The sequence below is a fragment of the Schistocerca nitens genome, chromosome 2 (genome assembly GCF_023898315.1).
Source record: "Schistocerca nitens isolate TAMUIC-IGC-003100 chromosome 2, iqSchNite1.1, whole genome shotgun sequence".
Taxonomy (NCBI): Eukaryota; Metazoa; Arthropoda; class Insecta; order Orthoptera; family Acrididae; genus Schistocerca; species Schistocerca nitens.
Genome location: NC_064615.1, coordinates 388,508,121 through 388,652,299, shown reverse-complemented (window position 1 = coordinate 388,652,299; position 144,179 = coordinate 388,508,121).

Below are 144,179 nucleotides of genomic sequence, written 5' to 3'. Positions count from 1 at the left end.
TTAGAACTACTTAAATTTAACTAGCCTAAGGACATCACACACATCCATGCCCGAGGCAGGATTCGAACCTGCGACCGTAGCGGTCGCGCGGTTCCAGACTGTAGCGCCTAGAACCGCTCGGCCACTGCGGCCGGCTCTATCGAGTTGTGAAACTTGCAGGAAGAGTGAAATTGTAGACTGGAACAGGAATCTAACCCAGAAAATTATCTCTCCAGCAAAATATTGAAGAGAGCTTCTGTAAAGATTTGTAAAGTAGGAGAGAGGTGCTAAAAGAAGCGAAGCTCAGTTGAAAGAGTATTGACCTCGAAAGGCAAGATTCTAGGTCTGAGCCCCTAAGCGGCACAAAGTGTCTGTCATCTACTGGCAAGTATCAAAGACTATTTCTTACAATTTTTCTTAAAATGTGGTTGATTGCTGTGACACCTCAATACAATTCATGTGACTAATTTCCTCCCCTCGCTCTTTCTCCTTGTCGATCATCTCCTTATCAATTCTCTTTCTTTCTCTGTTCCTTTCTATCTCGCACCCCCCTACCTCTCTCTCTCACTCTCTCTCACTCTCTCACTCTCTCACTCTCTCTCTCTGTCACTCTCTCACTCTGTCTCTCTCTCTCACACACTCACTCACTCAGTCACACACACACACACACACACACACACACACACACACACACACACACACACATCCCTTATGGTTTCGGTAACATAGGACTAGAGCAGTATCACTGCCGGCCAGCTGTGTCTGGGTCTACTACTGTGCGGTGACGCCAGATGCGGGACGTATCAGCGCGCTAGTGCAGCGCGGAGCCGATAAAGCCCGTGCCTGCGCATATTCCGCCGCCGGCGGAGGCCAGGAGCGTGCGGCGTGACTGGGGTGCGGGATTCTAAGGGCATAGTAGAGCAGCCGGGCCTTGTCAGCGCCCCCGCACGCCACCGCCGCCCAGCGCGTCTCGCAAACAAGGCGGCGGCTTGCATACTGCATCCGACGGGCCCCTGGGGGCGCCAGGCCCCGGTCTCTCGTGTCGTCGCATCTCTGCCAGCTTGTGACAGCAAACGCTGACTTCTTCTCATGGTTTCTTATACGTTTTTCCCCCTCCAGAATTACGCTACTGGCCATTAAAATTGCTACTCCACGAAGAAATGCAGATGATAAACGGGTATTCATTGATGTGATTACATTTTCACGCAATTTGGGTGCATAGATCCTCAGAAATCAGTACCCAGAACAACCAACTCTGGCCGTAATAACGGCCTTGATACGCCTGGGCATTGCGTCAGAGCTTGGATGGCGTGTACAGGTACAGCTGCCCATGCAGCTTCAACACGATACCACAGTTAATCACGAGTAGTGACTGGCGTATTGTGACGAGCCAGTTGCTGGGCCACCATTGACCAGACGTTTTCAGTTGGTGAGAGATCTGGAGAATGTGGTGGCCAGGGCAGCAGTCGAACGTTTTCTGTATCCAGAAAGGCCCGTACAGGACCTGCTACATGCGGTCGTGCATTATCCTTCTGAAATGTAGGGTTTCGCAAGGATCGAATGAAGCGTAGAGCCACGGGTCGCAACACATCTGAAATGTAACGTCCACGGTTCAAAGTGCCGTCAATGCGAACTAGAGGTGACCGAGACGTGTAACCAATGGGACCCCATACTATCACACCGGGTGATACTCCATTATGGCTATGACGAATACACGCCTCCAATGTGCGTTGACCGCGATGTCGCCAAACACGGATGCGACCATCATGATGCTGTAAATAGAACCTGAATTCATCCGAAAAAATGACGCTTTGCCATTCGTGCACCCAGGTTCGTCGTTGAGTACACCATCGCAGGCGCTCCTGTCTATGATGCAGCGTCCAGGGTAACCGCAGCCATGGTCTCCGAGCTGATAGTCCATGCTGCTGCAAACGTCGTCGAGCTGTTCGTGCAGATGGTTGTTGTCTTACAAACGTCCCCATCTGATGACTCAGGGATCGAGACGCGGCTGCACGATCCGTTACAACCATGCGGATAAGATGCTTCTCATCTCGACTGCTTGTGATACGAGGCCGTTGGCATGCAGCACGGCATTCTTTATTGCCCTCCTGAACCCACCGATTCCATATTCTGCTTACAGTCATTGGATCTCGATCAACTGGAGTAGCAATGTCGCGATACGATAAACCGCAATCGCGATAGGCTACAATCCAACCTTTACAAAAGTCGGTAACATGATGGTACACATTTCTCGTCCTTAGACGAGGCATCACAACAACGTTACACCAGGCAACGCCGGTCAACTGCTGTTTGTGTATGATTAATCGGTTGGGAACTTTCCTCGTGTCAGCACGTTGTAGGTGTCGCCACCGGCTCCAACCTTGTGTGAATGCTCTGAAAAGCTAATCATTTGCATATCACAGCATCTTCTTCCTGTCGGCTAAATTTTGCGTCTGTAGCACGTCATCTTCGTGGTGTAGCAATTTTAATGGCAAGTAGTGTAGGTGCACTCAGCAGTAGTTTGTGGCAGTGCGTAATACTGGGTATGCCGTCCGTTAACAGCAGCTCTCTCATTACGGGATTATAAATACTAGAATACAACTCATATAAAGCTCCAACCAAAAAATTTACAATGTGCGAAAAGGACTCGTGGACTAAGGGTTCCGTAGGAACGTAATTGTGTAGGGCTAATACGGGAGGGTTTTACCACTTTTCTTCTTCAGCATAAAATTTTGCGTTTTCGACCTTTTTTTGGCTTCTGGCATCATGTTCATATAGTGTGTCATACAAACGTAAGTACATTCACTGGTGAGGGACTGCCATTTAAAATGTAAGATTAAATGAATTCACAATTGCAAATAAGGGCAACCGTCAGCTGTAGAATGAAATGACTACAATGCAAATTTGTGTCCGTCCGGGACTCGAACCCGGATTTCCCGCTTATCGCGAGCGGTCGCCTTACCATTTGGCTATCCGTGCACGACTCACGTCCTTACCCAAATTTCCATATATCGTCAACCATGCGTAATCAGAATAACACAGGTGCTGCAATATCGTGTAAAATATAAGACACATGATAAAATCAAAATATACATTAGTGGTCCACCTCACCCACAGGTGTATTGGTCAAATGGATCAGTGTGCTGGGAGAGGTGGTCCATATAAAATGACTGTACATGTTGAAAAGTATGTATGCCCTCCGTCTTCATGCCACAAGTGGCCCACCGGGACCATCCGACCGCCGTGTCATCCTCAATTGAGGATGCGGATAGGAGTGGCGTGTGGTCAGCACACCGCTCTTCAGGTTGTTATGATGGTTTTCTATGACCGGAGCCGCTACTATTCGGTGGAGTAGCTTCTCAATTGGCATCACGAGGCTGAGTGCACCCCTAAAAATGGCAACAGCTCATGGCGGCTGGATGGTCACCCATCCAATTGACGGCCACGCCCGACAGCGCTTAACTTCGGTGATCTCACGTGAACCGGTGTATCCACTGCGGCAAGGCCGTTGCCACATGTCGAAAAGAGTCAGCTAAATTTCATATTTTTGTTTTTAATATGTTTTAATGAAAACATAATTATTATACTAAAATTTTTAGTCCAAAACAGTTTCATCAGTTTATGCATCTTGACTGAACATGGACTTTTCTAATGACTTATTAGTTTTGATGAAGCGTTAGCCTGTCTTTCTCTCACCACAGCAATTACACCTACTATCAAATGCTGACCATCGTGGCCAGACAACACACTGAACCCAATAGTCATTTTTAATAGATTTCACATCTCATTCATCAAAGCAACTTCCGTAATCTCCCATAATGTCTGCAGCTAATGAACACAATGAGATGTTTACAGTATTTCTCTTATTCAGCTTCCTCATTCTGATTTTGTCTTCACTGCTGTTTCCCTTTGGTGATAATTTTGTGCCTTTCTTCTTTACAATTTCAGTACTTTGCAGAGTTTGGTCCCTTGGATACAATTGCTGCCTTCCGCTTAAAATTCATGGTTTTGTCAATAGAAGGAACAGGTGATATTTCTTTCCAACGTTTTGTCTGTGTTGGCTAAGTAATAGTCGGTTTTGAGATGGTAATCTTGAAAGTCTTAGGCTACATAGGAGTGGGGTCCTAAGTCATGTCAGTGAAAGAATTTGTGCAGATAATACTGCTCTTTTGACGTGCTTGAGATCAGTGTGCTTTTTGATGAGCTTTGAAATGGTTGTTGGTTGCTCTGTGTGTGAGATTCTGCTTTCCCATTTGTTGGCACAGACACGTCATTCGACAAATAAGCATAGTCTGGTACCACGACGATCTTCAGTGGGATTACTGCACATGCCATGAAGTTGAATTTAATTCTGCCTCATCCCTCTTACAATTAGTGCATCTCTCCCAAATAAAGCTGGTTCATCTCTCCCGATTGTCTAAGGGAGATGGACCACCCCGACATCTATCTGTTGGCAGAGAACTCGGTGGCCATTTTGGGTTAATTTCACTCGTTCACATTTTTCAAGCTCGCAGTAAAAAACTGCGTCAATATTGTGCAGAGTAAACCTTAACACTAATATTAAGTACCTACGCGATAAAACTTTCCAGCTTACCAGAACAGAGAATGTGATTTTTCTCCAGAACTAACACAAACATGACAGCAACACTTCTGCACCACGTTGATTAACAAAAGACCTTTCTCACAAGTACCGAAAGGTGCTGTCCAGCGGCGCATTTATGAAATACGCCACTGGTCCCTCTAACCTAATAGTCTAGCTCCTCCGGACTTAACCTACATACATAGTCCATCCATCCTGGGAGTCGAGAATGCCAACGATTTTTACCTGTCATCGGTACAGATACTGGAAGGATATTGATATTGGGAATTCCAAGACCATACCAAAATCTCTACAGTAGTTCCTCATACTTGCCCGGAAATACAAAAAGAAACGAGCAACGGACTTCAGTTCATATATGTAGAGAGAGAAGATTTAATAAAACATTCTTTTTAATTACTAAAACATGACTACAGCTTACATTTTATATCTGTATGTAGTAATGTTCATGTATTATGCTTTTAATGGATAATGAATGCAGTGTATGTTCAGATGGAAAAAGGTATTTTCATGTGATACAGTCACAGTTCAACAAGATTCAGATTTTTTATTTTACTTGTACTGTGAAATGTTGATTGTTGCCGTATTTCATGATATAAGGTCAACGGAAAGTACTGTATAGGTTTTGGTTATTGAATTTGCCAATATCGAGACATGTGACTTAATTGCCGAGTCTTTGATGAATGTGACATTGAAGCTAAAAAGTTTTACACGTTCAAGGTACCACAGACCTTAATATGAGGGTGGTGGGGGGTGGGGGGTGGGGTGGGGGGTACATTTGAAGCTGATACATATACCCGTTCCCGAGACAAAGGATTTTTAACAGTCGGATAGACTGACGGACGGACTATAAAGCGACCCTATAAGGGTTCCGTTTTACAGAATAAGGCACGGAACCCAAAAAACAATAAAATAGTATAGAAATATTTACAATTATCTGAAATATTTATTTTATACTTAATAAGATCTTACTACTTCAAAACTTTTAGTATTCTTTGTCCTACTGTGTGTCATACTCCATCACTTGTTCTACTGAAGTTCGGCAGCTTACTTGTACTTGAACTTCATTCCTGTTGAATGAATTTGGCAAGACTACGTCATACATTTCGGTCTTGCGTTTTAACTGAAGAACAAGAATAATTTGAGTGGGAAGAATACGCTCTTCAACATGCGTGGAGCTTTCCAAATTTTTTACATGTTTCGGGACTGAAAGTTGTCTTTCTGCGAAGCTGTTGTATGTCACATGAATTAATGACCAGTTATCTTAAGCATGACCAGGGACGTTAATCTCATACTTCTGACGGTAGTTATTATATTATACCATTTCACCCTTCTTAACTGATTGCTGATCACGGTGATGGTTAGGATTAATTGTGCGTTACTATTCCATAGACCGTTGTTTGATGCTAAAACTATTTTTTTGTTTGTTTGCAATTAAATGAATGATAGTTTAGATGAGAAGTTACCTTAAGAAAGCAAGAAATTCGACACCAACCTGGCAATACTGTTCGAGTTTGTGCTCACATCGGCGTACTTTCTGTTCGATGGAAATTATTATGAAAGATGAAACGCGTCGCCATTGGATGTTTCCTGTCGCCGGTTATGGCTAAATTCTTTATGGCTGATTTCGAGGGGAAAGTCCTGGAACTACCACAACTAAAACCAACTTGTTCCTACCGCTACGTGAATGTCACGTTTGTCGTTTGGCCCCATGGGCGGGACAGCTCGAGTGAATTTCTCGATCACTCGAACTCGCTGCACCCCAGAATACAGTTTACATTGCAGACGTAACCGTGTGAGTACTCCTGTTTCTTCACGTTCTAGTGAAACGAAAAACTGCGTGAAATTAGCTCAGTAATATTTGATACCAGAACTAAAGGTTGTAAAACGACGCTTATTTCCAGAGATCGACAACATGCTTAATTCCCGTCCTGAGGTAGTGGGAGAAAAACAGTACGTTTTACTTAAATTACTGTTATACTGAGCAATGTTCAGCATCTTCATAGGAAAACAACCTTAACATCACGGAAGCAATGTTACTGCAGTAACTTTCAGCTTTTTATTTTTTACTTCTGAGAAGCTTTGGGTATTAAAAACACGTTATTAACCGAGTACAGAATTCTACGTTCTTTACTTTTCTGTTCTTTCCTTGTTGAAATCTACTGCTGCTAACACCATTACAACATATCTTTTGTAAAACATTTCGAGAATGAGATTTTCACTCTGCAGCGGAGTGTGCGCTGATATGAAACTTCCTGGCAGATTAAAACTGTGTGCCGGACCGAGACTCGAATTCGAGATCTTTGCCTTTCGCGGTCAAGTGCAAGGTAGGAGACAAGGTACTGGTGGAATTAAAGCTGTGAGGACGGGTCGTGAGTCGTGTTTGGGTAGCTCAGTCCGTAGAGCACTTTCCAGCGAAAGGCAGGGATCCCGAGGTTTAGTCTCGGTCCTACACACAGCTTTAATCTGCCAGGAAGTTTTAGTATTACATTCATACATGATCAACACAGATTATAAGAATGGATGTACATATGCATGTACATATATATGTATGTAAGAATTTCTACCTACGTTGGAGCATATATTACTCTCTGGAAGGAAGAACCCGCAACCTGCTTTTGGAATTGGGGTGATAACATGGAGGGAGAAGGGAGAAGGAATAAGCGGAATGACAGTGGTGGGGGTGGGGGATGGGAAAGGAGGACATACACACAGATATAAGAACGGAGGAGAAGGACGCAGTGAGGAGAAAGAGAAATAGACAGAGAAAGGGAGGATAAGGAGAGGGCAAATAGGGAGGAGGTGCAGATGGTAGGAGGAAGAAAAGAGAAGGATATGGACGGAGAGAAAGAGAGGGAGTGCTGGGGGAGAGATGGAGTGACAGGGACGAGCAGGAGATGCACAGAGAGATTAGGAAGTGATGGAAAGAGGGAGGGCTGAGAAGGAGATGGACAGAGACGAGGGTCGAGGAAATAAACAAAGAGAGGGGCAAAGAGGTGAAGGACTAATGGAACTGGAAAAAGTATGTAGCCGGGGATCGCCTGGTACTCAGCTAGATTACAAATAAAATTTTACGCCCAGGAGAAATATGTTTCATCCCGAATGGGTTTTGACTGACTTCAGCCAATATATAAATACTACTCAACCCACACCAGATAAATTTGGTTTGAATAGTACAATGATCATTGTTCACAAATACTGATGAATAACTTTCCACGAACATAGTACGATACAGGGAGTCGATACTAACAGAAGATAGTCAATAACAAAAGCAAAAGAAGGATAATGGGATGCCGTCGAATTAAATTAGTTGATTCCGTGGAAATTAGGTTAGGAAACGAGATGCTAAAAGTAGTAGATGTGTTTTGCGGTTTGGGTATCAAAATAAGCGATGATGGTCGAGGTAGAGAACATATAAAATTTAGACTGGCAATGGCAAGAAAAGCGTTTCTGAAGAAGAGGAATTTGTTAACACAGAATATACTTTTAACCGCTAGGAAGTGTTTTCTGGATGTGTTTGTATGGAGCGCAGCCATGTATGGAAGTGAAACATGGACGATAAACAGATTGGAAAAGAAGAGAATAGAAGCTTTTGAAATGTGGTGCTACGGAAGAATCCTGAAGACTGGATGGGTAGATTGTGTAACTAATGAGAAAGTACTGAGTAGAATAAGGAGTTACTTAACAGAACTGAAAGAAAAGAAATTTGTGGCACAACTTGACTAGAAGAAGGTATTAGTTGATACGTCATTTGGTTGGCTGGTTGGTTGATCCATTTGGTGCAGGGGACCAAACAGCGAGGTCATTGGTGCCATCGAATCAGTGAGTATGTGGATGGAAATTCTGCCCTGCCCTATCGAAGGAACCATTCCGGTATTTGCCTGAAGCGGTTTAGGGAAAACACGGAAAAACTAAATCGGGATGGCTGTTTGCGAGTTTGAACCGTCGTCCTCCCGAATGCGAGTCCAGTGTTCCACCCACTGCGCCATCTCACTCGGTTTTTATAGGACAATATAATATTGAAGTTTTGGAGAGGGGGGGGGGGACTACAAATCGTTGAGGAAGACCAAGAGATGAATGCAGTAATCAAATTCAAAAAGATGTAGCTTGCAGTAGCTATTCGGTGATGAAGAACCTCGCACCGGATAGAGTAACATAGAGAGCTGCATCAGACCAGTCTTCGGATTGAAAACCACTACCACCATCACCACAAAAACGACAACAACATAAAACAAATCAGAGTCTAACAAACGAGTGGAAAATTCTATTTCCTTACCTACAATTGCGTTAGAGCGCACTACTTACATGGTCGGTCAGAAAGAATCTGAAACAGTTGCAAGGGTGTATCAGGGTAGGTTGCGCTGAGAAATAATTCCTAATAAAATTCTGAAAGTTATGGCACTTCCGAGACAATCAGAACTGAAGTTACCCGCCAGCCGGTGTGGCCGAGCGGTTCTGGGCGCTTCAGTTTGGAACCGCGCGACCTGTAGGTTCGCAGGTTGGAATCCTGCCTTTGGCATGGATGTGTGTGATGTCCTTAGTTGAGTTAGGTTTAAGTAGTTCTAAGTTCTAGGAGACTGAAGACCTCCGATGTTAAGTCCCATAGTGCTCACAGCCATTTGAATCATTTTTGAAGTTAGCCAGTATGGTCGTTGCGCGCACAATTTCAACCGACCCGCCAGAGACGGGGTCACCAAACGTGCTCCTCGTTTGGTTTCCTAAAACCTACCAACAGAGCTATACAAAAATTGGACATGAGACGATGTTGTTGTTGTTGTTGTGGTCTTCAGTCCTGAGAATGGTTTGATGCAACTGTCAATGCTACTCTATCCTGTGCGAGCTTCTTCATCCCCCAGTATCTACTGCAACCTACATCTTTCTGAATCTGTTAAGTGTATTCATCTCTTGGTCTCCCTCTACGATTTTTACCCTCCACGCCGCCCTTCAATACTAACTTGGTGATCCCTTGAAGCCTCAGAGCATGACTTACCAACCGATCCCTTCTTCTAGTCAAGATGTGCCACAAACTCCTCTTCTCCCCGATCCTAGTCAATACCTCCTCATTAGTTATGTGATCTACCCATCTAATCTTCAGCGTTGTTCTGTAGCACCACATTTCGAAAGCTTCTATTCTCTTCTTGTCCAACCTATTTATCGTCCGTGTTTCACTTCCGTACATGACAACAATCCATACAAATACTTTCAGAAACGACTTCCTGACACTTAAATCTATACTCGATGTTAACAAATTTCTCTTCTTCAGAAACGCTTTCCTTGCCATTGCCAGTGTACATTTTATATCCTCTCTACTTCTACCATCATTAGTTATTTTGCTCCGCAAATACCAAAAGTCCTTTACTACTTGAAGTGTCTCATTTCCTAATCTAATTCCCTTAGCATCACCCGACTGAATTCGACTACATTCCATTATCCTCGTTTTGCTTTTGTTGATGTTCATCTTATATCCTCCTTTCAGGACACTGTCCATTCCGTTCAACTGCTCTTCCAAGTCCTTTGCTGTCTCTGACAGAATTACAGTGTCATCGGCGAACGTCAAAGTTTTTATTTCTTCTCCATGGATTTTAATACCTACTCCGAATTTTTCTTTTGTTTCCTTTACTGCTTGCTCAATATACAGATTAAATAACATCGGGGAGAGGCTACAACCCTGTCTCACTCTCTCCCAACCACTGCTTCGTTTTCATGTTCCTCGACTCTTATAACTGCCATCTGGTTTCTGCACAAATTGTAAATAACCTTTCGCTCCCTGTATTTTACCCTGCCACCTCCAGAATTTGAAAGAGAGTATTCTAGTCAACATTGTCAAAATCTTTCTCTAAGTCTACAAATGCTAGAAACGTAGATTTGCCTTTCCTTAATCTGTTTTCTAAGATACGTCGTAGGGTGAGTATTGCCTCACGTGTTCCAATTTTTCTACGAAATCGAAACTGATCATCCCCGAGGTCGGCTTCTACCAGTTCTTCCATTCGCCTGTAAATAATTCGCGTTAATAGTTTGCAGCTATGCCTTATTAAACAGATAGTTCGGTAATTTTCACATCATTCAACACGTGCTTTCTTTGGGATTGGAATTATTATATTCTTCTTGAAATCTGAGGGTATTTCGCCTGTCTCATACATCTTGCTTACCTGGCGGTAAAGTTTTGTTGGGACTGGCTCTCCCAAGGCTCTCAGTAGTTCTAATGGAATGTTGTCTACTCCCGGGGCATTGTTTCGACTCATGTCTTTCAGTGGTCTGTCAAACTCTTCACTCAGTATCATATCTCCCATTTCATCTTCATCTACGTCCTCTTCCCTTTCCAAAGCATTGTCCTCATGTACTTCGCCGTTGTATAGACCCTCAATATACTCCTTCCACATTTCTGCTTTCCCTTCTTTGCTTAGAACTGGGTTTCCATCTGAGCTCTTGATATTCATACAAGTGATTCTCTTTTCTCCAAAGTTCTCTTTAATTTCCCTGTAGGCAGGATCTATCTTACCCCTAGGGAGATAAGCTTCTAAATCCTTACATTTGTCATCTAGCCATGCCTGCTTAGCCATTTTGCACTTCCTGTCGATCTGATTTTTGAGAAGTTTGTATTCCTTTTTGCCTGCTTCGTTTCCTGCATTTTTATATTTTCTCCTTTCATCAGTTAAATTCAATGTTTCTTCTGTTACTGGATTGTAAGGCGTACTCAGGAGCAGATATAGACTCAGATCACAATTTAGTAATTATGAAGAGAAGGCTGAGGTTTTAGTGTCTAGTCAGAAAGAACCCATGCGCAAAGAAGTAGAATACGGAAGCACTAAGGAATTACGAGATACGCTTAAAGTTCTCTGAGTCTATAGTTACTGCGATAATAAAAACCCCAGTATACCGATCACATGAAGAGATATGGTCATCTGTACAAAGGACGATCACAGAAGTTAGAAAGAAATATGTAGGTGCAACAAAGGTAACTGCGGAAAAACCGTGAGTAGAATGAGCAATACTTTAGCTTAGAGAAGGGAAGGAAGTACAAACGTGTTCAGGGTAGATCAGGAATACGGAAATAGAAATCACTTAGGAAAGAAATAAATAGGAAATGCACGGAAGCTAAGGCGAAATGGCTGAATGGAAAGATGTGAAGAAATAGAAAAAGAAATCATTGTCGGAAGGACTGGCTCAGCATACAGAACAGTCGAAACAGCCTTTGATGAAATTCAAAGCAAGGACGGTGACAATAAAGAGCAATGGGATTTCCAATGTGAAATACAGAGAAGAGAGCGAATATGTGGATAGACTACACTGAAGGCCTCTATGAGGAGCAAGACTTGCCTGTTAGCGTGATAGAAGACGAAACAGGAGTTAACAGGGAAGAGTTAGGGGATCCAATCCTAGAGTCAGAATTTAAAAGAGAATTGTAGGACTTACGATCAAATAAGGTAGAAGGGATAGATAGCATTCCAAACATTTCTAAAACCATGGGGGGAAAAGACAACAAATCGGCTATTCATATTGGCGTGTAGAACATATGAGTCTGGCGACATACCACCATCACACTCTCGGAAAACATCATCCACACAATTCCGAAGATAGCAAGACCCGACCAGTGCGAGAATTATCGTACAATCAGCTTGACAGCTCATGCATTCAAGTTACTGACAATGGTAATATACACAATGACAGAAAAGAAAATTTAGGATCTGTTACATGACGTTAAGTTTGTCTTTATTAAAGGTAAAAGCACCAGAGAAGGGTTTATGAAATTGCGGTTGATAATGGAAGCAACACTAAAGAAAAAATCAAGACACGTTCATAGAATTTTTCGACGTGAGAAAAAGCGTTCGACAATGTCTAACTGTGAAAGATCCTTCAGAATCAAGAGGGAACGATAAGAGTGTGAGACCAAGATGAACGTAATGCACGGATTAAAAATGTTGTAAGACAGAGATGAAGACTTTCGCTCCTACCATTCCATCTGTACATCAAAGAAACAATGGAAATAAAAGAAAATCTCAAGAATGGGATTATAAGCCTGGTGAAAGTGTATCAATGATAACATTTGCTGTTGACATTGCTATACTTAATGAAAATGAAGATGAATTATATGACTTGCTGAATGGAATTTACGATGTAATGAGTTCAGAATATGGATTGGCAGTAAATCGAAGAAAGGGGAAAGTAATGAGACAGCATAAATGAGAATACAGAGAAACTTAATATCGTAATTGAAGATCATGAACTAAATGAAGTTATGGAATGCTGCTACCTAGGCAGCGAAATGACTCATGACGGACGGAGCAAAGAGGACATAAGAAGCAGACTAGCACAGGGAAAACGCGCATAGATCTTACTTTGAGAAATAAATTTCTGAGAATGTACGTTTGGAACACCGAATTGTATGCTAGTGTGGGAAAACCTGAACAGAGGAGAATCGAAACATTTGAGATGTGGTGCTACAGAAGAATGTTGAAAATTAGGTGGACTGATAAACAATGAGGAGGTTCTCCGCAGAATGGGCGGGGAAACGAATATATGGGAAACACTGACGAGAATAAGGGACATGATGATAAGTCATGTGTTAACGTATGAAGGAATAGCTTTCATGGTACTAGAGAGAGCTGTAGAGGGTAAAACTGTAGGGGAAGACAGAGGCTGTAATCTATCCAGCAAATAACTGGGGAAGTAGGCTGCAGGTGTTACTTTGAGATGAAAAGGCTGGAGCAGGAGAAAACTTCAATTCTCCGCGGTCCGCATCAAACTAGCCAGAAGACTCATGACTCAAAAAAGCTTGATAGCCATAAGGCGTGTGTCCTCCGCATCCCATACAGTTGTGGCCTGTCATACATCGGTCAGACCATCATGGCCGTGGTGGGCCGATGTACTGAGAATAAGCGTCGTAAACAACAGCAGACAACTTTACTATTGCATAACATTACCTCGGTGCTGGTCATTCTATGGAATGTAACAACACCGAAGACTCTGATGTGCATTTACAACTACTGGAATAGTGTTATTAAAGAAGCTGTTGAGATTAAATTAGCGAGTGACATGATAAATAGAGACGGAACTTACTGCTTAGATTCTGCTTGGAGTCCTGCTCTCTTCCTCATCAAACAAAAATGTGAGGTAGTTATTGCTACATGCTTGCCCCTTAGCAATATTCACTTTCGATAACTCTTGGCGATGATAATTTTGGATGTGTGGTTGCGCTAATTGTTTATGGTATTCATGTTGTCTTTCAGCTTATGCTGCATTTCAGTTCTTTGTCGCCTTTGCGCCGCCTACCGAGAATTTAAATTCCCCGGCACAGAGCCGTATCATCGCAGTCGTGGCTTCAAAACGAGTGTTCTCTTGTTGAAATACCGATGGTTTTCAAAGCCGTCGTCCGGCTACATTCCCGTAAGTTGTTTGAATTTTCTGAACGCCAGGAGGAAGTCAAGTTCGAATTGGAAAACTTCGGGAGGGTATCTCCAGCTCCGACGTTTGTCTAGTGACCAAGGTAAACGTTCCGATATCCTCGGGTGGACTAGGGCGCTGAAGATATTTCAATTTATTCTTGGGACAAAGTTGCTGTCTAGAGACTTGCTGTTATTTTCAGCCTTTGTCCTTCTCTGCTAGATCCTGTAAGGCACCGGAGTATGTTCGTTGAGACATTCAAGTCCGTGCTAATAGAAGGGTTGACTTTTATAAACTGTTTCGGTTGCAAAATACACGGTTGCGTTAATGGTGTTCATTGTGCAGGTGTCTACGCTATGACACCTTGTCGCACATACCATTTAATTATACCTTATTAATACCTGGAATTAATGACAAAAGGCTGCCATACCTGAATATGAACAACTGTAATTTGTAGAATGTTAGCAATACTTTTAATAGTTAGAAAGCTGATGACATTTCTTACAACACTACCATGCAAGCTGTCACGGTCGATGTCAGCTTTATTTAAAATTTCCGGACTGAGATGCTCTGCTTCACGAATAAAACTGTACACCAACGTTTCAGCCCGCCTTCGGAGACAAACCGCAATTCCATCGAAAGCTGAAACGGCCACAAAGTTGTAGACCATTATGACCTGTATATTTGTCAGTTGATGCCAAATGCGTGATAATACAAGTTACTGGTTGATGACATACTCGATTAAAAGTAATCGGTCGTTACTTCCGTACAGCAAATTCGGCATCCATATTTGTTTTATTTAAGCCCTACTTCTTAGCTGCAAAAATTATCGAATTTACGTATTTCTGTTGTCCCTCTGTATAAACGTGCATCATAATTGATTGCCTTCGATAAAACCTAGCTTCATTAAATTTTATTTCGTGGTATCCACTTTAAAAAACGAATTCTGCTATGACCGACTGATCAGTTTGTCCAAATGAATTGTCACCACGTTAAGCCCCCGTCTCTATCTCAGCTTGAGTTCCCTTTTTAATGGCCGGCCGCGGTGGTCTCGCGGTTCTAGGCGCGCAGTCCGGAACCGTGCGACTGCTACGGTCGCAGGTTCGAATCCTGCCTCGGGCATGGATGTGTGTGATGTCCATAGGTTAGTTAGGTTTAAGTAGTTCTAAGTTCTAGGGGACTTATGACCACAGCAGTTGAGTCCCGTAGTGCTCAGAGCCAGCCAGCCTTTTTAATGACCTACACGTCGAACGGACTTTTATACTGTAAACCCCCTACTTACTGCCTCTTATCACTCGACGTATGTCGAGATGCATGTACTTGCAGTTCTAAATAAAAACAATGATCACCGTTCCCTATGCGAGAAAAAGGGACTTCAACTCTCCACTCCGAGGAAAAAGTGAATCTCAGTTCTGCCAACTTGTTTCTTGCAGACGACCCTCGTAATTCGGCGTAGCGCGCAGGTTTCTCCAGTAAATATATTGCTCGATTTGTAAAAAAAGAGGTTCCGGTACTGTGACTTTCCCGGAGAGAGGAAGCTTTTAATTTAGACTTCCTCAAACGTTACAGTAGTTTAACACTTTCTTTTCATCACAGGTAACGGCAAGGTATATCGTCGCGAACCATCACATATCAAGTACTATATGTGCATATTGCGGGAAAAAAATTAGTAACCCGTTTTAAAGGTTTCCAAATCACTCAAGATAATTTTCTGCAACAGTGTCTGTGGAGTACATAAAATGATTACATTTACAGATCGATAGCACAAGCGGTTCTGAGGTACCAGGTATCGACACATGCTGAAACACTGATATTAGTATATGGTGTAGCCTTCCCGGGTGGCAATGCAGGCGCTGACGCTGGCATCCAGTTGATCGTACAGATGGCGAATACTTTCCTGCGTTACGTTATGCCATGCCTGCTCGACTTGTTCCCGTAGTTCTGTAAGAGTTGTTGGCTGACGAGTCGCACGAGGGACTTCTCGTCCCTTCGTATCCGACAGGCGTTCGATTGGAGAGAAGTCCAGAGACTGTGCTGGCTAGGAATGTTGCTGTACGTCTTTGAGAGCACGTTCAGTTCCACGGGAAATGAGAGCAAGCATTATCCTGTTGGAACAACACATCACCTTCCGGTTGCTAGAACGGCAAAAAAAAATGGTTCTAAAAGCATTCTCTGCACGTACCGACCGCTGGTTAGCGTCTCCTCCAGAAACACCAAAGGTGAAAGAGAGGTATTTAATCGCACCCCAGATCGTAAGACCTGCGGTGCGCTCAGTATATCTTGAACGAATGCACTCTTCGAGGCAGCGCTCATGAGGTCTACGTCGTACTTCCACAAGACCAACACTTCTTAGCAGGCAGAGTCTGCTTTCATCGCTGAAAATGATGGTGCGCCATTCCATCTTCCAAGTCATCCTCTGTCGGCACCAGTCGAGCCGTGGACGTCGATGCTGTAGCGTGATTGGAAGATATGCTAGAGATGTGCGTGCCCCTAGTCCCACCGCTAATAAACTGTTCGCAGTAGTTCATGTTGATACGTCTGCGCTCACAAGCCCTCTTATCTGTACTGTGGTATCTCTACAAGCTGCCATTGCTGCCCTGTTACTACCGCGATTCTGGTGGGTGTTTGTGCTGCATGAACGTCCAGAACCTCGTCTAGGACTGCGAGAATGTTGACGTGACCACTGATACTGCATCGTTGTACAACTGACGCAGCTCGTCCAACTTGTGTGGCAATCTTCCGGAAGAGATATCCCACCACACGGAAGGTCAACACGTTACCGCTTTCAGACTCGTTAAGTGGCTGTAGGAAGCACGAGTGCATCTCCGTGGCATGATTGCTTGCTTGCTTCACACGTTTGCAGTACACTTAGCTTTCTGGTTGTGACCATTGACCATTAAAGGTTAGGCACAGGTGGCACTCTGGTCTGAGCCTCTACGATATGTATTGGCGAACGACGTTGAAACCATTATTGGTACATATTCTACACCCAGGTGGAATAAGTAGTTACCGCATCAAAATCGACGTCGTCTCTCCAGGTGCACTAATTTCTCTTTTTCGACAGTGTATGTGTACACAAACATATCTGATGGTGTGGTTTGTTGTCGTGGCTTTCAGTCCGAAGATCAGTTTGATGCGTCTCTCCATGATAATCTTTTCTGTGCAAGCCTCTTCATCTCTGCACAACTTACTGTAACCGAGTAATATCTGCAGTCGCCTACTGTAGTAAAGCCTTGATTTCTCTGAGCAATTTTCACCCCGCACACATCCTTCCACGACCAAATTGAGGATTTCTTCACGTCTCAGGATGTGTCCTTTCATCTGACACCTTCTTTTAGGCAAGTGGTGCTGTATTTTCTTTTTACCTCTTCTCGATTCAGTACCTCTTCAGATAGTTATTTAACCTACTCATCGAATCTTCATCATTCTCCGGTAGCAGCACATTTTAAAACTTATGTTATCTTCCTTTCTGAACTGATGATCGTTCACATTTTTCTTCATTTCGTGGCTACAATATAGACAAATATTCTCAGAAAATACTTCCTAATACTGAAATTTATATTCCATGTTAACAAATTTCTCTCTTTCAGGAAGAATTTTTTTACTGTTAGTAATCAGCATTTTATATCCTTTATACTTTTGCCATCGTTAGATTGTAAACCTAGAAGCCGTTTTTATGATCAGATTGACCTCTCTGATGACGTCTTTGTCTTGTTACAGGTATGCTGACGCTGAAGCTGGCCCGGGAGACATCATCGTTGGCCAGCTACAACGATAAAAAAAATGGCTCTGAGCACTATGGGACTTAACTTCTGAGGTCATCAGTCCCCGTAGTGGTCGCGCGGTTCCAGACTGTAGCGCCTAGAACCGCTCGGCCACTCCGGCCGGCAGGATACAACGATCAACGATAACCTATCTACAATGTAATAATATTTCCTAACACCGATGCATCAAGAACTGTCGCTATTGGTTGCATAAATCCGCCAGAAGCCCTACTGCTACCCGCTCGAATCGCGTCCCCCCCCCCTCTTTTAAACTGCTATTATTCTTCAATCGCTTTCTGTTTACTATTTCCTAGGTGGGACCATGTTAGTGGGTGATCACATCCAGCCGTACGGCCGACATCACAAGCCCTCATCACGTGATTCCTCGATAGAATTACTAACTCTTTCGAAAAGGTAATAGAAAAACTGTCTGTGATGATCACCATGCAAGTGCGGGCGTCGGGGGGGTATCCACTTCTTCAGTCACTCGCCTACTCAAATAGCAAAACCCGTCTATTATTTTTACTTTAATTCACTAATTTAATTCCTTCAGCGTCGCCTGATTTAATTAGATCCCTTTTTTACTTTGGTTGATGTTCTTCTTACATCTTTTTTTCAAAATATTATCCGTTCTGTTGAACTGATCTTCCAAGTCGTTTGCCGTCTGTGAATAATTTGTAGTGTCCTCATTTCTTCTGGACAGATTGATCTGAGGTAGGCTACAGTCATGTTTCTCTTCCTTCTCAACCACCGCCTCCTTTTCATGACTACCTTAACTACAGTTTGTATTTTATCTTCTACCTTCACAACTTCAAAGTGTGTATTCCAGCCAATATTGCCAAAAGCGTTCTCTGAATCTACATATTCTGTAAACGTAACTTCGATTTTCTTGCGCCCAACTGCTAAAATGAGTGGTAGGGTCAGAGTTCCTAAATTTCTCTGGAATCCAAACTGATCTCCCCCGGAGTCCATTACCAGCGGTTTTATCCATCTCTTAGTAAATAATTCGTCTCAGGATTCTGCAGCCACGACTTACGAAACTAACATTCAGCATGTGACTTCTTTGGAATAGGAACTAGTACGTTCTTCCTGAAGGTGCTTAAATAATTCCCACTTGAGCCTTTTGAGTGCCATTAATATACAAAAATTTAATTTCAAAAGTTTTAATACAGTTGAAGTCTATCATCTTAATGAGCAACGGATACAGTAAGAAACTGGCATAAAGAAACCGGTCAGTTAGTTTAAGGAGCTGGTTTTGCTTTGGAATCCAATATGAAAATTTTTCACAGAGTTAACCTTTATTGTCGTTGTAAGCATCGAATACAGCAAGAAAAGGGCAAAAAGTAAACAATCAATTGTTTTAAGTAATTGTTTTCACTTTGGAACGACTGGGACATTCAATTTTCAAACCGACAATCATTTCATGAGATATTTCGCATTTTTCCTGGAAACAGCTTCACGTCTCGGATCTTTCATGAACTCATAATACCTAAAACAAATCGTAATCCTACATAACAATAAAAGATTGACCTAAAATTTAATAAATATATGTCAAAAGTACATAGAATCGGTGGTTTCATACGAAAGGCAGTGGCACTTAAAGAAACTGGAAAATGGTGGGTTCATCACTTGTACTGAAAGGGCTAACTTTCGTAGGTCCTTTGGCCGCGACTCTCCCCAGAAGTCAACTCATCCAGGTTCAACCTCCTAACACTAAACCCACTACTCACTCCGCGATGCTCCCTATTGTAAGCATCGTCGGCAGGATACGACGGCGTTCCAATAATGATATGAGACATGAGAAGGTAAAGCTTGCTAGCTAGAGCGTGTTAACCTCCTCAGCGCTAACTTTGTATTTACGCTACATCCCAGTTTAATTTTTTTCTAGCTCAGGGAATAAACTAAACTCGCTGTGCCTGATCGTAGCATATACTTTACATTAGGGGTGTCCAAACGTTTAGCTCAACTGGGCGACATTGGAAGAAGACGAGTATTTTTGTGCTACACATAATATACATAACATTAACCTCCGTAAAGAAAAGGGGGAATGGACCAATGTGGGAGTAGCATCGTGGTGCGAGGAGTCAGAAACTGAAAATATTCAATTTATCATTACTTTGTACAAACAGATTGTTTATTTATATATATTTATTTATATATTTTTTTTACCGTTCGTGTGATAGGTAAATCCTTACTTGTTGAGCCGCTTTACAGCATGTGCTTACAAATTTGTTTATCGCAGAGGCAGCATATCTTCGAGAAATAAAGGTAATTTTTGTCTGCTTTAAGTTATTATAGACTAGAATATATTTAGATGACGTTGAAGTATGCTAAGATACCCTATGCTGATGAAAAAGTGACCGTTTACATCTTTACAACAATACAGCAATACATATTTTTTTACTGTGTAGCACTAGCAATAATTCGGCAACGGTCTATGCATTTACATTCCAGTGCCACTGTTTCTGTAATTTTTAGTATTGAATTTTCTGAGTATTTCAATTATTTGCTAACATAAGACGCACCAGTTTTTAAATTTACTACAACATTAATCTTATTTTGCCTCAGAACAATCATTGACCATCAATACCAATTACAATCAGCAAAGTGATATTACACCAGAAAGTATGTGTCTCGTTGAAAGTTGCATCTTCTCCTTGTCAACAAACAGCACTCCGTAACTGTCCTACTTTGCCAGTGTACCACGCTGAAATCGTTTATACGAACACATAAGAGAGATTTATCCAGAAGGAGATCTTTCATTGTAGTGCAGCACTAGTCCAATCGACTGTGAAGTCTGGTTTACAGAATGACACTAGGTCGTGAAACTCGTTTCCTGAAACCAGCGTTGTGAAACTAATCTCATAGATGGCTGTCTACACGGCGACATCAGCGAACACTTGATTTTCGACTTTTTGTGTTTGGTTCCCTCTCCCAAATCATCCAATTAACTTTTTGTGAATAACTGAGCACCATTTTTCTATCAAAAATGAAAACTGTGCTTTAAATTAGTAGCGCTGGGTTTCATGCTTGTCGGCTTGAAATATTTAAAATCGAGAAGAAACAATCATGTTCAGATTCGTTACGGCATAAACAGAATACGCCATCGCTGGCATTCAGCGACCTTGTCGAAAGAAACAATTGCTGAAGATTCCACAGGTTACTTCATCCACTTAAGAATGGCACCAGAAAAACCAACAGATCTGCTTAATAAACTTCGAGATACCTTAAGGAATTAAGGTACTGAACACGAGAAGCAGTATCATCGCAATAGAAACTTCAGTTCACAATGCGTTTGTGATGGCATTCTCATTCATCTCTACTGCATTGATGTCGCACATCAGACTCTGCAATTGGCCAGTTTCTTTTCGATATTTGTGATGCCAGCTTATTGGAAAGTACGTGTTTCTTCCTTCCAACTTTCAGGCATCAGAGCGAAAACTTTTTTTCTACGTTTACTTCAAATTGTATTCTTTGAATAACTTTCGTATCTGCGAGTTTTTTCACCCGTAAAAAATTTAAAAATAAATGTAGAATGTCAGATTGCCTTTTGCTTCAGAATATTAATTGTTCTGAGATGACACAAGTCGCAAAGGTTGCAGCGGGAGTAAAAATGATAAAGTTTAGTTTGGATTTAAGATAGAATTTAAACGAACTCCCGCTGAACCTCAGTCTGCTTGTTGTTACCATTATTCTTCTGATATGACGAATCCGGGTGCAGAGATGACTGTGGGAGAGCGATAAGTTGGGTGACTGTGGAACATGTCAGAATACAGCACAGTACGATGTGATATGTCTCAGTGCACGGGAAGAATAATCGGACTTCGTATAGCAAACAGTATAGAGCGCAGATTCTAAATCAACAGATGCAAGTGTGCATATGGCAAGATACTAATGCTGATTACGGGCGGAGTGGCCGAGCGGTTCTAGGCGCTACAGTCCGGAACCGCGCGACCGCTACGGTCGCAGGTTCGAATCCTGCCTCGGGCATGGGTGTGTGTGATGTCCTTAGGTTAGTTAGGTTTAAGTAGTTCTAAGTTCTAGGGGACTGATGATCACAGCAGTTAAGTCCCATAGTGCTCAGAGCAATTAAAAATTAATGCTGATTAATCGTCACATCTCCAAACTTTCGCTTCCCAACGGTATCAAGCTGCTGAGATGTAGGATAAGCTTGTACAGACAGTTAGTGATACACACTGAAGCGCCAAAGAAACTAGTAAAGGCACGCGTATCCAAATACAGAAATATGTAAACAGGAAGAATACGGCGCTGCGGTTGGCAACGCCTATATAAGACAACAAGTGTCTGGTGCAATGGCAGGTTATCAAGATTTAAGTGAGTTTCAATGTGGTGTTACAGTCGGCGCAAGAGCAATGGTACACAGCATCTCCAAGGTAGCGATGCAGTGGGGATTTTACCGTATGACCATTTCACGAGTGTACTGTGAATATCAGGAATCCGGTAAAACATCAAATCTCCGATATCGCTGTGGTCGCAAAAAAGATCCTGCAGCAACGGGACCAACGACGTCTGAAGAGAATCGTTCAACGTGACAGGCGTGCCACCCTTCCGCAAATTGCTGCAGATTTCAGTGCTGAACCATCAACAAGTGTCAGCATGCGAACCATTCAACGAAACATGATTGATATGGGCTTTTGGAGCCAATGGACCACTCGTGTACCCTTGATGACTGCACGACAAAAAGCTTTATCACCCACCTGGGCCCGTCAACACCGACATTGGACTGTTGATGACTGGAAACATGTTGCCTGGTCGTACGACTCTCTCTCAAATTGTATCGAGCGGATGGACGTGTACAGGAATGGAGATAACCACATGAATCCATGGACCGTGCATATCGGCAGGAGATTGTTCGAGATGGTGGAGGCTCTGTAATGGTGTAGGGTGTGTGCAGTTGGAGCGATACGGGACGCCTGATACGACTAGATACGACTCCGACCGGTGACACGTACGTAAGCATCCTGTCTGACCACCTGCCTCCATTCAAGTCCATTGTGTATTCCGACGGACGTGGTCGATTCCAGCAGGACAATGCGACACAGCAGAATTGCTACAGAGTGGCTCCAAGAACACTCTTCTGAGTTTAACGCTTACACTGGCCAACAAACTCCCCAGACATGAATATTATAGAGAATCTTTGGGATGCCTTGCAATGTTCTGTTCAGAAGAAATCACCGCCTCGTACTCTTACGGACTTATTTACAGCCCTGCAGGTTCTTAGTGTCAGTTCTCTCCAGCACTACCTTAGACATTAGTCGAGTCCATGCCACGTCGTGTTGCTGCACTTTTGCCTGCTCGCCAGGGCCTTACACGATGTTAGGCAGGTTTACCAGTTTCTTTGGCTCTTCAGTGTATAAGGTACATATTCAATAAATAGTAAGTCATGTTAACTCAAAAGCATGATTATTGTTCATAGTTAACTTAATGCTACAAATATGGCGATCTTACATCGGTCTATACGAAGTAACAGTGTGCACTAAGTAGGACTCCAAGGAACCTCCTTTATTAACTCTAAACCAATAACGAAATTATTCCGTCGACTGTAGCACAGCGAGTTCAATGATATACATACCTCTCTGCATGTTGTTTAATCAAACGATAAATTTAATTGATTGCAGTGGCTTTGCATTTTTCGGACTGGCTATTTCGTCAGTATCTTCAGGACGGCTTCGTACATACTGCAGCGCATCCATACCATCCTCCAGTTGCAGACAACAACCTAGATTAATCTTATTATTTCGTCCTGAACGTATTTTGCTCAATAACTCCTACATCGTCAATCCTTCAAGTTTCGTATTACGATTAACAATATCAACAACAGTACTCTGCCACACTCTGCTCTTGTAACGGATGCCATTAAGCCCTGAAAACACCTACGCATAGCGTAACTTGCCACAAGCCGAATATTTTATCTGATTCCTACTTCGTGTGGGATTTATTGAAACACCATCTAACGTAAGAAAAATACACAGAACGACAATTTTGGGTGAAGGGTTCCGAAATTGAATAATTCTGCCAACGAGTTTCGCCACTCCGCGCCGGGAATGTGTATTGGCTGGCAGCAGAGTTTTTTTTTAATTTACAGGCCTAAGATAATACTACTGGACTTCGAAACTTAAGTACAGAACCTACATTCATATTAGTTTAACTTTTATCGTTAATGACTTCTGGGGATTGTTTAAATTCATAATATATCCTTAATGCAATACATGATTTGAGAATATTGTATTTCCATTAGAGCATCAGTTGACAGTCAGTTGCAGACAAAAAAAAATCTGCAAGAGATAAAAAGTATTTGAAAAAGAAAAAAAACAATGAAGTTGACACGTGGTAGTGGTTTTTCTTTTCCTGGTGTTCCCTAACGATGCTGCCTCCTGTTAACAACTTTGTGGCAGTTTCTCCTCAAAGAAATCGTTGCGACGGAAATGGTGGTGTCTGTAAATGAGGCGCCATGGCCGTTGCGATATCTGATGAGGCACAAAAGGAAGCGGTACACAATTAAGAAAGTGAATAAACAAAGTTTGATCTTTGTTTTGTCCGGTCGCTAATGAGAACTGCTGTTCTGTGTTTTGCAGGACTCGAGCTGTTCTCTGTGCCGGTACCGCTGACTTCCTATTTTATTTTTTATTCCTTCGCAATTCCTAGACCTCCACCATTCGTTATCTCATTAGTCTCGCTTTACGACAGCACAGTTCATATGTTACTCCTCACTTTAAACTTCTTTCAACACGTATGTAGAAAGATAAAAGTTGTCTTTTATTCAGTACTATTAGACGCACGCTTACTGAACGTAGTTAATGAAGCACTAGCTACAAAGAGACGACACGGTAATGCAAACAGTTTATATTATTCAGTAAAAGCAAATACAATATTTCATTGTCTATTAGACAATAGTGAACAATTAATTAGCTAGTTGTGTATTAATATGTTGTTGTGCTGGAGCGAATACAAGTTTTCTTTACTATATACATACGTCTGTGGATATATATATATATATATATATATATATATATATATATATATATATATACAATGATTTGCTATTGAGTTAACATGACTTATTATTTATTGAATATATAGCTTATGCATGGTCGCATATCTTTGTGTCTATGTCGCGTGGTGAAGATTTCAAATAGTTTTCGCTCCTTGGAAATCGATATGACAAAGATCAAAAAATGGCTCTGAGCACTATGGGACCGTAGCAGTCGCGCGGTTCCGCACTGAGCGCCTAGAACCGCTAGACCACCGCGGCCGGCGACAAAGATCAAAACGTGCAAACATTTTAAGCACTAAGAAAAGTTCAAGACAATAAAACATGCAAAACGACCTTTACTTCTACGCTGGCTTTAAAATAAGGAACTGATGTTTAGCAAAACAACCAGAATGAGCAATTATTCACAAGAGTAATCAAAGACAAATTCATAGCAAATAATGGGGCTGAAACGCTTGGATTAACCAATGCGTGGTAACCGGCTTGTGCTCGCCCTGAACTGTTGCTCGATTCAGTACAGATTCTAAAACATACACACGAAAAATATATTAAATTTACATAACATACAAATGGCAAATATCAAACGAGACCCGAAGCATGACAGCGAAAATGAGTCCCTTTGACGTACAAGTACGTGTGATTAACAGAGCAGAATTTACGTAACTAAATAAATTACAACACACTAATGGCCTTTTAACTCCAATTGAGAATCAGAAATGTTAAAGATACATAAACCCGGAGAGCGGACACTCTAGTAGGGCTGACGAAGGCAAATCGCTTTAGAACCAAGTTAACTTTGACAAGAAAAACAATTAAAGGTATCTAAACCTAAAAAATATACACACCGTTAGGTAAGATAAACGTTATCAGGCAGTAAAAAAAAGACTACATCTGTCTAAACCCAGAGAGACATGCACAAGTAGTGCAGGTAAAAGCTAATCTTTCATAAACAAAACGAGGTAAAACGGAAGCTGTGTTATAGTCGACTAAATATTTAACTCGGGTACGTTCTTATTAACGGGATGCTGATCCACTTTAAGGGCTAGGTCCAAAACAACGGCCAGCTGCATAAGCCAAATCAGCTTAGGGCAAGAACACCAAACGGAATTCAGTAGCAAAGCTCAGGCTTTTCATGAACGACGGCGGGCACTTTACCGCACACAGGGAATAGTGATCACCAGTATTCCTGCGTCAATACTAGCAGAATTAAGGACAGCATATGTGGCCAGAGCCATAAATCATGGCAGCAAGAAACACATCTAGTCGATCTCAAAAGTGAGGTCCGCTATTATACAGGCAGAGTAGAGGGCGACCCTTCAGTAGTCGTATGCACGGTCTTCAAAATGAACAGCCGCCGTGCGCAATGAGACCTCCACGGCTAGCTAGCTCAGGTTGCAATCAAGTGTTACTCTTTCCCAAACAATCAGTCCCCACCACTGTGCAAGCAGTTGCATCAAGCTCGAAGTACCACAAGGACGCCACCTATCGAGACGCCGCGAAAACCGTAGCTAGATAATGACGTTTCAAAGCAAAGGGATTTATGTGAGCGAGCACACGGCTTACACACACACCGTATTTTAAAAATACTGTCGTGAAGGAGAGCTTAATAAAATAAAACATGTCTGTAGTAGGCTGTGTGTAGGTTATCATTATTTAAATCATGCGATTAGCTAATTCCGATTACCCGTCACTTTCAAGCAAATGTATAATAATACGTATTACATATCGAAATTATCAAATAATTTTTCACCAGATTCCATCTTTATAACGTCTACTTTTTACGCATAGTGAAAAATATTTTGAGAGTGACGACATTTAATATGTAATATTACAGATGTGGTTAAAAATGAAAAGTCGCCGAATGTAGCTTATAGCACGATTCAAACAAAAATCGCCTACGTTACAGCCTGTTACGCACTTCTTTTTCTGTTGTGATGCGTTTGGAGGCTGTGGATCCCAGCAAAAACAAAATTTCATGAAGGAGGATCTTCGGGAATGTGTTTTATATTAACAGGCACAACCAGGTGCGTCTATAAAGTATGCAAATTACCGAATACGACTAGGTATCAGAAAACAGCAGAAGTTGAGTATTGTAAGAGGAAGAGCAGTAACTATATTTCCAAAGTAACTACTTTGTTTCTATCACAATAAAGCCATAGCTATTCCTCTTACACCACTCAGCTGCTGTTTTCGTTTACAGCTTCATACCGACCATTTGACAAACTACAATTTTTTCCAGAAAAAATGTGTCACCTGTCTACACACACACACACACACACACACACACACACACACAAACACACACACACACACACAACACAGCCGGCCGGTGTGGCCGTGCGGTTCTAGGCGCTTCAGTCTGGAACCGCGTGACCGCTACGGTCTCAGGTTCGAATCCTGCTTCGGGCATGGATGTGTGTGATGTCCTTAGGTTAATTAGGTTTAAGTAGTTCTAACTTCTAGGGGACTGATGACCACAGATGTTAAGTCCCATAGTGCTCAGAGTCATTTGAACCATTTGAACACTCAACACACAGGTGGTTTCGGGAAGAATAGAAGAATTTTAGTGGGTGGCAGTATAGACTGATTCGAAAGAAACATTCCACATAACATGCATCCAGTTTGTATTGGTTCACAGATGTAGCTGTTAGGATCTAACCCAAACAATAGTGGCAGAAGGTGTTAGACAAAGACAAGACATCTCTGACTTCTATTTACTTTCAAATTCACTTGATAACACCACCTGTAACTCTTTTGAAGTCATCTTGGCTTTCTTTTATGAGGATATCATTATTCAGTACCTGAAAGTTCAATTCTTCTCATATGTTTACTTTTCCGTTGTAGTCGCTGACTTAATCATGCTCATAGGCATGCGCTGCAAGAGTTGGCTGTTTAGGCTTTTGACAGGTGGTGACACTAATGTGACTGGACAGAGTAGATAGTTCATGTATAGGTTTTGATGAGTGAGTTTCCGAGTATCAAAGTTTACCACATGAACGGCCATATCTTCCGACTGCATTGAGTTAGAAGCTTGACTTTCTTGTCACCACCAAGAAACCATAGACCTCAGTATTTGGCATAAATTTAAACTCGATACCTCTACCCGTCCGTGAGAAGAAATGGTGTTCAACAAAGTTGAGATACAGAACCATAAAACTGACAGTATGTAGCTAAAATGTTGCTCTATTCGACTAAGTTACTGTGCTTTCTATATCTTTTTGGAATCGATAAAAATAAGTGGCAGGCATTAGTTTTGGAACGACCCTCACCTTTATTACTGGATCGCAGTGAAGTGCGTCGCTCCTCGTAGAGGCTAGGGGTGCCGCAAGCTAATATGGCGGAGGGCTGTCTCCCGTAATGACTCCATCCCAGCGGCGTCGCGCTTCCACCTCTCTGTGATGAGGCCCGTAATGGTGCTCGGGTGAACAACCCGGATCATTCTCTGCCTACACAGCTTTCGCCTCGCCCTCCCTAATTTAGACTGACGCGCCTGGCACGTCATTCACAAGTGGTCGCAACTGGCTGTCGATAGCGGACCCTCAGTAGCAGTTTCCTGCTTCCTCGCGGCACCTCCAGATGGAAGAAATGAGGGCCAAAGTCAAAATGATACAGCATTGTTGGATGGGTGATAGCGTGTGTCAGTTCAGCCATACTAAGTATACAATTATTTCTTAACCTGCGCGCCGGCCGGTGTGGCCGTGCGGTTAAAGGCGCTTCAGTCTGGAACCGCGTGACCGCTACGGTCGCAGGTTCGAATCCTGCCTCGGGCATGGATGTGTGTGATGTCCTTAGGTTGGTTAGGTTTAATTAGTTCTAAGTTCTAGGCGACTGATGACCTCAGAAGTTGAGTCGCATAGTGCTCAGAGCGATTTCTTAACCTGCAAAAGGATTTCATTTGTCAAGGTTAAAACAGATACGATAGTAGAAGCAAATGCTAACGCTCTTTTTTTTCTACAATTTAATGGCGAATACGACACAAAATTAAGCAGCTGAAATCGTTACCCAATACAGTACGCCTACGGAAGAGAGGCCATCTCTTTGTCTCCATGAGCATATTCTTTGCAGGCTACGGTGAATGATTCTTAAAAGCACAGAATATATGCCAGTAATGCAGTATGTACGGTGCAGAGACATATTAGACGTTTAATACACGCTTACTACTATAAGCTTGATCTCCAAACTACCAGGCAACAGAAACTGCGCAGCTGAGATTAATAATTGATAATTGTGAAGTGGGAAGTGAATATGTTCTAAGTATCAAATCTCACATTTCTGAGGATAACGGAAAACAATGTCTCTTTCCCTTTGAATATAACAGACATGTATAGGAAAAATTGAGAAGGTTTACAGGTAATACAAAATTATGTGTTCACCGCATCACCTGTCAAAATTGATGAGGCAAATTACAAAATTAATACTTTACTGAGAACGTTCTGAGGACCATTCCAAGAAATTGAGTGTTTCTAGGTGCCAATTTTTACAAATTGAATCTTGCAAACAGGAAAAAGAACAGCAACCAGCCACTGTTAATAATTCTGGTTATTTACACAAATAACGCCGTTGTTGGTTTCAAACCGACAGGCTGATCTACAGACTGCCGTGGACGTTTATGTTACATTTGTGGTTGTTCACATTCGTTGTCGTTCCAGCAACTGATGTAAACAGCAACAAATGTAATTATAAACGTGAACAGCTGTCTGAAGAGAAACCTGTTGGTTCGAAGGCGGTAGCGGTGATATTTGTGTAAATAAACGTCGTTATTGACAGTGTCCGGTTGCTGTTTTCTTGTTTACAAGGATCAGTTTGTATTTTGTACACAGAAAAAGTCTCAGAAACTTCAATTTTCGACAAAGCAGTAGAAAGAAAGTTTCTGTTCCAAGCGTCATAAACAGTATTAATTTATTACTTGTAAAACGAGTACAGAAATACATCACCAAGTTTTTAAATAGTGGAACTATAGTCAACAAAACCATTTCTCATATCTTTTAAATTTTGAAATTGCAGAGGCAAGCACAACTCGGCAGAAATGCTATGCACCCTTTACTAACCCATATTTGAAAGACTTTCTCCATGGTTTGGAGATCTGCAACAGTCTACAGTCTACCGAGAACACAACAGCACTGAAAACGCTCTTTCTTTTTTTAATGTGGCACGTAGAACTGTCACTGTACTTGTCGTAATCCACTTGTTAATATTCGTACGTAACTCATAACTATAACTGGAAAGTGTGGTGATCAAAATTAGGCATTGGGGATACTTACCATAAATTTCTACTCCGGAACTTATGTCAGCACAGAAAAACAGCCTCCAAACAGTGACCTATAATTTGTGGGCAATGGAATTAAATGCATATTGTTATATGGCCAGGCTTACTGACTGGAGTACTTCATATCTCTCTCCTTCAGTATCAGATTAATTACATTACTTCCCCTAATAACATGACATCGCAAAAACAATGATATCAGGATAATATCTGCTTGAATTGTACAACTTACGAAGGAAAAATGTTTATTCCCAATCAAAGACAAAGTTCGATAGTAACAAGTACATTGATTGATAAACTTAACTAGCGCAAACTGGGTAAAAGTAATTAGGGTTGGCAAAGTGGAGGAAAGATTTCCGCGACTTTCCCTTTGAGGAACTGAACGGGCACGGGAACCTAACAAATTAATACAAAACTGAAAATGCCTGAATGTCATGGGTTGGTCGCCCCCTAAACTTGCAAGTACATAGGCTCTCCCTCTTAAAAACATATGACATGCGTAAACTAACTCCTGTATGGAATTACTTTCCCACAGCTCCGAGGATCTCATCTGAACCCAACAAACTGCGTTGTCTCGAATGGACGCTGGCTGGTCCGGAACCTGCCCAAATAGGCTCCCGTAGCCGACACTTTTAACTGACGGCTCTGCTGGCCGAAGTCCTCTTTTTCTACGACGCCCACGGGGGAAGTCTTTATCCTCAAGATCCCACGACCATAGTGTCTTTGCTGCACGCCGCCCACAGGTTAATGGTCTCCTCCATCTTCGTTTCGTGAAATTTCCATATTACTCCAAGTGGAGCAGTCAGAAAAACATGTTAAAACACCACTGCGAGCGTTCTTCCGCATCTCTGCCCCAACTGCACGCGATCTAGCATCAGAAAATCCGCTTCCATGCCATTTTAAGCATCGGTTCTAACATGGAATAGCGCGTACCCAATTGCAGGCCGCCCCTTCTATATTTTTTTCAGAGGGATGCTGGCGAGTGCTGACACTATCCTAAAAATTCTTCTACCTGACCATTCCCACGGCAGACGTTGCATTCACTTCTCTTTCCACAGAGTTTTTTTCTCGTGAGTAGTCGCCCAGCTAAGGGGACTGGACGTGGTGTCGCCGTTTCAATTTAGGAATGTTTGCCCTGTGATCAGACCATGAAATTTCGTTGGCGACCTTTGCCATCGTTCCAGGCTCCCTTTGCCAAAATGCGCCAAACACAACTGAACAGCTTCGAATTGTACTGGGCGCTCGAAAGGCCAGCACCTGCTCGCACCCCTCATCCAGCAAGCCTTGTGTTCTTTCCCGTAGGTACCTGGGTGGAGGAGTGCAGCCGCCCTCTCTACAGATCATAAATGCTTTTTTCTCCGTGGTGAGACAAAATACCTCTGTTCATCCAACGGCTTTTCATGGCAAGCGATATAACGCTCAGTAAAACCATTTCACCATCAACCACATCGAGAAATCAACCACTGTCAATTATGTTTAAGATAATCACCTATCTGTGCAACAAAATTAATTACCGAATTAACTGGTCCGATAACAGCTTCTGTTTACCCGACTATAATCTTAAAGTGGTATAAAAACACGCCAAAATCGCGTGCTACATTTCAAAATTAACTAAGTTTAACATGGATAATATAACAGTGCTCTAGCTACCTGAGATAATAGTCACAATTCGGATCGCATCCCGTGAATTTAATGTTAAGTATCAAGTACTACCATATTACGAGGCGTATTCGGAAAATAATGTCCGATTAGGGGCGAAATGGAAACCACTGTGAAAATTCAGTGGAACTTTGCACGGATGAGTTGGGCAGTGTCCTTAGTGTGGCTGTCGATCACTTCACGTCGCTCTTTCCAGATCAGAGCGCAAAGTGATGAAGTAGAAACGCCTAAAAACAACAGTGTCTCCCACCAAGAATGTGGATCTGGTGAGAGATTTCACCTGAAGTTATGCAGCCCACATAACATAACTGTCATGCGTTTTTTTCTTCAAGACAATTCTCAGCTGCATTCTGCAGAGGCAATGAAGTCGCTCCTACAGCGTTTTCCATGGGAAGTATTTGATCACCCACAGTACAGCCCTTAAGTGGCTCCCTCCGTTTTTCATTTCTGCTCACATGAACCACTGGCTATGAAGACAACATTTTGACACAAACAACGAACGGCAGAAAGCACAGGCGGCTGCTTTCTATGACAAGGGTACTGGAAAATTTGTACAACTCCATGACAAATGTGTAAGGGAGCGCAAACAGTAGCATTAAAAGACAGTGTACCCCCTCTGCCAGGAAGCACGTATTCTTGCATGAAAAGGATAATAAAGGTAAATGGCATCCCCCGATATACTGTACCAAGCATCTTACGCCTTTTGCTGTAATTCGGCTGGCACTAGAGAACGAGTACATTGCCACCTCATCGTGTCTCACACATGTTCAATTGGCGAGATATCTCTTGATCATGCTGGCCAGGGCAGTTGTTGTTCACCACGAAGACCACCTTGTGCCACAGCTGCCATATTGGACTGTGCGTTATCCTGCTGAAACAGCAAATCACCTTCCAAATAAATGGCAGTAGTACAGGGGTGACAGCCTGTGCAACGTAATGGATACTGACTATTTCATTCAGCAGGAGCACTAAATGTGACCACGAGTTGTAACTGATGTCCCTTTACATAATGTAGCCTCGAGTGGTGCCGGTGTATCACAGGAGAATGCACTCTGGGACAGGCACCTTACTAGGTATGCGCCACACGTGCTTACATCCGTCGCAATGATACAGACAGAACCTACTATTATCACTGAAGAAATTACAGCGCCACTCCACTCTCCCAACCACTCTTTGACGACCACATCAATGGTTGGCGGTGACGTGGTGTAAATGGTAGCTCGGATAGAGGCACATGTGGTACTAATGCTTCCATAAGCAGACGCCTCACGATGGCCCCTGATGACACTGCAGGTGCAAACTGTACCCGGATTCGTCCCTGGATGACGTTTGGTCGGCCATCGCTTTTCACATAATGTGTCGATATTGACGAGAGTTTGCATTACGCGGACGTCCAAAATCTCGTCTACAGATGTGGTGATGTTCTACAGACAACATTTGAAAGCAGCAGCACGCCACATATATATTGCGCCCAACACGGGTAGCAGTCTATCAGTATGTCCAACCAACTTCCGACAGGCAAAGATTGTGACCCATTCATATAGCTGAAGCTGTTCAGCAAGGGTACATACTCATCGGCAAGGCATCGTTGTACCATAGAATGAATGGTGCAAATACTGTTGACCGTTAAACTCAGTGTAGATGCTGCTTGTAGAGTCAAAACAAAGGGTACTCAGACGTACCTCCTGAGCGGTATCTGATTGCCTATGACTGAAAAATGAAGGAATATGTTAAAAAACATGTTTTACAAAACAGGAGCTGTAATTTCTTCAGTGATAAGAGTAGGTTCTCTCTGTATCCTTGCGATGGATGTACAAATCTATGGCTTGTACCTAGTGAGATGCCTGTTCCAGAGTGCATTCTCCTGTGATATAAATACACCACCCCTGGCTGCATTATGTAGAGGACCATCAGTTACAACTCGTGGTCACATTTAGTGCTTCTGCTGAATGTTTCCGTGAGCTGATTAGTAATCCACTGTTCAAATTAGGTTGTTGTGGTCTTCAGTCCTGAAACTGGTTTGATGCAGCTCTCCATGCTACTCTATCCTGTGCAAGCTTCTTCATCTTCCAATACGTACTGCAGCCTACATCCTTCTGAATATGTGTAGTGTATTCATCTGTTGGTCTCACTCTACGATTTTTACCCTCCACGCTGCCCTCCAATAATAAATTGCTTATCCCTTGATGCCTCAGAACATGTCCTACCAACCGATCCCTTCTTCTTGTCAAGTTGTGCCACAAACGCCTCCTCTCCCCAATCCTATTCAATACCTCCTCATTAGTTATGTGATTTACCCATTTAATCTTCAGCATTCTTCTGTAGCACCACATTTCGAAAGCTTCTATTCTCTTCTTGCCCAAACTATTTATCGTCCATGTTTCACTTCCATACATGGCTACACTCCATACAAATACTTTCAGAAACGACTTCCTGACACTTAAATCTATACTCGATGTTAACAAATTTCTCTTCTTCAGAAACGCTTTCCTTGCCATTGCCAGTCTACATTTTATATCCTCTCTACTTCGACCATCATCCGTTATTTTGCTCCCCAAATAGCAAAACTCCTTTACTGCTTTAAGTGTCTCATTTCCAAATATAATTCCCTCAGCATCACCCGACTTAATTCGACTACATTCAAATTACAAGCGGCGCATGAATGTATATTAAACTTGAAACAAGCAACTATGTTTCTGAGTTTCGTCATTTCGTTTCTATGTGGTGGTGAAAGATGCCTGTAATTTTTCTGTCAACTGTGTCCTCTGGCTGACTGTGGGATGGTGAGGGTGGCTGGTGTAGAATCGCAAACAGGTCATAAAACTTTACTTTCACTAAAAGGCAGAGTCGCTAGCAGGTAAATGCTGGGTGACGGGCATTCTTTGGGATGGCCACGGTGCCCTGCTGTCAGCGATAGCTGGAGAGACTCAGCCGAACTCGGCAAGTTGTGAGCTGCAGTGACAATAACGCATTGTAAAAAAGATAGGGACTGCAAGGGGATTGTAAGACATGAGTCACGCAAAGCAAGAGAAAACTGCTGGATGCAAAGGAGGCCAGCAGTAATTGATGTGTAACAGCACAGGACTGGCTCATCAATATTATTTTGCAGCTGGTAGAAACTCGCGAGGGCTCACGTATAGTTATCATTGGTGGAAACGTGAAACCTCTAACTTATACAAGGAGAGAATTTCGGCTTTCTGTCCACACCATAAGAGTTGAATGTGTATTACTGGTTAATCACAGCAGATTCTTTAAGAAGGGGGAGATTACTAGGGTGTTTATGAGATTTTCTTTGGATGGAACTTGAAAGGTCCACAGAAATTGGGTAACGGGAACTAGGTGTTGGCAGTACCAGCATAATTTTTAGAAGGACAGGTCGTTAACTCTTCGTCTTCGACCTTAAGAGAGGGAAGGCTTGGTCTTAGAGTTCCAAACTCTCTCACAGCTGATCACCTAGGTAGACACGGAACTTCCAGCTACCGCTTGTAACAGGACATCCTCCTCTAGCATTACTATTCCCCAACAGTAGTTGTCGATACCAGTATTATTATTCGAATTCTGGACAGGTCAGAATTATCTCAGTTGTTTTTTTTGAAAACTTTAATATAGTTTTATACACAGTATGTTATATTTCAAGCTATAGTTTACGAAAAGGAATAACTCTATACAATATTTCACTTTCGATGTTATAATCTATAAGTACTTGTTCTGAATGTACAGTTTAAATTATTTTTTATAAACATTTGAAATTACGAATTATTGACACATTTGAAATTTTTATTATTAATTACGCAATCCAGTACTGTTTATTATGTTTATTTCTGGATTCATTTATGTAGTAATTATCGAAATTAATAACGTAACAAAAATAGTAGGGTTTCATTTGTTAAGAAAAATTGTAAACCCTTTGGAATATTGTTATTTCGGTAGAGTGTGGGGATCGTAAGCTTGCGTCTGTTGTGATCGGACGTGTTTTAGTATAATAGGTGCGAACAATGTAATTTCGGCTTTGTTAATGTGAAAAATCAAAATACTGTATGCTCCACTAAAATGTGAGAAAATATATTTACATACAAAAATTCTGCAAAAGCAATATTCCAATTTATTTATTTCAAAAAAACCGCGAGGACCCGATGTTCGACTTTCAGTTTCAGGAATCATACCCCTAAATAAGATGAACTGGAACCATCTGATCATGACAAGCTAAGTAAACCTGAAAGTTTATTGTATTCTTCGCTCCTCTCAAATCTTCATAATAATGCGGACAGTAAATGGAAGAAGGAAGGAGGGGGGAGATACAGAAGGCTACGACGCCGCGCAAGACAGACAATATATAAAACAATTGAAGACGTGGAAATGACAACATCAGAGGCAGACAAGAAGAAGAATACTGTAAAGTCTGTTGCTGCACACTCGCTTCTAGATGGACCTGCAGTGTTTTGTGGATGTAAACTGAATTTTAGCATTGACATTAACGAGTTTTACAACAATGGTAATCATGTGCAACATGTGCGCAAGGCGTGATGATGGGGACGTGAAGTTAGTTGTTCCGAGCTAGGGTCTTGCTTCATTGGACTAATTGAGGCACTGAGCTAGATGCACTCACCATGCGCTTACGCAAGGGCATTGGTACTCTTACGTACTTTTCTGTGTCTTTCCTTTAATATGTTAGTTAATTCAGCAATCTCTGACAGTTTATGTGGACACAGCTAACCGTATGAATTTCTTAGCATTTCCTTTCCAATTCTACCCCCCCCCCCCCTATGACAAGGTATTATCATTTACGTTCAATGATTCATTTTAACCCTTATACACTTAATATTTACTTCCATCGCTTATTCAGTGTTTGTAGGCAAGACCACACATTTTAGCAACAAACAGGACTTTATCGTGACGTTTCATTCGATAGTTTGACGAAGACTTTGGTCATTTTTTTTTTCTATATGAGCTATGGTACGCAGATCTCATGTTTGATTGGACCACCACTTTTCTAGTTCACATATCCAACAATATCCGTTGCGCAGTTTTGTCTTAAATTACCGCATGACCTTACGGGAAGCGGTCTGTTCGCTGTATGGGTCAAATATAGCCCCTCAGTATGCACATATTATATCATTGTACCACTGGACAAAATCTTTGAGGTTACGGAATTTTTTCCAGCAGTGTATGCTGATTTCTACTGGGAGCTTTGATGAAATAAATTTGCGCATGCGATGATATCATTACACTCGTTCGACACATTCACACTGCGGCTGAAACAATATCACAGCGACCAAAAGTAATCAATACAGTACAAGCAATAGAAGCTAGCACGGGACTGAGATGCAACGTCATATGTAGCAATTAACAACAGTTACTGTGACAAACTGTGTTATACAATTCAGAAAAAGAGATCAGTTGCATTTATCCAAAATTTTAAAACTGGCTGTTGATTGCAATGGAAAGGCATTTAATCTGGAATTACACTCCTGGAAAAAGAAATAAGAACACCGTGAATTCATTGTCCCAGGAAGGGGAAAACTTATTGACACATTCCTGGGGTCAGATACATCACATGATCACACTGACAGAACCACAGGCACATAGACACAGGCAACACAGCATGCACAATGTCGGCACTAGTACAGTGTATATCCACCTTTCGCAGCAATGCAGGCTGCTATTCTCCCATGGAGTCTATCGTAGAGATGCTGGATGTAGTCCTGTGGAACGGCTTGCCATGGCGCCTCAGTTGGACCAGCGTTCGTGCTGGACGTGCAGACCGCGTGACACGACGCTTCATCCAGTCCCAAACATGCTCAATGGGGGACAGATCCGGAGATCTTGCTGGCCAGGGTAGTTGACTTACACCTTCTAGAGCACGTTGGGTGGCACGGGATACATGCGGACGTGCATTGTCCTGTTGGAACAGCAAGTTCCCTTGCCGGTCTAGGACTGGTAGAACGATGGGTTCGATGACGGTTTGGATGTACCGTGCACTATTCAGTGTCCCCTCGACGATCACCAGTGGTGTACGGCCAGTGTAGGAGATCGCTCCCCACACCATGATGCCGGGTGTTGGCCCTGTGTGCCTCGGCCGTATGCAGTCCTGATTGTGGCGCTCACCTGCACGGCGCCAAACACGCATACGACCATCATTGGCACCAAGGCAGAAGCGACTCTCATCGCTGAAGACGACACGTCTCCATTCGTCCCTCCATTCACGCCTGTCGCGACACCACTGGAGGCGGGCTGCACGATGTTGCGGCGTGAGCGGAAGACGGCCTAACGATGTGCGGGACCGTAGCCCAGCTTCATGGAGACGGTTGCGAATGGTCCTCGCCGATACCCCAGGAGCAACAGTGTCCCTAATTTGCTGGGAAGTGGCGGTGCGGTCCCCTACGGCACTGCGTAGGATCCTACGGTCTTGGCGTGCATCCGTGCGTCGCTGCGGTCCGGTCCCAGGTCGACGGGCACGTGCACCTTCCGCCGACCACTGGCGACAACATCGATGTACTGTGGAGACCTCACGCCCCACGTGTTGAGCAATTCGGCGGTACGTCCACCCGGCCTCCCGCATGCCCACTATACGCCCTCGCTCAAAGTCCGTCAACTGCACATACGGTTCACGTCCACGCTGTCGCGGCATGCTACCAGCGTTAAAGACTGCGATGGAGCTCCGTATGCCACGGCAAACTGGCTGACACTGACGGCGGCGGTGCACAAATGCTGCGCAGCTAGCGCCATTCGACCGCCAACACCGCGGTTCCTGGTGTGTCCGCTGTGCCGTGCGTGTGATCATTGCTTGTACAGCCCTCTCGCAGTGTCCGGAGCAAGTATGGTGGGTCTGACACACCGGTGTCAATGTGTTCTTTTTTCCATTTCCAGGAGTGTAAGTATTGCAGTAGAAATGAAAATAACAGACAGTCATGGAAAAGGAGAACCCTCCAGAAAATGATCGATGAACGCATTGATATATCTCTTAACTAACTGTATTTGACACTAAAATAAAATTTTGTGAGTGGCAGCGCTCTACAATCCAATCTTTTCGACCACGCACGTGCGACCGTATCATTTTCTGTACAGTTTACGTTTTATGAGAGAAGGGCATAATAAATTTTGTGACCGATTGTAAACGTTATTGACTACGTGGATGTCAAAGGAGAAGCCCCGCGTACGTCGCATTGCCATTTAACTGTTTCTCCAAGTCTTTTGACGCCTCTGACAGAATTACAATTCCACTTGCAAAAGCTCATAATTTCTTTTTGCTCTCTGAACTTAAATAAACTTCCAAAATTACTCCTTGTTTGCTTTACTACTTCCTCAGTTTACAGTTGAATAACATCAGGAACATACTACAGTCCTGTCTCTCCCGCTTAGCCGGCCGGTGTGACCGAGCGGTTCTAGGCGCTACAGTCTGGAACCGCGCGACCGCTACGGTTGCAGGTTCGAATCCTGCCTCGGGCATGGATGTGTGTGATGTCCTTAGGTTAGTTAGGTTTAGGTAGTTCTAATTTCTAGGGGACTGATGACCACAGCAGTTATGTCCCATAGTGCTCAGAGCCATCTCTCCCCCTTCCTACCACTGCTTCCCTCCCATGTCCTTCGATTCAGAACTGTCGGCTGGTTCCTGTAAAATTTCTAAATGAATATTCGCTTCGTGTGCTTTATTTCTGCTACCTTCAAAATTTTGTATTGTGTGGTCCAGTAAACTTTGGCATAAGATGTTAGTAAATCTACAAATGCTATGAATGTATGTTTCGCTTTCTTTACCCTGTCTTCTAAGATAAGACAAAGGTCAGTACTGCTTTGTGTATTCCTGCATTTCTCTGGTTTCTACAAGTTTTCGATCTTCCGTAAATTATTCCTGTCAGTATTTTGCAACCATATACACCCCGTATACATTCCTTTCAGCTTCCCCTTCCTTCTTTAATAATGGATTGCCATCTGAGCGCTATATTAATACAGCTGCTTCACTTTTACCTACATCTCTGTAAAATTTTCACAGAGGTGACATCGTGGCATCTATTTTTTCCTTAGTTATCTATATTTTCAGAACCTTGCATCTGTCCTATAGCCAATTGTTCTTATCCATTTCGTATTTTCTGTCAGTCTCATTTTTAGATGTTTAGTTTCCTATTGTGCTTCGTTTGCTGCGTTTTTATATTTTCTTCTTTTATTAATTAGATTCAACATTCCTTGTGTTACCTAAGGATTACTACGTCTTGTCTTTTTACAAATGTGATCTTCTCCTGGTTCACTCTCTCAAAATTACCAGATAGTCTTCTACAGTATTCCTTTAGCCTCTTTCAGTCCAACGTTGCCTAATGCTTCCACTGAAACTCTCAATAACTTCTGGTTCCTTCAGTTTATCAGTTTAAATTCCTATCTTCTTGGTTGGGTGATTTGGGGAGGGGACCAAACATCGAGGTCATCGGTCCGACCGGATTAGGGCAGGGTGGGAAAGGAAGTCGGCCGTGCCCCTCCAAAGGAACCATCCCAGCATTTGTCAGAAGTGATTTAGGGAAATCATGGAAAAACTAAATCAGGATGGCTGCACTCGGGTTTGAACCATCGTCCTCCTGAATGCGAGTTCATTGTGCTAACCACTGCGCCACCTCGCTTGGTCGTTATTTTATTGCAATTTATTCATGTATAATCTGCAGGTCGTAAACAGTAAACTATGTTGAGTCAACATCTGAACCTGGAAATGTCTCACTGTTTAAAACGTGGTCTCGAAATCTCTGTCTTACTAGTCAATCGGAAACCTCCCATTGCCCCCGGGTCCCTTTCACGTATACAACCTTCTCTGAAGATTTTTAAACCAAAATTAAGCGTTGATGAAATTGTGCCTTATGCAGTATTTTACCCTTTATTCATTCCCCCGCTGCATCTTCCCCTATTATTTTTTTCTTCTCTTCTTTTTCCTTCTGACGAATTCCAGTCACCCATCACAACTGAATTTTCATTTCCTTTAACTATCTAATTAACGTTCTCTAACACGTTAAATGCAATGTCTTTATCATCTGAGGAGCTTGTTGGCATATAAACTGCCACTACGGTGGTAGGATGTTGGCTCGTGTCTATCTCGTTTACGATAACGCGCTCGCTACGCTGTTCATAGTAGCTTACCAATATTCCCCTTACCTACTTCATTATTACACCTCCTCATGGATTATCACTATCTTATTGTGTGTTGAGAACCCTGCACTGAACCTGACCAAAAGTCCTTTTCTTCCTGCCACCGTGCATCACTACGTAGCCCTGTCCGGAATTCACAATGTAGGACCATTCTACATATAGAATATTTTACACAAAGGATCCCATCATCATTCAATAAAGACTAGCGTTAGATGCACTTGGAAAAGGTAATGGCTGTAGTTTCTCCTTAGTTTGAGCCGTTTGCAGTACCAGCGCAGCAAATGGGCCCTGCCTGATGCTGCAAGGCCAGGTCAGTCAATCAGCCCGACTGTTGCGCCTGCAACTACTGAAAAGGCCGCTGCTTTCAGAAACGACGGGTTGGTTGCCTCTTCACAGATATCCTACAGTTGTGGTTGCAACCACGATATGGTCATCTGCATTATTGAGACACAACGAGGGACTTTACCGCCGCTGTGCCTATAGATCTTGAATTTTTTGTTCTTGAGTGTTTTTTAATAATCTGAATCAACATTTGGGCTAATTATTCAAAATGTAGTGATTTAATAGAACACTTGATACTAACTTTCGATATTGCTGTTTAAGCGCTATCAGTGAGAACTTCGTTACGATAGCTTGCATTGTATTGTATTGAACTGGGGACCTAGAAACGACAGAGAGGCTTCGTCCCCGCCGTATCACGCAGTGTTACACAACCCCACTACAGGCTACAGCAGTCCACTCACCCCACCGTACATAATACACATTACACACATAACAGCGATAGCACAATGTACAGGGTGTTTCAAAAATGACCGGTATATTGAAACGGCAATAAAAATTAAACGAGCAGCGATAGAAATAGACCGTTTGTTGCAATATGCTTGGGACAACAGTACATTTTCAGGCGGACAAACTTTCAAAATTACAGTAGTTACAATTTTCAACAACAGATGGCGCTGCAAGTGATGTGAAAGATATAGACGACAACGCAGTCTGTGGGTGCGCCATTCTGTACGTCGTCTTTCTGCTGTAAGCGTGTGCTGTTCACAACGTGCAAGTGTGCTGTGGACAACATGGTTTATTCCTCAGAACAGAGGATTTTTCTGGTGTTGGAATTCCACCGCCTAGAACACAGTGTTGTTGCAACAAGACGAAGTTTTCAACGGAGGTTTAATGTAACCAAAGGACCGAAAAGCGATACAATAAAGGATCTGTTTGAAAAATTTCAACGGACTGGTAACGTGACGGATGAACGTGCTGGAAAGGTAGGGCGACCGCGTACGGCAACCACAGAGGGCAACGCGCAGCTAGTGCAGCAGGTGATCCAACAGCGGCCTCGGGTTTCCGTTCGCCGTGTTGCAGCTGCGGTCCAAATGACGCCAACGTCCACGTATCGTCTCATGCGCCAGAGTTTACACCTCTATCCATACAAAATTCAAACGCGACAACCCCTCAGCGCCGCTACCATTGCTGCACGAGAGACATTCGCTAACGATATAGTGCACAGGATTGATGACGGCGATATGCATGTGGGCAGCATTTGGTTTACTGACGAAGCTTATTTTTACCTGGACGGCTTCGTCAGTAAACAGAACTGGCGCATATGGGGAACCGAAAAGCCCCATGTTGCAGTCCCATCGTCCCTGCATCCTCAAAAAGTACTGGTCTGGGCCGCCATTTCTTCCAAAGGAATCATTGGCCCATTTTTCAGATCCGAAACGATTACTACATCACGCTATCTGGACATTCTTCGTGAATTTGTGGCGGTACAAACTGCCTTAGACGACACTGCGAACACCTCGTGGTTTATGCAAGATGGTGCCAGGCCACATCGCACGGCCGACGTCTTTAATTTCCTGAATGAATATTTCGATGATCGTGTGATTGCTTTGGGCTATCCGAAACATACAGGAGGCGGCGTGGATTGGCCTCCCTATTCGCCAGACATGAACCCCTGTGACTTCTTTCTGTGGGGACACTTGAAAGACCAGGTGTACCGCCAGAATCCAGAAACAACTGAACAGCTGAAGCAGTACATCTCATCTGCATGTGAAGCCATTCCGCCAGACACGTTGTCAAAGGTTTCGGGTAATTTCATTCAGAGACTACGCCATATTATTGCTACGCATGGTGGATATGTGGAAAATATCGTACTATAGAGTTTCCCAGACCGCAGCGCCATCTGTTGTTGACAATTGTAACTACTGTAATTTCGAAAGTTTGTCTGCCTGAAAATGTACTGTTGTCCCAAGCATATTGCAACAAACGGTGTATTTCTATCGCTGCTCGTTTAGTTTGTACTGCCGTTTCAAATATACCGGTCATTTTTGAAACACCCTGTAAGTAGTATGAGGAGCAATGTACTCCACTTGGGAGGAGCAAAAACTGGTCATCTCGCCTTGTGGAAGGGTGCTTATTGACGGTACACTTTCATTGGTACACACCTCTTACCACCATAGCGACAGCTGAGCTGTTCAAAAGGTCATATCCCGAGGATTAGAAGAATAGAAGCATTGCACTTGCGTCGCGCGGATCACTAAGTCTGGATATTACTGAACAGTTCTGACGTAGACGTTATTTCGGATGTGGAACGAACCTGTCAGTATGTTATCGGCCCTGCAGCTATTCACGAGCGATAGGTTACTGCTTTATAGGGGCACGTAAGTCTCATGACCCCAGAAAAAGGTAGCTGACGTGAAAGTGTCATGACACGTGAAATGAGGCGTTTGGTTGCAAACACAGTCCTCGCGATATGTCACAACGCATATTATATACTGGTAATGGTACCGTATATGATGGTAACTATGGGAAAAACTGAAACATCTGGCGTCGTACCCAAGTAATCAGTAGCCCATATATTTTGACCTGTATATTTTCAGCTTGGGTCCGTGCTGGCCATTAAAAAGAAAAGTAATGATAGTGATTATAGTGACATGGATAGAAATCATGATAGTAACAGGAATTGTTGTGATACTAGCAGTCAGAAAAAATTAAAGTGTTTCATAACGTTCGTAATATCGATGGTTCTAATGGTAATGTGTGGTAAATTATGATCATCAAAAATGACGTATAATTGTACAGCATTTTATGGTGCTGTTTAATTAGTTAGATCTGGAATGGGCAAATAGAGGCCCACTAATGGTTTTTGTGCTGTTATCCAAGACATTCAGAAAACTCTACTTTGAATTGAGGTTCCCTTGCCGTGCGCGGTCGAAGATTCCCACTAGAAACGGCACAGCACTCTGCATGCGCAATGTAGATACTAATCGTGCAAAATAAGTTGACTAAGGAGGCATTATTACCTTCATGAAGTTGACACTCGGGACGGCAGCTGATGGAAAAGTTACCATCAGCCACTTCGCCGAATATCAACTGGCGCGAGTAGTACAACGCCCAATGCTTTATCGATTGATCTGGTTTGTTTCCGCTTTAGCTGTATAACAGGAAATATGTAAGTTTCCAGATTTAGTGGAACAATGAACCCTCCGAAAAATTAAGTGATGGATGCCGTGTGTTTAATGAAGAATGGACAAGCACATATTTCTTTATTGATACAGGGAATAAAGCAGTATGTTTATTGTGTGATTAAACGATGTTTAAGGAGTACAATCTGAAAGGACATTTCGGAACAAAACGTAGCGAATTTGGCTGCAAACTTTCCAAGGAAGAAAGCAAAATAAAAGTTACGGAATGTATGAAAAGGCTGAAGAAACGAACATTTACAAAGCAATCAACACTTCATAATAACTCTACAGGAACAAGTTTCAGGGTAACCTACCACCCTGCTAAACGCAATAAGTCTTTTTCGGATTGCAAATTTATTAAGCACTCTATGGTAGAGTGTGTAAGTACTGTATATTGTGTCCTGATGATAGAAGAAAATTGGGAAGCGTTCATTGTCAAGAAGGACTTCAGCACAGTGCACTGACTTAACTAGTGACGAACTTACGGAACAGATGAAGATTAGGAGCAACGATTATGTTTGGTTTCCCTTGGCAAGTGATGAGAGCACATAATTATAACGAACTCACTGCACAATTACTCATATTTATCCGTGGAATTAATGAAAGTTTTGTCATGTCAGAGGAATTACTTTGTATACAATAAATTAAAGATAGAACCAGTGGTGAGGGCTTCTTACGTGTGATGTGAATTGTAAAGAGAAAAGTGGCCTGTCCTAGGAAAAATTGGTAAGCATTACAATGGATGTGGCCAAGGATTTAGGTATGGTTAAGCTCTTAGAAAACAAATTACGAGCACAGGACACAGACAGTAGTGTCCTGTCTTTTCATTGCATTTTGCAGTGTACATAAAGCACTTGCTAGATCCCGTTGTTGGTGTTACGAAAACAATCGCAGCAAGGGCACTCCACCATCGACAGTTCAGATATCTTTTTGAGGTTGTGGGGGCTGAGTAACAATAAGTAATTTACCACGACAGTTTGATGTGGTTGATGCTAGGCAAAGTGTTAAAGAGTCTGGGTGTTGCAGAGTGATATCTTCTTATTTCTGGATACGGATGAAATATCTCATGACATTATTACAAAAATAGGATGTGGGGAGTGGAGATATGAGATGACGTTTGTAACTGACATATGTGGGAAACGGAATGAACTGAATGTACATTTGCTTGCAAGAGAAGCGGGCGAAAGAAATTTCTGTCATTTCCATTTATCAGGAAAACAGAAAGTGCCTGAAACTGTTTCTGCTACGATTCTGGATCATCTGCAAAGTTTGGAGGAAGAGTTTACAAGATTTCTGGACTTTAAGATAACTGAGCTTCAGTCCAATTTGGTACTTTACTCCATCACTGCTTGTACTGACACAGCACCTGAGAAGCTGCAGCTTGAACCTGTTGATATGCATTCATATCGAACTGTGGCAGAAATGTTTAATGCGGTGGCATTTGTTGACTTTTAAAAGTCGGTTCAGCTGAAAAGTTTACATGCATGAAGAAATTTGCTGGGAAAATGTTCTCCATATTCGGGTTTGCATATATTTGTGAGCGAAGCTTTTCTTGCATGAAGTTCAAGAGTACATCTCGAAGCTCTTTGACAGACATTAGCCTGCAGGGTGAGATGGAATTTCAACACGCAATCTCACTCCTGACTAATGTATCGTTGGGAGCTCCAACGTTAGGCGCGTTATGGGGCCCCTTAGGGACTTGGCTGACAAGAAGGGTAAGAAAACCAATGTGCACTCCGTGTGCATACCGGGTGGAGTCATTCCAGATGTGGAAAGGGTCCTCCCGGATGCCATGAAGAGCACAGAGTGCAGCCAACTGCAGGGGTTGCTCACGTCGGTACCAATGATGTGTGTCACTTTGGATCACAAGAGATTCTCTCTGGTTTCGAGCGGCTAACAGAAGTGGTAAAAGCTGCCAGTCTTGCTTGCAAGATGAAAGCAGAGTTAACCATTTGCAGCATAGTCTTCAGGACCGATTGCGGACCTCTAGTACAGAGCCGAGTGGAAGGTCTGAATCAGAGGCTCAGACGGTTATGCGACCGTCTAGGCTGCAGATTACTCGACTTGCGCCAAAGGGTGGTTGGGTTTCGGGTTCTGCTGACTAGGTCAGGTGTCCACTATACGCAGGAGGCGGCTATACGTATAGCAGGGGCTGTGTGGCGTGGACTGGGCGGTTTTCTAGGCTAGAGGGTCTCGGGAAAACACAAGGAGGACTTCAGTCACAAAGGGTGCAGGCTGAAAACAGGAAAAACGTAGATAGAGGAACCATTAGTATAACAGTTGTGAATGGTCGTAGCTGTGTTGGGAAAGTACCAGAGCTCCAAGCGCTAACATAAAGCACTGATCCTCAAATCGTTATAGGCACTGAAATCTGGCTATCGCCGGATATAAGCTCAGCCGAAATTTTTGCGAAGAATCTAATGGTGTTCCGAAAGGATAGGCTAAACATGGTTGGAGGTGGCGTGCTTGTTGCCGTTAGAAGTAATTTAACTTGTCACGAAATTGAAGTAGATACTTCCTGTGAGTTAGTATGGGCAGAGGTCATTGTTGGCAGTCGGAATAAAATAATAATTGGATACTTTTACCGACCTTCCAATTCAGATGATACAGTTGCTGAAAGGTTCAAAGAAAACTTGAGTCTGATTTCAAACACGTACCCGACTCATACGATAATAGTTGGTAGCGACTTTAATTTACCCTCGAGAGTGTGTGAAATCTTATGGGACTTAATTGCTAAGGTCATCAGTCGTGCCGCGCGGGATTAGCTGAGCGGTCTAAGGCGCTGCAGTCATGGCTGTGCGGCTGGTCCCGGCGGAGGTTCGAGTCCTCCCTCGGGCATGGATGTGTGTGTCTGTTAAGTAGTGTGTCAGCTTAGGGACTGATGACTTTAGCAGTTAAGTCCCATAAGATTTCACACACATTTGAACATTTTTTTTGTCATCAGTCCCTAAGCTTACACACTACTTAACCTAAATTATCCTAAGGACAAACACACACAGCCATTCCCGAGGGAGGACTCGAACCTCTGCCGGGACCAGCCGCACAGTTCATGACTCCAGCGCCCTAGACCGCTCGGCTAAATCCGCTCGCAATTTACCTTCGATATGTTGGCGAAAATACATGTTTAATCCCGGAGCTACGCATAAAACATCATCCGAAATTGTGCTAAACGAATTCTCTGAAAATTATTTCGAGTAGTTAGTTCATGAGCCCACGCGAACAGTAAGCGGTTGCGAAAACGCACTTGACCTCTTAGCAACAAATAGTCCTGGGTTAATAACGAGCATCAAAACCGATTCAGCGATTAGTGAACACAGGGTTGTCGTAGCGAGACTGAATATTGTAATCCCTAAATCCTCTAAAAATAAGCGAAAAATATACCTATTCAGAAAAGCAGATAAAAATTCACCTGACGCCTTCCTGAGAGACAATCTCCACTCGTTCCAAATTAGTAATGTAAGTGTAGACCATATGTGGCTTAAATTCAAAGAAATAGTATCGGCAGAAATTGAGAGATTGATACCAAATAAATTAACAAACGACGGAGCTGATCTTCCTTGGTACACAACGGGTTAGAACACTGTTGCAGAAACAACGAAACAAACACGCCAAATTTAAACAGACGCAAAATCCCCAAGATTGGCGATCTGTTACAGAAGCTCGTAAGTTAGCGCGGACTTCAATGTGAGATGCTTATAACAGTGTCCACAACGAAACTTTGTCTCGAAACCTGGCAGAAAATCCAAAGAATTTCTGATCGTACGTGAGGTATGTTAGCGGCAAGAAACTTTCAATGCCTAATCTGCGCGATAGCAATGGAGATACTATCGAAGACAGTGCTTCCAAAGCAGAGTTATTAAACACAGCCTTCCGAAATACCTTCACAAAAGAAGACGAGGTAAATATTCCAGAATTCGAATCGAGAACAGCTGCGAACATGGGTAACGTATAAGTACATATCCTCGGAGTAGTGAAGCAACTTAAATCACTTAATAAAAGCAAGTCTTCTGGTCCAAACTGTTTACCAAATAGGTTCCTTTCGGACCATATACATCCGCCTACCCTCATGAACCATGGGCCTTGCCGTTGATGGGGGGGCTTGCGTGCCTCAGCGATACAGATGGCCGTACCGTAGGTGCAACCACAAAGGAGGGGTATTTGTTGAGAGGCCAGACAAACGTGTGGTTCCTGAAGAGGGGCAGCAGCCTTTTCAGTAGTTGCAGGGGCAATAGTCTGGATGATTGACTGATCTGGCCTTGCAACACTAACCAAAACGGCCTTGCTGTGCTGGTACTGCGAACGGCTGAAAGCAAGGGGAAACTACAGCCGTAATTTCTCCCGAGGGCATGCAGCTTTACTGTATGATTAAATGATGATGGCGTCCTCTTTGGTAAAATATTCCGAAGGTAAAATAGTCCCCCATTCGGATCTCCGGGCGGGGACTACTCAAGAGGATGTCGTTATCAGGAGAAAGAAAACTGGCGTTCTACGGATCGGAGCGTGGAATGTCAGATCCCTTAATCGGGCAGGTAGGTTAGAAAATTTAAAAAGGGAAATGGATAGGCTAAAGTGATATATAGTGGGAATTAGTGAAGTTCGGTGGCAGGAGGAACAAGACTTCTGGTCAGGTGAATACAGGGTTATAAATACAAAATCAAATAGGGGTAATGTAGGTGTAGGTTTAATAATGAATAAAAAAATAGGAGTCCGGGAAAGCTACAACCAACAGCATATTGAACGCATTATTGTGGCCAAGACAGACACGAAGCCCATGCCTAGTACAGTAGTACAAGTTTATATGTTAACTAGCTCAGCAGATGATGAAGAAATTGATGAAATATATGATGAGACAAAAGAAATTATTCAGGTAGTGAAGGGAGACGAAAATTTAATAGTCATGGGTGACTGGAATTCGAGAGTAGGAAAAGGGAGAGAAGGAAACATAGTAGGTGAATATGGATTGGGGGAGAGAAATGAAAGAGGAAGCCGTCTGGTAGAATTTTGCACAGATCATAACTTAATCATAGCTAACACTTGGTTCAAGAATCATGAATGAAGGTTGTATACATGGAAGAATACTGGAGATACTAGAAGATATCAGATAGATTATATAATGGTAAGACAGAGATTTAGGAACCAGGTTTTAAATTGTAAGACATTTCCAGGGGCAGATATGGACTCTGACCACAATCTATTGGTTATGAACTGTAGATTAAAACTGAAGAAACTGCAAAAAGGTGGGAATTTAAGGAGATGCGACCTGGACAAACTGACTAAACCAGAGGTTGTAGAGAGTTTCAGGGAGAGAATAAGGGAACAATTGACAGGAATGGGGGAAAGAAATACAGTAGAAGAAGAATGGGTATCTCTGAGGGATGAAGTAGTGAAGGCAGCAGAGGATCAAGTAGGTGGAAGGAGTATATAGAGGGTCTATACCAGGGCGATGTACTTAAGGACAATATTATGGAAATGGAAGAGGATGTAGATGAAGATGAAATGGGAGATATGATACTCCGCAAAGCGTTTGACAGAGCACCGAAAGGACTGAGTCGAAACAAGGCCCCGGGAGTAGACAACATTGCATTGGAACTACTGACGGCCTTGGGAGAGCCAGTCCTGACAAAACTCTACCATCTGGTGAGCAAGATGTATGAGACAGGCAAAATACCCTCAGACTTCAAGAAGAATATAATAATTCCAATCCCAAAGAAAGCAGGTGTTGACAGATGTGAAAATTACCAAACTATCAGTTTAATAAGTCACAGCTGCAAAATACTAACGCGAATTCTTTACAGACGAATGGAAAAACTGGTAGTAGCTGACCTCGGGGAAGATCAGTTTGGATTCCGTAGAAATGTTGGAACACGTGAGGCAATACTAACCTTACGACTTATCTTAGAAGAAAGATTAAGGAAAGACAAACCTACGTTTCTAGCATTTGTAGACTTAGAGAAAGCTTTTGACAACGTTAACTCGAATACTCTCTTTCAAGTTCTGAAGGTGGCAGAGGTAAAATACAGGGAGCGAAAGGCTATTATCAATTTTACAGAAACCAGATGGCAGTTATACGAGTTGAGGGGGATGAAAGGGAAGCAGTGGTTGGGAAGGGAGTGAGACAGGGTTGTAGCCGGTCCCCGATGTTATTCAATCTGCATATTGAGCAAGCAGTAAAGGAAACAAAAGAAAAATTCGGAGTAGGTATTAAAGTCCATGGAGAAGAAATAAAAACTTTGATGTTCGCCGATGACATTGTAATTCTGTCAGAGACAGCAAAGGACTTGGAAGAGCAGTTGAACGGAATGGACAGTGTCTTGAAAGGAGGATATAATATGAACATAAAAAAAAGCAAAACGAGGATAATGGAATGTAGTCGAATTAAGGCGGGTGATACTGATGGAATTAGATTAGGAAATGAGACACTTAAAGTAGTAAATGAGTTTTGCTATTTGGGGAGTAAAATAACTGATGATGGTCGATGTAGAGAGGATATAAAAGCTAGACTGGCAATGTCAAGGAAATCGTTTCTGAAGAAGAGAAATTTGTTAACATCGAGTATAGATTTAAGTGTCAGGAAGTCGTTTCTGAAAGTATTTGTATGGAGTGTAGCCACGTATGGAAGTGAAACATGGACGATAAATAGTTTGAACAAGAAGAGAATAGAAGCTTTCGGATTGTGGTGCTACAGAAGAATGCTGAAGATTAAATGGGTAGATCACATTACTAATGAGGAGGTATTGAATAGAATTGGGGAGAAGTGGAGCTTGTGGCACAACTTGAGAAGAAGAAGGGACCGGTTGGTAGGACATGTTCTGAGGCACCAAGGGATCACAAATTTAGCATTGGAGGCAGGGTGGAGGGTAAAAATCGTAGAGGGGGACCTAGAGATGAATACACTAAGCAGATTCAGAAGGATTTAGGTTGCAGTAAGTACTGAGAGATGAAGAAGCTTGCACAGCATAGAGTAGCATGGAGAGCTGCATCAATCCAGTCTCGGGACTGAAGACAACAACAACAACAACATCCGTTCGGTCGACGAAAGATGCGTACCCAAAGATTGGATAGTTGCACAGGTCACACCAATATTCAAGAATGGTATTAGTAGTAATCCACTAAATTACAGGCCCATATCGTTAACGTCGATATGCAGCAGGATTTTGGAACATGTATTGTGTTCGAACATTATGAATTACCTCGACGAAAACGGGCTATTGACACACAGTCAACATGGGTTTAGAAAACATCGTTGCTGTGAAAGACAACTAGCACTTTATTCACATGAAGTGTTGAATGCTATTGACAAGGGATTTCAGATCGATTCCGCATTTCTGAATTTCCGGATGTCTTTTGACACTGTACCACACAAGCGGCTCGTAGTTAAATTGCGTGCTTATTGAATATCGTTTCAGTTATGTGACTGGATTTGTGATTACCTGTTAGAGAGGTCACAGTTCGTAGTAATTGACGGCAAGTCATCAAGTAAAACAGAAGTGATTTCTGGCGTTCCCCAACGTAGTGTTATAGGTCCTTCGCTGTTCGTTATCTATATAAACGATTTGGGAGACAATCTGAGCAGCCGTCTTCGGTTGTTTGCAGATGACGCTGTCGTTTATAGACTAATAAACTCATCAGAAGATCAAAACAAACTGCATAACGATATAGAAAAGATATCTGTATGGTGCGAAAAATGGCAGTTGGCCCTAAATAACGAAAAGCGTGAGGTCATCCACATGAGTACTAAAAGGTACTCGTTAAACTTCGGTTACACGATAACTCAGTCTATTCTAAAAGCCGTAAATTCAATTAAATACCTAAGTATTGCAATTACGAACAACTTAAATTGGAAGAAACACGTAGATAATGTTGTGGGGAAGGCTAACCAAAGACTGCGTTTTAGTGGAAGGACACTTAGAAAAAGTAACCGACCTACTAACGAAACTGCCTTCACTACGCATGTCGGTCATCTTTTACAGTACTGCTGCGCGGTGTGGGATCTTTACCAGATAGGACTGACGGAGTACGTCGAAAACGTTCAAAGAAAAGTAGCACGTTTTGTGGTGATGGTGGTTAGTGTTTAACGTCCCGTCGACAACGAGGTCATTAGAGACGGAGCGCAAGCTCGGGTGAGGGAAGGATTGGGAAGGAAATCGGCCGTGCCCTTTCAAAGAAACCATCCCGGCATTTGCCTGAAACGATTTAGGGAAATCACGGAAAACCTAAATCAGGATGGCCGGAGACGGGATTGAACCGTCGTCCTCCCGAATGCGAGTCCAGTGTACTAACCAGCACGTTTTGTATTCTCATGAAATATGGGAGAGAATGTTACAGAAATGATACAGGATTTGTGCTGGACATCATTAAAAGAAAGGCGTTTTTCGTTGCGACGGAATCTTCTCACGAAATTCCAATCACCAACTTCCTACTAATAATGCGAAAATATTTTGTTGACTCCGACCTACGTAGGAAGGAACGGTCACCACAATAAAATGAGGGAAATCAAAGCTCGTACGGGAAGGTGTATTGTGTTCATTCTTTCCGCGCTCTATACGAGATTGGAATATTAGAGGATTGTGAAGGTGGTTTGATGAACCCTCTGCCAGGCACTTAAATGTGATTTGCAGAGTATACATGTAGATGTAGATGTAGAAAAAGAAATTATACAAAAGTATGATTAAATACTTTGGTCTCTTTAATCGAATTCTAAAATTAAATTGCTTGCAAATGTAGATGATATCAAATTAGCAAAATAAATAAATTGAATAAAAGTACGACAATTTTATTTCAATTTGTTGATTTTGTGGTAAAATTTATACATTTTCTGCAATGAAAACTAAAGAATGCAATCATTTTAAAAGGTGCCGCTCTCCGCCGCAGTTGTGAAATAATAAATAAGTAAGCAAGCAAGTTCATGTAAGTTTTCCCCGCTGTTGCTCTGATACCTCTCGCTGAGACGCATCTCACACTATGATAAAAAATCTGTCATGAATCATAGGAGTTAATCTAACAAGATATAGTGGTAATTCCGTTGGTAAAACCATCGTAAGCCACCTATTAGTCGAACGGCGAAAGTCGCCACTAAGCCTGGAGTGGAAATCAAAGCCCTTAATACTCAATTCCCAATTGCTTTCTAGCCACAGAATGCATCCCTTTTTACCCTAATAGCTACTGACATCTGCTAAGCCGTCCATACGTACGCTCTGGTGCACCAATTTACTCTACACACGTTACTGGCTTTCTAGGTCACTTAAACAGCAGTCGGTGATAAATATTTCCTGAAAGTTGAATTTATATTTTGAAATTCTGGCACTGAAGATTATGAAGTAATGAATGTTTTAATCGAAAGTTAGAGGATTATTGAGCATTTTTCACTGTTGATTTTTATGTATCCGCTTATCTGGCATTATTCATGGGAACAGAACATCACGAGTACGTTAATTACAGAAGCGCTGTTTTTTATTAACGGATTTTTAGGAGTCAGAGGGTTTATTTTCATAATTGACTAAGTCCTCTGTGTCCTAACTGAGCAAAATATAAGCTCACAGTGAACCACATATCAGTTACTTGTGAACGAACTACGTTCGAAGATAGCGTGTCATATAGTACTACCCTTTACTCACCTGCAAATTTATATGCAATTGTAACATGTCAGTTCACGCTAACTAATCAGTACTGGTCCATCTTTATTTCTCATCAGTATTTTTCTTGCTGCCTTCGTTCGGTATTGCATCACATGGATGGAATCATATTTCTCCTCAGTCTCTGAAACTACTAAATGCAGTGTCCTCTCTTTTTATATCTGGCTCTGCATTTCTTCCAACAATTGGAAAGGTCGATAGTTTTGGTTGTGGAAGGTGTGGACCGAGAAATTAGGAGCTGAAAATGTTTGTACTTCACATAATCTCCACGATAATACAACACACTTCGATCTGTTGTGCAACACAGTATTGCAAATATACCAATGGTCTAAAATTACAACCAAATAGAAGTGTGCAATTACAATGAACTCCAGGCCATTAGCTGCTTATAGGCGTTGGTAAATATCAACGGGGACACTTACATGGTAGTCGCTCTATCCGACTCTTTTTTTTTTTTATTTTTCGTCGACGCGTTTTGGCTTGCCAATCGTTCATGATTCGGCTGTGTGTGTGTGTGTGTGTGTGTGTGTGTGTGTGTGTGTGTGTGTGTGTGTGTGTGTGTGTGTGCATCGACTCCCGATTTGTCTTCGTGAGTGCTTAATTGCTGTTATATCGTTCAGGTCTTCCTGCAAATGTTTGTCAGGTCGTGTGTGTTCAAAATGGTTCAAATGGCTCTGAGCACTATGGGACTTAACATCTGTGGTCATCAGTCCGCTAGAACTTAGAACTACTTAAACCTAACTAACCTAAGGACATCACACACATCCATGCCCGAGGCAGGATTCGAACCTGCGACCGTAGCAGTCGCGCGGTTCCGGACTGAGCGCCTAGAACCGCTAGACCACCGCGGCCGGCGGTTGTGTGTGTAGTTGGCGTTAGACTCACTGACGATTATTTTAAATGTTGTCGGCGTAGTGGCTCTGAGAGGTCGGTCTTCACATCGGACGACGTGTAACTGGTTCTCTGAGCGCTTCTGGACCCCTTCAATTACCATCTTGTGGATCTTGGGTCGGTTTTTTCCTGGTGCACGGATGTCGGTTAGCCAGTGGGCGTGTTTCCTCTGCAAGGTTTGGTCCGAGCCAGTATTTCCGCTGTCGTGTGTCTGTAACTGAGTGGGAGACGCACCAGCAGTGCAGTCGAGGATTGCTGGGGGAAGATATCTCCTCGCGGTGCAGTCGCTGGCTCCGCTGCCGGTTCCTGTGCAGTGTTGGAGCGTGTGTGGAGCTTTCCGATCGCTACAAGCTTCGTGGTTCACCGACCCAGGACGTCAAAGTAGAGTGGTGTTTGAAGTACCCAAGCTTCGTCCATTCATGTTGTGGTTCGTTTCGGTGGTTCGCTGTTGGGGAGGTTTTCCTGTGACCAACACCAAGTGTTTGTACATATTTGATTATCGATAATTACGTCCGTAACATTTTGTGTTTGAGTTCTCATGTACCGAATGGTGGCAGTGGCAAGCAAGTCGTTTTGTCGGTATGTCCGTGGCTGTGCCTTGGTTGGGTTCCGACGAATCGAGTGTAGTTGGGCTCACCGCCTGTCTCGCCTAAGTGAACGGGGAAGACCGACCTCTCTGGAGGCTTCTGAGTGCCGTTGTCTTTATTGTCTTTCCCACCTGTGTTTAATTATCTATTTCCAGCTACTTTAAATTTAAGGCTTATGGTTATTTTCTACTTTTTTCTTAAAAAACTTTTTGCAAAATTAATTGTAGGATTTCAGTCTTGTAACCGTATACTTAAAATTATCTTAAAAGCTTAAACATTGCGGCCTTCTGCCTTTAAAACATTATGGTAACATATTTCAAAATTTTGAAATTTAGTTGTGTCCTTTAGCCATTGATATTGCACCTTCTATATGTTTGTTCTATCTACATTGCCTTGAGGCTTTCCACCTAGCTGCGAGATGTTTTTTTAATTATTTTATTGCTATTTTAATAGGATTTTTATCTTGTCGGTTTTTAAGAATTTCTGGTTTGGATGCCTTCAGCGGTGAAAGAGTTGCATTTGGTAAAGGTTCGGCTATGTGCCGCTTTGGTTGTAAATGTGTTATTAAATTACAATTATAAGGTGAAACTGACCCCAACCTTATTTGGCCCTTTCCACAATCCTAATTACCTGTTCTGCACAGCGGGCTTAGCGATCGTTTCAGTTACCATTATCTGATGAAGTTTGAAGTGACCAAATTGTGGGTCAAGTTCAGTCCGATTGGTCGAATCGTTCAATATCGAGATTTGTGGAGCTTTCGAATGCGACAGCGGTCCGATGTTGGATTGCAAGGGAACGTGGGAGTAGGCGTCAAGGTTATTTTAACGACGTAATTACGCTCATTTTATGATAGAGGCACCACATAATTTCATGCGTATAAATGCATTTTGGCTGCATACTACCGTGTTATCTTTTCATTTCACGTATGATCGACATATGATTAATTTTCACATTGTCTCTACGATTGCTGGATGGCGTCGGTTGTTTCAACGAGCCTTCACAACACGTGTGGTACCTAGAGGAATCGAACTAAAATGTCGTTTCCATAGTTACCAAGCTGGCGTCCCATCAACTGTCCATCAGCTGCAGAGGTCAGCCAGCGCTTACGCGACCAATAACAAGGTTGACCAAGTTCTTATCCACACTTTAACTATCTTATATAAAGTTTTAGTTTGAAATGAATAACTGCTCCCGTTTTTTAGTTTAATGGACAAAATCAGTGTATTTTAGGGGTAGTTTCTATTAATTATATTAACGATTGATAGCCATTGGCCAGTGACAATGTCATGCTGGTGGCAGGGGACAGGGCTATCACTATTTATCCACGAGCAGCTGTGTTACAGTCAGCAGCAGATTACATCTCTATAGAGCAGTCTGCTTAGCCAGCCCAGTTCCTCTCACCATCATGGGTATACTATTCATAACAATTGCACTTATCGCTTTACTGTATGAGAAGCTGGACACACACGTGACGCCTGCAATGTTGCGACATGCCGACACACTTTCTAGGTGATTGACGAATATGAATCAAGCAACTGAGTGCCCAACTTGACATTTGTTGTGGTAGTGCTGACACACTTGTTCACTAGTTAGCGTAATCAAAGAATTGTGCTCGCTACGTTCTAGGATTCGCAAATGAAGAGCATAAAGAGGAGAGAAGGAACATCTGTAACGAATTGTTTATTCGTTATGAGGTTGTCAGTGACGATTAGTTCCAAAACATTGTCACAGGCGATCACACATGGATTCACCATTTTGAACCTGAAACGAAATAGCATATCATTGAGTAGCAACACGCAATGTCAACTCCAAATTCTGTTGAAATACTGTTAGGAAGATTAAGAAATGATTACAGCGTTTCTGTGGTCACAAAAATGTGAACACATTTCTCGCAAATTAAGGTGATAAAGGCCGTAGAACTGAATGGGGAGTTCGTTGGGAATACGGTTTTATAGCCAAAGAATTGGACAGCAATATGGAGTATTTAAATCGTCCTGTTTCGAGAAAAACAAAAATTTGTCGCATTGATTACACTGCTGGCCATTAAAATTGCTACACCACGAAGATGACGAGCTACAGACGCGAAATTTAACCGACAGGAAGAGGATGCTGTGATATCCAAATGATTAGCTTTTCAGAGCATTCACACAAGGTTGGCGCCGGTGGCGACACCTACAACGTGTTGACATGAGGAAAGTTTCCAACCGATTTCTCATACACAAACAGCAGTTGACCGGCGTTGCCTGGTGAAACGTTGTTGTGATGCCTCGTGTAAGGATGAAAAATGCGTATCATCACGTTTCCGACTTTAATAAGGTCGGACTGTAGCCTATCGCGATTGCGGTTTATCGTATCGCGACATTTCTGCTTGTGTTGGTCGAGATCCAATGACTGTTAGCAGAATATGGAATCGGTGGGTTCACGAGGGCACTACACAACGCCGTTCTGGATCCCAACGGCCTCGTCTCACTAGCAGTCGAGATGACAGGCATCTTATCCGCATGGCTGTAGCCGATCGTGCAGCCACGTCTTGATCCCTGAGTCAACAGATGGGGACGTTTGCTAGACAACAACCATCTACACGAACAGTTCGACGACGTTTGCAGCAGCGTGGACTATCAGCTCGGAGACCATGGCTGCGGTTACCCTTGGCGCTGCATCATAGACAGGAGCGCCTGCGATGGTGTACTCGACGACGAACCTGGGTGCATGAATGGCAAAACGTTATTTTTTCGGATGAATCCTGGTTCTGTTTACAGCATTACGATGGTCGCATCCGTGTTTGGCGACATCGCGATGAACGCACGTTGGAAGCGTGTATTCGTCATCACCATGCTGGCGTATCACCCGGCGTATGGGGTGCCATTGGTTACACGTCTCGGTCACCTCTTGTTCGCATTGACGGCATTTTGAACGGTGGACGTTACATTTCAGATGTGTTACGACCCGTGGCTCTACCCTTCATTCGATCCACGCGAAACCCTACATTTCAGCAGGATAATGCACGACGGCATGTTGCAGGTCCCGTACGAGCCTTTCTGGATACAGAAAATGTTCGACTGCTGCCCTGGCCAGCACATTCTCCAGATCTCTCACCAATTGAAAACGTCTGGTCAATGGTGGCCGAACAACTGGCTCGTCACAATACGCCAGTCACTACTCTTGATGAACTATGGTATCGTCTTGAAGCTGTACCTGTACACGCCATTCAAGCTGTGTTTGACTGAATCTGACTTAATGCCGAGGCGTATCAAGGCCGTTATTTCGGCCAGAGGTGGTTGTTCTGGGTACTGATTTCTCAGGATCTATGCACCCAAATTGCATGAAAATGTAATTAAATGTCAGTTCTAGTATAATATATTTGTCCAATGAATAGCCGATTATCATCTGCATTTCTTCTTGGTGTAGCAATTTTAATGGCCAGTAGTGTATTTAACGATTCTCGTAGCGTGTCATTTGAGGCAACGGAAGGCAGTCCGCGGGCGTACGGTTTTCTCCCCTGGCGTCTGTCAGAAAGCGCACAGGCTCTCTGAATTGAACCCAGGACCCTCAGAGACGGGCTGGTGTATCAGGTGACGGCAGCCACTGAAAAGCCTCGCCTCGGCAGACCCAGCTGGAAGCATCGCTGTTGTCTGCCAGCTTTAGAGGAGGAGGAGGATATTAGTGTTTAACGTCCCGTCGACAACGAGGTCATTAGAGACGGAGCGCAAGCTCGGGTGAGGGAAGGATGGGGAAGGAAATCGGCCGTGCCCTTTCAAAGGAAACATCCCGGCATTTGCCTGAAGCGATTTAGGGAAATCACGGAAAACCTAAATCAGGATGGCCGGAGACGGGATTGAACCGTCGTCCTCCCGAATGCGAGTCCAGTGTGCTAACCACTGCGCCACCTCGCTCGGTCCAGCTTTAGACAAGTGGCTCCAACTAGTAGACGACATTGCGCAGGGAGTGTCCGGTGTGGTCTGGACAGCAGTTTGCGCCGGTCGAATGCGGGACGCGGAATTAATTTGCCAGCTGAGTAAGGCGTGTTTACACTCCCTTTAGTCGCGCGCGCGCGCGTGTGTGTGTGTGTGTGTGTGTGTGTGTGTGTGTGTGTGTATGTTGTATGGCAGGAGGTGGGCAGGCGGCAAGTACTGCACCATGCAGCAATACGGTCAGCCAGCGACGTCGGAACCCGGTGGCTTCTGCCGGCCCGATGACATCCTCTGCCAGCACTAATGCAGCTGCGGCTGACGTGCATGCTACTCGGCTGGCTACGAAGTCCCACCAGCAGCTTAGGTCACTTCAATTTTGTCGCATTCCATACCAGTACTAACTACACTGAAACATTTATAGAGACATACAAGTAATTATTCCACTGCACACCACACACAACAACGTTACTCCTGTGAGCTGGTTTCTCAGGATGGGGCAGAATAAGGTTACGATTGTGGATGGGACAGTAATCAGTTACTCTGGGTTGTACAACAAATACCTAAACTGTATAAAAATAAATCAAAATTATAAAACAGTCTCTTAAAAAAACACAATTGACTGCATGACGGCTGAAAGCCTTATCACAGAAAAAAAATTTCCACAATTTTAGAGCCGAAGCCCACCAACAATAAACTCAAACAACAAACGGCTTACGGCCTGAATCAGAAGTCAGAAGAACAATTCGAAATAGCACATATTAAGATAAATACTTCGTTTTGAAACAAACTGTAACACGTCTGAAGGCCTATTATAAAGAAGTGAAATTATCACTCGGCTGAAGGCCACATACGAGTTTCAAATAAGAAACCGCTGAAGGCCTGAATTAGAAGTCAGGAAAACAATTCCAAATAGCACACATCTCCACAAATACCTTGCTTTTAAAACAAGTTTGCTAAAAGAAACTTATTGTAACACGGCTGAATGCCTCATTATGAAAGAAGTGAAATTATTGCTCCGCTGGAGGCCACACACAACTTCAAATCACAAACGGCTCAAGGCTTGAATTAGAAGTGAGAACAATCCCAAATAGCACTTTTAAAATAAATAGCTTTCTTGTAAAACAAGTTGCTTAAAAAAACTTACTGTAACGCGGATGAAGGCCTTATCTCCAAAGAAGTGAAATTATTGCTCGGCTGAAGGCCACACCAACAATAATTATAAAATTACAAATATCGTTAAAACAAACATCACAATCTAAGGAATGAGGACAAGTGGTACTCAGCAAGTGTTTTAAGGGTCAGCCTGGGAAGGTAACTCAAACATAAGGTAAGGTGAGACAGGCAGCCAAGAGTTTTACTCACGTAACAGGATGGCAACTAAAACTAGGGGCAGCTTAAGCGCCGACCGACCGGCTAACCAATCCGCCTAACGCCCGATCACCGGTACAAATGTGGAATATTTTTAAGCAAGGGCGAAAAGACAGACAGCACTACTTCTTCAGGAAACACCCGAGGCCGAAGGTAACACTAGAACCAAGGCAGACTTCTCCCAAAAAATATTCACATTACAATAGAAGAGGCTGTCTAACTACACGCCGTGTCGGACCGCATCAACACGACGAGGAAAGGTACGCTGCCAGAAAGTACGCTAACCTCCAGGGCAGGTTACTGGGGCGATAGCGGCCAAAAGGCAGAAAGTACCGCTGGTTGCACTTCACTAATAAGAATAATACTAAATTCAATTATGAATAACAAACAGAGAAAGAAGGCAGCAATATTTCACTGCCTCGAAACACTTCACACATTGCCGCCAGGCTCAGCAGCTCTGGGAGCAAAGGCGAGATCTCAGAATATTCGAGGTTGCATTAGCAGTTAACTCTTCACTCAACTTAATTGTCCAGTGTGCAACGAAGTCGTCGCTCTCGCAGCTACCCCTCCTCGTTCCGGCAGTGGCAGCACACCAACGGCCCCAGCTTGCCCTCGCGCTGCACAGACCTGCTCGCTGCTGCGCCCCCAACCGACCTGATGTCCGTTCGCAACCAGCTCACCAAATCCAGTATGCAGACAGCACTAAAATAACTGCTCGTTTAGAACCACAAGATACACACACAATTCCACCAACAACTCACAATACTAAAACCAGTCACCGTGAAACAACACGTGTGACGCTTCAGCGCAGTCCTTGCTATGAATTTTTTCGCTTACTTAACACATGAAACTGTTTGTATACGATGTATTGTCTAGGGTAAATATCTATTGTAAATACTATGTTTAAATTATGTAATATTTAACACTGGCAAGTTACGCCATATTTAGTTAACGTTAAAGTCAGAGAGATAGTTTTGTCGCGCCTCTGGGCGCGGGAGCGCGCCAGCGGGCAGTAGTAGCAGTAACGCCGTGCTCGTAGTAAGAAGTACAGTGGAGTGCTGCTAGTCCTAACTGTGTTACATCTAACGGCTAGTGTTTTGATCTAAGTACGACGGGAAAGTAATGGTCGGCATATCTGGAAGCATGGCCGGGCACGTTATTATAGATTAATCGGCATAGTACTGAAGAAACGATGACTTGAATGTGAAGCGCACTGTGGGGCCAAGTTGCAACAGTAAAAGCCCGATGCCACATAGTGTCATTGCCGTGGACTTCCGTCGATCCACCGACAACGAGGGAAGTAAGTTCTACGTAATTTTCGTAGGATAAAATTGTAGAGGGCTTGCCAGTGACTGTGCTTTTCTTTGAAGTTGAACAGTTAATAACAAGCACTTTATAATCGAAGTGTTGCAGTTACATTCCACACGACAATAACAACATGTAGGTTCCTTCCAATCCTTACCTTATTGAACCGCCGGCTAGGGTGGCCGAGCGGTTCTGGGCGCTTCAGTCCGGAACCGCGCGACCGCTACGGTCGCAGGTTCGAATCCTGCCTCGGGCATGGATGTGTGGGGTGTCCTTAGGTTAGGTAGGTTTAAGTAGTTCTAAGTTCTATGGACTGATGACCTCAGCTGATAAGTCCCATAGTGCTCAGAGCCACCACCTTATTGAACCGAGTGTGTCACGCCATTATCAAGAGAAAATATGTTAATTATCAAATTATTTGCATAGACGGTGCAATTTCAGACTGGTTGTTGTTGTGGTTTTCAGTCCTGAGACTGGTTTGATGCAGCTCTCCACGCTACTCTATCCTGTGCAAGGTTCTTCATCTCCTAGTACCTACTGCATCCTACATCCTTCTGAATCTGCTTAGTGTATTCATCTCTTGGTCTCCCTCTACGATTTTTACCCTCCACGCTGCCCTCCAATACTAAATTTGTGATCCCTTGATGCCTCAAAACATGTCCTACCAACCGGTCCCTTCTTCTTGTCAAGTTGTGCCACAAACTCCTCTTCTCCCCAATCCTATTCAGTACCTCCTCATTACTTATGTGATCTACCCATCTAATCTTCAGCATTCTTCTGTAGCACCACAATTCGAAAGCTTCTATTCTCTTCTTGTCCAAACTGTTTACCGTCCATGTTTCACTTCCATACATGGCTACACTCCATACATATACTTTCAGAAACGACTTCCTGACACTTGAATCTACACTCGATGTTAACAAATTTTTCTTCTTCAGAAACGATTTCCTTGCCATTGCCAGTCTACATTTTATATCCTCTCTATTTCGACCATCATCAGTTACTTTGCTCCCCAAATAGCAAAACTCCTTGACTACTTTAAGTGTCTCATTTCCTAATCTAATTCCCTCAGCATCACCCGACTTAATTCAACTGCATTCCATTATCATCGTTTTGCTTTTTTTGATGTTCATCTTATATCCACCTTTCAAGACACTGTCCATTCCATTCAACTGCTCTTCCAAGTCCTTTGCTGTCTCTGACAGAATTACAATGTCATCGGCGAACCTCAAAGTTTTTATTTATTCTCCATGGATTTTAATACCTACTCCGAATTTTTCTTTTGTTTCCTTTACTGCATGCTCAATATACAGATTGAACAACATCGGGGAGAGGCTACAACACTGTCTCACTCCCTTCCCAACCACTGCTTCCCATTCGTGTCCCTCGACTGTTATAACTGTCATATGGTTTCTGTACAAATTGTAAATAGCCTTTCGCCCCTGTATTTTACTCCTGCCACCTTCAGACTGGTTATCGTAGTTAATTGTTGCACTTAATAAGCTTACGCCAACCGTAGTAGCTTAATAATAGACTGAAGTAATAAATTTGATTATTAAGATTTATTTCAATGCATATTCAGCTGAAGTTAATTCAAGGATATTTCATGAAACTATAAAGCTTATTCCACCTGACAATCCCCCAATTAATGAATTATTATCAGTCAAAACATAGTTAATCAAATGGTTCAAAATGGCTCTGAGCACTATGGGACTCAACTGCTGAGGTCATTAGTCCCCTAGAACTTAGAACTAGTGTAACCTAACTAACCTAAGGACATCACACACATCCATGCCCGAGGCAGGATTCGAACCTGCGACCGTAGCGGTCTCGCGGTTCCAGACTGCAGCGCCAGAATCGCGCGGCCACTTCGGCCGGCTCATAGTTAACCAATTATTGGCAATATATTTCATTATCAGTAGATTAAACTGTGCAGAGTACCTAATGTTAAAGACAGAATGACAGTCCATTATTCAAAATCTCGATAGATAATTATCTGTGTTGTCAGCATTGCACTTAGCTGACAAATTATGAACAAACTAAGTGTAGTTAGATTGTTATGACGTTGTTTTATATGACTACTGAGCCTGACACAGCACTTACGTGAAAGTTCCCGTTCCACCTGCTGCACTAAAAACAGGTAAACTTTATTTTTCACACAATTAGTCACGTACTTAACAGTACCGTCGCTCATCAGTTGAGTTGGCGACCGATTTTTTAATTGCTTCTACAACTTAATCATTTCTTTCGGCAAAATTATCACTGGCAAAATTTATAACCAAATTATTTCCATTATTTCATTTACCGATCGTTATTGAATGAAATTACTCGTTCTATAACGATCAAGTTGTAACGTCTCCTATTTCCCGCGGAATAATCATTATTTACTTCGGGTTCGGATGCCTTCTCCAGACGCGAGTCAAAATTCATAATTCATGGTCATTGTCAACTTGTAATTTTGCAAGTCCCGGGAAGCAGGGAGGTGTTATACACGGACAAATTATAAGTCGGCACAAAAATGGAGAAGCCACAAGCGGTCGGAAGACCAAATGCACGTCGTCCGCTGCGACGACCGACCAAACGGCCAACCAACGGTCGTACTCAAAGATCCCAGAGTAAATCGTTGACTGACTACTTGTTGCAATGAGGTCGCTTCGACGGGCGGACACACACACACACACACACACACACACACACACACACACACACACACACACACAATAGCTCTGAGCACTATGGGACTTAACATCTGAGGTCATCAGTCCCAGTCCCCTAGAACTTAGAACTACTTGAACCTAACTAACCTAAGGACATCACATACATCGATGCCCGAGGGAGGATTCGAACCTGCGAACGTAGCGATCGCGCGGTTCCAAACTGTCGCGCCTAGAACAGCTCGGCCACACCGGCCGGCCACCCACACACACACACACAACACACACACACACACACACACACACACACACACACACACACACAGGTGAAAGTTGCACTACTCGAATATCACGCTCCATTCAACTAAAACCTGCTGAATCCGGTCCTTGACGTGGTCGTGCACTCTCGTTACCACATCCTTGTGTCGGACAGTGCATGTGTGTCGCCAGCGGTCGGGCGAGTACTGGCTGCCCGGACCTCACTGCTGCTCCGTCCCAACTCCCTTAGCTCGACACACGACGACCCAGAAATACTAGAGGCCGCTACACAGACGGTACCACAGTAAGCGCTATCCAACTATCGATAAGCGTTGGTGCTGCCACTCGTGGGCAGACATGAGGAGCAAACGTAGTGGTGCCAGTAAACGCACTAAGGAAACGAGACGCCACTATCGCTATTACAAGATGCCAAGCTATAAACGGTATCAACGCAAGCCGCACACGGCTCAACTCCATACCTATCAACAAACGGTATTGTATTGTATTGTATTGTATTGTATTGTATTGAACTGGGGACCTAGAAACGAAGGAGAGGCTTCGTCCCCGCCGTAGCCCTCAGTGGTTCACAACCCCTCAACAGTCCACTCACCCCACCGCGGCCCCCAGTGGACCGACCTCTCGGGAATGTCTCACACCAGACGAGTGTAACCCCAGTGTTTGCGTGGTAGAGTAATTATGGTGTACGCGTACGTGGAGAAAGTGTTTGCTCAGCAATCGCCGACATAGTGTAACTGAAGCGGAAGAAGGGAAACCGAGCCGCATTCGCTGGTACACCGGACCTTGGCACTAATCCGCCGGGCAGATTCGTGCCGGGGACCGGAACGCCTCCCGCCCGTAAAGCATTGCGTTAGACCACACGGCTTACCGGGCGGTCATCAACAAACGGTACTTTGTGTTAAGGGAAAGAAAGTGCTACATGTTTTTGACTCAGAAAAGTTCTCACGGTAATCACTGTGTGAACATTTGCAGAGGGAATAAAGCTACAGCCATCAAACCAGAAAACAAAAAGTCACACATAAGACATATACTGTGGTGACAGAACTCATGGTATAGCGATATGCTTATGCGCTAAAGGCACTATAATCGCGTACATAAGGCATAAAACGACAGTGCGTTGGCGAAGCTGTCATTTGTACTCAACTGATTAGTACGAATAGGTGTCCGACGTAATTATCGCCACACGTCGAATTAACAAACTCTGAACGTGGAATAGTAGTTGGAGTCAGGCGCATGTCACATTCCATTTTGGAAATCTTTAGGGAATTCAATATTCCTACATCCAAAGTGTGGAGAGTGTGCCGAGAATACAAACTTTCAGGCGTTACGCCTCACTGCGGCTTTTGTGTAGAGTTCTCAGTGCTAACAAACAAGCGACACAGCGTGAAATAACCGCTGAAAGTAATGTGGAACGTACGTCGAACGTATCCGTTAAGACAGTGCGGCGAAATTTGGCGTTGGTGGGCTATGGCATCGGACGACAGACACTAGTGCCTTTGCTAACAGGACGACATCGCCTCCACCGCCTCTCAGGGCTCGTGACCATATCGGTTGGACTTTCGAGGACTCTAAAACCGTGGCCTTGTCACTTGAGTTCCGATTTCAGTTAGTAAGAGCTGATGATGCGGTTCGAGGGTGGCGCGGACCCCATGAAGCCATGGATCCAAGTTGTCAATAAGGCAATATGCAAGCTGGTCGTGACACCGCAATTGTGTGGGCTGTGTTTTCATGGCATGGTCCAACTGAACAGCTCATTGACAAGAAATGGTTCTGTTCGACTACTTGGAGACCGATGGCTGCCATTCATGGTCTTCAAGTTCCCAAACAAGGATATCAGTCACTAGTCACCAGGCCATAGTTATTCGCGATTGGTTTGAAGAACATTCTGGACAGTTCGAGATAATGATTTCGAGGTCCATATCGCGTGACATTAATCCCATCGAATATTCATGCGAAATAATCGAGAGGTTATTAGTATGGAAAATTCTGCAACACTTTCGCAATTATGGATGACTATAGAGCCAGTATGGTTCAATATTTCTGCAGGGGACATACGTCGACTTGTTGAGTCCATGTAATGTTGAATTGCCGCACTACGCCGGTCAAAGGAGGTCCGGCACGATATTAACCAGTATCCCATGACTTTTATTACCCCAGCGTATGATCCTTTTCATTTCGCGAAAGGTTCTACATTCTACATTTAAACTCCCCAAGCCACCCAACGGTGTGTGGCCGAGGGCACTTTACGTGCCACTGTCATTACCTCCATTTTCTGTTCCAGTCGCGTATGGTTCGCGGGAAGAACGACTGCCGGAAAGCCTTCGTGCGCGCTCGAATCTATCTAATTTTACATTCGTGATCTCCTCGGGAGGCATAAGTAGGGGGAAGCAACATATGCGATACCTCATCCAGAAACGCACCCTCTCGAAACCTGGACAGCAAGCTACACCGCGATGCAGTGCGCCTCTCTTGCAGAGTCTGCCACTTGAGTTTGCTAAGCATCTCCGTACCGCTATCACGCTTACCAAATAACCCTGTGACGAAACGCGCCGCTCTTCTTTGGATCTTCTCTATCTCCTCTGTCAACCCGAGCTGGTACAGATCCCACACTGATGAGCAATACTCAAGTATAGGTCGAACGAGTGCTTTGTAAGCCACATTCTTTGTTGATGGACTACATTTTCTAAGGACTCTCCCAATGAATCGCAACCTTGCACCCGCGTTACCAACAATTAATTATATATGATCATTCCACTTCAAATCGTTCAGTACGCATACTCCCAGATATTTTACAGAAGCAACTGCTTCCAGTGTTTGTTCCGCTATCATATAATCATACAATAAAGGATCCTTCTTTGTATGTATTCGCAATACATTACATTTGTCTATGTTAAGGCTCAGTTGCCACTCCCTGTACCAAGTGCCTATCCGCTGCAGATCTTCCTGCATTTCGCTACAATCTTCTAATGCTGCAACTTCTCTGTATACTGCAGGACAAAGCCGCATAGAACTTCCGACACTATCTACTAGGTCATTTACATGTATTGTGAAAAGCAGTAGTCCCATAACACTCCCCTGTGGCACCCCAGAGGTTACTTTAACGTCTGTAGACGTCTCTCCATTGAGAACAACATGCTGTGTTCTGTTTGCTAAAAACTCTTCAATTCAGCCACACAGCTGGTCTGATATTCCGTAGGCTCTTACTTTATTTATCAGGCAACAGTGCGGAACTGTATCGAACGCCTTCCGGAAGTCAAGGAAAGGTTCAAGGTATCGAAACGAGTTTTCCACCAGTTAATTGTACGCAGAAGCCCACGTAATTTTGTTGTACACTATGTGTTCAAAAGTATCCGGACAAGCCTATTAAATGTGGAACTGAGCATTAGATGTAGCGACAGGTGGAACCGCCAGTATAAAAGGAGGCAAGGTGTAGTGTGTTGTCAGCGATGAAGCACTAACGTCAGAATACGTCGGTCATGAGAGCTCAGTGGCTTTGAACGTTGAGCAACAAACCCATCAGGCACGTTTGAATTCTTCCAAAGCTCCTAAAAGTGCCCAAAAGAGGAGATTATTAAGTGGAAACGCGCGTGATCAACCACAGTTGAACCAACACCAGGCAGACCTCATGTACTAACGGAGAGGGACCGTCGAGCATCGATGAGGGTGGTTGCAAATACGGCATGAAATCTGCGGAAGGAATTACTTTAGAGTCCCAAAGTGCTACCGAAGTCCCGGTACTACAATGATTGTGCATGGTGAATTAAAAAGGAATGGGGTAAATAGTCACGAAGCAACTCATTATGTAGTTAATGCTATGCGATGCTTGAGGAGGAGTAGAGAGTGCAGCCCCTGTATACTGGATGACTGAAAACGACTGATTTGTAACGATGAATTACGCTATACCATGTGGCAACATGATGGAAGGTTTTGAGTTAGACGACTGGCTGGGAAACGTTACCTGCCCTCTCGTCTAGTGCCAACATTGAAGTACCGAGGAGGTGGCGTTACGGTATGAGGATATCGTCCTCTTATTGCACGTAAGAAAGCGCTAAATGCGGGACGATTCTTCAACATATTTTAAGTTCGAGTGTATATATATATATATATATATACTTAATTGAGACAGATAGCCCGTTTTTGCGTAATATACCCGCAACCTATGGATGAAGGGCAACAGGCTGAGTCCTTATTCCCAGATTTCCGAAAGTCTTTTAACACTGTGCCCCGTTGCAGACCAGTGTGACTGGCTCGAAGACTTCTTAAGTAATACGACACAGACCGTAATCCACGACGGCGAGTGTTCATAAGAGAAAAGGGTATAGTCAGGAGTGCGCCTGGCAAGTGTGATAGGACTGCTGTTATTTTCTGTGTACATAAATGATTGGATATGATGATACTCTAGTGTACGAGAAGTGTGATTGTAAGAGGATAAAAGATAACTTACACTGAATTTATAGTTGGTGTAATGAATTACAACTCGCTACAAATTTTGGAAAATTTAAATTAGCGCAGATGAATAGGAAAAAGAAACCCGTAACGTTTCAATACAGCATTATTAGTGTTTTACTGGACACAGTCATTTCCATTAAATATCTAATCCGCCCCGATAGCTGTGTGGTCAGCGTGACGGATTACCGCCCTAACGGCCCGGGTTCGATTCCCACCTGGGTCGGGTATTGTCTCCGTTCAGGGACTGGGTGTTGTGCTGTCATCATCATCATTTCATCCCCATGCGGCACCCAGGCCGCCCAATGTGGCGTCGAATGTAATAAGACCTGCACCAAGGCGGCCGAACCTGCCCCGCAAGGGGCCTCCCGGCCAAGGACGCCAAACGCTCATTTCCATTTCCATTAAATATCTATGCGTAACGCTGCAGAACTATATGGAATGTAACGAGCATGTAAGGATTGTAGCGGGGCCGGAGAATGGTCGACATCGGTTTATTGGTAGAGTCTTAGGAAAGAGTGGTTCGTGTGCATACACAACACAAGTGCGAGCCATTCTTGAGGACTGCTCGACTGTTTGGGGTCCCCCAAAGAGCTTTGTAAGCTTTTTAGGGAGGCATGTGCACGAAGGTTAGAGGACCTTAACCTAGAGAAAGTATACAATGACTTCGTGAGAGCACATTGACGAATGTTTCTGCATTTTATAGAAAGCAGACCCAAGTTATTTTCCTTCACTAGATATACCTTCTGAAGGCAATACAACTAAATTGCCAGGGCAGTACCCTGGTAAACTTGGAACTAGGTAGGCTCTTAGAAGAAACAAAAGCAGACATCGCCTGCGTTCAGGAACCTTTTCCGCGAGGTGGGAAATTTTCAAGGCCAACCTCACATTACATCACAATAACAGGAACACCAAAAGCGAAAGCAGCGATAATAGTAGTTAATAAAAACCTCATAGTAACACAAGTCACCCAGTTTTGCTCTGAACGCATTGCCACAGGTGAAATAACAGACGGACAGGATGTATGGCTCATGTCGTCTATTTACTCTCAGTACTCGTATGATACAGAACCTTTCTTAGACAAAATAAAAGACATTGCACGACACTCAGAAAGAAGAAGGCTGCTCATTCTAACTGATATCAACGCAAAAAAAAAAAAACCTCGTGGAACTCAAACAGAATTGACAACAGAGGGCAACTAGTGCTTGACGTGGTAAGTGAATGCAACCCCTTCATACTGAATAGGGAGGGTCAGCCACCTACCTACCGCTGAGACGCCGTTGGTGTCAGTAACATAGAAGTTTCTCTGGGGAACGCAAAATCTCTTCCACTAGTGAATACATGGAGGGTATTAGGTACAGCCACACACAGCGACCACAATGCAATTGTCATAACCACGGATAGATATATCAAAACACATAATATGAACCACCAACAGCAGCATTTACTCATAGGAAGAGCCGACTCGCAAAAAGTTAGAGATAATGTTGAGGCGTCGTCACTACATACTGTTCAAGACAGTATAGATTACAAAACGCATGTACTGACACAGGTCCTACAAAGAGCACAGGAAGCAACTATGCCACGGGCAAAAACTGGGTGGGGACAGAAACAACCGTGTTCGACAAAACTGGCAAGACTAAGAATGGATTCACAGGACAAAAGAAAGTACAACCAACAAGCAAAGACAGCTCCTGAAAGACAGATAAGACTTTATCTGTATCGTGACGCTAAACAGAAATACCAAAACAAATAAAGACAAGGCAAGGCGACTGGACCAATTTTGTAAATACCAAGCTACAGAACGACATATGGGGACAGCCATTAAAGACAGAAACAGAACGAGTTAAGACACCGACAGTTCTGTCAACACTAAAACAAGCTGGCGGCACAATGACTAGAGGATGGAGAAGCACAGCAGACTATCTTCTGAGCAGGCTCCTCCGAGACGACGACCCCATACAAGACGAGGGACACCACGTCGACCTAAGAACATGAAGCAACCATAGATCAGTGACAGTGTAACCATGCCATTCGCGCAAGGAGAAGTCGCGACAGCAATCAGCAGGCTTAAAAACCGAAAAGCACCCGGAACAGACAAAATACTTTCAGAAACATTAAAACAAGCTGTAACACAAATCACACCTTTTCTTACTAACATGTTCAACGAGTACTACTAACAGACAGAATTCCAACCCTCTGGAAAACTGCTAATGTAGTAATAATCAGGAAATCACAAGACAAAGAGCTAACAGACCCCAAAACGTACCGACAGTACGTCTCTTAAAAACTCTCGGCAAGCTGCAGGAAAGGCTCCTGTGTGACCGTTTACAATCGCACAGACGCCTCCATGGCCTAACACCCCATCAATTCGGCTTCAGGGAAGGTAGATCAATAGAACAGGCCGTCAACCAAGCACTGACAGCTACAAATAGCATCAGCGACAAATACGCGGCCGCCATGCTAATCGACATAGCCGTGGCTTTTGACAACTTGTGGTGGCCGTCCCTCTTCGCCAGGTTAAGGGGAATGAGGCTTTCAGCTTCCCTCTACAATAGCCTCCTCGACTACTGCAGAGGCAGAGTGGCGGAGTGGAGGGCTGGTACACGGCAGGTTGTGAAGAGAATAACAAAGGGATGTTCACAGGGCTCGATCTGCGGACCAATATTCTGAGATATCGCAATCGAGCCCTTGCTGAACACCCTGGACAGTGACGACAGGGTAAGCTTACGCAGATGACCTGCTCGTAGTGATGTCAGCCAACTCGAGAGCAGCACTAGAGACAAAAGGCATGCAACTGCTTCAGAAAATTGACAGTTGGTGCAAAGAAAATAAATTAAAATAGCTCTCAACAAAACTGTATATTTACTGCTCAGAGGGACACTGCAGAGGAATGCAATTCTAAAATTAGACAATAAAAGGATACAGAGGAAGCAAGCCACACGTTATCTCGGATCGAATCTAGACGAAAAACAGACTTTCAACCATCATAAAAAATTGTCAATTGACAAAACCTCCGAAATTATGCACAAACTAGCAAGACTAAACACAACTCAGTACAAATTACCTATTAAGACGACAAGGACCTACCACATTGTGATATCTGAATCCATCGTAAGCTTCGCCGCAAGTGCTTGTGCTCACAGACTGAACATAAAGGCTAACAAGACAACTGCAAGACGAGGTCAGCGTAGTGTACTCCTGAGAATGAGCGGAACCTTCAACACCACGCCACTAGAGGCACTTTTATTTGTGATGGGGACCTGCCCTATAGCCATAGCAGTACGTTATACAGCTGCACTTTACTGGCTTAAGAGAGACAGGCTCGATAAAGTCACCGAAATTACGGGAAGCAACATTATGAACGAAACACAAATGAAACAGTGGCGGATTCAGACATGACACAGAGGGTGGGATGCATCCGACAAAGGTCGCCGAGTACATTCATTCTTTCTTGATATACACGAAAGATTACAGCTGAAACATGTCGACCCAAGTCGGGGGATGGTCCATTTCCTGACAGGGCATGAGCCGTAGACGGTACATTTAAACTGTACGGGACTAAATAACGATGAAGTATGCGTATGCGTAGAAACTGGGACACCAGAACATGTCAGACTGCTGTGCAACACGCTAGCACAAGTGAGACCTATACAGAAAGACAATGACATCGCCAGAATAATACGTGATCTCGATGACTGGAACACAAAAAATAGCGTAGCCGATATTGTATCGAACACTCTGCCCGAAAAATACAAGCGCCAAAATCCATATGGAAGGAGGCGTAGACAAGCACACAAAACACAACAAACCACAAGGGTGGACAGAAACATGACCACAGATTCCGAAACCGAGGAAGGAACACTAAGTGAACATGACTCAGAAGGGATCAACATGTAAGGAACCAAAACCAACAATGCATGACAATGCATGCCACAACACAGTCCCAAACAACACAACAATAATAAAACAAATAAACACCGGCACCACATACTAAGACTGTAGTAATAAGGTAATGTCGTTTGGGAAGAGAAGGCTCGAAGAACTTTTATTCTGAGGCTCCTCCTCCCCAATGACATCCCGCATAGTGTTAAAAGTATATTGCACACAAGCAGTAAAGTATTGCTCGTCTTCTAGTGTGCAGACGGAAGTAAATTCTCTTCTCTATTCAAAGCTACAATCAATGAATTTTCTATATCATAAATGTATTAAGTTATTTAAGGAATAATGCATTCAAGTAAAAATGAACTATGTTCTGTTTCTTCTCACAAGTTACAAACATACGCGTATTTCTCATGTAAAGCTAAAATTCATGTATGAAGTGCTCAGTCAGCATTTAATCTGAAACTTCCTGGCAGATTAAAACTGCGTGGAATGGTAGGAGACGAGATACTGGCAGAAGTACAGCTGCGAGTACGGGGCGTGAGTCGTGCTTGGGTAGCTCAGTCGGTAGAGCACTTGCCCGCGAAAGGCAAAGGTCCCGAGTTCGAGTTTCGGTTCGGCAAACAGTTTTAATCTGCCAGGAAGTTTCATGTAAACGCACGCTCCGCTGCAGAGTGAAAATCTCATTCTGGAAGCATTTAATCTGTATAATATGTGTAAACAAACCTTAGCACAAACCATTTCAGATGAGAATACCTCGAGGTTGTACCGAGACCTCCTCATCTGAAACAGGTAGAAATAGGCCATTATTAACTAACATGGTACTTAGAATGTATTACACATCCAATACAGCATATCACTTCCCTCTACATACTACAAATTATTTTAACCACGCTCATTGTGTTACATTTTCTTTCTTATTATTCTTTGAGACTTGCATTATATAAATTATATTCTCATCAACTAGGTAGTAACAGATTATATGGAACCATTTCGACAATTGTTAAGCATTCAGTTCGCTGTAACCTCAGAGAAATCTTTATATATTATGTTCTTTATATTATTAAAAAAGAAGCATTTTCAACTGTATACCAATAAGATTGTAACGATGAGAAGTCTTTGCTATTAGACTCAGAGGCATCCGACCCACCTTAAATTAAAAAAAAAAAAAAAAAAAATGGCTCTGAGCACTATGGGACTTAACTTCTAAGGTCATCAGTCCCATAGAACTTAGAACTACTTAAACCTAACCAACGTAAGGACATAACACACATCAATGCCCGAGGCAGGATTCGAACCTGCGACCGTAGCGGTTGCGCGGTTCCAGACTGCAGCGCCTGGAATCACTCGGCCACCCCGGCCGGCCTTCAATTTCAAGGCGGTGGTTTACTCTGTACTGTTAATGAAATAAATAAATAAGTAACTGTCAGCGTCAGATATCGCATCCTTCTCTGGTTTCGGCAGTCATGGCAAAAGCGGGGCGTATAAAAGCACGTCGTGGCTTTAGCGAGACGACACCCTTTGTTTCTCAGATGAATCCTACTAACGAACGTAGAATATTTATCAGTAAACACTTCCGGGCTAAATTGCCGTGGTCGATCTGTAGAACTTCTTCTCCCTGACGTTTCGTTCTCAACTACGGAGAACATCTTCCGAGGTGAGTCGACGACTGGCTGCTAGGAGCTGGGGCCACCGCTTATATGGAGATCGTAGAGGGCGCCACCGCACGTCACGTGGCGTCGATGTGTAGCTATCTCTGGCTATCGTCTGTTCTCTCTATTGCAGGCAATCGATTGTCAAGTGATTGATGCAACGTCAGTCTCCATATCTTGTTCAATTTTAATCCTTCTTCTTTACGATTAAAACTGTATTAATGTTTGTAATCGAGAGAACAGACGATAGCCAGAGATAGCTACACATCGACGCCACTTGACGTGCGGTGGCGCCCTCTACGATCTCCATATAAGCGGCGGCCCAGCTCCTAGTAGCCAGTCGTCGACTCACCTCGGAAGATGTCAGGGAGAAGAAGTTCTACAGGTCGACCACGGCAATTTAGCCCGGAAGTGTTTACTGATGAAGACGCCGGCCGTGAAAGCCTACATGGGATAATAGAATATTTAATCGAAGGTGTATTTTTGAATCAAATACTAGCAGTCTTTCTTTACTTACGGAAACAGTATACGTATATGACTCTTGCTCGTCATGGTAGAAAATTGGCTTTGCATTCGCAGTATGGGGCCGTGCTGTTACGCTGTAATAACATACAGCACAGCATGTTTTTGGGTGATACTGTGGCTCACAAGCCATTTAAGTGCGTTAGAATTGCTGCGTATATATGCACAATGAACAAATAAAAACTATCCTACGAAAACGACCTCCATTTTTCTAAATAAGTTTAATAGTTGAAACTTGGTAGTTGTTAGGCGCATTTAATCTAATTCCATGACACTTAATTGTTAGGTTAAGCAATTAAAAACAGAATGCGGAGATGGCGTTTAAGCATAAACACATAGTGGATATGTTACACCACAACTCTTCGAGGTGAACAAGAGGAAGGATTAGCGAATTATTTCATATAAGCTCTTACAATTTTGTTCTATGAAACTACTGCAGTGACAATATCTGTTACCTATGAATCTGCATGTTTCAGTGGTAAAAAACAGTGCCTTACAATATCTCAGGAGGAAAGAAAAGCATCACGGTATTGGTTCTACAGTATATCAAGGGAAATTTTCTACATTCCACAATGGTAGAGGAACATACATACCATATTACGTGAAATGGCACTGGGAACAGTGTTCAGGCACTCCTGACATTTATAAGGAACTCTAATAAGTAACGCTTTATCGAATATGGTTCCCAGTGCTTACTGGGACTGCTAACGCAAGTGGCTTGATAATACAACAAATCTATAATTTTATAGAAACAATTTGTATATCATGACCAATGTCAGTACGGTCCCTACTTCAGACTTAAAGTGGTGAAAAAATATGGTGGTAATGAGACTGTTGAGATACTGAGTTGTAGGATTGAAGGTTGGGACCAGTTGATTGAGCTGCAAATTGCCAAACTTCGTAGTTTTATTTCAAGCACAATAATTTGAGAGATGGCTCCTTAGAGCATCTAAGCAAAAAACTTTCCAGTCTAGAAATTTAACTTGAGCTCAAGTAACTAACACCTTAATCAGTTGCAGTTATGCCGCGAAATGCCTCGTAAACAGAAAAAAGATCAAGGCATCGACAAATGCAAAAACGAGGTTCACAAGCACTTCAGTTCAACATCTTAAGAATTAAAAAGCAACATTTTTTTCTCATCAGTCGTCTGACTAGTTAGATGTTGCCAGCCACGAATTTCTCTCCAGTGCTAACCTCTTCATCTCAGAGTAGCACTTGCAACCTATGTCCTCAATTATTTGCTGGATGTATTCCAGTCTCTGTCTTCCTCTATAGTTTTAGCCTTCTACAGCTCCCTCTAGTACCATGGAAGTTATTTCCTCATGTTTTAACAAATGTCGTATCATGCTGTCCCTTCTCTTTATCAGTCTCTTCCACATGTTCCTTTCAGATTCTGTGCAGAACCTCCTCATTCCTTACCTTATTAGTCCACCTAATTTTCAACATTCGTCTGTAGCACCACATCTCAAATGCTACGACTCTCTTCTGCTCCGTTTTCCACAGTTCATGTTTCACTAACATACAATGCTGTACTCTAGACGTACATTCTCAGAAATATCTTCAAATTAAGGCCGATATTTGATATTAGTAGACTTCTCTTGGCCAGGAATGCCATTTTTGCCATTGCTAGTGTGCTTTCGATGTCCTCATTTCTCCGTCCGTCATTGGTTATTTTACTGCCTAGGTGGCGGAATTCCTTAACTTCATCTACTTCGTGACCGTCAATCCTGATAACTTTCTCGCTGTTCTCATTTCTACTACTTCTCATTACCTTTGTCTTTCTTTGGTTTACTCTCAATCCATACTCTGTAATCAATAGACTGTTCATTCAGTTGAGCAGATGATGTAATTCTTCTTCACTTTCACTCAAGGCAGCAATGTCATCAGCGAATCGTATCATTGATATCCTTTCACCTTGAATTTTAATTCCACTCCTGGACCTTTCTTTTATTTCCGTCATTGCTTCCTCGATGTACAGACTGAACAGAAGGGGCGAAAGGCTGCATCCTTGTCTTACACCCTTTTTAATAAGAGCACTTCGTTCTTGGTCGTCCACTCTTATTATTTCCTCTTGGCTGTTGTACATGTTGTATATGACCCGTCTCTCCCTATAGCTTACGCCTACTTTTTTTTAGAATGTCGAACATCTTGCACCATTTTACATTGTCGAACGCTTTTTCCAGGTCGACAAATCCTATGAAAGTGTCTTGATTTTTCTTTAGTCTTGCTTCCATTATTAACCGCAACGTCAGAATTGCCTCTCTCGTGCCTTTACCTTTCCTAAAGCGAAACTGTTCGTCATCTAACGCATCCTCAACTTTCTTTTCCATTCTTCTGTATATTATTCTTGTAAGCAACTTGGATACGTGAGCTGTTAAGCTGACTGTGCGATAATTCTCACACTTGTCAGCTCTTGCCGTCTTCCGAATTGTGTGGATGATGCTTTTCCGAAAGTCAGATGGTATGTCGCCAGACTCATACATTCTATACACCAACGTGAATAGTCGTTTTGATACCACTTCCCCCAATGCTTTTAGAAACTATGATGGAATGTTATCTATCCCTTATGCCTTACTTGATCTTAAGGCATCCAAAGCTCTTTTAAATTCTGATTCTAATATTGAAAGGTTTCTTCTTCAATCGTATCAGACAAATCTTCCCCCTCGTAGAGGCCTTCAGTGTATTCTTACACGTATCCCCTCTCTCCTCAACATTTAACAGTAGAATTCCCGTTGCACTCTTAATGCTATCACCCTTACTTTTAATGTCACCGATGGTTGTTCCCGGTTTCATGTATGCTGAGTCTATCTGAAATGTCTGTGCTAGTGGATTAGGTTGCGGAAAGGGGCCAAAATAAGTTTCTATCAATTGCACTCAACATACAAACATTATTTATCAACACGCAGTATTACAACAAGGATGCAAAACACTCAAAACTTTAATCGACCTCCTTTGATTAACTGTAGATCGGCTGAAGGCCACACTCAAAATCCAAGACACAAGACCTAAGTAAGAAATTGAAATCCAAGGTTCTTCTGGAGGTTTCAGCCAATAATATTTTATATATCTTCAATCTAAACAGATTGAATGCCTTAGCAATTTAATTTTAATGCAACTTGGCTGGAGGCCGCATATTAAGCAATAAGAAGAGTTTCAATCAAAAGACAGAAGGCTTTATCTTCAAACATTTCATGCAAAATTCGGCTGAAGGCCCTATACAAAAGCATAACAATCTTATCCCTTAAGGGCAAGACGAGAACATTAATTTAAGAGATATTAAAACTCGGCTGAAGGCCGCACATCAGCAAATAATTTAACGGCTTAAGCACTAGAAAGAAAGAGTTTCACTTTCAAAAGGGAGAAGGCGGTATCTTAAAGCATTTAATATAAAATTCGGCTGAAGGCCCCTATAAGTAATAACAATCTCATGCCTTAAGGGAGAGACAAGAACATTAATTTAAGAGATATTGATACTCGGCTGAAGGCCACACATCAACCAAATAACTAAAACCAAAACATGGAAATTACTATGTAACACACAAGTAACGGCGCTCAGAAGTTTCCAAGGGTCAGCTTGGGATTGTAACACTAACGCCCGTTTAGGTGAGTCGGCCGCCTGTCCAACGACTTCTTAATCCAAAGGCAACCCAACCGACAGACAGCCGACCAACCAATCAACAAAATCAGTTCCGCTCCACGCTACCAGCATGAAACACGTATGTATTCAATGTATTCATTAACAGCGATGGCGAGGCATGACACAATCTCTGACGAGAGAGTTATTTATCGTTGCTAGTCTGCGCTTGACCGCGCGAGTGTTCAGTTGCGAGTAGGCAGTTGCGAGTAGGGAGTCGCGAGGAACAGTTGCGAGTGTGTGAGGAGTCGGCGGGCGTCGACATGGGTCTCTGGTCACGGTTCTGGACGAGGTATATTGTTATCGAAGGTAATGAAGCAGCATTGCGCTCAGCCAATAACATATGTTAATTGTAATTAATTTGTTCAATAATTGCCCCAATAATAATTTTCTTTTAAAGTAATTGTTTTAAACAAAAAGGATTCATTTCAAGTTGAATAATATTTCCCATGCATTCGCTCCAAGAATCAAAATTAAACATAGGCCAGCATTGCACGGAGCTGTGCCGAAAAATAAGAGCAGATGTAGGTACAGTAAAAATAAGAGCAGATATAGATGCAGTTTACTGAGGTAAGAATTTTGGTTTTTGTGTTCAGGTTTAATTATTGCACAGGGTCGAAGGTCAGCGCAGCTGCCCTTATAAAATTTATCAAGTTCATCTTAACGTTAATTTTGTGGGGACTTAACATTTTTGCACATTTTTATTATCATTGAGTTTTATTACTGTGGGAAGCTGACATTTGGCACTATTTGCATTTTTATTCAATTCTTTTCATTTAAAAATTTTTGCAGGGATTATTATTCGCTTTTGTGGGAAGACAACATTTGGCTGAATTTCATTATCATTGTCTTCATATTACTGTGGGGAGGTTATGCTTGGCTCTATTCCCATTTGTAACATTTATATTGTCTTGTAAAATTTTCACGGGGAGGTTACACTTGGCGACCCTGCCAGGATCGTATTTCTTTGAGAATATTCTGAAAAGTAGTCAGATATCTGCTCTTATTTACTTAATATAATTAGCATTTGGCGCAACGCTTTTACTAATTTTGTGACTTTCTTTCCTCAGATCATCGGCAATTCGTTGCTATTTGTTGTATTTGTATTTGGTGGATTTTCCATTGTCTTTGTCTCATTGTGAATAATTGTGACTAGTGTAAAAATGCCGCGAAAGACTATTAATAGTGCATCGCGAGGTATAATGAGTGAAATAACCGAATTAAATAACTTCACCGATAGTACTTGCGACACGCAATATAATGGTGACAATCCACCGTTTACTGACAATCATCCTAGTGATGAACAGACGAATTCAATTGTGTCCTCTGTTAATTTGACGACAATTGACGACGCGGGGCGTTGTGTTGCAATGACTGCTGCCCAGCTTAACACAACCGGTTTGCAAGATTTACGTAATGAACAGGCAGATTTCACTAATGAAACCGAACAGTGTAATCAGAATGCGTCGGATTTATTTAATTCCGATTTAGTGAGCAACAGTACACATCCGATAAGCAAACCTTATTGTGAATCACAGAATGACCAAATGGTCACACAAAACGTGACAATTGCAGGTACACCACTAAACAACACAGATAATAGAAATGCTAATTTTGGCTCGGCTCAAATGATGGCAATATTGCTACAAGTTCTTGAAAAACAAGACAATCTTAATAAAAAACAAGACAACCTTAATGAAGATAACAAAAAATTTAAAGAAAATTTCAAACAACTTGATGAAATTAATAAAAAAATAGACAACAATTCCAAACAACTTAAAGAAGATCTCAAACAACAGCTTAATGAAAACAACGAAAATCTCAAACAACAGCTCAATGAAAAATTAGACAACAATTCCAGACAGCTTAGCGAGCAGATTAGAGCCATTGCCGTGCAGTATCATGATACTAAGGAACAGTTACGTGAGGAAATTGAGGCTTGTGCTAGGAAAAGTAGCGAAGAAATTAGATCTGTTGCTCAGGAATTAAGGGATATGCAAACAGCTACAACAGAAACACTTAGAGAGGAAATTAGTGCAGTCGGTAAACAATGCTCTGAAAAGGCAACACAATTACGCGACGAGTTTAAAGCAATGACAGCAGAACTTTCGCGCACAATGGATGCAAAGATAGACGCGAAATTCGACCAACAGAACACTCAGATTGATGAACGTTTTAATCAACACCTACAAAACAGTGATACGCGTTTCTGCAAATTTATACAGGATCAAAATAAAGTAAAACGTCAAGTCATGGGAACAATTACTGCACAGAGACCAGAAGACAAACGTAAAATGTTTGCGAAGGCAAAAACATACATAGACAACAATATTGCTACAGTGTCCGACGAAATTAATATCATCAAACAGTTGAACACAGAATTATGTGATGAGATTTCTGACCTTAAATCAAAAACAGATACACACACAGCAGATATTCAGGCAGTGACAGATAGATTCGAACAATTAGAACTAACACAGGATTCTGATGTCATCAAAGCTGACATTAAAAAATTGAACGAGACCACACGTAAATTACAAAAACAGATTAATGCTTCTGACACTAAAAACGATGATCAGGCAAAAATACTGACTGAAAAATATGATGAATTGGCCAGTTGTATTGATGTTATCGAAAGTAATAATGACAACAAATCAGACGATTCTGCACCGATTTCGTTTAACCAAACACCTGAATTCCAAAATTTACAGCAGACAATCAATGAGATCGATTCATCTAATAATACATTACGTAGAAAGTTGTCAAGTTTACAGCAAGAAGTAACAGAGATGAAAAATATTTCAGTTAATAACACATCACAGCAGACGCCACTTTGCGAACATTTGTCAGATTCACGCAGCGCGTATAATTTGGGTAATCTACAGAGAGTACATGACTTATATTCCGAACAGACACAGACAAATAGATTCTCTTACAATCCTGAACCTGCTCCATCATACAGAGACGATAATTTTGATTACAAACATTTTCTGTCAGTGAGAAAATTTAAAGTGTTTAAAAATGACAGAACACAGATTCACCCACTGGATTGGATACAATAATTTAGCTTTGCTTTTCCACCGACTTGGCCCATAACGCATAAACTTGAATTTATTTGCAGTCTTTTGGAAGGCGAACCGGCAACTCGTATGAGACCGATCGCGAGACAATGTTATTCGGTAGAAGAATTTCGGAATGCTTTTCTGTCAGCATATTGGTCGAAGACGACACAGCGCGGAATTAAGGATCAATTAATTAGTTTGCCAAATTATGAGAACTCAAATTTTCCCAGTGTCACGCAATTTTTTGAGCACATGGTCCAACAAAACCAGTACCTAAGTGAACCATACAGTGAATCTGCACTCATTGAATTATGTATTTCTAAATTGCCACGATAATTAAGAGTGTCACTTATAACGGGTCAGCAAAAAGAAATATTTCGGCATTCAGGGATCTGCTGCAGCTTTTAGAAGTGCACCAATCGGATTATTCCTTTGTAAACAAAAATTTTTCATATAATAACCAAGGCAAACAAACTTACAGCAATTACGATCAGCCACGTACTTTTAATAGCAAAAGTAATAGACGCTTTAGGAACGACAGCCACCAAAACTTTAATAACAGACAAAATTTTAATTATATCGTCAAAATTATCAGCAACAGGAACCACATTTTGGTAACAATAGACATTTTTCACCGCAACAGCATGAAAGTCAACCGGTTAGCATACACAACCAACAATGTAATGCACAAGGTCAACCAGGCTTTAATGTTTTGCCGCATGCACGTATAGTCCCAACTACAACAAATAGTAATGCATGTCAACAAGGAAATAACTACGTGCAGAAAACGCAGTACTTCAATTCCTATCGCAATGCACCGTATAGGAATGACTATCACGACAGACGTAAAAACAATGAGCATAATTATCAACATACGTTTTCTAACAGTCGCTCTTACCAACAGCAAAATCATCCGCAAGAACATATTCTCATGAGTGAACCCGACAGTAGGTATCATCCAGAACGTAATACGTCTGGAAGAAATAACAGAACAGTTCAAATAGTCGAAATGCCACAACATCATCCAGAAAATAATAACATGTCAGATAGAAACTGACTAGATACTGTACAGGTCGCATCTTCCAGTAACACAAGCACTACTTTAGACACGCAGAATGTTGTTCACGAAAATGTTATTACTTTTGACGACATCAGAGACACTCTTTTGCAGGAAAGACCTGTTGTTCAGAAAACTATTTCACACCCTGTGATTGAAATTAAAATTGGTTCATCGAAATTCTCGGCAGTAATCGATTCCGGATCACCTATGTCAGTTATAAATGAAGAAACTTTCAACGAGTGTAACAAAGAGAATACCTATCCTACATTACCATTAGGCAAAACGAAAGTGAAAGGAGCAGTATCGAGTAAAGGAGTAGACGTTAAATTACAGACACATTTATCATTTTGCATTGCAGGTCACACTTTTCACTCAAATTTTTGTATTGTTCCTTTATTGACAACAGACGTTATTTTAGGTACTAATTTTCTGGTACAACACGATGCAGTTATTGATTTTCAAAATTCCTATTTAATGTTGAAGGATGAAAATGTACAATTGGCTTTAGAATTTCAGCACTCATTATCTGCAGAAGAACAAACAATTAATCGCACTGAGGTCATTTCCGTATCACGTGGCATAGACTGTAATTCCACATTGTTCACGGATACGTACGTACATAACTGTAATACTCCAGACGAAGCTGACTACGACGTAATGCAGATGATTTCTGATAAAGTTAAACAGAGCAGTGCAAATACAGAACGGACGCAACTGCACATAATTCTTTTACAGCAAGCTCCAGTTTTCGACAACATTCATGGTACTATGTCCGGTTTTATGTATGAATTTCAAGTCAAACAGCATGATACATTTAAAGCCAAGCATTATCCCATTCCGTATATTCATAGAGAACAGGTTAAGAAAGAATTGCAGGATATGCTTGACCAAGGAATTATTGAACCGGCAGTTAGTCCGTACATAAACCTGCTACATATTGTTAAGAAAAAAGATGGCTCACTTCGCCTCGTACTTGATTCACGTCACATCAATGACATAATGACATAATTATTAATGAAACAGATCGACCACAGACATTAGAGGAACTTCTACAGAAATTTCACGGTACTGCTATTTATTCTACATTAGATTTGAAATCGGGATTTTGGCAAATTCAGCTCCATCCGAACTGCAGAATGTACACAGCATTTCTCTGTTTTGGCGACTGTTATCAATATTGCAAATTACCATTCGGTTTAACTATTTCTTCTGCAGCTTTTATTCGCGGTTTGAACACAATACTTCCGACAGAACTTAAAGACAGAATCACGACGTACGTAGATGACATTCTTATTGCAGAAGCTAACTGGACTGAACACAATCTGATTCTTGAACAAGTGTTGCAAACTTTTCGTGCACAAGGACTCACAGTTAATCTCAGTAAATCGCATTTTGGTAAAACTTCTATAAAATTTCTAGGGCACGTAATTTCAGCAGAAGGCATTGCGCCTGACCCAGAAAAACTTCAAGCTTTACGTGACATTACTGTTCTACGACGAAAAAACAATTACGCAGCTTTTTGGGATTAATTAACTTTTTTCGTAAATTTATTCATCACTCTGCTTTAGACACACCTAGATTATGCCAATTGACAGGTCAAAACACTATTTGGTCCTGGGATAAGCAAGCACATTCTGAGTTTGTGAACCTGAAAGAAGCCTTGTTGAATGGTCCACTTTTATCGCACCCAGATCTTACCAGAAATTTTTCCATTGCCACCGACAGTTCCAACACCGCTTTAGGCGTACATATTTTTCAGGAAATAGAAGAAGATGGCTCTACAATAATTAAAAACATCGCATTCGCAAGTCGCATTCTGTCACCTGCTGAACGAAATTATTCCGTTACCGAGCTGGAAACATTATGTGTTGTATGGGCATTTACTAGATTTAGGCACTTTCTTTATGGCAGACATACCGCCGTATACACAGACCACAGAGCGATACAATTTTTACTTTCGGCTAAATTTACTCACGACCGGTTAAGTAGATGGAAGCTTTATTTGCAGGAGTTTAATTTCACAATTGTTCACATTCCCGGCACACAAAATGTTGTGGCAGACGCACTATCTCGTTCTCTCGGCAACAATCAGCAAGACATCGCAACCAACTTCTGCAAAGCAAATTTCAGCGTCATGTACATTCAGCAAGTTGCATTTGAAAATTTTATTTCGTCGTCATTACAGGACATAGCACAAGAGCAGAATAAAGACAACGAATAGAAAGAGATTAAACACCTCTGGCAAGATAGGAAAAATGTTACGATTAGAAACCACTACACTGTACGCAATGACATTCTATTTCGCCGCTCTCACCCTGACAGCAACAATTGGTTATTATACATTCCTGACGAGCTTGTTAACAAATTAATCTGGTATACTCATTTAAGGTACGCACATTACGGAGCTAGAAAATGTTTTCTTATACTGAGACAGAACTGTTATTTTGCCAAGATGGAGAAACGTATACGACGAGTTTTAGCGTCATGTAAAATCTGCCAGAAAGCTAAGTCAGACACAACTTCACATATTCCTCCATTATATCCAATTGTACCTGTTAAATTGAGACATATGGCCGCTGTAGACATTTTTGGTCCGATTCCCAGAACTAATAGAGGTTTTTGTTACATCTTTGTCGCAGCTGAACTTACTTCAAAATTTGTTACTTTCACTCCGTTACGCAAAGCTACTGCTAAAACTGTTTCGAAAGCATTTGTAAAGCATTTTCTATTTCATGTAAGGCATGTGATGAAAGAAATTTCAGACAATGGATCACAATTTCGATCTGCTATATGGACAAGTATGTTACGAGCTAGAAACATTTCTCCGATCTATATATCCAGGTACCATGCTTCTTCGAACCCTTGTGAACGATTAATGAAAGAAATTGGTAAACTGTGTAGAATATACTGCCATAAAAGACATATTGATTGGGACACACACATACACTCATTCCAAGATGTAATTAATTCCATACCAAATGAATCTACTATGCTATCTCCGTCTGTTATACTGAAAAATGCTGAACCACCTAACAAAATTAAAGAATTAGTAACATTTCCTACATCTCGTCGACTACGACACCATGAAATAATTGACATTGCGCTGTGCAACATCAAACGTGCCGCAGAGCGCCGGAGAAGACAACAAAAACAGGTTTGTACACGCCGTGACTTTCACATTGGAGAGAAGATATTAGTACGTACACACCATTTATCTAATAAAGGAAAAGGTAGGTGCAGAAAATTTGAACTTCTATGTGCAGGACCATATCGGATTCGCAGCATTCCTCGCCTCAATGTTGTACACATCGATACTTTGAGAACCAGAAAATCGAAAGGAAACCACCACTGGTCAAACATCCAACCTTTTATTGAATGAAGATACTTTATGATTTAACATGCTATGATGCCATTTACACATTTTATGACTATTTCTGCAATTATATTCACATGACTACTTACTGACGACTATCGTATTTTTTCTTGGCAAGTGCCCAGCAAGGCAAGGTTAGCAGGTCGCTCTTCTTGTCGTTACATATCAGACTGTGCACATTTTTCCAAATAAAATTACGTATGCTATGAATAATCATGCAATTTATCTAGTGACATATTAATTTTATTAAATTCTCTCTTCATTAAAGTCTTTAATTCTCGCCTCTACTAACTACACAACATACAAGCTGAACACAAAGAAGGTCACATTTCTTGTCATCATTTTTTTATGTATGTATGATTGTTTTCATATTTTGTTTGTATGCACTGTGAAATAGTTAAGATATAACAGACACCAGTTGACTTGGACATTTTTGCCCTATGATATCTCAACATCGTGACTGTTTTACATTTTTTGCTGCTGCATTGTGATATTCTGTGTACATTTTTGCATTTGAACACTGTCTATTTTTTTGACATATTACGTTTTCTGTCATGGTATGCTGTATGCTTAATTATGTTACCATAAACCAATCATTATTTAGTGAGTATATGATGTAAATGCGAGACATTAATCTTTGTTCGTCAATTTCAGAAAGAAATGATGCGTGAAAGAAATAAATTAAACAGAAATGGGAATTTCATCTTCGGAATGAACGAAAGAAGATGCAAACCTCGTGATGAAGAGTAGATGATCAGGATTAACAAGCATTAACAAGAATACACTATACACATCGTAGAATAGCAGTCTTAACTAATTTTTTCTTTCAGAATACGAAGCGATTGATGCAGGCTGTCAGACAGAAATTCACTTCTTAGTTTTAGTGATGAAATATGCTAGAGATAAGGAATAGTTGTATAATGAATAATGAAGTGATTTTTTTGCAGATGATAATGAATGCTGATGAATAATGATGAAGAATATGCTACTATGGATAATGAAGTTTTTCTTTACAGGTGATGATAATAATGGAGTTATGATAATATGGATAATGAAGTTTTTTCTTTACAGATGAGGATAATGTTGAAGTTATGTATTTATGCTATGTAGTTATTTAAGTATTAGTTGCAGTTCGTTTTGACAGTATGTGTTATATTGCATAGTAGGATGACTGAAGGTTTTGGAAACGACAGCTATGGAATACATTTTTTATACACATTTCACTACCTGTTAATTCGAAGTTCACTACTTTTCAGCATAATATACGTTTCTTCTTTCAGTTTAATAATCCATTTTGTATTTTTTGCAGGAGAAATTATGCATGAAATTAATGTGCTATAAGCAGTTGGTCATTAAACCTGTGTCACTTATGAATGTGATTCCATATACTCTATTTGTTTCATAATCTTGCTACAGCTGACTCATGACGAATGACGTTACACATTTTCATTTACAGCAGCAACCCAAAAGCAATTTTTTTTCTTTCCGCTGTAATTACCCAACACAATGCATTGCTGACAAAAAATGTATTACCAGTCCCAAATAATGATACCAGTTTGAGAAAGTTCTAAGTAATACTGCTCAGCTCTGAATAGTATGTCACTTGCATAATGAATAATAATGCTTTGTAACTGGGAAATGAATGCTACTGATTACTGTATTGAAATGAGCAATGATTAATTATGAACTTTATTCTGTAATACTATGTTATTGACTACCTCCTGTTTTAAATTATGACTTCTGATGATTTGTAATTAGGAAATGAGTAACAATGTTCTCTGTAAACCACCACATGATGATTTGTAATTAGAAAATGAGTGCCTATGTTCTCTTTAAATCATTATTATTATGTAATGACTTCTGATGACCACATTAATACTTCTGATGACTTGTAATTAGGAAATGAGTGCCTATGTTCTCTTTAAATCATTATTATTATGTAATGACTTCTGATGACCACATTAATACTTCTGATGACTTGTAATTAGGAAATGAGTGCCAGTGTTCTCTGTAAAACACCATTTGAATATTATGACTTCTGATGATTTACAACTAGGCAATAAGTGCCAATGTTCTCTGTAAAACGCCAATTTATGAACATTATTCTGTAATACTACATACATGGTACAGAAATGTTCAATATCTGGGCAATGAATGCCGCAAACTACTAATGTAATTCTCAGTGAAGACTAGTATGTGATTTAATGTCCGTCACCTTCTGGCCTAACTACCCTGAATTACTGTAATATCCGTTTATCCTGTATATCCTCTTGATCATGGAGCACTATATTTGATTTTTGCACTAATTCTACGTCGGTGTACCTTACAAGAACGTGGTGTTGACACGACATGCTGTCCACCACCGTGAGCGATGGAGACGTTATTATGGTCGCACTGTTTGGTGTACCTAATGTACTGCTAAAATGATAACATGGAATATTACTACGACAGTTCAGTGTCTTGGCTACGCTGATAAATACTTCTGGGAAAAGAACTTCAGATTGTTCCACTTGGCGTTGTGCTACAGTAGAAAGATATGGACTTTCAGTGCAGCTGCGTGCAACCTAAAGTGCTACAACCATGATGCAATCCTTCCCTTTCCTATCCTAATTCTTGTAACATAGTGAAAATCATTTTTTGCTAATATGACTTATATTAATGACCAATACATTTTTTTTTTTTGATTTGCTGATATATTCTGAATTATAGTGCGTGTGCACTTTTGTCATTTTTCTAACATGATTTCTACTCTTTGTATGTACCTTTTTTTGATTTGCTGGTATGTTCTGAACTACAGTACATGTGCACTTATGTCATTTGTCAATGAGATTTATACTCATTATGTTTATTTGTCGTGAAAACTTTGAAGAATTTTTCAGTGCATGAGCACTTATGTCATTTGTTAATATGTTTTGTACTCACATTTTGTTTTTGCCAAATATGTTTTGTACTCGATGCATGTGCACCATATTTACTTCATGTTCTATATATGTATATTCTCAGTTTGTAAAGTTAATTAGTTAAGAAAAAATTTGTTGCTCATGGCAAGTCCAAATGACTCACCATCGCTGCCAAACTTTTGCCCCCCCCCCCCCCCCCCAGTGGAGGGTTATGAAACACGTATGTATTCAATGTATTCATTAACAGCGATGGCGAGGCATGACACAATCTCTGACCAGAGAGTTATTTATCGTTGCTAGTCTGCGCTTGACCGCGCGAGTGTTCAGTTGCGAGTAGGCAGTTGCGAGTAGGGAGTCGCGAGGAACAGTTGCGAGTGTGTGAGGAGTCGGCGGGCGTCGACATGGGTCTCTGGTCACGGTTCTGGACGAGGTATATTGTTATCGAAGGTAATGAAGCAGCATTGCGCTCAGCCAATAACATATGTTAATTGTAATTAATTTGTTCAATAATTGCCCCAATAATAATTTTCTTTTAAAGTAATTGTTTTAAACAAAAAGGATTCATTTCAAGTTGAATAATATTTCCCATGCATTCGCTCCAAGAATCAAAATTAAACATAGGCCAGCATTGCACGGAGCTGTGCCGAAAAATAAGAGCAGATGTAGATACATCAAAAATAAGGGCAGATATAGATGCAGTTTACTGAGGTAAGAATTTTGGTTTTTGTGTTCAGGTTTAATTATTGCACAGGGCCGAAGGTCAGCGCAGCTGCCCTTATAAAATTTATCAGGTTCATCTTAACGTTAATTTTGTGGGGACTTAACATTTTTGCACATTTTTATTATCATTGAGTTTTATTACTGTGGGAAGCTGACATTTGGCACTATTTGCATTTTTATTCAATTCTTTTCATTTAAAAATTTTTGCAGGGATTATTATTAGCTTTTGTGGGAAGACAACATTTGGCTGAATTTCATTATCATTGTCTTCATATTACTGTGGGGAGGTTGTGCTTGGCTCTATTCCCATTTGTAACATTTATATTGTCTTGTAAAATTTTCACGGGGAGGTTACAAGCAAAACGACCACAAGATTTCAATACAACGACACACAGAATATTGGCGCCTACAACGACCAACAACACCAGCTGTCGAACTACACGCTGCGCTGGACAGCAACAACACGACGAGGAAAATACACTGCCTAAAATTACGTCAACGAACAGGTCAGGTAACTGGAACGTCAACGGCCACAAGGCAGAAGATGCCGCTGGTCAACTTCAGTAACAGGGAATAAATTAAGTTAAACTCCATAGGAAAATGGCTGGAATCTTAGCCGAGTTGAATACACACACATTGTTGCTCGTGGGAATGTCCCAAAAGCGACACCCAGGATCAAACTAAGAAATGTAAACAGTTTAGGCTCGATAGTAGGTTAAGTGAGGACTCAACTTTCATGTGCAAGATTTGTGAGCGACGAACATCGTAACACTCGAAGGCAGCACCTCATAATCCAACCGCGCGTGCACTCCGCCAGCGGCCCTGGCCAGAGTTTTCGCGACGGAGACTTCCTTGCTTCTCCACGCCAACCAATCGACTCGTCACACACTGCCCAGCCGGAAACTATATCCGCCACACTTAAGGTAGTACAGCAGTACAGTACTAGTATCGATACACGCTGATGCTGCCACTCACGGAGAGGACAGAAACATTATTGCGATAACCACAACAGAAATAAAACCACAGGACTGGAACCAATGTTTAACCTAAGACAAGCACAACTCGAGCCAGCCATGGCTCATTATTCTCTCTAAGTGATGAGTGCTATCGACAGGTGATGTCAAACTGATTCTACGTTTTCAGAAGACTTTTGAAACCGTTCCTGACAAGCGACTTCTAATCATATTGCGTGCCTAGCAAGTACTGTCTTATTAATGCGACTGTATTCGTGAGCTACCGTCAGCACAGTCACACTTCGGAAAGTTATCCAGTAAAACACAAGTAACATCCGGCATTATCCTAGGAAGCGTTATATGCTCTCTGCTGTTGCTGATGTACATAAATGACATAGGAGACGATCTGAGCAGGTCTCATTAGCTGTCATCTACCGTCTTGTCAAGTCGTCAGATGATGGAAAATATCCTAATTTCAAAATGATTTAGACAGGATATCTGTTTGGTGTGAAAAGTGGCATTTTAGTCTAAGTAACGAAAAGTGTAAAGGCATCCAAATGAGGGTAAATGAAATCCGCTAAATTTTGCTTAGACGATATATCACACAAATCTAAAGGCTGTAAATTCAACTAAATACTTAAGGATTACAATTATGAATAACTAAATTAGAACTACCACATAGATAATGTTGTGGGTAAAGCAACTCAAAGATTGCAATTTATTGGCAGAACACAGAAAATGTAACAGATCTACTAAAGAGACTGCTTACACTATACCTTTCCGTCCTAGTCTGAAATTGCGCTGTGCAAAGTTCAAAGAAATGCAGTTCGTTTTCAAGTATCGTGAAATGGGGGAGAGAGTGCCACAGATACGTGAACTGGGGTGGCAGTCATTAAAACAAAGGTGTTTTACGTTGCACCAGGATCTTCTAACGAAATCTTAATCACCTCAAAGTGTGAAAATATTTTGTTGGCGCTCACCTACATAGGAAGAAATGACCATCATCAGAGCTCGAACGGAAATGCTGAATTGTTCCTTTTTCTCGTGCACTGTGAGTGAGTGGAATGGTAGAGATACAGTTTGAAGGTGGTTCGATGAACCCTCTGCCAGGCACTTAAGTGTGAATTGCAGAGTAATCACGTAGATGTAAATGTATGTGACACATGCGTACCTCGGCGAAGCGGCGAACCTGCAGGTGAAAAGCTAGTTAAATATACGTAAATTGCGGCGAAGAGAGAGATCGTTTTGAATAGTGTTTCCGAATTTTTCATTTATTCACAGATATGAAAAAAAAAAACTGGTGGTTCTTGAAATCTCTAATGACCGTCCCAACATTCTCTTACCTTATTTCAAGATACCACTGTCTTTAGACATATTTTTTTTTAGTGTGAATTAACAGTACGCAAAATACAGGGCAACCACAATTACACGGGTATCTTATTCTTATGTGCAAGCATAATAATATTTATGATCCTTTTTACACGTTTTATTCCTGGTTATACAGCGATAGAACCCGTGTGGTCGGTTGTTGCTCCTATGCTGGGCGATATCGCTTATAAATAACTGGGAGCGCATAATTACGTAACTTTATCAGCCGTATCACATTAAGATTTATTGTAGCGTTTCTCCTTCGGTCGTATCTTTCCATGTGCGTGCCTTACCTTACTGTTTCGTGTTTTAATGAGAAGCATAGGTCGGCAGACTATCTGTTATCATCTCAATCTTAATGTATTCTTCTCAGTATAAGCACAAAATAACTGTAAAGAAATAAGTCCTTATTGCCATTACAAGCTGTCGAACCCTAGATTTAATTTCAGTATTTCCATTTTGCATTACGACAGACTTCAAGAATTATATATTATTCCTGAATTACATTTTAAATATTTATTAATGCATTACTAAATACTTTGATGTAATAATACTATACATATAACGTAATTAACCGTTAAACTGAAAGAGACTATTGGTATTATGTTAGTATTATATCACTGTCTTGCCATTTTGCTCCCTTGTTCCTTCTGAACACAGCAACACTTTGTCTGATAGGCACTGGAAAATAAGTGGAAATAAAATTCACCTTTTGCTTTGGCTACGTAAGCAAACTTGTAGAGCGTTGCGCGGGATACTATCGCTCTCCAATATTCTTTTCTATTTTACACTCGAGAAAGAAATGTCTTGGTTCGCGCTCTATTGTTTGGTTTTGTTTTGCTTTAGGGCACAAAAAACAACTGGGGTCACACGCGCCAAATCAAAACCATAGAACACGGAGACATAGAGGAGTTAAAAAAAAGACTATACATCAGTCCCAATTGACATAAGAGAAGACAGATAAAAACAAGGGTGTGGAGAAAGGGCTGAAAAAACACCATACAGAAACGGAGGCTCAAAACAAAAAATTAAATGGCCTTTGCTATATTGCTTTGGCGGATAAAAAGTGAAACGCGGTCGACAGCCCACGCTTCTTTTGCTAAAATGGCCGATAACTCAGACGGAAAACCCAGTCGGGAACGTAAACGGTTAAAAAATGAGCATTCCGTCAGAAAGTGGCGGACAGTTAAAACTTGTGCGCAATGTGTAAAGAGTGATGGGATAGCGCTACTTATCAGACGACTATGGCTAAAAAGGCAGTGGCCAATACACAGTCCAGTTAAAATAACCTCCTTCCGGAGGGAGGGCCGAGAAGAGGTCGTCGAAGCCGCCAGGAGAGGATTAATAAGCCGAAGCTTATTCCCGTGAAGGGTGGACCATTGGAGATACCAAAGGGGCACCACCTCTCGACAGACGGCAACACAGAGATCATCGGAGGGAACATAGGAACTCGCTGGCTGAGGTACTAGGACTGCAGCCTTGGCAGCAGCGTCAGCAGCTTCGTATCCTGGCATATCGACACGCCCAGGACGCCACAGAAGCATCGCACTGGCTGCGCCAAGAGTGAGCGATAGGTTTCGTGAACCCGCTGCACTAAGAGATGGGCGTTGTACAGCGCACATAGACTTTGAAGGGCGCTGAGTGAGTCTCAACAGAGGACACAATTGAGAAGTCTGTGTCCCCGGATGTACTCCGTGGCCTGATACAGGTGAAGAGCTCGGCCGTAAATACTGAGCAGTTTGCTGGAAACCGATATCGAAAGACACAGGTACCAATGGCGAAGGAACACCCGACCCCACGGTCAGTCCGAGAGCCATCGGTGTACACAAAGGGACTATGGCGAAGTTCCATGCGAATGTCGCGAAACTGAAGGTGATAGACCAAGGCTGGAGTAGTGTCCTTAGGAAGCGAATGAAGGCCAAAGTTAACACAGGCCGCTTCACGAAGCCAAGGTGGTGAAGGGTTCACAGCCACAGGGAAAGTTGCAGATAGTGTGAAGCCGCCGTAGTAAGTGCCGACTCCTGGAGGTTACAGAGAAGAGCGACACGCCCCATACTGGCGATCAAAGGAATCATCGAAGAAATAGGCATAGAATGGCTGGTCACGCATAGCAGACAAACGGCATGGAAATCTGCTAAGGAGAAAGTCGCGGCGGTAGGACAGTGGTAGTTCAGCAGCTTCAGTGTACAGACTCTCAGACTAGTGTAAAAGCCGCCAGTGGCCAAACAGATGCCACGATAGTGGATAGTGTTGAGAAGACGTAAGAGGGATGGACGTGCTGACGCATAAACAAAGCACCCATAGTCGAGTTTCGAACGGACAAGGGACCGGTACAAATGGAGGAAGGTGGAGCGATCAGCACCTCAGGAAGTACCACTGAAGACGTGTAGGACACTCAGGATCTGAGTACAGCGGTCTGCCAGGTAAGACACATGGGTGGACCAAGAGTTTCCTACGTAGCATGACTCCTAGGAATTTCGTAGTTTCCACGAACGGAAGGGCAACAGGCCCAAGAAGTAAATATGATGGGAGAAACCATTTGCGCCGCCAGAAATTCATAGATACGGTATTGTCAGTGGAAAAGGGAAAGCCATTGTCGATTCACGAGGAGTAAATACGATCAAGACATCGCTGATGACGCCGCTCAGTTAGACAGGTCTATGGAGAAATGCAGTAGATGGCAAAATCTGCAACAAAAAGGGACCCAGAGATGCCTGGCGGAAGACTGGCCATTACAGGGTTAATGGTGATAGCAAATAGGACGAAGCTCAGGACGCAACACTGAGGCACACAGTTTTCCTGGATAAAGGTGACCGACAAGGCAGAATATACACACACCTAGAAAACTCGGCGTTTTAAAAAGGCCTGAAGGAAACCAGGGCAGGCGGCCATGGAAGCCGCAATTGTAAAGAGTACGGAAGATAACATTTCCCAAGTATGTGTCTTAGGCCTTCACCAAATCGAAAAACACGGCCACAGTCTGGGATCTCACAGCAAACAATTCACGACGTGGGTGGACAAAGTAACGAGATGGTCAACTGCCGAACACCGCGCTTAAAATCCACACTTGCATTCGTTAGTAAATTGGAAGATTCGAGCCATCATACCAGCCGGGCATGAATCATATGTTCCATCACTTTGCAAATGCAGCTGGTGAGAGAGATGGCATGGTAGGTAGAAGGAAGGTTTGGGTCCTCACCGGGCTTAGGTATGGACATGATGGTGGCTTCAGGGTTAAGTCCGGTAAATGTGCCCTCTACCCATATGCGGTTGTACGTGTTAAGCAGAAGTGCTTGCCCGCAAGAGAAAGGTGCTGCAACATCTGAATGTGGACAGCGTCTCGCCCTGGGGCGGAGGTTCGGGATGAACTGAGAGCATGATCTAGCTCCCGAATAGTAAAGGCGGCATTGTAGCACTCACGATTCGGAGAAAAAGATGGTATCTCCCGAGCCTCCTCCGCTCGCTTCTGATGAAGGAAGGCAGAGTGATAGTGGGAGGAGCTCGAAACAAAATAGTGCCCAAAGGTGTTGGAGATAGCAATAAGGTCCACGATGACATCGTCAATTACTGTCAGGCCGGAAATTGGGGAATGGATCTCGGTCCTAGAGAGCCATCGGAGGTTGGCCTGTAACCTCTCCCTCACTTATCGACCTTAATGACAGTGAAAAATTAAACCGCGTGTACCTAATGGAAATTTGGGAAAAGCAATCGTCACCGAAGTTAATCTGTCGGTAAAGAGGGAGGAAAGGGTTACATCTAAATGAAAGGAAAAATGCAAATGAAACTGGTGGAAATTAATTTTGAAAAGGGGTAAAGTTAATAAAGAAAGTAAATGTGCGGCCGTTACGTCAACAATTAACTAGCGGTAATTAGATATTTGAGATTTGGGGGAAATTACGGTCGCCAGTCCTAAGGACAATTACTATAGTAACTGAAAAAGAAAGGTTATTACACATATAATTAGCACTAGAAGCGTGGCAACTGAAGGTTGACACGTGTAGTGTGAAAACTGAAAGTTTGTCAGAAGTAATAAATTTCGCTACACTCTGACTTGATTCAGCAAAAGAATTAATAAAACCGGAAAATTGAAAGTTAATTTAGTGACTGAAATTAATAGTGAGCTTTGTTTCTGAAGCACATCGAAATTCAGTAAAATACGGTTAGCCTTGGGCTACCTCTACAATCATTTCAAAAGCTACTTGAATCCACGCAATTTAGAAATAAGAGATCTAATTTTGAACTTGAATTAAATGATTCTGAACAATTAACAATAGTAAAATTTAGTACGTACCAAGCTGAGCTGCAGTCACAGGTAAGCTAAAATATGCTAACAAAACTCGCACTCTTAATTTGTGCTTGTGTAATCTAAATATTGTAGCCACTTATGAATAGCTTAACTGAACTTTGAAATTAAAGCAGTGAAATCGAATGACGCTGGCGTTTGAATTTCAACGACACTCGGGTTCATTCCGGAAAAGGGAGGAACCCTGCTTGGTAATACAATTGGGACAATGAGCAACAAAGATTCATGCTACATTGCTGTAATTTAGTTATGAAAATCGATGAGTTTGAAAAGCTGAGGTCTGCCATACAGTTCTAAAACTTTACGTGCTTCCAGGCTTCCTTGTTGCTTGATTGAAGGTTTGAAGCCGTCGATCGAGGAGGTGGCGACAGTCACTCATTGTCGGCCGTCGCTGTTGCAGAAGCTGGATGTTGGCGCGCCTTCTTCTCGACACGGTCACCAGGCGAAACGGGCTCTTGATGTGCGCCAGCTAATGCTTCCTGTCCGCGACACTGTGTCAGAAACTATCATAGCAAGTCGAGCGCAATTACATGCTGCCCAACCCCGAAAGCGCGGCAACTCGCGGGAGCGTCACACAACACACCTGCTCCACTGCACCACTCCAGCCAGACTCCCCTCTCTGCCCGCGCTCCACGCGGCAGAGTTAACACTACCAAAGATCCTAAACACTTTCGTTCTTCACACGACCTATCGATGTATTCGTTCGATAGCATAGTTTTCCCTAGGTAAGACCCAGTGTAAAATACAAATAATATTTACAAAACAAACCAATTATACATCTACATAAATGCATATATATACAAATAGTAAAACAATTACAATATATAAAGACACAGAAATGTCATATCTGGAGTTAACAAAACAAGGAAAAAAATTGCAGTGCAATAGATGGAAATAGGAGGATATGCATTTCCGGCGTTACATGCCCACACGACAGAGGAAGGGGTGGAATTGTTTAAATAACTAGTGAATGAAATCCAGCTAGCTGTCTTGCTATCTGGAAGAATGCGACGGCACTTTGCTCGCTTCTGTTTGTAATGAATGCAGTTTGCCATCGTTGGATGGCGGTTAGAAACACAAAGAGCACGTCTCCGTGCGCGAATTGCGTCGCTCCATGCATCAGTCCACCAAGGGACTGTGACACGACATGACAAAGAGGAAGTGCACGGAATGGAACGTTCTGCAGCAGTAAGGATAACGCTTGTGAGATATTCCACCTGGTCATCACAACTGGGGATATCTTGTTCCCCGCAGGTCGCCAGGGAGGAGTAAAGCTGCCACTCAGCCTTAGGAAACTGCATTTGGGCTTGCCTGTGGATGGTGTAGAAGTCAGCAAACGCACTGCACACGGGAAATGGTCGTTCGAGTAGGTGTCAGAAAGAACGGACCACTCGAGACGAGGGGCAAGCTGGGCAGTGCACAAGGAGAGGACCAAATTGAAATATGTGTGTGAGGAGTCAGAAAGGAAAGAGGGTGCTCCGGAGTTAAGGCAGAAGAGGTTAAGATGGTTAAGAAGGTCAGCCACGAGGGTACCTCTCTGACAGGTCCTCGGAAAACCTCGATGGGGATGAAGTACTTTGAAGTCACCAAATACCAAAAAGGGGGAAGGTAGCTGCCCAATAAGCTGATGGAAGTCTGCCCTGGTGACAGCGAATGACAGAGGGACATAAATGGTACAATTGGAAAAGCCGGCCGCTGGTGGCCGAGCGGTTCTGGCGCTACAGTCTGGAACCGCGCGACCGCTACGGTCGCAGGTTCGAATCCTGCCTCGGGCATGGATGTGTGTGTTGTCCTTAGGTTAGTTAGGTTTAAGTAGTTCTAAGTTCTAGGGGACTTATGACCTCAGCAGTTGAGTCCCATAGTGCTCAGAGCCATTTGAACCATTTTTGAACAGTTGGAAAAATTCAGAGGGGGAAGTAAAAGGCGAACTGCAACTGCTAGAAGATTGGTAGTCAGGGTGATGGGTTGACTATGAATTTCATCCCGTATGAGCAGCATGTCGCCCCAACGAAATGGAATGCCGACCTCAGCGGAAGGTCAAAACGAATCGGTAAGAAATGTGAAAGCTCAAAGTAGTCGTGAGGGCTCAATTTCGTAAATATGTAAACAGCGCCAGAAATGCATTCTTGAATATAAATGCAGATGTTACCCAAGCCTACAGTTTTCATTGTTGTATTTGACAAGTGAATGGCATCTATTAAATGCCCTCACTACATTTTGAGTGTAACTCGTGATCAACACGGTGTTGTGTATTGTCGGGAGCGCATTATGTGGGAGCTAAGTGAATTCGAATGTGGACAAATAGGGGTTACTCATATGGTAGGTGCTTCTGCAACCGAGAAAGCGGAACTGTTCAACGTTTGAAGAACCACGAATCGAAGATTTATACCGAATACAGCGAAAGCGAGAACACCTCATCCGCTAAGTAACATAGAGGATGGAAATGTGTGTTCAGAGACGTTGACAGATAGCAATCGAGGAGGATTGTGACGACAATTAAGAGGATTACCTGAAAAAGTCGAAGTAGACTTGAATGTTCTCGTGAACACTATCACCATCCCAAATGCCCATGACAGGAATATGTGGCGCCCTTCTACGTATATACCCTGTACTGTGGAGCACTAGAAGAATGAAATTTGATTGAATGAGTCTCGTTTCACAATGTTTCCAACTTCAGGCCGAGTTTGCGTCCAAAGGGTGAAACTTGGCGAGGTTTCGGTGGTGATCTGGACAACTGTATGTTGGTATTCCATGTTTCTCATAGGTCACTCTGAAAGGGGTTGCATCACTGCTAAGGAACATGAGACGATTTTTGGTGATGAGGTCCATCCCTACGTACAGTGGTCTTTTTTTTTCCCCCAATGGTGTTGCTGAGTTTCAAGACGGCAGGGCCCTGTTCACATATCTCGCATTGTCCAGGACTTTGTGCTCACGTGTTCACAAGGATCGCATCTCCCCTGCCACCATACTCACCAGATCTCAATATTATTGCATCTTTGTGGTCTGCTTTGCTAAAGGGACGCGTGAGCGCTATGCACCTCTACCGTCGTTACCTAAACTTGCCACTATTTTGCACGAAGTATGGTATACAATTCCCTTGGAAACCATACGAGACCTGTACGTACTCACTCCTAGACGACTGGGAGCTCTTTTGAATGCCAATGGTCTTCCAACGCGTTAGTAAATGTGGTAATGTCGTGTTTTTGGTGTTACTATATTTCTGTCCATCCCCTGTAATAGTCCAACATCGATTACTCTAGCCAATAGATCTATAACCGTTGGTATAATCGCGTTTAGCCACATTCGTTCAGAATTCACGAACAGAGCATTAGCTATCACCTCTAAAAATCGAGCTACGACAACGAGACCTGGCGATGGTGTTGGTCCTTCTCCATGTGGTCACCCATCTGCCAGACAACTATTAAAGACATGATAGCCTTGGTTACAGACGAGAGCACTGTGACTGTGGAGGAAACGTTCAACCTCGAAATACACCATTTCGTCGTTCTAGAAACACAAGTTTCGCAATGGACTCTTGGTCAGAAAAAAGAGGCGGAGGTCGATCGGTGTCGTATCAGGAACATTCGGAAGTAAGGTCAAAATCTGATAGCATCTTGTGTGTCCGTGCCCCGTGTAGAGTTAGATGGAATGTTGTGATGCGGCAAAAACACCCCTTCGGACAACATGCTACGACCTTCGGTCATGACGATCTTCTGTAACCTCTTCTGCATCTAGGAGGGTTGACTGAAAAGTAATGCCTCCACCTTCGTAACTCTTCAACATTTGGCAGCATTGGTATGGAGCAGGTACTGGCTTGTTCCGTAGCCTCTTCTCTAGAGCTCCAGTTGACGGGAAACCTCAGAATTGAACGGTTGTGTTGTTACAGTGTGAAGTATGGAACCCTGCGCAGACGGTCGTTCAATGCGATTTAAGCAACGTGCAGGCATTGAATTCTTGACAGCAGAAGGTGTCACCCCAAAAAAGGTTCGCCAGAGAATGAAAGCAGTTTATGGTGATTCTGTTGATGTGAGTATCGTGCGTCGTTGCGCGATTAAGTTTAAAGATGTTGAGGCGGGAAAATCTGACCTGCGTGACAAAGAGTTGGACGTCCTGACAGCAACCACCGAGTTATCCATGTTGATTTCCTGGATCGTGGAACAACAATAAATTCAGAGCGTTACATCACAACCCTGCGAACTCTGAAACGACGGCTAACAAGGGTCAGAAAGGAAAAGGGAAATATTTTACTGCAGCATGACAACGCTGAACCACACTTCACGTGCCATCACAATAGAACTTCAGAGACTGAATCTCACCACCGTACGGCATCCTCCATACAGTCCAGACTTAGCACGGTTTGACTTCCATCTCCTTGGACATTATTATACTTTTGATGAAGGCGTTGAGAGAACTGTGAGACTGTGGTAGCGGAAACAGTGTCGACATCTTCCGTGACGGCTTCACAAAACTTCTGTTCATCGTTGACAGAAATGTGTCCAACTGGCTGGTGATCATGTGGCAAAGTGAATATTGGTAATTAGAGATCACATTCTAATGATTATTTCTGCATTTTATTTATTAAAGTATTCCCATCTAAACTCAGTTAACGAAGGTGAAGGTATTACTTTTAATTCAACCCCCGTACATAACTACTCTGCAATTGACACTTAAGTGCTTGGCATATGATTCTCCGAACTACCTTCAGACTATTTCTCTACCACTCCGTTATGTAACAGCAAGTGTGAAAAATGAACACTTCAGTCTTTCTGTGCGACATCTGATTCCTTCTATTTTATCACGATGATAATTTCTCCGTATGCAGGTGGGTCTAACTGAATATTTTTATATTCAGAGCAGGAAGTTAGTGTATGAAATTTCGTTCAAAGATCTCATCCCAATGAAAATCTCATTACTTCGTACGAATAAGGGAGTAGTTGTGTTTCACAAGACCGATATTTTCTGAATCCGTGCTACGTGTCAACAGACCATTACCTACGAGATAATTCATAATGTTTGAACAAGCATGTGTTCCAAAATTCTACTGCAAATCGACGTTAGTGGTATTGGTCAAATTCATCGGGTTTCTCCTGCTCCCTCTCCTGAATACTGGTGTGATCTGTGCAACTTTTCAGTCTCCTGGTGCAGATCTATCGTCGGGCGAACAGTTGTACATGACCTCGAAAGCACGGGGATATTATATCAGCATACTGCGAAAGGAAAATATCTGATATACTGTCTAGACCGGTATACTTTCATGTATTATTTATGCTACTTCGCTTTGTCAAGGACATCTACATCTAAGTTAATCATCTTGGCAGTTGTTCTAGATTCGAATTCTGGAATATTTACTTTGTATTCTCTGGTAAAGCGGTGTTTAGTAGCTCCGCTTTAGTGGTGCTACCAATGGTAATATTACCATTGGTAACGCCCAGTGAAGATATTGATTTTTTCTTCCCCCAAGTGTACTTTACATATGACGTGTATCTCTTTCGAATTTCTGTAAGATTTAGAGGCGGAATGTCGCAGTGGAAACTGCTAGAAGCATCTTGCATTGAAACCCGTGCAAATATTCTAGCTTCAGTAAAACATTGCCAATCTCTGAGATTTTGTGTTCTTTCAAATTTGTCATGCATTTTCGTAGCTTTTGCGACAGCGTTCTGACTTGTTTGGTACACCATACTAATTTATTCGATATAAACCTCTCAAATGACACTTCGGAAGAGTTAGGTGTGGTTCTGTGACATTTTTCTCTTGACTAGGATACTTTCTTGGCACAACCCCAAGGCAACCCCAAAAAACGGCATTTCCTTGGATGTGGAATGTGTGCCAGAATCATAATGACAAACACGACACTCGTCTCTGACGATTGGGCATATTTCGAAGTCGTGTGGAGTGGCCACACTCAGCTGCAACATTTCCACTGCTGCCTCGGTCCGGCGGGCTCTTTTAACGGCATTAAGCAGTGAGGAAACCCATCGGGCGACGACCTCCGTCGTGTTTAAAACGCCGAGCAAGGTGTTGAAAGCTTTCTGCCACTTCTCATTGTGAGATGCCAGCGTTCGAACATCAATGCCTCCACTTCCCTTGAAATTCCTGGTTCTTCGCAGAGATGGCCTTCCACTACGTCCTACGTCATACAGATTTGTCTGATCATTCTGGTAGAGGCTACGCCACCTAACCAATGTCTCATACGACAGTTAATTTTTACCGCACACTTACACCAATTGTGGCTTGTTGTAGCGTTGTTCGCATTCAAATGTAGAAAGTATTTAGCTCACAACATTCCAATTTATCAATGGGCAGTGCCTTTTTATTTGATTCCTCTAGCGACGTTCTGTGCTAGTGTGGCGTGAAGATTTTAAAGAGTAACATGACAGCAGACGTGTGCTTACAAACAAACAATAAATTAATTGAGTAACTTTACTTCTTCAAGGTGACACTTAAAATGTCAAGATTACTTCTGGGAACAGATAGTACATCAATCTTTTACACAGTACTTCCAGAACAACACGTTTCTTCCCGATAGTCATAATCATCATTTGGGACTCCCAGAAATAGATTTTAGGAGTTTCTTCAACATTTTATCGCTACGCAAAGATACCACTAGGTGTTTAATAGCTTAGACTATTGCATCGATGAAATACTGTCGTGTGTTATAAAAATAACTAATAAATGTTACGATAAAAGTTTTCCTTAACAAAAGCTATAGTTTCTTGTCCATACGGGCTTCGGACAGAACTTTTTGTTCACCATCAGATGGATGCATTGTGTGACGAGTTCAATGCAGATGGTGAGCCACTATCAAGTCCATGCATTCGTGATTGTGATTAGGAATACAGGCAACTTAGTGATACGTTTATCTGAGCTATTATTTTCATACTCCAGGAGGAAAAGTACACGCTTTGAAAGCTACTAAGACACTTTCACTGTAAGTACATGTGCTATACGCTTATCATGCAATTTACAAGAATCTATAATCAGTTTTCATTTGCTTTTCGCTTACTTATCAATCTGAAATAGGACACGATGGCATTCAAAGCGTTCAGCAACTGACTGACCGTGCGTCCAGTAAGTAGACTGCAGCCATTTGATGATGAACAGAATGTTCGAAACTGGTAAGGGCAAGGAAAACCGCGTTAAAAAAGACCTCACCAAGTTACTCGTTTGTAGCTGTTTTTAGGAGTATAACATGTATTACAAAACAACCACGGACTCTCATAATGTACTGACTAAACAGCTTTCTACTGAATGTTTTTCTCTAACTCATGCACATTATGCAACTGTTATTCACATTTAATGCAAGCAGTATTTCGTTACATAATGTATGTATTCAATATTGTTCTAAACGATCACAAGGTTGTACCTGGAGACCACTCTTCGAAATACGTAGTGATTCATCAGTGGAAAACTGAACCAAGTAATTGCAACTGTGGCTGAGAGGGTTGGCTGAGTAGTTAATACACTGTGCTCGCAATTGGTGCTGCATGAGGTTCCAGACCCCATCTGCATATGCAGACTTAGGTGTTCCATGGTTTCTCTTGATTACTTCAGGTGAATACAGGGGAGGTTCTTTTGAAAAGATCATCGCGGACCATCCGCCCATTTCTTGTCCAGTCGGAGCTTTCGCTATGAGCCTAACGACAATAACATATTTTATTTCTTCTTACGTTAAGGGGGAATTATTGCGTGTAATATATTAATGACAACTAATATAATCTACATGTAAGGGAGAGCGCATATTAGGGTTTATGTATATGGCCACCAATGCAGCTACGTTCTTTCGAAGAACTCAGCTGAAACAGGTGTAAAAGGGAAAGGAAACACACGTAGTGCGTGCTTCCGGAGACTGCGGTCCTTCCGCTACACAATTCTTTGTCCGCTGGTTGTCCTCTAGGAATTTTTCCAGCTCAGGCACACCATTTTCGTTCCGCCACATTGCGCCGTAGCTGCGGCCACCGGCATTCTTGCACAGATGTGTGAGGAGAAAAGAGACCTGCGCGACAGCTCATGCATTCTGCCGGGCTGTAATTCCTGTTTTTCATTTTTCGAGCCACCGTTGGAGATACGGGAAATAGCATTCTTCTCTCGCGCACAAGACTTTTGCAGCGGCGAACTACGTGACTGGACCGTTGCCAAGATGTTCGTTTCACCGTGAGAAGGTGAGATTACGTACGTTTGACTTGAACTGCAGAGTGTCCGTGGGTGACAGATACCTGACCTGGTTCTTATTAGAAGACGTAGTCTAACTGTTTGGAATGCCCACTATTTCTGTATGTCCATGGTCTTACTTCGCTGTTTATATATACGTTTCGTTACATTAAATCGTATGCAAAATAATGAAATAATTCTATAGAAACATGATATAATTAGCATGTGTGATGGTGAAACTTTTACTATTTCACGCGAACATTACCGGTGCTCTTTACACCTCCACTTTTTAAAGATCATTTTAAAACGATCCATCATCGCGTATCTGAAGTAGTTATTGTGTACCCTTAATTGCAGTTTCCGAAGGTGTTGTGGAATATATGCAGAAACCCAGAAGAACATATGAATTTGAATATCCAGCCAAATATACACACATCAAAAAGTTTTGCATCACCTCAGTTTCGGGTGTTCCGGAACCTTTACAGAAAACTGGAGTAGAGATTAACATAAACATCGTTTCCACACGTTTTACTGCTCATGAAAACCACACATTGCATGTTGTACCACCATCCAGTGAGACATTCAGAGGTGGTGGTCCAGATTGCTGTACACTCCGGTACCTCTAATACCCAGTAGCAAGTCCTCTTGCATTGATGCATGCCTGTATTCATCGTGGCATACTATCCATATCAGTCACGTCGTCCATAAACAGACCTTTTCAATCTATCCCAGGCATGTCTGATAGGGTTCATGTCTGGAGAACATGCTGGCCACTATTCGAGCGATGTCGTTATCCTGAAGGAAACCATTCACAATATGTGCACGATCGGGGCTCGAATTGTCGTCCATGAAGACGAATGCCTCGCCAATATGCTGCTGATATGGTGGTAATATCGGTCGGAAGATAACATTCACGTATCGTACAGCCGTTATGGCGCCTTCCATGGCCACCAGCGGCGTACGTCGGCCTGCTATTAAAGTCCTTTGTCATATATTTATAATCACGAAACTTACTACACATTTTAAGCAATGACTAACGCAATATGATGGCTTCAACCATTTTAACCCCTCATCTGTGAAGATGGTTGAAGACCGAAACCGGTAGAATTTGGGTTTAAAATAAAAACAGCTGATGGTTCTTATAAGCATTTTATACATTACTTAAAGGCTGTTGGCAGTCATCTTCCAAAAATGTTTAAAGCCTGTTATCCCTGGAATTCACCTCAGGAGTTACGGATACCACAGCATTAGTATAAGAAGAGCTGACCGTTCTTCTAGAAGGCCAGACCAATGTTCTAATATCGTGCGGACCGTATGCAAAGCCCCAAGCAAGAGACATCAGCCATCTCTTACAAGGTAGACGCTTTAAACACACTGGTCTGGAACCAGTTGCTCTGAAGTTAGAAATATTACCATGCAAATAAAAGCAAAACTCATATCCCAAACAGTTGCCACCATGTGAAAAGCATGCTACCCAAAAGGTTTACCTAAAAATGCGCGTTGTATTTGACGTAACTGAATTCACTTAGGAGCATCAGAGCCATCCTAGTAAGTGTATCTCAGTCTACGGGACAGCTATTGCAAGAGCGATCTATGACATAATTCCTTCTTTATTTCCATGAGTATTTTCACCCCTGAGCGTAAAGTATATCGCCTGATTCAAGCACTTATATCGTACCGGGAATGGGGCACTCGTATTAGTGAGAAATAGGATAGAATTCCATTTCTGGCCACCCATATTTTAGTTTTGTCGTTCCCCTGAGCAGTTTAAGACAAATACCAGGTTGTATCGAAACGAACGCAAATCAAAAATTTATTATCTGTGTTGAAAGACCTAGCCGTTGACGGAAAACTAAACCTTGTACTTCATTAATTACTAACGGTCTTGCCGCAGTGGTAACACCTATTCCCGTCAGATCACCGAAGTTAAGAGCTGTCGGGCAGAGCTAGCACTAGGACGGGTGACCATCCGGTCTGCCGACCGTTATTGGCAAGCGGGGTGACCTCAGCCCTTGTGAGGCAAACTGAGGAGCTACTTGGTTGAGAAGTAGCCGCCCCGGTCTCGTGAACTGACACATGACCGGGAGAGCGGTGTGCTGATCACATGACCCTCCATATCCAGTACCCATGTGGGCTGAGGGTGATACGGCGTCCGGTCGGTACCGTTGGGCCTTGATGGTCCGTTCGGGTGCAGTTTAACTTTTTGTTTTTTTATCCTTCATTAATTAGTTCCCACAATTTATTCAGATCAGTCTCCTCGGCAGCCAGCAGTATCAACTCAAGATAGCGATGCGGCGTCGCTAGGCTTGTTCGAAGCCTCTGTGATTGTAAACAAGTTTAGCGTTGTACATTTCGTTGATGATAATATCCTAAGTAAAGCTGCAGATAAAGAGCTGAATCTGAAAGAACTGGAAGCAAAATTGCCCGTCTCATTTTCAGGAAAACCATTCCGTCATTAGTGCTGAAAGATATAAGGAAATCTCTGGAAATATTAATCTTGATGGACGGGAAATTGGTTAAGGCTCCTCTCGAATACAAGACCTATCTTTTTAATCACTGCACCTCCTCGCTCTTGTGACCGCTACACCTCCTCGCTCTCGGTCATTGTCGTCTTGGGCCTAGTTAGATCTCTATCGTTTCTCATGTGACTGTCGGCCCGGACGCGCTTCCACCGAGCCCATATCTTGTGTTAATTATCAATCAAAAACTTTGTTTCGCTTATCTTAAAATTTAGCACCTAGACGAAATTAATTTTACTCTATCACATTAATCACGTCCGTAAAAATTGTATCCCCAATCAACACATGCATTGACCACAACTTTAATGTACACTAAGTAGACTTGCTGTCCATCCCTAAATTGTCTTTGTTTGCAGGTGATAACCGAAATTCGACACCTTATCGCCACTTAATTTCGTTACCGCTACAGAACCCGGTAAATATCATTCGCCAAGTCTGTACGGACCGTAAGAGTAATGAATCATTCAGTTATTACTCCATAAAATCTGCTTGTCTTGCATCACAGCCGGCCGATGTGACCGAGCGGTTCTAGGCGCTTCAGTCCGGAACCGAGCTGCTGTTACGGTCGCAGGTTCGAATCCTGTCTCGGGCATGGATGTGTGTGACCTCCTTAGTTTTGTTAGGTTTAAGTAGTTCTAAGTCTACGGGACTGATGACCTCAGATGTTGAGTCCCACAGTGCTCAGTGCCATCATGCATCACACAGTAATGACGGTCTTGGTTGTACCGTTCTAGGACACACTGTCCAGTCTCTCTATTGTTAGGAATCAAAATAAACAGTGTTGGTTTTGCCCTTCTAAGACACATTCCCCACAATTTCCATGGTTAGGAAGCACAATAAACAGAGTTCTGTCATCTATTAACCCCTCTGTCACTGACCACTGCATCTGAGCAGCAAAGAGAACGCTGTCTTTCGTAAATGTTGCCGTAATACCTGAAGTCTTGTACGTTCAGTACGCTTTTAAAGTTCTGTGATGCCTGTCAAATAATTTCTGATGCGTAGGAGGACGATGATTTTATTTAGTACTTCCTGGTTCCTCTCTCCTCACATTAATGTCGTTAACAACTAATGCGACTCCTACTGAATGTCTCTGACAGAATGCGCTAACCAGTAAATCCCTATACCTATGCGCCCACATAATAGAATATGCGGTAGACGTCACGCGCAGGCAGGCTGTGTACTGTACGTCACCGTGAAACCTCTCGCCATCCTGCAGTGCACTGAAGCCTATTGGCATGCGGCACACACCCACACAGGTTTAACAAATACGCATCACAGAACCTTAAAAGCGTACTGCACGTGCAAGACGTCCGATATTATTGGCAACATTTACAAAAGACAGCGTTCTCTTTGCAGCTCAGATGCAGTGGTCAGTGACAGAGCAGTACGAAGAAACCCCCTATAATGTCATTTTAAACTCTTTAACTGTATTTAAAGATTTTCTTTTTTTACTCTTGAAAGTTAATGTTCCATGTTCTTTTCAGTTTTTGTCTTTGTTCACTTGTAGTTCGCGTACTACTTTTGTACTTTTTCTTGTGGATAGCTTTCATTCTGATGAAAGTATGTGTCCTTACGAAGCAAATTACAGCGAAGACCTCCATTCCTGTACTCTCCTCATTTTCAATTAGGCTCTCTTTGACGTTACAAAAGCTTTTGAGTAACTGCCAGAGGAATTGACGTGGCATTGTTGAAAATCTCTTTCCATTTTCAAAATGAATTCCATAAACTTTCAGTTGGCTTCATTAAAGATCCTCGTGAAACTGTTTGAAGCCAGTTCTTTCCCAAAACATGTACGTGATCAGTTAGTTTACCATATAAATGTTGTAGTGTTTTATTCGGGAATAATAGTATGAAAAGAGTAAAGTTAATTTTTGTGATAGTTTTCCCTTCGGAAGAACACCTACACAGCTGACGATGTAGGGACGTACCCTAGGTGCTTGTAATATATACTGTATTCCCATTGGTGAAATACAATCGTACATTTTCAAGATAAAGCGGGACTGTGGACCGTTTTCATTATACTTTGCCACCAAAATTTCTTGTGAACACCTACAGTCGTCGTTATGTAATAGTCTCATTTTATATTTTATTTGCAGGTTTTTCCTCCTGTAATGTCGGACTTCGTCTCTGGAAAGTAAAATACGTCATCGTAGTAAAATACATTAAAATTAATATCCTCTGATTGACCAAAACCACTATATTTCCATATTTTCTCCAGCTGCGTTAAACGCGTCTGAATACTGCCGATGCAGAAGAAGGAAAATGCTCCAGGAAAATGAATTCCGCAGTCCTCAGTTGTTTTCTCACGGAATATATCTCCTTCCCGTTCAGAGGGTCACACAACGCGCCATCAACTGATCACGGAAATTACTCCGGTGAGCAACGAAAAAACACAAAAATTTCTTGGCTGTCAATATAAGAAAAATAAATAATAGAGGAAACTACAATGTACTAATTCGGATCTTTACGTTTAACTCTACAGGGTGAACATTAATAAAACCGACAAACTGCAGGGAACGATTCCTGAGTGGAAATGGAGAAAAAGAGGTCCTATGAACATGTGTCCCGAAACGCATCATTGCCGCGTTAGAGGGCACTGACGAATGGAAGTTCCTCTGCCCATGTGGTGTGTGTTCCCTGTGTTCCAGGCTGTGTGATTGACGCAGAGTAGTGTAAGCAGCAGAATGGTTCATCGGTAAAGAAGACTAATGATATAAATCCATGATTTAATGGTCTGGAGCATAAATCATCGACAGAAGCCTTCCTCTGGAGGGAAATCCGCTGCTGATAATCTTTTTACCCGTTGCAGATGACGGGGATACACAAAATCGTGCTTTGGCTTTTACCCCATGTAGGCGGACCACTTGCCTCGAACTGGTCCCGGTATCCTCTAGAACCAGTCCATCCAAACCTGGTTTAGGCCACCGCTTCCCTGCACCGTCGTTTGTCTAAAAGGATATATGAACACACAAACGCCCAAAAAGGGCTTAAAATATTGTGTGATGTGGTTGGTGTCCATGAGGGTACTTTTTGGTATAGCTGTACTGTCGATCGTTTCCATCTGCTTGGCCACACACAAACAGTGTTTCTGCTTGTTCTCGATATCGATACCGGACTCTGGTTACAGCACGCTGCGTCATTTACATTGCATCACGCAAGAAATCTAACAGCACGTGGCCAGAGGAACTTTCATCGTCAGCGCCATGTACTGTGGCAACAATGCACTTCCGAACACATATTAATAGGACCTTTTTCCCTCCATTTCCAGACAGTAATCCGTCCTTGCAGTTTGTCGGTTTTATTAATGTTCACGCTATATTAGCAACGAATTCTGTTATCATCCCTAACAGCTCAACTTTTCCATTGAAACTGGAACATTTTCCTCTTCGTAATCGCTGCATTTCTCAAAAATTTCTCTCACCGCTAAATCTCTTCAACTTATTTGCTATCACATTCACTTTTCTGTAGACAATAAATGTCTTGCCTCTCAGAAGATTACAGTTCTACAGTCGTATCTGGAGATTCCGCGAATCTGTTAGCACTTCAAGTATCAGATTCTCTCTCTTCCTTGCGTGTATTGCCTAGTAAGATTTCGCTCGCATTACGGCTCAAAATCACAGACTTAATTCCCTGAAATAAGGCAGTCTCGGTTGCAAAATCTTTTTTGTTTACAGGCAATGACGCGTTTCGTCCTTTTGGGACATCATCAGTTTCACCTAGGGGTGAAAAATGACAATAATGAAGCATATGCAAGTTAAAATTGGGAAATGCAGTTAATATAAAAACACTACAGAGGGAATGTTCCAGGCTGAGTAGCCGTCTCTGCGTTTAACCATAACGTGAACAAACGTAAAAATTAATATCGAAAAACAACATTCTTCTATTATACCCACATATGTCAATAAGATAAAATTTTATAAGTAACCATTTTCCTATCGCCATGGGATGATTAAAACTTTATGTAACCTGGAATCGGGAATACAGTGCCGAGTATAAGTACAGTGTCTGCTGGACAAGAAAACCATGACAAATCAAGAAATATTAAAACCTCTTAGGTAACATGGAGCCAACCGTGTTCCGGCGTGCAGAGCGTGAAGCGTTGCGCACAGCTGACAAATAGTGGATTATGCGGTCGATAACAGGATACGTCAGCCCCCCAAGCCGGCCCCACAAACGTAAGAGCCGTAGAGGGAAGATTATACGACCGTAGTAGCAGACATTAAAGGTAGATGGCGTTGGCTAACCAACATACTTACAAAAAGCGATTGCATAAGTAACTTCCATATACGGAAGACAAATTAGGTAAAACAGTGAATATTAAAATCGAATTTAGAGCAAGCGTGTTAGTTAAATAGGTGAAAAGGCATAAAATTAGCACGGCGATAGGTATCATATAAAGTGCAAAATTTTTTAAAACCTGTCAAGCAGTAAAACTTAAAATGACGCTTGACGCTAAAACATTAATCATTCCGATAAAACCAGTTAAAAATAAGAAATAAAAAATTATAAAAGCCAGAGTCACACTCAAGGTAAATGCTATCGGTGGTTTGGGATAATGGGTGCCATAGTGTCACAATGAGACTGGTTTCTGCTAACCAGTTGATCTTTCAATAAAATATACTTTCCTGTACCGGAGTGTTTCAGAATTTGAATCCCCGCTAAAAGATTTAGTCTTTTCCCTTTGCTGGGGGTATAGAGCACAAGTAAATCGCTCAACGTCGGGAACAGTCTGGAACTTTGCCTCCTTTGTGTTTTTATGTTAGCTCCATTTCTCCATTTTAATCTGCATATGCCTCATTGTTGTCATTTTTCACCTCTAGGAAAATGGTTAATAGATGAATGTAGGTTTTCCACATTAATTTTTACGTTTGTTCACGTTATGGTTAATCGCAGAGACGGTTGCACAGCCTGGAACAGTCCCTCTTTTGTGTCTTTATGTTAACTGCATTTCCCCATTTTAATCAGCATATGCCTCATTATTGTCATTTTTAACCCCTAGGCCAATCTGATGATGGCCCAAAAGGGCGAAACGCGTCATTTCCTGTAAATAAAAAAAATTTTGCAACCGAGACTGTCTTATTTCAAGAAATTCGTAACCGGTTGGTGTACCAGGTTCCCAGCAGGGATGGCACCAATTTTAAAAACTTAGTAGTCGGTGAAGGGTGGTGACAGAATCTCCTCTGTCCTCTCACCTCTGAAAAAGTAGCTCACAAGAATATCTTGATAGCTTCTTGAAGTCATGACGTACTTGTCTGCTATGGTCAGTTCAACTGCCGACCGCGCAGAAAACCACAATTTTCTTGCACATACCTGTTCTAAAAGTCCCTAAATACACTGATAATTACGATCTAGCTCTGCACTCAGATGCTAATCACTAATGAAAATTTACACTGCTGTAAGCAACGTTGTGTTCTAGAATGAAATTTTAACTCTACCCTGAGAGTGCGCTGATATGAAACTTCCTGGCAGATTAAAACTGTGTGCCGGACCGAGACACACATATCAGCGCACACTACGCTGTAGAGTGAAAATTTCATTCTAAAAACATCCCCAGGCTGTGGCTAAGCCGTGTCTCCACAATATCCTTTCTTTCAGCAGTGCTAGTTCTGCAAGGTTCGCAGGAGAGCTTCTGTAAAGTTTGGAAGGTAGGAGACGAGGTACTGGCAGAAGTAAAGCTGTGAGGACGGGGCGTGAATCGTGCTTGGGTAGCTCAGTCGGTAGAGCACTTGCCCGCGAAAGGCAAAGGTCCCGAGTTCGAGTCTCTGTCCAGCACACAGTTTTAATCTGCCAGGAAGTTTCAACGTTGTGTTCGTTCGTAAACGTAATTACAACACAATATGTTACGGCAATTGCAAGTTACTGGGCGCCTGTTGGGCTCACTCTGACGGTATAGGCGCATACACCTCGTGATCCGTACCGTGTATTCTACTATCCCTGACTATACCCTTTCAGGAATCAGGCGTCTCGGTTTACTCATTCTGCACAAAATAGGTCTATTCTGTTGATACAGGTACCAAATTCTGGCCGGCGGCTATGGCCGAGCGGTTCTACGCGCTTCAGTCCGGAACCGAGCGACTGATACGGTCGCAGGTTCGAATCCTGCCTCGGGCATGGATGTGTGTGATGTCCTCAGGTTAGGTTTAAGTAGTTCTAAGTTCTAGGGGACTGATGACCTCAGATATTAAGTCCCATAGTGCTCAGAGCCATTTGAACCATTTTTGAACTAAATTCTGGAATATGTTACCTTAGTGTGAGGGTGTGACCAGAATCACAGATGTTGTCCCAGCAATCTTAGGCTTTTAAATGCCCATGAAAATAAATGTGTCTTTGAATAGCACTCTGCTTTCGTTTGGTCAGCGATTGCAACCGACAACAGTTGAAGACACCAATGTGACGAGTAGAGGCCGTATGACGTATGCAGTATTGTATAATTAATTGCTTATTAAACACATCGTTTCCCCAATGGAAGAGAGTTTTTATTGTTGAACTGTATTTCGCCACTAGTTCGTATTGATATGTTGTGAGCGAATTTCGTGGGAAATATCCAAGAGCTGCAGTACCCAATAATTCAACAGTAATGAGGTCAATCGCTCGTTTCCAAGAATGTCAGTTGCATACAAGAAGGGAACCGAGAGAGCGGCCGTTTTGAAGAACGCATGTGTTGCTGCGTTAGCCTATAGAGTTTGACTTTATCAGTCCAGTCTCAGGTTTCTTAATGTAGTGTTCAGAAAGAGTTGCTTGTCGTTTCTGTAGTGAGTGAGAATTGAAGGACACAGAAAGTCTTCCAGCTGAAGTAGAGGGTCACTCTCACAATGATCCCAAATTGCTGGCTGTGCGTTCGTCATAATTGTCTTGGCTATCGTTTTATTACGGCTTTATTGACGACCACTGTTGGCTCGTGACAGGATCAGGCAAAGAAGGGGAGGGGTGAAGAGGGAGAGGGGGAGGTTGTCCAATGTGAACTGAGCTCCTTTCCAGCCCCCATATTGCCCTCAACCAGTAGGAATCATTTGAGATCTGAACTGGGTGATGAGAAGACTTTTTCATCAAATCTGAAACAAATTATTATTACTACAGAAAATTATCTGATCGATTGGAGGGGGAGGCGTTGCAGAGACAAGGATGGGTGCAACGCCAACATAGACTTCAACACCGACGCTGACATCGACGCCGCAGTTTCGCTGCGGTGCTAGTTCGCGAATTCACAGATGGTGTCTGTCGGGTTTCGATTTCATGGCCTCGCTACACACACATTTTGCGACTTTTCCGTAAAAGTGGCGTCGTGCAGCATCTCTTTGATGTTTTTGCAAAAACAGCAAGACAACGTCCTAGATATTGCTTACATTTTAAATTGCCTGGAACCCACAGAATGTTACCTAGGCAATTATCATCTATATAAAGCTTGGTGCCCATATGGTAAAGTATGTGTACTAGAACCTACTCTAGCCGGCCGCGGTGGTCTCGCGGTTCTAGGCGCTCAGTCCGGAACCGCGCGACTGCTACGGTCGCAGGTTCGAATCCTGCCTCGGGCATGGATGTGTGTGATGTCCTTAGGTTAGTTAGGTTTAAGTTATAGGGGACTGATGACCACAGATGTTAAGTCCCATAGTGCTCAGAGCCATTTGAACCATTTTTAGAACCTACTCATGTTTTCAGCCATAGCCCCAAGAAGTATTTTACTAAACAATCTCTGTGGCATATGTAAATACCACCTGGATAGTGTACAGTGAAACATGTCTCCGATACCACCACATGCCTCTCTGTATACTCTGCAGTGCTGACCAGGATGGGACATATGTGTGTTGTGTGGCAGACAGTGCAGGCTGTCCTTGACACCTCATATGAGGCGCCTGGCATAGAGAAAGACATTGTATGTCTCCCAACACGTGTATTGAGGCGCCTCATTGATGAGGAACACATCGCTGTCCATATGTTCTCAGACTTGTGCGCCAACAGCGTCTATCGTAAGTGCGGCGCTGATGTAAGTGTTGGTGTCAACATCCACACTTATGATGCTGATGTCATGATGCTTCCCCTCTCTGATCGACTGGATAAATTTTTGAAATAATAATAATAATAATAATAATAATAATAATTTGTTACAGAACTCATCAAAGTGTCTACTCATCGCAGAGCATGGAACTTGGGTGATCCCTATCCAAAGAGAACAATATGGGAATAGGAAGGAACCTTTATTCATATTGGATGACTGCCCTCTCTACTCCCCCTCTCTTCCCCTTCCTTGGCTGACCTTGCCACATGCCGACAGTGGTCTTCAATAAAGCTGTAATATGACACTAGCCAAAAAGTGCTGATGGATGCAGAGTCAGCGATTTGGGTTCGTTCTCCCACTTACCCTCTACTAGTGTATTGTACATTTTTTTGGTCATTTGGTAACAGATATGGAATCATAGAACTAGTCCATGTTTTCTCCACTTATTAGACATGACCTTATATTTAGAGACACATGAATCGTGAAAAAACGAGAATTTGGTCAACCAGAAGTCCACACAATCCTAAACAGAAACGTCTTGCACTGTCAGAAAATTGTATTGTTGTGTACTGTATCATGTGGTTGAATAGTACTCCTTATTTCCTTTGAAACTGTAATGAAGGGTATTGTGAGCCAAGAGACGTATACACAGTTTATTTCGCTTCTTGAGGCACACTGAGGTTATTGTTGGTTGCAGTAGGATGGTGCCACTTGTCATACACCTAATGACCTAATTCGTTTCTTAAGTGAAGTTTTTGGTGATCTAATCGTCTCCATTGGATTATTGGCCCCACGTCCTGCTTATTTAAGGTCTCCAGGCCTCGTCCTGCTGGGATACCTTATGGGAAGAATACATAAAAGTAGGCAGCACATACTTGTGAACCAGAGATTCAGATATGCAAGGAGGTAAATAACATCAGTGTCAACGTGCTGCACAAAGCGGTCTCAAATGAATTCGTGGATGCGTTACTGAACTGCGGAACCGTTGACTCAGGTAACCACTGCCACAAAATGTTAATAATATTAAATATTGTTTATTGATCTCCACCACATGATCTAATTTGATGTATTTAACAATTTTACACTATATTTAATGGCCCACCTGGTGTTGACTAGCAGGTGTCCAGTCGAAATATTGTGCAATGAAGTGAACGACGACAAGCCGCAACAGAAAACCATCTTTTAATAATTTATTGAAAGCTATTCGAATTTTGAATCCTACTCCTCCTTCCTCCAGTCAGCAACCGATACCTTTTGTCTTCGTCCAAAAAATTAATAAATAAATACAAAAGAGAGAGGCGCAGAAAGAAAAGAAAGAGAGAGAGAGACACAAAAAAAGGAGGAGGGAGACGCAGAAAGATTGTTGCAACCATTTAACTTCGAAGTAAGAAAGAACAACCATTCAGAGAGAGAAGAAGAGAGTAGTCTCGTTTAGATAAGCGTTACAAGTCATTTACATTGGTAGTTTCTTCCCATGTCTTATTTTTCACTCCTATTGGGGTCACCAGATGCCAAAGAGTCGAGTCATCCTAGTTTCTGGGCTGTGCGCCCAGTGCTCGCGGTAGCGGATTTTTGGATTTTGTGTCTGACATTTCGTTCCCTAGAAGGCAATCGCTCTAAGCCGTAATTCGTCCTTGAGCAATAGGAGGCTAGCCAATTGGTGCGGTTTCCTTGCGGGGAAACGACGTTGTTAATGGAGCGCACAGTTAAGAATGCCTTTCTGGACGGGCCGCAGCCGACGAATGTGCTTCCTGACCACATTACATTACATTATCGTTACATAATTAGGAACAGATAAAAATGTTCAAATGTGTGTGAATTCCTAAGGAACGAAGGTCATCGGTCCCTAGACTACACACTACTCAAACTAGTTTAAGCTAAGAACAACACACACGCCCATGCACGAGGGAGGACTCGAACCTCCGGCGGGAGAGACCGCGCAATCCGTGACACGGCGCCTCAAACCACGTGGCCACTCCTCGCGATTAGGAACAGATACAGTAGCGTTATGAACAGTACTACTTCAAGTCTTCCTTTAAACGAATAAAGATTACGGTTTAACGTCCCGTTGATAACGAAGTCACCAGAGACGGAGGGGAAGTCCGGATCAGTGTAGGCTGAGAAAGGAAACTGACCGTTTCCTTTCCAAAGGAACCGACTCCGCAAATGTGTCGGACGATTTAGGGAAACAAGGGGAAACCTAAATAAGGATGTCAGGACGGTAATTCGAAGCACACTCCTACCAAGAGTGAAACTAGCTGTGCCAAATCTGTACTCAGCATCTAACAGTTACCTATTATTTTAATCAAACGTTTAATATGTGATCTCTCTGGTTTTCTTGGCGTAAATGGTTAATAGTGATCTTCCGGGTGTTCACCCGAGTTGTTGTCTCCATTTTCTTCACAAAAATGCAAAAAATTAAACAACGTCTCTGCTGAACATCAGGAAGCTCACTATTAAAATTTACTGTGTTTGGCTCAGAAACGTTTTAATTCAAATTTGCGCATTATTGCGGTGTTCAATAGGTTTCGCTGTGGAAACAACCTTTCAGGTTGGCAAAGACTTTATCTAGAAACTAGTTTCCTTCTTCCAGTAAGACGAAATAGGCAAGAAACAAAGAGGCTATATGGCGAGTTTGACGGTTTAATAGCCTGCAAACTTCTTCTAAAGGCCCAAGATGGTGGGACGCTGGTGAACAAGACAATAATACGCAACATTTTCGTTAGGAGACCCCCTCTGAACAACGAGGCCACCCTGCATCTCGAGAAAGAGCCATCTGTTTCTTCTGATTACAGTATGGCCGGCATGGAAAAGATATACAGGGTATACAAAAGCCGTTAACATTTGAAAAAGCGCTACATAGCGGAACAGTGTATGCAGAGAGTTAAACTTGACCTTCATGCCTGAAATGACATAGTGTCTTACTGATCCCAAAAACCGAGTGCAATATCCGTGGCACTGGACAGCAACACGTCTTTGGCGCCGCATGAGAAGCGTGTATAAAATGTATGCGTGACGGGTGCGAGGTATGCCGATACGTTGCAGAATCTCATCATTCCTAGCCTGAATAATAAACAGCTGCTGGAAGGTACTACTTTTAAACGGGATGGCGCTCCACCCCATTTTGCTACACATGTAAAAGACATTGTGCGCACTTCGTTTCGTGATGATCACTTGCTGAGCAGCCACTTCCGTCATGCTTGGCCTCCCATGTTCCTAGACCCCAGTCAGTGTGATTATCAGTTGTGGAGTTAGCTGAAGCCGCAGTTCTACCGCGATCGTGTGATCTCATTAGGAATGCCAAAAGACAGCATTCGACGTCAATTTCCCACCTTATCTACCGGTATGTTGTCATTGTCCCTCGACTAAAGGCATTGTTGATGAATGACTGTCGACATGTTGAGCATTTGTTATAAAGCAATCGTCTTTGCTAAACATCAGTGTTTGTGCTAATTATTACTTTTGTATCATATGAGGCGCCATCTGTCGTTTATTTTGTGCACTTTGTTTTGGTTTCAGTAAAACCCCATGTCATTTGAAGCACGTGTATCAGTTTTTGCCTCTCTGCTTACATTACTCTGTGAAGAACTGAATTTTCGAATGTCAACGTACCTTCAGGTCACCCTGTGTTTGATGGGCTGCCATAGATCGCGCCCATGTTCCAGGAAATGCATTAAGTTTCGAAAAACACAGAACGAAAAGAGTGTGAACTTGACAAGGGGCGAGGGAAACTGTGCACTGTAAACCCGAACTTCATCAACAAACTTTCGGAGGTTTTGCAGGCATATTTCCCGAGAAAGGTCGTCTCCGATGACTCATTTCAGAGTTAACATTTATTCGGTTTGTTATCCGAATTACCTTTGTTTCTGTTAGAACACCTTGACAACACTGGAAAGGCCTGCAATATAGGACGACTGTAGTGCAGTGGCCACTTCTTTTTATTGTGTTGGAGACTGCTGCAGCCTAGTGGAGAACATTTAAAACTATTCAAAGAGATCTGTCTGGTTTCCTCAGCGCGGCGATAGCTGCGCGCGCTTCTCTCCAGTGAAATATTTTGCGTTGTCTCTACGTCTGAGTCAAGGCAAGTGACAAGTTCATTTCCATGTACTTAAAATATATGTATACTGTGACACTTAATCGCTAGAATGCCAGTAAAATGTTATATTTTAGCCTTAGAAATTACGCGTTTGTAACTTGCCTAGGTTATGTAATTTCATATTCAGGCAACGTTAAGTGGAATGACATCCAGCCTGGCGTAATAGCCAGTCGCCTGACGGGGCAAAGTGGCGATGTTGCCAATTTAGCAGAAAGTGTCTTTTATAACGCATTTACTATGTTTTAAGGCACCGGAACGATGATAAGACGAGAGAGTTTCATAAGTTACATATACTAAGGTACTAGTTTATTAATAAAGGGGTTGAAAAGCTATTTTCACTAACTATATGCGAAGCTTTTGATGCCGTTAAACTATTTAAAAAAGAGCTACCACAGTCATGTGATTCCCAAGATATGTAACAGGCATCGACAACTAAAATATCCAGTGTCTCTAGGAACACATTTAAAGAAAGAGCTCTTAGGAAACACCGTGATGCTACTGAATGCAAGTAGATTCTTGGGAGCTTCATTTATTCAACCAAGAGCAAGAGGTAGAACTCGTTAACCAAATCTTTGTTAGTAAACGAAGATTTGGTGCCTATGCGTAACTGAATTCTACCCTACGAATTTCAGCTTTCTGAGCAGAGTAATCTACCACACCCATTCAACAAAAAGAAAAAGACGGTAGGCATCCGAACTTCAGCCTTAGAAAACCAGGTTCCACTAAATCTTATGTTGCCTTTTCTCTGTCTCTGTCCACTTTGGCCTACCTACCAAGCAAAATGATAATTTTGCCGACTTTCACTTAAGCCCACTTTTCTCTACTGTAAAATAGGGATCTGAATAACAACGCAACTGCTTTACAGTCACAGATGTATACAGCTTATCTGTGACATGATGTCAGAGAAATGAAACATTTTCCTTGGGGTGACTACCAAACTTCCCCCTACAATCACAGCAACGTGCAACACAAAACACGGAAAATGAAACTAACTTGAGACGTAAAGTTGCAGTGAAATGGTTGCTGTATCTGCAGTAACAACACGGAATAATGTCGTTGCGCCGCTCTTGAATTGATTTCAGCGAACCCATACCACGGCTGAATATCAGCCAAATACATCAGCAAAGCTATATGTAGTGCTGTAAGCCACTGTTGACGCACAAATAACACTGCCGAAAAAGACCATAAATTGGGCATAAATGTAGTAAACAGGGCGTATCACGAGTGAATGGTTCAAATGGCTCTGAGCACTATGGGACAACTGCTGTGGTCATAAGTCCCCTAGAACTTACAACTACTTAAACCTAACTAACCTAAGGACAGCACACAACACCCAGCCATCACGAGGCAGAGAAAATCCCTGACCCCGCCGGGAATCGAACCCGGGAACCCGGGCGTGGGAAGCGAGAACTCTACCACACGACCACGAGATGCGGGCTCGAGTGAATGGGAGATGCCAAATAAGACACGTAGCGCATATTGTTTACGTTTGCATTGTTATGTGGATATTTTCAATTCTATCTACATCAACATATTTACTCTAAAATTCGTAATCAAGTGGGAAAAACGAACACTTAAATATTTCCATGCCAGCTTTTTATGATTATAATTTCTCTATAGGTAGGCGCCAAGGAAGTATTTTCGCATTCGGAGAAGAAAACTGGTGATTGAAATTTTATGAAAAGATCCTGCCGCAACGGAAAACGTCTTTGCTTTAATGATTGCCACCCCAGCCAGCGTTTCATATCCGTGGCTCTCATTGCCTTACTACGCGATAATGTAAAACGAGCTGTCACTCCTTGAAGTTTTTGGACGTCCTCCGTCAATCCTGTCTGACGCGGATCCCACACGGTGCAGCAATATTCTAGGAGAGTGACCGACAAGCGTAGTGTAAGCACTCTCTTTAGCAGACATGTTATTTTCCAAGTACCCTACTAATAAAATGCAGTTTTTGGTTGGCTATCCTCGCAACGTTGTCAGTGTGGTAGAACCCAATTTACGTTATTCATAAATGTAACCTCTAAGTACATAGTTGAATTCACAGCCTTTAGATTTATAGTTTAACCATACATTAGTGGATTCCTCTTAGTACTCATGTGGATGACAGCGCAATTATCATTATTTAGAGGCGATTGCCACTTTTTGCACGACGCAGATATCTTGTATAAATCATTTTGCAATTGGTTTTGAACATCACATGACTTTACAAGACGCGCAATGTCAGCACTGTCTGCAAACAGTCTAAGGAGCCTGCTGATATTGTCTCCTACGTCGTTTATATAGATCTGGGACCGTAGAGGACCTATAACACTTGCTTGGGAAACGCCAGATCGTACTTCTGTTTTACTCGATGACCGTCAGTTAGTGCAAACTATGTTCTTCCCGACTTGGAACTTTGTGACCGGCATTGGAGCACGTTGCCGAGCGTAAATTTCTGTCCCTGGCCATTACACATTCTATTAAGAACCATTTCACGCCGTTTGTAACGTCAAGTAGACCATCATTAATTTCGATGTCTTCAGTATATTTATTGTATTTACACAAAAGCTCATTTCTGTTTACTTCATCTACGTATTTCTTTCGTTACCTAATATTGTAGTGTTTCGTTCAATGTATGGTCCAAGTATCATCGAGGTATGTTACTTGGTAGTGACGCATCGTGCGAAAGTTACCTTCCTTCTTAAGTCATTCACACCACTGTGTGTTCTTTGGCTAGTTTTAAGCCTGAGGTTACGCGATCGCGGTACGGTCTTCCGCTGGTGCCTGGTACGTCAAGAAGAGTAGGCCGAGAGCGGCGTCGCTTCTCACTGCAGTGTTTGCATTTCTTGCAGCGACTGATGAATAAAGTCCCAGTCTTAGAGGTACCCAGTACTTGCCTGAAATAGGTAGGTGGCCAAGTACGCCGTTCACTGTGGCGAACTATTTGAACGGTCTGATGTGGATTGAATATCGCTGACAGATCTAACCATTTCCCGGACTACTGGATGTTCTGGTCCTGGATTTTATTCACAATATATCGTGATTAACAACAAAACCTGACACAGGTCAAATAATACGACGATATAAGAAAAATCCTTCTAGTAAAGATGGGTCCAAAAACGAGCTGTTAGCGAGGTAAAAGCGAATGTGTGGTTTGCTTGTTTAATCTTCTGTTCTGTTGCTAAGGTAATTATATGTAAACTCTGCCCTGTAAAGGAGACAGATGTAAAATTCCTGCCTGTAATGGCTACAGAAGTATAGCTCCTCTGTCTCTCTCTCCTTATTAATGTCAGTTCTAGTTTAATTTTGCGGATATCGGGATATGGCAATCAACTATTGGAGCTTTACGCAGTGATCGAGCTTCGTTACGAAAATTACCTAACCATGTCATACAATGTAGGTTTTTGCGGCTCGCGTCTTCTTCAGTTAAAACCTCCGCGCTGAGAGGCCGTGCTTGACTTGTAAAACTGCTTCCAGACATTTCGTCATCTTCCGAGGTAAAACGGCTACTGCCACTAAGACTTGAGGGCCTCTCGCATCAGTAGAGTGCTTGAAGGGCACCCCTTACGTCAAGTGATGTCGATATCGCCAAAGACATACACGGGTCTTGCAACGAACTTGTGACGTCACACTAGTTAGCTTGTCCGCCACTTTTAGCGAACGCTCGGCTCCATGCAGGGTCCACGTGAAATCAATCTTTCATAGAACAAGTACCGATTAAAGGTCTTAATTTTGTCGTGTGCTATTGAGAAACTGCTTGCATTTACACACGCTGCAGTGCCACGTGCTGTGACGTGCGCGCCACGGTCTGTATCTCTCGCGGGCCTCGATGTCGACTGTAAGACTTTCTGTGGGTGTCATTCTCGATTGAAGCTAATCAACTGTCATTCTGACGACGCAAAGTCGCTATCACGTGACGTATGATGGTGCATTCTATGCGCTCCGTAAATGCGGGAGCCGGTGAAGCTTTAGTTCAAATGGCTCTGAGCACTATGGGACTCAACAGCTGTGGTTATCAGTCCCCTAGAACTTAGAACTACTTAAACCTAACTAACCTAAGGACATCACACACATCCATGCCCGAGGCAGGATTCGAACCTGCGACCGTAGCAGTCGCACGGTTCCGGACTGCGCGCCTAGAACCGCGAGACCACCGCGGCCGGCGAAGCTTTAGTGGCAGCGGTCTTTTTACATCGGAAGATGTTTCCTGCAGCTGAGACGAAACGTCTGGAAGCAGTTTTATGCATCCACCACGGCCTCTCAGCCCGGATCTTTCAATTGAAGAAGACGCCGGCCATGAAAGCCTACAGTGTACGACATGGTTAGGTTATTTTCGTAACGAAGCTTGATCTGTACCTAAAGCCCCCATAGTTGTTTCCTATAGCCGGATAGCCGCAAAAATAAACTAATTTTGAATTAATTTTCAACATTATTCTGTAAGACCACCTCTCAAATGCTTCAATTCTCTACCATTCCGGGTTTTCCACAGTTCATGTTTCACATCCAAACAGTGTTGTCCTCAAAACGTACGCTCTCAGAAATTTCTTTCTGAAATTAAAGCCTACGTTTGATACTAGCAGATTTCTATAAGGACCATTTTGGAGCGTCGTATGTCGCCTTACATTGCTAACAAAATTTGCTGATACCTCATCATGCATCTGTTGCATTCCCCATGCGTGAGCTGTGAGTGTGAAATTTAGCCCCAGTGACACGTGAAACTAATCGAATAACTTGCATTTCAGACACGTTTGTTGAAATAAGTTAGCAAGCGAGGAGTTTGTAGAGGTACGGTGCAAGGGCGAAAAAACGTACACATCACCCAGTGAAGACTTTATTGCCGGCCAGAGTGGCCGAGCGGTGAAAGGCGCTACAGTCTGGAACCGCACGACCACTACGGTCGCAGGTTCGAATCCTGCCTCGGGCATGGATGTGTGTGATGTCCTTAGGTTAGTTAGGTTTAAGTAGTTCTAAGTTCTAGGGGACTTCTGACCACAGCAGTTGAGTCCCATAGTGTTCAGAGCCATTTGAACCATTTTTTTGAAGACTTTATTAACAAATAGTGAAAACTATCTTTTTTTCAACGGGTGGAATAAGACAAAGTCAGGTGAAAGCAAGAAAATCACCAAAAAAGAATTAGTATTTAAGATGTGAGGAATTTTCAGTACAGTTTTGAAAATGTGACATTGTGTTGAGCTTCTGTCTCAAAATAAATTCAAGAAATCACAATACGACGGCAGGTACTACTAGAAGAGACATGGAAACATTTCCTTTAAGACATCAGTAAATGCTTAGTTAGCACGTCAGTGAACACCTGTAAAGACAGCAGATCAGAACAGGCAATGATTAAATATGAGGTATAATTTTCACGTACAGCAGAGAAATGTTTTTTGAATTCTCATAAATAGGTGGCGTTTGACTCATTAAAACAGCCAAACATGATATTAAGAAGAATGCAAATTTCAGTCTTGAGAGAATGTACCAATCTGCATGATTTGCCTTTAAGTTATGATAACTGAGACTAGTTCTATAAAAGCACGTACAAATAAAATTTGAATATCAGCCCCGACATGCCTTCAACCAAAACATCACGTAATAAAATTGAACTTATGTTCATCCTGAGTAAAAAATGAAATATGCACGAACGCTGGAAATAATATTCGTAAATCTCCAACGCGGCTTTAACCTGATAGGAATCTATGGCGTAAAAAATGTTAGCCAAGTTGGAACTGGTAAACACTGTAAATAATATCGGGGTTAACTTAAACGGAACACGTCTAATCATTCCGATCATTATGGCTCCGTAATCACGCTTTCCTCGTGAATTCTGTAGACGCAAATAACAAATTTCCGAGGCCGTATTCCCCCAAATCGGAGCGCCGTGCTTTTCGGGCACCTAAGTTGATAGAAGAAAGAATCACCACAGAGCCTCTGAAAGTTGATACGCAACTTCGGCAAATGCTCGTAGTCACCACGTCCCACATGATTCGCAGCACTTGTCCTCGTATAACCATCCTAAATTTACGGGAGAGAAAGAAAGGACAGCAATTACATGCGCACAACCGTTACGTCCTGGCGATATAGAGCGCACACGCCCCGTGGCGGAACGTGCACAAGGCGTTTGCTAGCTACGCGGGCAAAGACATGAAGATATTACACTTTTTCGGTTTCATATCGAAGCACCGCACGGGTAATTTGTACTAACTAGGATAATGTTACATTTGTGGTGGCATTTAAACTCATTCGAAACTGCTATATTGTCTAAAACTGACATGGTGAGATGGTGACTCTATACAATTAATGTAGGTTGATTCTTACAAAGAAGAAGGCAAAAAAAAAAAAAAAAAAAAGGTTCAAATGGCTCTGAGCACTATGGGACTTAACATCTATGGTCATCAGTCCCCTAGAACTTAGAACTACTTAAACCTAACTAACCTAAGGACAGCACACAACACCCAGCCATCACGAGGCAGAGAAAATCCCTGACCCCGCCAGGAATCGAACCCGGGAACCCGGGCGTGGGAAGCGAGAACGCTACCGCACGACCACGAGATGCGGGCGAAGGCAGCAACCAGCCACGATTAATACTGCTATTTATTTAAGTGAATAGCGCCGTAACCGATTTCGAACTGACAAGTTCATCATCAGACGGCTGCGTGGTTTGTGTGTGTGTGTGTGTGTGTGTGTATCTGTGGTGCTTTGCACAATATGGTGATTCGCAAATCATATAAGTGCTGCGAATATTTGAAAAAAAAAACAATCCTGCCACTTCGCAAGAAAATCGCGCGGAATTTTAGATGACACCAACACGCCAAGAATATTTCGCCACAGTGGAAGAATAAAAATCGAAAACTGACGATTATGTGAAGTGCTTCTTGTAAATCTTGTGAACAGCCGTCTGATGATGAACTTGTCAGTTCGAAACCGGTTACGGCGCTATTTACTTAAGTATATAGCAATATTAACAGTGGCTGGTTGCTGTCTTCTTCTTTGTAAGAATCAACCTACATCATTCGAAATTATCTCGAAAAATTCTTATTTTGCGACCCAGGGTTTGCACGAATGTGTTTGCTTATACTATCGAATACTTTAACACTCGTCAGTTTTCGGTGTTAATTGTGACAGATCCTGTAATGTTACTGTGCTTGCTGTTGGATAGCCGTGGATGCATAGATATGACGTCATACGGCGTATCTTAATGATCTGGGTACACGCGCCATTAACGGTAGCCAATGCGGCTCTGTTAGCGGCTAATTGCGCGAGATGCGTGGAAGGCGGCATCGTGAGCAGCAGCTGCACGTCGGCTGCAGGCGCGGACCCCCTACGCCCCCCCCTCCTCATTCCCCTCATGACAGCAGGAGGGCAGGGGACAGCGGACAGCGGAGCCCTCCTGGTGCTGACGTGACGCGGCGCTGCGACCCTCGAGCACGGCGGTCAGGGCCAGGCGGAGGAGCCGACGCTGCCCCTGCCACCCCGACACTTGACGGGCCCTCGACGGATGCCCGCTTGCCGGATCGATGCTGCCCAGCCCACCGCCTTCTGGTGAGGGCCCCACTCCATACACACTGCGAGATAATACACAGCCGCCGTCTCCAGCCGTCTGCCTCGCGAGAGGCGTCGAGGGGAAAGTGGACAACGTCGCTGCTCAAGTATCGCCAGGCAGCGGAGCAGCAGTACGGGTAGTGGCGCGTGCTTTCTGCCAGCGCACTATTTTCAATTGGGAGCAGATCTTCCAAGCCATGGAAGATATTAACGTATTGTGAGGTTCGCTATCGCTAAGAAACAGTAGCATATTCTGTTGTGAATTACACTTCCGTGCAAAACATAAGGATGAAAGTAACTTTAGCATGATCTGTAAGTATCAAGTAACGTAGCTTTGATGAAAATTGGACCATACATAGAAAGAACTGCTGCAGTGTAGTACAGGAGGTAACTGAAGGAAATATGCAGTGGGACGAACAGAAATGATGTTTTTACCCGAAGACAGTAGGTTCACTGACGTCACAGCGATTCATGATGGTTCCCTGGACATGACAAACGGCGTAAATTGTTCATAACATGATGTGTGATGTGCTTCCATGCTGGCCACAAGGTTGGTAAGAGGCTATTGTTCTAGTACTTTCCAATATTGAAGCTGCACGGTTGTCAGTTGCTGGACATTGGATCGTGCATGTGGACATGTTGCAATCCACCTCCCCAAGAGTCCCATATGTGCTCGATGGGATTTAAGTCGGCGGAACGGACAGACCAGTCCACTTGCGGAATTTTCTCTCGTCCAGAGAGCTACTCCACCTACGCTGTTCGATGTGGTCATTCACTGTCATCCACAAAAATGAAGTTAGGCCAAATAAACCCCTGAAAAGACACACCTGTAGAACTAGTGCAGTGTGGTTTAAATGTCTCCGAGCACTATGCGACTTAACTTCTGAGGTCATCAGTCGCCTAGAACTTAGAACTAATTAAACCTAACTAGCCTAAGGACATCACACACATCCATGCCCGAGGCAAGATTCGAACCTGTGACGGTTGCGGTCCCTCGGCTCCAGACTGTAGCGCCTAGAACCGCACGGCCACTCCGACCGGCGATTGCAGTGTCACAATAACGCTGACTGTCCATTGTACCGCAATCAAAGATTTGGAGGTCAATACGGCCATGCAATATTACGCACCTTGTAATGTCTCTTGCAGCGGTCTCTCCGCGATATTTTCAGAAATTTTATAAATTATGTAACCCAGTACATATCTCGAAATATCTCTTCTTATCTTACCGATTATCAATGCAAAGTAGTTTCAAGCCTAATTATTCCTTGGAGCGTCCATTTACTCCATGGAATAGCTTCTCTGCTATCTATGTTTTCTCTTATGAAAAGGATGAAGGACTTCTTGCCGATTAGTCGTGAAAGAAGGAGGATGTATATGTATGTATTGTTGAGCTAGTCGCCATCTTGATGAGATTCTGATGAGAAGGAATTTAATACATGAACTAAAAAAAATATATTAAAACCTCCTCCCTCTCTAAAATACCTGGACCACCACAACGATCCTGTCCGACGCTCTTCCTGAGTGCATTGTGTGTTCCCACCACTCGCCACATGAGAGCACGTCCTGAATTACTAAGGAGACCCAACTCTTCCTTGGCCCAGTTCCTACGATCTTGGACCGTCCCTAACGATGAGCCGGCCGAAGTGGCCGTGCGGTTAAAGGCGCTGCAGTCTGGAACCGCAAGACCGCTACGGTCGCAGGTTCGAATCCTGCCTCGGGCATGGACGTTTGTGATGTCCTTAGGTTAGTTAGGTTTAACTAGTTCTAAGTTCTAGGGGACTAATAACCTCAGCAGTTGAGTCCCATAGTGCTCAGAGCCATTTGAACCATTTGAACCTAACGATGACGCCTACGTGCGAGAGCCACCAGAATACAACGGGCAAAGACACCACACTGTACAGTCACCATGCCACTGCGTAGTGGGAGACTGCTTGCTTTATAGTCCTATTAAATGCGGCTGCAACCACTACCACTATTTGACATGGGTCCCTTCTTGCCTGTCATTTGCTGCCGTAATTGAGCGAGTCAATCACCTCCTCTCCTTCGGGCAGTTGTGCTTGTGGTACAGAACGCTCCCCATACATGAGTTCTGTGAGCAAAGCCTTACCTACCCTCATCGCACTTCATCTTCCCCCAGTTCCCTCCTCCGCCCCTCCCCCCCAACCTTTCCCCTCACAGCGTACACCGCATTTTCCTGTTCCTTCAACTGCTTCGTGTTTTGAAGTCAGTCCCATTTGAAGCTATACTCACGCAGACTTCACACCATGGGATGCCTAACTTTCTATGGATGACTTGTAAGCTATTGTTATACGATGTCAAGAGACTGTATCAGCTTTATTGAACATGGTAGGATTTAAACGCACATGTATATCTAATAAGCAGGTAATCGCTCTGCAAACACTATACTGTATGTGTGTCATATCCGATACTTTTTTACATTGTTGTACTTAGTTTCACGTTAAAGATGACAATAAGCGACGATCCAGCCTCAAAATGCAACATTGAAAATTAATGAGTTAAAAACAGCAAAAGATAATTAGATTGAATCTTCCTGGCAGATTAAAACTGTGTGCCGGACCTAAACTCGAACTCGGGACCTTTGCCTTTCGCGGACAAGCGCTCTACCATCATTTTTTTTGTTCCACAGAAACAGTAATAAAAATGGGAACAATGAAATGACGTAAATAAGGTGACAGATAATTGCAGTCATAAATTACAGCATTCAAAGAATGAGTCTTTAGCAGTAGCACAATTTAGCACCTTCACTGTCACCTTCAACTGGTGGCAGTTCAGCATGCACATTTTCTTCTTCTGCAGCCGGTTCCTCATCATCATTTCCCAGACCCATTTAATCATTCAGTAAATCCTTGGTGTGTGTTCCTTCCAGGGCAAATTACGTGGACAGAAGAGCAGTCCCGAACAGCGCCATCGTAAAATCCTTCACTGTCTTGTTATTTTTGTTAGTTCCAGCCTGCTAAACGCATCCATAGGGAGTTCAAGATCTTCCTTTATATCACACACCAGATTTTTGTCGCCATATTCTTACATCTGCTGTACTACTGATTTATTTTTCATGTGTGACTTGCAGGTGAGGTTAGGGGCGGGAACGTGACCCAACCCTTTCCCTCTCTACTAGGAATCCAGTTCCTAACCTATACCCATTCTGTTGAAGACAATTCGGAGCATGTTACCATATTTCTTATTGTGATTCTGATATTTAAGTATTTTCTCGAATTCATTTTCCATATACATCTTGTATTCAATATGTTCATCGCTCCCAATATTGTTAAAAACATAACTTGTATATTTGCCCATTTACCAAATCACTGCGTTATTTTTTGCCTGAGGGTAGTAACTTTCCTCTGGTCTGAAGAAAATGTTGGTACATTATTTGCTGAAGTTCTTGTTATTTGAGCAATTTTCTTCCTGTTCCATCTCGAGTTGATAATCCGGTCTCCACATGTGTAACGATGAGGCACACTATCAACGAGGTTAGATTTGCTGCAGAGGTTAGTGTCACTTAAACCCATGGCAAAGAGACGCTCATTAGTGCTGATGATGTTATTGACTACCTTGTACCACGCTTTTCTCACGACAGGCGAAAGAACATCACTACTGATATTTTTCCAGACCACATTCCATGCTATTCCAGCATATTTAGTTTCTATGTTATTTTTCCTTTCAGGTTTCCGTCTTTCAGCTAAAATCGCCTTTGCTGTAACGTTTTTGGAGTTTAAAAGCTTTTTGCTGAGACAACTTAGTTCAAGATAATACTCCCTAATGTGTTTTAGCTTAAAATTAATTTTTTGTATATTTATCGGCGGCTCTACACTTTCTGGCCTGACAATAGCGTATAGTTTTGCTGTAATGCACCCTGGATCATTGCACATTATGCTCCATGTTCGTTTGACATACAATGCCATCGCTTTAGACTTTATGTCGGTTAACCCATTCCTCCATTGCTTGGATCCAAAACTGCTGTCTTCACCGGCACTCGAAACATTGCCTCTTTCCACAAGAATTTTGCTAAGGTGGACATGATCGTCTTCGCCACCATTGATGGGAGAACCTGTGCTATGTATTAGGCCTTGAATAAAATATATGTGTTGATAAAGAGTATTCTCTGGAACTGGTCTATGCTACGTTGACAGTTTTCAATCAAAACTCCCTTGATTTTTCTTGCCACCTCCTGCCAATTTATTGCTATCATTTTTAAAAGGGGAGTTGTCAATGACATTCCAAGAGCTTTGTGTTCATTAACATGGTTCGCCCACTCAAAGCGCAAGTGAGCAAGCCGCTTTATATTTAGAAATTTACTTTTGTTTTCATTTACCCTCGCACCTGATGCGGAACAGTATTTTGCAAGTACTATCTCTTGTTGTGTCACATCTGTTTGGTCTCTACATCGTCCGCGTAAGCACCTACCACGGTCGTTGTTCCTTGAATGATAATGCCTATCAGCCTGTGCTGTAGCTGTCTCAAGAAAGGTTCCAGCGATATAACGAACAGGAGCATGGATAAGGGGCTTCCTTGGGTAACACCCCTTTTTATTGCAATTTGTTTTGTCAGTTGACAGTTAACAGAGATTTGTGCAGTAACACCCATTGCCATGTTCTTGATGATGTCGATGGTTTTTGGCAGGAAGTCCATTCGGTGTATTGTCTCTGTGAGATATTTGTGATTAATTTGATCAAATGCTTTATGGAAGTCTGTGAAAAGCAGTCTGAGCTACCCAAGCACGACTCACGGCGCGTCCTCACAGCTTCACTTCTGCCGGTACCTCGTCTCTCAGGAGAGCTTCTGTAAAGTTTGGAAGGTAGGAGACAAGGTACTGGCAGAAGTGAAGCTGTGAGGACGGGCCGTGAGTCGTGCTTGGGTAGCTAAGATGGTAGAGCGCTTGCCCGCGAAAGGCAAAGGTCTCGAGTTCGAGTCTCGGTCCGGTACACAGTTTTAATCTGCCAGGAAGTTTCATATAAGCGCACACTCAGCTGCAGAGTGAACATCTCATTCTGATAATTAGATTCCCAGATGACATCGCCTTATAAATGAGACACAGAAACAATTGGTTGAATTAATGAAATGTAAGAGGAAAATAAACACAGCCAAGTGGAAAACTGTGTGACACTCCAGATATGGGTCAAAAATCCAAAAGTAATCCTAAGAGATGTAATACCCTCCCAGGTAAATATTTTCAATGCATTTGGGCAAATTATCTCGCCTAATGGAAGGAGCAAGTAACATTAATATTTCATCATATCAGAGAAGCATTTAAGAAGTAGATAACCTTACTCACATCAAAATCACTATGTAAGAAACGTAATAAGCAGTTTATGAAGACCTTTATGTGGAGTGAAGCAAGGTATTGTTCAGGTAAGTGGACCACGACGATCTAAAATTGGAAGCTTTCAACGTGTGGTACAGGCGGCGTGCACTATGAACACTACAAACAGAATGGGTGGCAAATGGAGAGGTTTTCAAAAAAATGAAGGAAAATAACATTTAGCAAGAAACAGAGAGTTCATAGCCTCACTGAAGTTCTTCTTCATCACTGCAGCTGTTGCAAGAATATCATTGAAGGAAAAAAAAATGTTGCATTACAGTTTATGAGGTTATAAAACGTTAGGCTACAACATAATTTTATTGTATGTAGTTACTTTTCTTTTTTGTTTTAATAGTACCAGACAAGCTCAGAAAAGGGTAGGGTAGCGCTCGGCTGGTGTGTCAGTCAGTATATCAACAAGGTGAACCGCCAATGCAGCAGAGCTCTGAATATGGTAGACAGAACCTGAAGCGTTGCTGTGAATCAGACACTGTGAGGTAACGCCATGTATCCTCACCGCCTGAGTACCACTACAAAATCGAATTTAAGCAGAATGAACCGAGCCCAGCGACGCAAAGTATCATAGACGTGGGTTATGGTCCTTTACATAGCGGAGCTTAGGAAGCCGTGTATGTAGCAAGTCTCCTGCCCGATTCGTGAACATCTGCTGTCATCTTGTGCGATCCATGATGAGTGTCCAGGGCCTAGTCTTCACTGCAGCCAACAGCCTGGACCACAATCGGCAGTCTCCATCTGAGTGTACGACGGGCTGTCTTCGAGAGCGCTGAGATTAGCAGCCGCTATGGCCATCACAGGCTGTCTGGGCGGGCAGAGCCCTCCACTAGCCGCCGCTGCCGTCGCCAGCACAGCACATGGCTGTTGCGCTGACCTGCAGGAGCGATCCGTTATGATGCACCGGTTTGGCGTCAACACTTCTGCTTGGCATGTGCACTTGCACTTGCTCCCAGCACACAACTGCAGTTCTCAAGGCACTTATAATTCGGTACTCTGTACACGACAAATAAATGTTGTTACGAACTATCTGAGAAAGCGTTGTCCAGGTATTTATTAATGAGCGACACTTCATATCCTTGGAATTTATTTTCGACCTACAAAAGCTTCTTTGTATAAAACTTTTGAGGTAGTATGATTTGAAATTAAATGAAGAGCTCGTTTGCTTCACTGGAGAAAAGCAACTCACACTAAGATCTCCTCCTGCAACCCGCAGCATCTGGTCTTGTGCTTCGTTTATGCTCATAGGCGGGCTGTACACATATGAAGCGAAATGGTAAATTGTTAGGAATAAGATGGACTTACGGTATAAAAACTCAGTGGTCTGTGCCAGTTCTCAGAAAATTTTATCGTTTATAATGTTACACTCAAGGGTAATAACTTTAATCCTCTGTGAGCGAAGGGTTCTTAGGAGTGAGATAAGCATGGCGCTCTCGATCAGAGCTACGTCACGCCTCGCTTTTAGAAGGAGTTTTCTAAGCGCGAGTTAAAGCCTGATGTGAGAGATTGCAGGGCACTCTCACTTTTGATACGGTGTATGCTGCTTAATGTTCATAGGGAAAGTGATCTTCAGTACTTGGTTTCTACATTAGATCCAATCTGACTTCATTCATATGATGAAATGATTGGCGGTGATTAATGCTCTTTCTTGTGAGCTCTAGTGAAGGCATAGCGGTAGGCTTTACCTGTGTTCGCAGGAAGAAGGTGCCGAGCCGAGTTAATTGATAGCAGTAAAAGCATATAGCGGCTAAGAGCCGAGGGGAGCTTTTTTCTGCAGGACAGACAGGCATACCTGGGTGGAAACGTTTGCTGATAACCAAGTCCTCCGGTCTCAATGTGCAGACACACTGGATGGCGCCGATCGGTTGGTGGCTGCGTCTAGGTATGCTGACTAGGGCCGAGGAGTCGGTGCAGGTTTGACCGGTGCATTGTATGAGCTGAAGGCCGGCAGTAAAGCAGAGTTTGGGCCATTTTTAGGTAGAAAGTGCATGAGACGGCTGAGAGTTTTTGCGAATTCCATGGGACAGGGCAATATTGTCCAGGTTTCCAGGTTTCCAGGCTATGCTACAAAACATACTTGTGAAATCATGAGGCCTTTAGCGAGTTTATGGCCATTCTTAGAAAGTTCGAAATTGACGCAACAGGGGAGATATCGATCTTTTTATGGAGGGCTGTCGTTCCATCCAAGTCATGCTTGTAGCAAAGACATGGCATAAACGCGTGGGGAAGAGGGAGAGAAGCTGAAGCTCTTTTTCCTTTTCTCACAATTAATTTTTAAAGTCACTGGTTTTTCAAATCTGTGTGTGCAGAGCAGGGAGGCAGTCTCCCAGCTTCGGACGCCAAGCTCTAGCACGTGATTCTCTTGGCGCTAAACCATGGAAATGTTCTATGCTACCAAGCCGCGGAGGAAAGCTGTGGAAAATAAGAGATCTCTTTTGTACTGGCGCTTCGCTAGTAAAGAACGGCAGGTATATGCCTGGATGGTGAGGCTTGAGTCCTTTGCTAGTGTGCCAATTAGAGCCTGTGCCAGTCACCATCTGAACCATAAGAGGTACTGCTTCTTGCACCACGCACGCAACGAATTGTGCTTGAGTGTACTTATTTGTTTTGAGTCGGCTGTCTAAACGTTTGACATATTCCGTCACACATAGTCGTGTCACGGAGTCATATTGGTTTGGCAGACCAGAATATAGGTCCAGCTAGATACTGGAATCCACTGGGATTTCAGAGGCTCTTAGGGAAGTATCTGCATTCCGAATCAGCCAAACACGAAACGGCGTACTTGCATATTTTGGGGTGCGTGCCATTAATAACATACTGTCGGAGTCCGTGACTGCACTCAGCGAGCGCGTCGTCCTGTGCCGCCCCCACCCGCAGAAGAGTAATGTATTTGCTATTATGGCGTATGGCTGTAATACATGTTTGTCAAAACCCTGTTCTCTGGAATCATATTTTTCTTAATGCAATAGTTGAGCGTAGATGCTTGATAGTACCGTAGTTTTTGGGCCATACTACAGATTCACATTAATGAAGTCAGATAAAGTGATTACTTCTGTGTAGTGTGGTGCATTGATCCCCAGCTGATCACTCTGTTAACCGTAGACCGTATATTATTGAAGGCGATTGTCAGATAAAATGTTTGTGTAGCATTTCTATAGCCATCATTTGTCTTTTGATATTAAGAAAGAATAAATCAATTGTTATTTAGACCACTAGTCCTCCCAGTGTTCTGATTTACATTACCTTTGCCATCTTATTAAATTCATGGATTCGTCAAAAACCCACGTTCAATCATAATGAAACTGAATATACTCATTAAGTTTTTTGATATTTTGATTAATATGCAAGAATATTTTATTTATTCCAGGTACTAGTTTTCAGTGGCACCCAGTTAGATCCTTTTCTTTTATACACAAAGCAACAGCTTTCAGTTGCTGACGAAAACAACCACCATCCTACAACTGCCAATCACTGCCAGAATCTTTCGGTTGATAGAATCCGAAAGCTTGCAGATGTTCTCGAGTTGCAGCAAGTCTCGCCTCGCGATCTTCATTAGATTCTTGAAACCACGAAGTCCTCAGTGTTTTAGCCGTTCTGGTGTATTCAGAAAGACTCGATTGCTTAATAGGCATCGAAATCAAGATACAGTTAGTAGGCACATAAACCACAAAACAAACTTAATAATTTCTTTTTTTCTAGCAAAGAATGCGAAACAATGTCGGTAAGGTTTTTGTCTGCAAAGCTAAATCAGTAAATCCATATATCCTAAGCTCGTAAATTCTCTGTTAGTTTGTATGTGACTGGGGTGGTTAATTCTGGCACTGGCGTGAACTTCGGGAAATACATCTGTCACCGAATTAAGAACCTAATTGCATTACATGCTGGGTCTTCAGTCTGCAACAGAGCTAACATCGTCATCTTTCGTTTCTTTGGTGTACTGTGCTGTGATGATTAAAAATCCGAACTGCAAAGCTGAGCAGGTGATTTTAGATAAAACTTTAAATTACGGGCCGGCCGGAATGGCCGAGCAGTTCTAGGCCCTACAGTCTGGAACCGCGCGACCGCTATGGTCGCAGGTTCGAACCCTGCCTCAGGCATGGATGTATGTAATGTCCTTAGGTTAGTTAGGTTTAAGTAGTTCTACGTTCTAGGGGATTGATGACCTCAGAAGTTAAGTCGCATAGTGCTCAGAGCCATTTGAACCGTTTTTTTTTTAAATTACGGTATCTTTTTTCGAACTTCTGATTTTGATGAAGTTACCTTTGAAAACCCCATGAAAATTCGCCTGGTAGGTTTGGAGATCAGGTTGTTGAAACAGACAGACACAACGGTTGTACAATTTTGTTATTACGTTAGATACAGATACCTCTCTGTCGCAACAGAAGGAAGGATGACCCTGGCAGCATATGAGGAAGATTGCCTTTCAGAGGAAGAATTTGAAAGGCCATCTTGCAGTCTAGCCGCCTTAAGGTGAAGATGAGGCAGACAAGAAAAAGGACCCAATACCTTAAGAAATTCCTAATACCTAAGAAAAATGCACGGCTAATGTCGTCAATTATTTGTTAACTTAGAGCAGACACCGATAAAGAAATTCGCCTATTTTTCCTTGTGAGGAAGTAGACGTAAAACATCTCCTGTAAAGCTGCCCATGTCGGCAGTTCGTGATGTGATAACGAAGTGGATATGCGCTGACATAACTACAGTTAAACCAGGAGAGCGGGACATCACATACTGGCGGAGCACTGCTGAAGGTGGCTGTAAAAAAGTGGCATGAAATCAACGAAAGAAGTCACTCATGAGTTCCAAAGATTTACCAGCAGCCCAGCGAGCTCAATGTGTGTAGGTTGCTACAGAGAATGCGGTACAGTGGTCGAGCAGCTCTTCATGAGCCTCATATCTCTGTATCCAATGCTAAGTGATCCTTGAGGTGGTGCATACAGCGAAGCCGCTGGACAGTGGATGACTGGAAACAAATGATTTGGAGTGATGATTCACGCTACACCCTGTGGAAATGCCATGGGAGGGTTTGGGTTTTGCGAATCCATGAATACATCATGTACACTTTATTTTCAAAGTGTCGGTAGGAATTGTGGCATACAGACTAATCGGGCTATCCACTGTACCACACAAATTAGCAGGTGGTTTTTACCTCTACTCGACACCTACGTTATTGAAGAGCGCTATCACTGACCAAAGACAAAGTATGAGAGTTTGCCCGCCAAGGGGGTCTTTAAAGGCACTGGCGTATTCCACATCAACTGAGCGTTTGTTCCATGCATGTTACCAAACCCAAGATTACACTTGACTGTTCATATATGATCGTGATTCTCTGTCTAGGGCGGAAGAATGTGTGGGAATACTTGGTAATTATACTGATTTCTTCCTAAAGTGTTTGACAAATGGCGATCGTAGGACACAATTTGCTGTATCTCAATATTTATTTGTTTCTGAACAAATGTTTGAAGAACGTTCTTTCTACTTTTACGTCCTCTTCTTTTTCTTGTTCTTTTTCCTCCTTTTTCCTCGGCCTGTTGCAGCAACATTTGGTCCTCCCACCTTCCCGTTGGTCTTCCAGGGCATTCTCTTGTCGGGCGGTAATGCAGTGGTAATTTATGTTTGTATCAAATATTTCCAAATCCTTTCGAACATCTGCATTTCATTTATAGCCTAGCGTTATGCATCCTGCTGGTTTCCTGAGAAATATCATTCGTTGGCTTGTTTCCTGTTTTGCCAGTTTTCTTTCTTAAATTGTATATTGAGCAGCTGTTGGTTGGTGGTAGATTATTCATATTATTTCAAAAATCTAATTACGATGCTGTCTGTGGAACAAAAGAATAATTTCGTCGGCACTAGAATGGCAGGCACTGGGAACCCCTCTTGAATAGTTACGGTACTGGTGTGAGCGGCAAATCCCCAACAATGGCTCTGTATTTTCCATTATACTTTGTTTTCGTCGGTTTTCGTTACACATAGTGTCAAAGCGACACACTTAAAATGATTTTATTGCAAAATTTCTGATTTTTTCTTAGCTTCATCACCTGTCTGCCATGTATGTGTGTGTTTGTGTGTGTGTGTGTGTGTGTGTGTGCGCGCACATGTGTGTGTTTTCGGATATAAGCACATGTGTATGGAATACGCAAGTCGTTATGGATCAAAATTGAATAAACATTATCCTAAAAGCATCGTTAAAGCTATCATTAGCTCTTATGTTGTCAGACTGTCGCATGTTAAGAAGCTGACATGGTCAAGCATGTAAGAGAAATCGCAGTAATTTAATATGTCTCATGAATTAATGAGAGCTGGAGGAGGTTTGGTAATCTTTTTATTTTCAGCATGTGTGCAGAAGCATTGTTCCTCTTGTATGCAGATGGTTTTGCTTCAGAACACAACAGCGATAATCTCAACGTAGTGTATGTCTGAATTTCCATAATGGTACATCATCGCAGATTGTTTTGACTTTGCGTGGTGCTAGGATAAAATGCTATATTTTCATGTCACACCAGCCTTAAGTCTAAATATAGCCCGTGAAAAAATGACGCTGCCGTGTTAGAGAAGAGTGTGTCATAACATATAGCTGCTGACGTTAGGGAAGGATTAACATTATGGTTTAAGATATCGTCGACAAAGGGTTCGTTAGAGACGAGACACTGCGCTAGAATGTCAGTCCAATTACTTAACGACCTCTCCATCAATGTGGTTACGAATGTCCTGTACGTCATTATCACATATGTACTACACGCAAGTGCTGGTACTACTACTACCAGTGGCAATAATTTTGTGTATCAGTGGATCGTTTTTACAAGTATGTTAGACATGTTTTTGTATTAAAAGATACGAGGGCATGCTGAAAAATAATTACTCCGAATTTTTTATGTGACATCTTTTAAAGCTTTTTAAATAAAACAAAGACTATTGACATTCTACATCTTAATTCTTCATGTCTTCATATTTGCAGCCGTCTTTCACTATGGGGCTCCGAATATTTGCACATAACATAGCAGTGTGTAACGTAACAATTTCGGTGCGCGAGGAACAGCGTGCTGTAATCGAGTTTCGAATTCGAAAAGTTCGTCGAGACATGAAGCACCCTCTTCTTCAGCATGACGATGCCCGAGGACAACGAAAGCTGTGACGTCGGCAACAATCCGACACCTTGCCATCACGGTCATTGATCATTCTCCATACTGTCCCGACTTCGCCCGGTCCGATTTCTGTCTGTTTCCGAAAAGTAACTCTGTGGGGCAGGTCTTCACTGCAGTGGACAGCTGTTAAAGTCGTTTCTCTAGCGTTTTTAATCAGTGCTGAAGCTACAAATGAACACAGGACACAGCACCAGTAAGGAGTATCCACTGAGGTGCACTGTATGCATTTGCAGCTTCAGTACATCATAAACGTCAAAGAAATGACGTTACGTCTGTCTACTGAAGGGTTAAAGAATACGTTCAAAGACTACACTTTGGTGGCGATGAAGCGGTGCAAGCAGAGGTGAGGTTGTGACTCCGACAGCAAAGAGAAACTTTCTCCCATTGGGAGAAATTTGTTCGTCGCCAAGGTGGCTGTATTGAGAAATAAATACGTAAACATAAAGAATGAAGACTTAGAATGTTAATAAAGCTTGTTTTATTTAAGAACGTTTAAGAGTTACCACATAAAAAGTCGGAAGCATTACTTTTCAGCACATCCTCGTAAGAACAACAAAAGTAATGTAATTCATATATACAGATATTTACATACTCACAAGTGCAACTTTACAAGAGTGAGGTAGATATTCGGCCGTGACATACTAGGAACCATCCTGCCACTTGCCTGAAGTAATTCAGGGAACTCACGGAAAATCTATTTCGGAATGGAAAGATGACTGTGGCCTTCACCCTCCCCAGTACAAGGCCAGTCTATTTAAAACGGTGCTATCTCACTCTGTTTATCCAGTGCAGAATACTGTTGTGCAAAGAAGTTATTTAATAATGTAAAAGTCTAGTGATATAGTGTACATTCATTTCTCTCTATCAGCCACACACACATTATGCAATCCTCTTGCATCCTATGTAGGTATGAGCGAATGACAGTATGAGGGTACTTCGTCCCATGAGAGTGATCAGAAGGCACAGGTAGATTACTCGAGTGCAGAAGTACCAGTGTTGAGTACTCACCTAATAATCGTCAGTCGCCAGTGGAAAGGAGGGTTACTAAGGACTCCATGGGTGGAGCGTTACTGCGTGGTGTAGGTCTGTGTTGCAGCGATCATTTTGTTTGCGTATTTTGTACAGATGGAATCCGACGGTTCATAAATAATTGAAAAAAGTTACGTTTAAGAGCCACCAAGAACTACTGATGAAATTAACCTTTACTCAGTACAGGTTTAACTCAACTGGTCACCACCATCAGATAACATATAAGTATTTACGTCAGCCAGTATGGTACTCTTCTTACTGTGACAGAAAATAAACGTTTAAACCATTCTGCGTCACTGAAACTGTCGTCATCAGCATAATGTATTAATACGTAACTATCAGTACGTTATTAATAATATCAGAACAACGGGAAGTCACCGGACTAGGATTCGGCGGGACGACCGTTTGCATCCGCCTCCGACACTTTTACTGTGCTTATCCACCCTGTCTCAGTCCACCACCACCAGATCTCTTGAGACGGATACATCTAATTCTGTTATCCATACTGCAATCGTTTTACGACGTCGTTGACAGTACGTTAAACCACAATTCTGGTGCGTGGGGATAAATACCGTCAAAGAAAGTCGTTTTTATTTTGCGAAATGTATGTAGCTGGAAGGAATATTTTGCCCGATGCTCCTCTGAATGTGCACTGTGGGAAATTCTCTTCAACGCACATCGGCTCTCTCGTAGCGTGTGTCATTGCAGTTGTTTGAGAATTTTTGTAATGCTCTCGCGCCAGCTAAACTATCCCGTGACGAAGCGTGCAGTCCTTCTTAGTCTCCTGTATGTCATCTGTTAATCCACCCTGTTAAGGGTCCCATACTGATGAGCAGTATTTGACAGGGGTTCTCACAATCGTGTTTGATGTCACTTCTTTAACCCTCCGTTACTCGCGTGATATTTGGTTCAAATAGCTCTGAGCACTATGGGACTTAACATTTGAGGTCATAAGTCCCCTAGAACTTAGAACTACTTAACCCTAACCAACCTAAGGACATCACACACATCCATGCATGAGGCTGGATTCGAACCTGCGACCGTAGCTGTCGCGCGGTTCCGGACTGAAGCGCCTAGAACCACTCGGCCACAGCGGCAGGCGCGCGTGATACTTTCTGACATCGTCACTCACTCGGATGACAGGTGTCATCCACAACACAATCGCTGTTTATGAACACTTTGAAGGGTGTGTATGAATGACTTTAGGAGCGTATTATTTAAATCTCAATATAATACACTTAACACATAAATATAGTAAAGTATACGCTAGGTGATAAACGACTTTTCAACTTCTCTTAAATATCTCCAGTACGTCTATGACATCAACCAACTTGTCATTCTCTCTGCGAACACTGTCTACGACACTATCTGACCTCCGCCATCTCAAGTGCAACCTGAATCGGACTTCACTCATGCATAAGCAGCATGATTTATGTCCACTTTTCCACAGATTTGATAAATGTTTCCAAGAATGTCTCACAGATCCACACAGATATTAAAAACCAATGAAAGCTCTGGTCTCTGTAACACCTGTTTCTTTGTCATTCTTTCTCTACATAAGTTCACGAATTTCGTTGATGTACACACATCAAAAATAGTTTTGCATCACCCAGGTTCCCAGAACTCCTGAGGATAGACGTTAACTCTGGATATTGTTTCACAGACACAGCCCCTTTCATTGTTCAGAGGTGTCACTAAACCCGCCCGAAGATGTAAACAACCATGCACGAGCAGCGCCTAGACGGAGGGGGTCCGACAGCCGATCAGTTCGAGTCATTCCACCAGGAAGGAGGTACATGGCTAGTGCTCTCAACAAGGGAAGTGAACAGGCGTCCCCGAGTCAACCAAAGCAATGTTGTTCGGACATAGAGCAGACACAGAGGGACAGGAACTGTCGATGACATGCCTCGCTCAGGCCGAACATGGGCTACCACTGCAGTGCATAACCGCTACACTCGGATTATGGCTCGGAGAAACCCTGACAGCAACGCCATCATGTTGAATAATGCTTTTCTTACAGCCACAGGACGTGGTTTTACGATACAACTGTGCAATAGGCTGCATGATACGCAACTTCAATCCCGACGTCCATGGCGACGTCCATCTTTGCAACCACGACACCATGCAACAAGGTGCAGATGGGCCCAACAACAAGCCGAATGGACCGCTCAGGACTGGCATCACGTTCTCTTCACCGATGAGTGTTGCATTTGCATTCAACCAGACAATCGTCGGAGACGTGATTGGAGGCAACCTGGTCTGACTGAACGCCTTAGATACACTGTCCAGCGAGTGCAGCGAGGATCCCCGCTGTGTTGGGGTGGCATTGTGTGGGGCCGACGTACGCCGCTGGTGGTCATGGAAGACGCCGTAACGGCTGCACGATACGTGCATACCATCCTCCGACCCATAGTGCAACCATATCGTCAGCATATTGGCGAGGCATTCTTCATGGACGACAATTCGCACCCCCATCGTGCACGTCTTGCGAATGACTAACTTCAGGATAACGACATCGCTCGACTAGAGTGGCCATCATGTTGTCCAGACGTGAACCCTATCGAACATGCCTGGGATAGAGTGAAAAGGGCTGTTTATGGACGACGCGACCCACCAACCACTCTGAGGGATCTACGCCGAATCTCCATTGAGGAGCGGGACAATCAGGACCAACAGTGGCTTGATGAAGTTGTGGACAGTGTGTCACGACGAATGTAGGCATGCACAATACAAGAGGACGTGCTAGTGGGTATTAGAGGTACCGGTGTGTACAGCAATCTGGACCACCACCTCTGAATGTCCCGCTGTATGGTGGTACAACATACAATGTGTGGTTTTCATGAGCAATAAAAAGGCCGGAAATGATGTTTATGTTGATCTCTCTTCCAATTTTTTTTACAGGTTCCGGAACTCTCGGAACCGAGGTGATGCAAAACGTTTTTTGATGTGGAAATGGAAATGAGCGTTTGGCGTCATTGACCAGGAGGCCCGTACGGGGCAGTTCCGGCCGCCTTGGTTCAGGTCTTATTACATTGGACGCCTCAAGGGCGACCTGCGCGGCGGATGGGGATGAAATGATAATGAAGAAAACACCCAGTCCCTGAGCGGAGAAAATCCCCAACCCTCGGAATCGAAACCGGACTCCTTAGGAGGGCAGTCCATCACGCTGAACATTCAGCTAACGGGGAGGACTTTTTTGATGTGTGTATATACTCGTATTAATAAATGTTGCAATAATGCGTATTTGATGTTCAGCCAAAAGTAAATTAATGATATCTGTTTTTGTCTGTATTGTACGAGCTTCATTTGTTGGTCCAGATAAATGCGTGATAATTCTACAAGATCTTTCACTAACAGATGTAGAGTATTTACTTTTTTCTCCATTTACCTACTCCAACTTTTCCTGAAAGAAATAAGTCCTCTTGAAATACTTCTTCCTGTGATTCATATTCGTCATTTTATAACAATTCTTGTTTCGTTTCCGAATATGAACACTTTCATGTACACAATCCTCGTTCTCTGAGTCAGTAATACAACTGTCAGGATCTTCATCACTCAGTTCATGGAACCATTCCAGCCATACGTCAGCGACTCCGCTAATCGGTGTGCTAGATTCTATTACCTTTGACATTTGTTACACAAACTAAAAGTACAGAGAATTTTG